The sequence below is a fragment of the Anopheles merus genome, chromosome 2L, assembly GCF_017562075.2.
Source record: "Anopheles merus strain MAF chromosome 2L, AmerM5.1, whole genome shotgun sequence".
NCBI classification, from domain to species: domain Eukaryota; kingdom Metazoa; phylum Arthropoda; class Insecta; order Diptera; family Culicidae; genus Anopheles; species Anopheles merus.
In genome coordinates this window covers 25,378,144-25,494,054 of record NC_054083.1, presented here as the reverse complement: position 1 = coordinate 25,494,054, position 115,911 = coordinate 25,378,144, and the positions used below count along the sequence as shown (strand labels likewise).

General features: G+C 45.6%; 11 protein-coding genes across 32 annotated transcripts; 6 read left to right on the top strand and 5 right to left on the bottom strand.

Moving 5' to 3' along the window:
• The first annotated feature begins 353 nt into the window (after nt 1-353).
• Nucleotides 354-2,720, top strand: LOC121592596 (hexamerin-1.1). The gene is made up of 3 exons (XM_041914212.1): nt 354-494; nt 572-699; nt 786-2,720. Exons 1-3 carry the CDS (start codon nt 404-406, stop codon nt 2,643-2,645), a joined length of 2,079 nt encoding a protein of 692 aa, XP_041770146.1. The 5' UTR covers nt 354-403; the 3' UTR covers nt 2,646-2,720.
• Nucleotides 2,721-2,809: 89 nt separating this feature from the next.
• Nucleotides 2,810-21,688, bottom strand: LOC121592594. Of its 6 annotated transcripts, XM_041914194.1 has the most exons (6): nt 16,840-17,003; nt 16,670-16,729; nt 10,567-14,627; nt 10,283-10,405; nt 9,797-10,194; nt 2,810-8,576 (listed from the first exon to the last, which is right to left on the bottom strand). In XM_041914194.1, the coding sequence occupies exons 3-6, from the start codon at nt 14,426-14,428 to the stop codon at nt 5,940-5,942; spliced, it is 7,020 nt and encodes a 2,339-aa protein (XP_041770128.1). In that variant the 5' UTR covers nt 14,429-14,627; nt 16,670-16,729; nt 16,840-17,003; the 3' UTR covers nt 2,810-5,939. The 6 variants fall into 6 exon arrangements, with proteins under 6 accessions (XP_041770128.1, XP_041770125.1, XP_041770127.1 ...); XM_041914191.1 differs by lacking the exons at nt 16,670-16,729; nt 16,840-17,003 and adding an exon at nt 21,163-21,688; XM_041914193.1 differs by lacking the exons at nt 16,670-16,729; nt 16,840-17,003 and adding an exon at nt 21,176-21,688.
• Nucleotides 21,689-22,143: 455 nt separating this feature from the next.
• Nucleotides 22,144-23,755, top strand: LOC121592602 (dolichyl-diphosphooligosaccharide--protein glycosyltransferase subunit 4). The gene is made up of 3 exons (XM_041914221.1): nt 22,144-22,256; nt 22,993-23,121; nt 23,426-23,755. The coding sequence occupies exons 2-3, from the start codon at nt 23,021-23,023 to the stop codon at nt 23,457-23,459; spliced, it is 135 nt and encodes a 44-aa protein (XP_041770155.1). The 5' UTR covers nt 22,144-22,256; nt 22,993-23,020; the 3' UTR covers nt 23,460-23,755.
• Nucleotides 23,756-23,774: 19 nt separating this feature from the next.
• LOC121592595 (tyrosine-protein kinase receptor torso) lies at nt 23,775-61,776 on the bottom strand. 13 transcript variants are annotated; one of them, XM_041914203.1, is made up of 16 exons: nt 61,538-61,776; nt 60,311-60,341; nt 59,508-59,761; nt 45,215-45,896; nt 44,420-45,046; nt 28,669-28,903; nt 28,513-28,592; nt 28,257-28,425; nt 27,981-28,162; nt 27,628-27,903; nt 27,281-27,545; nt 25,198-26,033; nt 25,022-25,116; nt 24,687-24,944; nt 24,445-24,594; nt 23,775-24,145 (listed from the first exon to the last, which is right to left on the bottom strand). In XM_041914203.1, the coding sequence occupies exons 4-16, from the start codon at nt 45,434-45,436 to the stop codon at nt 24,094-24,096; spliced, it is 3,447 nt and encodes a 1,148-aa protein (XP_041770137.1). In that variant the 5' UTR covers nt 45,437-45,896; nt 59,508-59,761; nt 60,311-60,341; nt 61,538-61,776; the 3' UTR covers nt 23,775-24,093. The 13 variants fall into 13 exon arrangements, with proteins under 13 accessions (XP_041770137.1, XP_041770133.1, XP_041770136.1 ...); XM_041914199.1 differs by lacking the exon at nt 60,311-60,341; XM_041914202.1 differs by lacking the exon at nt 60,311-60,341 and having other exon boundaries at nt 59,508-59,756.
• LOC121592600 (transcription initiation factor TFIID subunit 11) lies at nt 29,215-38,351 on the top strand. 4 transcript variants are annotated; one of them, XM_041914218.1, is made up of 4 exons: nt 29,215-29,836; nt 30,094-30,303; nt 36,711-36,993; nt 37,082-38,351. In XM_041914218.1, the coding sequence occupies exons 2-4, from the start codon at nt 30,098-30,100 to the stop codon at nt 37,649-37,651; spliced, it is 1,059 nt and encodes a 352-aa protein (XP_041770152.1). In that variant the 5' UTR covers nt 29,215-29,836; nt 30,094-30,097; the 3' UTR covers nt 37,652-38,351. The 4 variants fall into 4 exon arrangements, with proteins under 4 accessions (XP_041770152.1, XP_041770151.1, XP_041770153.1 ...); XM_041914217.1 differs by having other exon boundaries at nt 30,091-30,303; XM_041914219.1 differs by having other exon boundaries at nt 29,216-29,836; nt 30,091-30,303; nt 36,726-36,993.
• Nucleotides 38,358-41,222, bottom strand: LOC121592597 (heparan-alpha-glucosaminide N-acetyltransferase). Its single transcript, XM_041914213.1, has 6 exons — nt 40,476-41,222; nt 40,287-40,414; nt 40,076-40,200; nt 39,549-39,994; nt 39,188-39,477; nt 38,358-39,108 (listed from the first exon to the last, which is right to left on the bottom strand). The coding sequence occupies exons 1-6, from the start codon at nt 40,620-40,622 to the stop codon at nt 38,457-38,459; spliced, it is 1,788 nt and encodes a 595-aa protein (XP_041770147.1). The 5' UTR covers nt 40,623-41,222; the 3' UTR covers nt 38,358-38,456.
• Nucleotides 49,639-51,329, top strand: LOC121592291 (odorant receptor Or2-like). Its single transcript, XM_041913690.1, has 6 exons — nt 49,639-49,721; nt 49,787-50,168; nt 50,335-50,648; nt 50,721-50,925; nt 51,011-51,166; nt 51,276-51,329. Exons 1-6 carry the CDS (start codon nt 49,639-49,641, stop codon nt 51,327-51,329), a joined length of 1,194 nt encoding a protein of 397 aa, XP_041769624.1.
• Nucleotides 61,777-66,060: 4,284 nt separating the features above from the next.
• LOC121592599 lies at nt 66,061-71,986 on the top strand. Of its 2 annotated transcripts, none has more exons than XM_041914215.1 (3): nt 66,061-66,532; nt 70,277-70,601; nt 70,673-71,986. In XM_041914215.1, exons 1-3 carry the CDS (start codon nt 66,490-66,492, stop codon nt 71,643-71,645), a joined length of 1,341 nt encoding a protein of 446 aa, XP_041770149.1. In that variant the 5' UTR covers nt 66,061-66,489; the 3' UTR covers nt 71,646-71,986. The 2 variants fall into 2 exon arrangements, with proteins under 2 accessions (XP_041770149.1, XP_041770150.1); XM_041914216.1 differs by lacking the exon at nt 66,061-66,532 and adding an exon at nt 66,555-67,614.
• On the bottom strand, nt 71,875-74,639 carry LOC121592598 (esterase B1-like). Its single transcript, XM_041914214.1, has 5 exons — nt 73,811-74,639; nt 73,598-73,725; nt 73,334-73,470; nt 72,463-73,063; nt 71,875-72,386 (listed from the first exon to the last, which is right to left on the bottom strand). Exons 1-5 carry the CDS (start codon nt 74,429-74,431, stop codon nt 72,095-72,097), a joined length of 1,779 nt encoding a protein of 592 aa, XP_041770148.1. The 5' UTR covers nt 74,432-74,639; the 3' UTR covers nt 71,875-72,094.
• A 1,569-nt stretch (nt 74,640-76,208) lies between these two features.
• LOC121593328 lies at nt 76,209-82,701 on the bottom strand. The gene is made up of 9 exons (XM_041915585.1): nt 82,471-82,701; nt 81,890-82,374; nt 81,689-81,825; nt 80,885-81,631; nt 79,156-79,658; nt 78,918-79,045; nt 78,655-78,791; nt 76,741-77,332; nt 76,209-76,651 (listed from the first exon to the last, which is right to left on the bottom strand). Exons 1-9 carry the CDS (start codon nt 82,699-82,701, stop codon nt 76,360-76,362), a joined length of 3,252 nt encoding a protein of 1,083 aa, XP_041771519.1. The 3' UTR covers nt 76,209-76,359.
• A 12,001-nt stretch (nt 82,702-94,702) lies between these two features.
• On the top strand, nt 94,703-95,327 carry LOC121592290 (cell wall protein IFF6-like). Its single transcript, XM_041913689.1, has 2 exons — nt 94,703-94,710; nt 94,772-95,327. The coding sequence occupies exons 1-2, from the start codon at nt 94,703-94,705 to the stop codon at nt 95,325-95,327; spliced, it is 564 nt and encodes a 187-aa protein (XP_041769623.1).
• Nucleotides 95,328-115,911: the final 20,584 nt, after the last annotated feature.

Sequence of the window (115,911 nt, the reverse complement as noted above, 5' to 3'; positions counted from 1 at the left end):
TGAATCGTCTAGAATGTTTGACTGCATTTTTGCTTCTAAAATACGCCTGGAAACAATACAATCTGGGTATAATTTTTTTTCTCTGCCACTGCATTCTACCAATCATTGAACCCAAATTGATACGTCTTTATCATGCAATGTTGCAAAAAATAAACGTAGCACTAGAATGTCTTAGCGATAATGCTTGATACCCTGCGATCCCACAGTAATCTCTGCAATACCGTTTGCAATGAATACGTACTCGATCACCTGTGTTGCATCGTCCGGTGCAGAAAGATGATAATGAAATGAGACATCCGGTCAGAAAAGTCATTGTGGCGAGATGCAAGAGAAGTATATAAGCTACGGTTCCAGCACCCAATAAGTCAGTCTCGTGGCTGTAGTCGAACAGAAACTCGACACGATGAAGCTCCTCATCCTGGCGGTGGCGATCTCCCTGGCAGTTCTTGCCAGTGGATCTTACGTTCCAAGCACCAAGTTCGAAGCGAAATATGGTAAGTCTACTCTCTACCAAAGCACAGGCCACAGGAGATTTCAAGCAACTTGTTTTCTTTTCCCCTTTTCCGAACAGCCGACAAGGAGTTCTTGTTCAAGCAGAAGTTCTTCTTCGAAGTGCTCCGCAACATTCACCTGCCGCTCAAGTATGACGAATACATCCCGTACACCAAGACCTGGGTGTCTGATGAGACCAAGTACAACGTGAGTATTCGATGCCCTCGAACAACGCTGTCTACGACACTACGACTCCTATATCTGATGTCTTATCTACTTTGGCTTTCTTTCAGGACTTTACTCAAGTGGCCGAGTTCTTTGACTGGTACAAGACTGGCGCCTTCCTAGAGAAGGGCGAGCTCTTCTCCATCTACAACGAGCAGTACCTGCGCCAGACCTACGCTGTGTTCACCTTCCTGTACAACAGCGCCGACTGGGACACGTACTACAAGAACATGATCTGGGCCCGTGACAACATCAACGAGGGCATGTTCATCTACGTGCTGCATCTGACCGTGATGCACCGACCGGACCTGCAGGGCATCGTTCTGCCAGCCATCTACGAGATCTACCCGTACTACTTCTTCAACACCGATGTGATCCGCACCATAAATTACAAGAAGCTGTACGATCCCAAGTTCGGTTTCTATGGCAACGGCAAGTACAACGTCGTGTACGCTAACTACACCGCTACCTACCCGATGGACTACTACAACAACTTCTACACCGAGGAGTACCTCAACTACTACACCGAGGATATTGGTCTGAATGCGTACTACTACTACTTCATGATGGACTACTCGTTCTTCCTGGGTGGTGACAAGTTCGGACTGATCAAGGACCGTCGTGGAGAGCTGTACTGGTACATGCACCAGATGCTGATCGCCCGCTACAACCTGGAGCGTATGTCCAACTACATGGGTACGGTCAAGCCGCTGGTCTGGCGCTTCCCGCTTAAGACTGGATACTTCTCGCTGCTCAGCTACTGGAACGGAGTGCCGTTCAAGAGCCGTGACTACAACTACATGATCTCGGACGAGTCGTACTATAAGCTGGACTGGATCAACGCCTGGGAGGCGAAGATCCGCAAGATCATTGAGGATGGATTCTTCGTCAAGGAAGATGGCACCCGCATTAACCTCCGTCTGCCGGAGTCGGTCGAGTTCTTCGGAAACCTGCTCAACTCCAACGTTGACAGTGTGGATGCCAACTACGTCGGCTACATCGAGGTGTTCTCTCGCCTGCTGCTCTCCGGAAACGACTTCAATGCCTACAAGGTTTGGCCGTCGGCACTGATGCAGTTCGAGACGAGCCTGCGCGACCCGGTCTTCTACCAGCTGTACGAGCGCTTCATGGATCTGTACTACTACTTCAAGCGTTTCCTGCCAAGCTACACTTACGAGGAGCTCAACTTCAACGGTGTCGTCATCAAGGATGTCACCTTCGACAAGCTGATGACCTACTTCGACTACTTCGACTCGGATGTCTCCAACGTTCTGCCCATGCAGTCGGCTGACAAGTACTTCGACTATGCCGTGTTCGCACGCCAGCGTCGCCTCAACCACAAGCCGTTCAGCTACACCATGAACGTCATGTCGGACTATACCGGCAAGGCCATCATTCGCGCGTTCGTCGGACCCAAGTTCGATCGCTTCTTCGATCTCCAGTTCTACAAGAAGTACTTCTTCGAGATTGACCAGTATCTGGTCGACTTCACCGCCGGAAAGAACACCTTCGTGCGTAACTCGCGCGACTTCTACTGGAGCGTCAAGGATCGTACCATGTACACCGACCTCTACAAGAAGATCATGCTCGGATACAACGGACAGGAGAAGTTCGCCCTGGACATGTCAGAGGCCCACTGTGGATTCCCGGATCGTCTGATCTTACCGAAGGGCTGGACCAGCGGTATGCCGATGCAGTTCTACTTCATCATCACGCCGTACACGGCCAAGACCTACGAGCAGGGCTACCAGTACGACAAGACCTTCACTTGCGGCGTCGAGTCGGGAATGCGATTCTACGACAGCCTGCCGTTCGGATATCCGTTCGATCGCGTCATCAACTTCAACTACTTCTACACCAAGAACATGTACTTCAAGGACGTGTTCATCTTCCACACCGAAGAGATGAAAATGAACCAGACCTACTAAAAGGACTACGCAAACCGGAATACACTAGATGATGTAATAAAATAGTTACGCAGCAAATTGGATCACACTCCAAAACCACTATTGTTCTCAATATTTTATCACGAGCTACACTAATAATTGCGCCGATGGTCGGATGTTATTTTCAGTTGCTAGTTTCCAAAAGCTGCTGTAGAACGTTTATTGTTTTAAGTTCACCTCTCTCGGTCGCTTCTAGTGTTTGATTCTTCGCGACCCAATTCACGTGATCGAATCAAATCGAATTAGATGGACTGCACTTACATTTTACACAACAAATCCATGCATCAAGAAGCCTTTCTCCTTCCCGTCTATTTGTCCAACCATTTAGAAGAGGATTGGTTTGTCTTCTCTTTTACAACTTCTCTTCCACATACCATTTCAAACTGATCTCTACTGCAAACCAATAGTTTTGGTATAGCCAAACACACGCACACATACTCACACTCAAACGCGCAGCTAAATACAGGATGTGTTACTTATATTTTGTTATAGAGTTCGTGCTGTCTATTCCTTTCCGCTGTCACCTACTGCACTGATCTCTGGTATCTATAATATTATCATACGCAGCGTACGAAAGGTGTGCTTTTAATTTTGGTAGCTGTTTTCAGTTTGTTTTTGCAAGCATTTGAAGAGAAAACTTTGTACACATGACTAGGCTTGCTTTAGTAGTTCTGCAGCAGTTGCACTCGCTTTTGCAATCTGGCGTGAGTTATTATTGTTCATAGTTAGTTGTTACATTGTTTTCTATTCAGGAGCGCGCAGATCTTTTGTGGTTTTCTACTGCTTGCTACATTAGTTTTGTTTTGCACGCTAAGCCAAGGGTATGCTGAATTAATATAAATGTAAAACAAATCACTCGTCACCGTGGCACAGCGGCAACATTTTTAAGTACTAAAACTCAAACTTATACGAATAAACCGATGTAATGGTGTTTGGAGGGAATGTTGTAAGTTTCAGAAACACATTTGAAAGAAAAAAACAAACATTTTAAGCCGATCGTAAAACTAGACAAACAAACCAATCACTTAGCTCAACAACGCCATTAATAGCACTTTGACGATCTTAATCTGAACTGAATCTTAATGTTTCAAATTAGAGGAATAAACTGTATGTAGAAGAAGACATCCATTGATTACGTAACGCCATTGCAGCGACACGAGTATTTCTTTATGAACTTTGCATTTATGATAAGAAAATAAAGATGATTTGATTGAAATAATTATTAACAACTACCACTTCAATGTAAATTCAAACGAAAATAAATGAGTTTTCCCACCAGTTCCCAGAACTAGTACGTAACTAGCAGAATCGTTTAATTGATAACGATACCAGCGTTACGTAATATATGGATGTCGCCCCATAAACTGCCAATAGAGCGAGAAAGTTATCGCAGCATAAGTAGTAACTAAAGCAAACAAGCGATGTGTTTATGGGTAAAATAGTAATATGCACTAAAATTATCATTGGTAGTCTTGGGACGGCAGAGTTTACACGGGATAGAATCGAACAGAGCATCATCAAGCCTAGCATCAATATGCAAAACTAGCTTGTTTAACCGTACCACCGTTTCGCTACTAACGCGCTACTCGCTGATGGACTGTGGTTATGGATTCATTTCGTGAGATTAATTGTAGCAAACCAAACGCATACTTTAGCGCATTAAACACAGCAAATTGGCAGCAATATCGAAGGAGTGGAATTAATATTCTAAAAGCTAGCAAGTATCACCATTCCTTTTGCAACAAAAATAGAAACATATTTAAAGTTACTCATGAAGTTTAATAAGATCCAAAAGCAAGGGCGCGTTATTTAAATCAATGAAAAAAGCACAAACTCCTGTCTTGTAAATTATCAAATAATAGCAACCAAAAAGGGATGATCTTCTTAAAGATCGAGTTATCACATTGTTTCTGAATCAAGTAGCAGAAAAACACATTACAAAAAAAAAACTCATTACATACCACTTGAAGCGCGTGACATGGAACTACACCACCTGCTCTATGCGAACCAAAAGTTGGTTCAGTTCATCAGAGACCAGTCTAAATGTCATTTTCATCATAGTTTTTCATGCCTTTCAGTAGCACTTTAAGCACCCAATTTCACCATTGAAGCTCCCTTTTCTGCTGTAAACTATAGCCTGAATGGATATTTGTTAACCGAATAAAACTATGGCTTCATATATTGGTCATCGAAACATTCCAAAATGAACAAACACACCCGTATTGAGAGAGAGAGATAGCGTGCACATTGTAAACTACATAGTTCGATTCTTACACATATGCAAGCATTGAAGTTTTCATTTCCGTTAGCATTTCCTCTCTCTCGCAAGTACTTTTTTTGTCTTCGGTCCGGATGTAAATGGAAACATGATGGAGTAGGGTAAATTGTGCCATTGGCTGGCGTATTTGGGGTCATCATCTGGACACGAGGGACAGGATTAAACTATATAAATTCTTCTTTTGCAAATGTAACAAACCGAATAAGTGATTATTATTATTATAATTATTACCACACGCAATTAGCGCAACCTCACGCAAAAGATCGGTGTTCCCCGTGTGTCTGTGGCTGTGTAGACCATCATCATCAGCATCGTCGTGTGCATATCGTGGGTGTCCCCATTACCCCAAATGTGGTGATATTCGTCAATTGTAATGACTTTGAAATGGGGTTTATAGCTTCGTTCGCGAATGGCCTTCCTAACACTGGCTAAATCATACTCGTGTGCCTTATGCTTCTTTTGCAGCCGGGGGTTTGGCCGAATATCTACGCATTACATGTATAAGTATATCTTGCAACAGATAAGTATATGTGTGTGTATATATATCGTTTCTAACGTATTAATTAAGAGTGCAGAAAAGATGCACCACATCATATCGCTTGCCTTGAGACGAGCATCGCTGCCCATACGCCCAGCATATTAGTATCCCGCTCTCTGTTTCTCTCTCTCTCTCTCTCTGTTTCCTCTCTATGTATATGCATATAAATACGTGACTAGACATTTGTGATGAAGTTAGCAGGAGTTTTGCGAATTAAATTAGTTTGGATTTTAAGATCACCCCGTGTTTTGGCGCAGATGTGTTGTCTTAACTGCGCGCGCACACGTACCTCTTATCTCTGAGAAGATACCTCCCGTGTTGCTGCTTACCTACCTTCCGACGCGAAAGTGTAGCACCCAGGCAGGCACTAGACACTCACACACACAATACATACCATCATTTCCTACCTTTTTTCCTCAGTCGTAATTTTCATCCACACGACTAGTGCTCGAGCTTCCATTTACTCCATCATTTGCAGTATCAGCGGATTGTCGGAAGCATCGATCGAAAACGTGTTCGAGCGCTCCAGCTTCGACTCGACCCGTTCCACAATCATCGGTGCGTGCACTAGTCCATTATCACCTACTGCGGGCGCACTGTTATTCTCCAGCGCGGCTCCTCCCTTGAGCGAGGCTCGACTATCCGCGACAACGTGCGATCCTCCTGCTGCCCTGGTCCGCTGTGAAGCTCCTCCCTTTGCGGTGTGTTTTTCCGTCTTCCGCTCCTGGCTGCCGGTAGAAGCGCGGTTGTTGCTAGCGCCCGTAGCCGGTGCCGTTCCGTCCGGCAGCTTGGCCGTGCGGCGCAGATGTAGGGTCGTGTTGAACACCTTCCGCCCGCCCGCGTTCGGGGTGGTCAGGGAGGCGGACGAGCCCGACTTGGTGATGTCGCTGCCCGTTGACTTGTCGCGCGTCAGCAGCAGGCTTGGCGAGGAGGCGGCCGATTTGTTGCTCGAGTTGGTCGAGTTTGACTTTGGCTCGTGGGTGCGGCGGGCCAAAATTTCGCGCGACCGTTGCGAAAGGAAGCTGCGCTTCACCAGCCCACCACTGCCGCCGTTCGAGCCGACGCTGGCCAACGAAGCGGTACGATTGATGCCGTTCGTGCGTACGCTCACCGCCGACGGGATGGAGGAGGACGAGTGGTTCGCTTTAATACCGCCGGGTAGTGGGCGCGCGGTCAGCACACCGCCACCGCCAATCGATTTTCCACTGCCCGGGCGCTTCTCGCGATGATGGTCCTTGTCCTTTACGAACCCATTCTTGACCGGTGGTGGCTGCTGTTGCTGCTGCTGTTGATCGATCGAGTTGATCACCTTCGGCTTGAAGTACTCCTGATAGATAAGCGACTCGTGCGACAGCGTGTTGCTAGTTTTGAGCGAGTGCGATTTCATCGACTCTGCCAGCGAGTCGATCGATACGTCCATCTCGCCCACGGTCGCACGGGGCGCTAGCTTTGCGTTGGCCGCATTCGCGCCCTTCAGCTTGGCCGGCGAGGACAGGCTGTCGAGCGACAGGTTCGACTCGTGGCCGGGGTGATGGTTCGGGTGCTGCAGCTTCGCCGTACCCTTGCGGTGGCCCATCGCCGGGCTGGAGGTCCTGGTGGAGCTGCCGCTCGACGAAATGTTGTTCTGCGCGTGCAGGTTGGCCGCATTTTTCGGCTTCTTTGGTTCGAGATACCGCGGCTTAACGTTGCTCAGCTTGGTGCGCAAATTCTGCATAGGTTCCGGTTTGATGCTGCCGGCGCTCGGTTTCAAATTCGCATGATCTTCCGATTGCGAACGTTTGTGTGAGGCTAGTGTTAGCGGGGCGCCGCCACCACTGGACGCTTTGGAAAGCACGCCCATGCGAATGCCGTTCGCTGCCTGGCGACCGTTGCTGCTGGAGTGCGCAATGGACGCCTTCTTGCCCGGCTCGGGGACGTGACTCTTGGAGGCAGTTTTCGAAATGCGTCCATTTTCCGTCGCATGGTTCGGCTGCTGCTGCTTCGTACGTTCACGCTCTACGACCGCCGGCACGGCCATTGCCGCCTCGTGCGTAGCGTAATGTTTCGCCAGCTTGTGTGAACTCAGCAGCGCCGCGTTCAGCTCGTTCTGGTGAGTATTGATCGTTTGCGTTTGCTGCGTGCGGTTGCTGTGGCTGTGGTGGTGCTGCGACTGACCGTTCTCCAGCGCCCGCTTGTTGTGCGCCTGTATGGCGAGCCGCACCTGGCGCATATCGTTCGTGCGCGAGTGCACCGACGACGAGGAGGACGTCTGCGACGAGTAGGAATAGCGCGAGCGCGATTTGCGCTCGTCCGCCGTCTCCATCAGGCAGGCCAGCTTCTGGATCTTGTTGCGCAGCTCCACATCCATCCGCTGCCAGGAGCTGACCCGCATGGCCCGGGCGCACTGCCGTATCAGGCACTGTTCCACCGCGGACAGGATGGCGTTCACCATGCCCACAAACTCGTCGCACCAGTCCATCTCCTCCTCCTGCAGGTTGTAGTCCTTCCGGCCGGCACCGTCCGCCGCTTTCGCTTGCTTGTCGTACACGTTCACCACGTTCGTGTTGTCGCTCGACGACATGGGCGTCGACGAGGTGGTCGTCGTCATGGTTAGCACTTTGGCCTGCAGCAGCTTCTGCAGCCTCGTTGCCCGCGGGTAGCTTTTGCATGCCTGATCGGGGCTGAGATTGTTGGCCGCGGGCAGCAGGACCGGCTCCAGGTGCGGTATCGCCCAGCGATAGTTTTGGCCGAGCGATAGGAACGCGTCGCTCGCAAGCAGCGACGCAAAGTGGTCCGCAATGTAGTCGTACGCCGTCTCGAGTATGTCGCGCACCACGTTTTCCACCTCCACCGACCACTTGTACGGGTGCAGCAGGGTGAGCAGCTGCTCGCTGTCCAGTATCGTGGTAAGTACACTTTCCGAGCTGAGATGCGCGACTATCTGCTGCCGGCAGCGGTGCACGACGTCGAGCGGCAGCTGCGCGAACTGCTTCTGCGACCAGAGCTTCACGTAGTGCCGGCAGACCCACTTCAGACACTTGCGGTACAGATCGTCCAGACCGTGGTTTAGCGTCACCGGGAGCACCTGCAGCACACCATCCATACAGCCGACGCAAGGCTACGGGAAAAAACACAGAAAAGAAAATACATACAGTTTCCACAAACAATTTTGAAAGCAACGTGTGCCTACGGAGCAGTACTGCAGAATGTCACTGCCAATGTCATTTAAAATTTGATTGAAACAAAAGCCATGTCAGCGTCACGTACTCAATTGTGATAACCAGAGGTGATACTCAAAACGATTGGTGTGACCAATACATACTTCGTGACATTTTTGCGACCATCGCTTGGTCATTCACTTTGTCATTACTTTTTTTACTGTGATCAGTTGGGCCGGTCTGGTGGTACAGTCGACAACTCGTACGACTTAACTACATGCCCCATCATGGGTTCAAGCCTCGAATGGACCGTGCCCCCATACGTAGGACTGACTATATTGCTAAGTGTAATCAATAAGTCATTGCAAGCCAAGCCCATTAGTGGTACAGACAAGCCTAGGACAGAAACGGATGTTGTGCAGAATAAAAGAAGATAAGTTCTGCAACATGTCACTGACGACATAGTCATGACCAATTTTGGCTGAAACAAAATCATATCAGCGTCATGTGATCTACTGTGTGATGATCAGAGGTGAGATTCAAACAGTTATTGCGACCATCACAAACTTGGTGACATTGTGTGCAATCAACTTTTGGCCAGTCAGTTGGTCGCGACAATTTCAGTCGGTGATCATCAAGATAGCCATGGGAGATAAGCGGTACTTGCGAGTTGTTCCAATAAACAAAATGAGCATGATTTCTTCATGACCCGACAGACAAACAAAGCAAACAGAGCGCGAAAGTATGCTCATTTTGTTGCTTGGGACCACACGCCAAATATATTCCAAGAATGTCGTGATTATCACCGACAGAAAATGCCGTGACCAAGTGAATGACCAAGAGTTGGGTGCTAAACAAAATGTCACCAAGCATGTGGATGTGGTGAAGCAGTTGGTGGAGTTGGTGGGTCATGAGTGTTGGTTATTGGAAAAGAAGCGTTTGACAGCACTGTTCACAGCCATAAAAATCATGATTATGCTTGCGGCGGCATTAAGCTCAGCTTGTCAGTCAGAGTTGGTTGGACTCAAACACTCGCATGTCGTGTTCGGCATGTCATGACGCACTTTAATTGAATTTTGCAGCACTGCTACGGAGACACCATACACTTTACCGGTTTTTCGTTCCTATCTGTCCAGCGTTCGCCCCCTGTGCTGACGCTGCCCAAACGCTGTGTGCTTACCTTGTGGAAGTTGTGACAGTAGTTCGTTTTCAGCGCGTACGCCGTCACCTCCTTCAGCCCCTCGAGCCCGAGCAGATCGGACAGTGCGGCCAGCTCCATCAGGCTGATGCCCTCCGGCGGATGGGAGGCACCGGAGTAGATGTGGCAGAGCGCAAAGTGCACTGCCGCGTACGAGTAGCCGGGCAGGGCGATCACGTTGCCCGCATTCTGCACCCAACTCCCAGCGAGAATTGCCGCAAAGTACTGGCAACGCGATCGCAGTATGCACTTGTGCGCCCGCATCTTCCGCGCCTCGACCTCGATCGTCACGTCGGTGGCAATCTCCTGAAGGAACATCTTCAGCAGATCCTCACCGAGGCGGCGCGGCTGCCGGCTCGAGATGGATTCGTCGATCGATTCTGCCGGGGTTGCGAACAGAGATGAGAATGTAAAAATATTACCTTTCCATCGCCAGTCAGTCAGGCGTAACACCGATCGTTCACTTACCGATACCGGATCGGCTCGAGGTGATGCTGGAGGTGCAGGAAAAGTCCGACTGCATCATCTCGCTGCCATCCTGACCGTTGCGCCCGTTCATACCCACGTCCGACGGAAGACTGCTGCTAAATGCTGCAGAACAAGCAAAAAACAAAAAGGCACAAACGTAGCATTAAACTCTCCGACAAAGATAATGATTTAACGCCCGCAACCGCACCATCGTGTGCACTCTCGTCTTTTGAACACATCACAACCCCCTCCTGGTGCCGGTTCACTAGTTCGCCCTCGCTTACCTTTCGACAGGTGCGGAAACAGCCGGCTGAGCGAACGGGAGTTTTCCACCGACGAGGAGATGAGGCTCACAAAGTTGTTGCCAGTCGAGCGAGACATATTCCACGAGTGTCGCTCCATCGACGTTGCCCCACCGTTCGAGTGATAGTAGTTGGATGCCTTCTGCTGCTGCTGCTGGTGCTGTCTCATCGCTTGGCTGCTGGCGCCGATCGCCGACCCGATCGTGTTGTACTTCTGACACTCGAACAGCCGCGCAACTCGACTGGAACCGGCCGAGTTTGACATGTTGCTGCCGCTGCCACTGCCCCCACTACCACCACCACCACCACCGCTCGAATGCAGCTCAAACTTTGTGGTCGTGGTGAGCTGACTCACCGCGGTCGGTGGCTTATCCATGTCCGACAGCTTAACGAAGGAAGACGTCGTGGTGGACGCGTGCGATTCCACATTCTCGGAGACGGTTTCGAGCAGCTGCTTCTGCTTCTCGATCGTGGCGTGCAGCGTTTCCATCGTGTGCTGCGGTTTGCTGCGCGCGGTATGACGCGGCGAACACTCGACCGTCTCGACGATCGTTTCCATCTGTTTGGTGGTTGTGGTGGTGCTGCTGCTGCTGTTGCTGCTAGTGATCGCGGACAGTTTAATCGGTTCCCCGAGCGGTTGCGAAGATTCTTTCCCCACCGCCGGCTGCTGCAGGCCCGCGAGCAGTGCCTCCTCCTCGGCCGGATTGTTCTGGAACGTGACGTCGTCCGTGTCGGTGGTGGTGGACGTCGGGGAGGCGTCCTCGTTCGACGACAGTATGCCGTCCGTGATCGAACCCTGGCTGCTCTTGTCGAACGTTTCGTTAATTTTTGCATCCTTGCGCTTTTTGCGGGCCGATGAAACCATCGCCCCACCGTCGGCCGGTGCTTCCATCGGTCGGCCCTCGTGCGTACCGTCCTTGGGCGATACCTTCGACTCGTTGCTCGAGTGGGCCGAATTGGACGATACCGAGTGGTTCGAGCAGGTGCTCAGCTCCGACTTGGAGCAGGTAAAGTCCTCGAACGGCGACACGGACGAATCGATCGACATGCTGGACGTTTTGGAGAGCAGCGGTATTTTGTCCAGTATGTTCATGATGCCCCGATCGCTCGTCACGCTCGTGGAACGCTGGTAGGCGCTGCCACTGGCGATCCGACGCTCGTGGAAACCTCCCGCGGCGCTCTCACCGATGGTCGTGTTCCAGGAGTGACGTTTGGATTCGTTTCTAGCAGCGGACGAACCACTGGCACCTCCGTTTGCCGTCGTACTGGCATGCGCGCGACGCATCACTGACGGTGGCCCATCGGCCGGCCCGACAAACATGTAGTAAGACTTGCTGTTGCTGCTTTCATCGCCCACCGCTGGACCAAGACTGCTGGGACGTACCGATTCCTTCCCGTTGGCAAGCAGCGGTTGCGGCATCGACAGTTTCCGTGGCATGGTGGGTTTCCCGTTCATGCTGGCGCTGTTGCTGCTGTTCCCGCCACCATTGTCGTTGCCAAAGTCGATAAACATCGAAAACATGTTCTTGCGATCGGGTGCCGCCGCCGTCTGCTTCTCCTCCGATTCGCCCCGGGACGATCCGGTCAGGGCCGAGGCGGAAGGTGGTGGCGTTTCCATCCGCCCACCGCTCAGCTTGGGTGTGGCGCTGCGCGCACTTTCGCTACCGTCGTCGGACAGATCGATGTAGAAGCCGGTCGATTTCTTCATCAGCTCGGTGCGGGCCGTGCGCGGCCGGCTGTTTACTACCGTGATCGATTTCTCCTCCTCCGGCGTCTTCAGGCTGCCCAAATCGACGAAAAAACCGAGGCTCCGCTGGCCCGACTGTTCGAGGCCCGAGTGCACCGCGGAGGAAGCTTCGAACGATGCCGCTGCCGCCGCCGCCGTCTTCGCATCATCGGGACAGTTCTTCAGATCGACGACCCACGATTTGCCCGAACCGCTCTTGCTGAGCTGCCGAGCCGCGGTCCGCTCCTCCGGCTCGTCAAAGCTAATGCTCCCACCGGACACTATCGGGCAGGTGTCGGTGCGGCGCCGCACCGAAGGGCTTTCGCACTGGCGCGGCGTAAAGTCCTCGATCGATGCGCCGCCCGACACGATCGGGGCCGATTCGTCGTGCTTCTGCAGCCGCTTCGGGATGCGGATTGGCGTCGAGTGCGATTCCCGGTCGACCGAGCTGGCCCGGCTCGTCTCGTTGCCGGTGTCTTCGCTCAGCTCCTGTACCGCCCGGTTCGTGGCCAGCGCCGATGGTACGGACGCAGCCGACGTCACGTGCACGATCGAGTTGAACGGGGTGCTGGGAGGGTAGTGGTGCGAGGCCGACTCCACGTCGCTCGTTGCCTGCGTGCGGCTGTTGTAGTCGGCCGAGCTGGAGTTGTACCCGCTGGTGCTCGTGCCACCGCGCAAGCTGTCCAGCCGTCCGCTCGCACGCTCGTCGCCCGCTCCGACCACGCTGCTACAACCCCCGAGCGAGTAGCGCTGACTGTCGCTGATCGTGAGCGAGCTGTACTCGCCGTAGTTCGGCTCGCTGCTCGACGAGTACACGCTCGGCAGCGACAGATCGCTGTACGTTTCTTCCGGCGCAAACTGCAGGCTAGCGTCGAGCAGATGGCCCGAGTACTGTTGGATCGAGTGCTGGAAGAGAAAGGTGCCCTGCTTGCGTTCCGCTTCCTGGCGTGCCAGCACCTCGTCGCGATCGATCTCGCTGCCGTTGGTGGACGGCACTTCCGGCAGCAGCTCGCGTTGGTTCGGCGGTTCGGCAAGCTTCAGCTTGCATGCTAGATAATCGTTCGACGGTCCAGCCGCAAACTGGTCCTTCACCTCGACCGGCTTGATGGTTATCTTTTCCGCCGCCGCCGTCGCTCGTAGCTTCTCGTCGTCGCATAGGATCGTCGCAAGCTGGATGCTGCCCGCGCTTTCGGCACCCTCCGCCTCACTCCGCACGGGCCGGCAGTTTGGTAGTGGGGCGGGAGGAGCGATCTCTTGAAACGACGGATACACCACCTCATCGTCGTCAAACAGTGAAGACGCATCGATAAAGCACGGTTTGGAGGGACCGCCGAAGGACGGAGCCGGTTGGGCCAACATTCCGCCCTGCTTTCGATCGTCCTCCTCCAGCAGCTCTTCAACCGGTTCGGCTCCATCCGGCCCGGTACCGTCCTCCACGTCACCCGGTTCCCACGGGGAATGGCCGCCATCGGCCAGCATGGTCGTGTCGGAGAGCGAGTTCGATTTCATGATCACTATTTCCTCGTTGTGCCGCTGCTTCTCCTCCTTGGTGGAAGAGCGGGCGAGATCGTACCGTTTGCGCTGCAACAGCTCGGCGGCGGCACCACCGTCGGGTGCTTCGTGGTCGAGCGCACCCGCCCCACTGGCCTCCTGCACTTCGTACTCGATTTCATTCACCAGCATTTCGCCTTCCTCCACCTCGTTTGCAGCCGCCAGTTCGGCCACCGTCGCGACCGTAGCATTATTTATGCGCACAATATTGCTCCACATCTCGTCCTCCTCCTCCTCCTCCTCGTCGTCCTCTTCCCCATCGTCGTCATCATCACCGTCCATGCCGTGGCCGTCGCTCGTGTCGGATGCGGCCGGTGACTGGGGGCTGCCGGCGTCCACCAGCTCGTACGTGGACGCCGAATCGCTCGAGATGCGGTTCAGCCCCTTGCGCAAATGGCTGTCCGAGCCGGCCTCGAGCCGGTACTGTACGTTCACGATGCCAGCGGTGGCACAGCCTGTGCTGTCGGCGGGTGGCAGTTCGGCGGCATCGACCACGTAACAGCTGATCGAATCGGTTTCCGTGTCATCGCCGTTCGACGGGGAGGACAGTATTCGTTGGGATTCCATCGTGTCGTGGCTCTTGGAGGCGGGTGTGTCAAAGGCCTTAAGGCGAGCCCGATGTGAGGCTAGGCGAACACACTCCCCTCGTAAACGTACTCCGGCAGTTCAATAGTGCTGTCGTTGCCAAGGACACGATGGTCGTTCGATCGTTGCATTTGCGGGGTGTGACATGATATTGGGGGGGCGTATTGAACCGTTGAATTATCTACAGAAAGGGGGAGGAGAAAAAAACACACACAATTAGCACCATGTCTAACTAGATGGGCGCCCTCCACTCCCTCCAAACGTTTGTCGACCTACAAAACAAGGAAGTAAAGGTTAGAAGACGATTGCAAACAGACGACACATACATGACAACCTGAGAAAAAGAGAAAGGGGAAGTGGGTGAAGTTTTATGGCCACACAATTCTTCTTTTCCAGCGCAATCGATTGACCTAGAAACTAAACTGTGCAATCTTTATTGCGTACATTTTTATGCGGATAGACGCGCGGCTCTTCCAAACCTCCTCCGGCATCGTGCAGTATCTCTTTATCATATGTGTATGTGTGTCCATGTGTGTATGTTCTAGTGATGTGCTCTTTGGAGCGCACCCACGACTCCGATCCGACTCCGGCTATTGTTAGTCCAATTCCGTCTCCCGCAAAATCCGAACCACTAGTTCCGCAAGGAGTTAGAGTCTTCCGGAATCGTCCAGAATCGCTCGGAGTCGTACGGAATCATTCGGAGTCGGCCAGAGTCGTTCTGAGTCGTCCGAAGTCATCCGGAAACGAAGTCTTTTGGAGTCGCCCAGAGTCGATTGGACTCGATCGGAATCGGAGTCGATCGGAGTCAACAGGAGCCGTCCGATAATGTGCTTGTGATCAGACATTTCATTTCGTTGTTTTTTTTGTCTTTCACTTTGCGCGTGTACTTCGTATACAGGCCTTTTGTTTTGAAAGCCGACTCCGGCCGACTCCGGATAACTTCGATTCCAACCGATTCCGGACTTCGGAGTCGAATTCCTCCGGATGACTCCTAACGTCTTCGACTGTCAACGACTCCAATCGATTCCAGACGACTCCGGGCGACTCCGAACGACTCCGGACGACCCCGAATGACTCCGACTCCCAACGACTTTGGACGACTCCGGGAGATTCCGGAAGATTCCGAACGACTCCGAATAATGCTGGGCGGACCTACCTCCCGGATTCGATTCCAGAATTATCGGAGTCGGAACGGATTCGACTCCTGATTTTTACCAACTTTACCCATCACTAGTATATTCATTTTACATGGTTGACCTCCACCACCTGTCGCAATTCATACATATATTTGCACGAAAATCTTTCATCCGCACGTTTCGATGCGCTTCACGCCAAGATAATCACACTTGATAAGAAGCGCACCGGGCACCGGGTTGTGCACGGCGCAACGAAGTGTTAACGTCTTGGGAAACAAACTAGCAGCGATTACTGTTAGCGGTTTTTGTTTTGTTTCTGTTATTTTGAAATGTTTGTGATTACAAATAAATGGTAAAATGATAATATTCGTCCAACTCGCTTTTAGCAATATTGCTGCAATATTGAAAAGCCTCATACAACACACTACCTGCGACCTCCTCTACTCGCTCTATACAGATGCCTGTAAACGCGCAATATTCGACCGATGACTAAGATTATTGGAATTAATTTGCCATTCGCGTTCACCATTTATTGATCACACATGTTGGCCGCCCCATCGCGGACGTCACCTACACCGATACTCGGGCACACAAGCACACATTCACAGACAAAGTACACAATGCCATCCCGCGGCGTACAATTCACCATCCATTCCCGGCGGGTCTTGTCTTGCGGGGCATGACAAAAGCTATTAGAAAATGATCATCAAAGCAAGCGTGTGCTCTCCATGGCGATATTGTCGGACTGCCGGACCACTCCAAAACAAAAAGAACGATCATCACAAACGCAGGGGGGTTGAGGTCACAATTTGCCAATCAGCTAATTACACTCGCAATTAAAACCGTACACACACACACGTGTTAATGGGGTTGCGATCTTAGACTGTCCACCGGTCCGGGAAGACTGTCTCGTCGTTGTCTAACGGTCCCACACAGGCCGTTCGACAAAGAGGCGAATTGATGATGATCTTCTGTCTGCCCGTTTTAAGCGTTCGTTTATGATAGTGCCATTTACGAACGGTGCACAACATGGGACATTAGGAACTCACACCGCGAAAAAAAAGCCCAATTCCAACACCAAATTCACCTTAGAAACGGTCTTCTGCCGCGAGATCCCGTCCTATCTTCTCCGACACACGCCGATCAGCTGCAAAGACGAGCAATTAAGAACCAGTCACAACACGGCACTTCTTCTCCGTTCTTTTTCGGAGAGCAAAACAACAAAAATGGTTGTTGATGGCCCAAAACTGATGTTACCCTGCGACTCCGCTGACTGGGACTGACTCTGATCAGCTTCATCGCCTACGGTTACTTTGCTTTCAAGCCGTCGTCGTCGTCGTCATCGCCGTTCGCTAGGTTCGGTGATTTGATGGATGGCAGGACAGAAGTCATAAGGGTGTGTGTGTGTCTGTGCGTTGTTTTTGGTCGGTCAAAGTAGCCAAAGAGAAGGGGCATGGCGCGTTAAAACACGCGTGCTAGGGGCACAAACCCGGGGGCATACTTCACACTGAGGGGCCCCAGAGCAAGCACACTTTTTTGTGTCGTTGTCGTTCGTCTTTTTCGGTAAAACACTTAACCTATGTTGCAATGTGCGGTGTTTCTTTTTGGGGGGCTGAAGCGTGCGGCTGTGTGTCATGCTTCATATGTGTCGTCTGCCGTCGTCCGTATGAAATGGTTCCAAAAAGTAAGCGGACTACCGTTTCCATTACCATAAATGGTGGAGTGTAGGGGGGAGTAGAGTAGGATAAATGAATTGGTTTGACACATTGAAATTCGAACGAAAATAATAATAAGGGAGCGTGTGCTGGGTTTTGTCGGAGGCCGGCCACCAAATCGGACACTATTGTTGTTCGCGTCCGGCTAATAGAGATTAGAGTACATTCTAGGGCAGAAGCGTCGCGTGAATATTAATCGACTGTTGCGCTGGAACCTGGCCATAAAGGAGATGTAGAGGGGAGAAAGCGTTGGCGGGATCGTGATTGTAATTTTCAGTCATACATTTTTGGTTTGGGTGTAAGGAAGCCGTTAGGAGCGTTGTTTTGAAGTACGCTGGCAATGTTGGGAGAGAGAATTTAATGCGAAGACTGAACAGTTGAAAGAACCGCTTCCATGCTTTCGCAAGCAGAATGCCAAATTTAAAGCCGAATGGGAAGCTACCGGCTGTCAAGGACAACAATCTTCCAATCCACACGGAACGGTGTAGGAACGAGGTCAAATATTTGCCAACATCGGTTTGGCCATATTGGATGCCATTTGACAGCAGAAAGCCCTGGTGAAACATTCAATAACCAATTTACATTTTTTTTTTGTAAATCCAGACTAATTTAACATTTTTATCACAATTTAAATAAAAAATTAAAATTTTTATCACAATTAAAAGGGCTTTCAGATGTCAAACTGCTGTAACGAACTTTTGGCTACTTGTCAAATCGTTCTACATTACTTGATGTCGTTCCTACACAGTCCTTGAGATCAATCCTACAAATTTCAAGCAGAGATGGGTTCTCCGGATCGCACCCACAGTGCTGCTCCGATTTTGGCAAGATTGACTCCGATTCCGACTCCAGAGAAATGGAATCGCTAGCTCCGCCGGAATCGTCCAGAATTGTCTGAAATCGTCCTGAATCGAAGGAATAGTATGGAATCATCGGAATCGTCCGGAATCGTAATAGATCGATACTAGGGAATGTGTCTACTTTTTTATTAACATTACAGTTATAGAGTTATTTTCTGAATGTACCGAGCCCATATACCAACTATGGATACAACAATAAGTCACAGTTAGCTTAAACGATCAGAAGTTGTTAAGTGAACTGCGCCTAAGCTTGTGCAATTTAAAAAAAAATGGGTAATGTTTTTTCTTGCTGATATTAAAAACAAATAAATGAAAAATACAAAGAAAAAAGATCCGATTTCATTTCGGAAACTACTATGGAGTGATCAGAGTTCACTGCCTTGCTACCGACCACCTCGAAACACTTGAACACCGTAAAACGGGCAGTATAAACGGCCTTTGGTTGCCAGTATACTAAGAGGTTTCATCAACGCTCCAAACATTTTAGGGAAGATTCCAGACCATTCCGGACGGTTCCGGCGGGAGTGATTGAACCATCCCTTCGGAGCTAGTTCCAAAATTTGGCGGAACCGTTCGGACCCAGTTCCGCTTGTTTGTGAATATGAACCAACTCTAATTTCAAGCGCCGTGATCTTTCAGCTACCCTAGAGTCATTTTGGTAATGGGTCACACGAGACTCCATTTCATGAATCTTTACCCAAAGAAGAAAAACCTGATATTTTCCACCTGAAAGCAATGTGAATAAAAGTACAAAATCAGTACATTAAGCAGTAAATGGTCTCGCTCATCGAATAGCGAGGCAAAGCGATGCAAAGATCTGCTCTACCTAACACGAAACACGTATGCAAACATTAGAAAATCATGGTAACGATCTTCTCCCCCATCTCTCCCACCTCGCCTCCTTGTTTCCCTGCGGTGATTCGGTGTAACGCGCGTGTAATCTACCCCTACCTACTCCCCCTTGCACGACACACCACCGATGGCCGTTTTCGGCCGTGCACACGCACACCTGAAATAACCGTTTTGGCATGTTTGCTCGACACCACACCCGCGACCTGCAGGACCCGCGGCCACCAGTGCTAACAGCACGAACTGATGATGACTCGGGGTCACACATAAGCAGCAACAAATAAGCTACACAAAGCCATCGAGCCACACACACACACACACACACACACACACACACACACACACACACACACACACACGCACGCATGGCAGTGGTATGCGCGTGGCCATCATCATCTTCCGACGGGAGGATGTGGACGGGTTTTCGCTCTCCGTGCGCTCACGCTGCGCCAGCCACACTAGCTGACATCATCATCCTCGTGGTCGCGCGGGGACGTGACGTCTATTTATGGTAAAAAAAGAATGCCCACGCAGCCGACTCTGGTTCGCACAGCCCGGCAACGCCAGGTATGCTTGGCCGGGGAAGGGGGAGCAGACGACGATGTTCCCCCGAAAAAAAAAAAGAAGTGTGAAACGATTTGTGCATTAATGATGGCCATCCGTTACGGAAGAGCGACGACGACGACGACGGGGTGGTGCTTGCAAATCGATAACGTATGGTGTGCGCAGCAATCAGACCGACGAACCTTCACGCCGGTCCTTCACGAAGATAGTTTTATGACTCCCTCTCCCTCTCTCTCTCACTCTTTCTCCCTGTCGATGAGGCTTATGAAGGGAACCCGGGAGGATATTCGATAGCGATATTATTGCTTTATCGGGCGCGCACGACTCATCCTTTTGTTCAGCCCAAAAGCCGTGAGCCGTGATTCAACACAAAGCTGTGAAATGATGTGCATAAATTGGCACACCTATTAACCTTCGCTAAGAAGCCCTACGTTGAGCTGATAATCGCGTATTACCTCACAAGCTGTAGCTTCCCTCTTGACAAGCTACTAAAGATTTAGTCCAAATCAAAATGCGATAACTGTTGTCCACCAACAAACGCTTCCCGGCGCTTCCCCGTGTACCGTATGCTCACCCTTCTAGCTCTATCTCTCTACTAATCCTAATGTACACAACAATAAACGCAGGCTTAGCCAGCAAGCCGTAGGCGACTGTCGGCAGATTGGCCTTGACTTAAAGAAGCGGCGCGCGCGCGCGTTCCATCGTGTGTTTTGCCGCGATTTCCGTTTTGCATCGAAGTATGTGCATTTGCCACCATACCGGCCAGTTGTTGGAAGGGGACACGAGTATTTCCCTTTCCACCGCACACATGGCTCCCAACACCAGTACCGGACCGTTGTTGGGGGCAACGCAAAAAATTAATTATTCATCGTTCCACCACGGCTTGTTTCGATCTCGTCGATCGTTTCCTTCCCATTTTTGATTTGGTGGTTGTCGTTGTCCTTGTGATCAGTGGTTCTCGAAAACCGCCCACGGGCTGAATCGGGATTTGATGGCCGCGCACAACACGTGTGTGAGAGAGACAAGGAGGAGACAAGGTTTTCAAGAGCAACTGGCAACGACGGTGATTTATCCGGAATGCATCGCTAATTTGCATAAATCATATTTACGTCTCCGGGTTTTGAAAGCTTGTAACCGAAAGCGGGATGGAGTCGCACAGTCGCACCAAAATACGATCGATTCAATCACAATATGCTGACCTCCTCCCCATTCCATTCTCCTCCTGCGGCTGGATGGCGTTCTCCAGGGCTGGTTGCGGTGATGCAATCCAGTTTTTGTTACACCCGAAACCTTGTCCTTCGTGTTACCCCATCCTACGGTTCAGTTTTGGTTGTGGAGCGTTGTCCGGTGAACAACACAAGCGCATAGACAGAGCACAATGTGCCACCAAAAAAAAAAGGGAAACAGGCCGATCATCACCCCGTTCCGTTCTTCGGACCATTGATTCCACAAATCCGCAGGCAGTTGGTTTCATTTTCTAGCTGTTTGCCATCCTCCTCCTCCTCGTTGCTTCTTCACACTCTCCCAATCATTTTCTCCTCCTGCACACCACTGCACAGCACTGTGCAAGGTAGTGCAGCGAACATTTTTACCTGCAATACACACCGCAATTCGCAGATGTTTCCACAGTTGACACGGGAAAACTATCCGATTTTCATTCGCACTGCATTCCGGTGCTTTCGATTTCCACGGGCGACCACCAACGCACTTTGGTAGTTTTGCTGCCTTTTGGGGAGACTTTTTTTTTCTTGTTGGGAATCACAGCACAGGCCTATTATCGTTCCACTACGGGAGCGCCTTTATATCGCGGTCGCGCACCTTTTGTTCGTCGCAGTAATCGCACATTCCACCTTTCGGGATAAAGAGTACAGCACAAAAGCACCAAAGTACATACGCACTTGCCGGATGTTCACAAAATCGCGGAAAATGATCCTTCCTTGGCCCTGGTCCGACCCGTTTCGGAGCGAATGCGGATGGCCACACTTTCTTCTCGACCCGGGGTAAAAGTGTGTGTGTGTTCGGAAATTTCTCTTTTGCCGTTCGCGAGCCAATCGATATTTGGTGAGAAAATGTTTGACGTTTTCCCGTCCGTGCTTCTTTCGTGCTGCGCCGTTTTGTTTTTCATGTTTTTTTTTTGTGATGTGCACAGCGGGGCAATGGTCGTCGATACAGCGTGTGACAGTTTGTTGCATTAATTTTGCTCAAAATTGTACAAAAGCGATGGGTTTTAATAAAGTGTTATTTTAAAAATCATTTCGTGCAGTCTTCCTCGTTTGTATTCAAACTGTGCGCGTTCAAAGCTCACAACGGCTGTGAATATTTTCTTGATTTTAAGCGACTTTATAAGAAAATGGAACTATAAATTGATAACAAACAGTTCCAATGGTAAGTTTTATATTGCTTAGCGCCAAATTTACGCCATAAAAGCTTAAAAATTTTACAAATTGTTTTACGCAAATCAAACAGTTCATTTGTCATCCACGCGTTCGTTCTGTGTACCTGCCATTCTTGACGCGCCTGCCAGCGCCAAAGCGAAACGTCAAAGTACGTGCAAAAGGGCGATGACGTTTCCAAGTTCCAGTTGTCACTAAAAAAAAGCGGAGATTGTTTATAAATTTTCTCAACAGTGTTTTGCGCTGCCGTGTCTTGCTTTTGTAAAGCATTTTTGGACCATTTTTCAACGCACGTAAGTTGTTTTCTTACTTTAACTTGTGTCGTTTTACATGGACGGTGTGCCCTGTTGGTAGAAATCATTAGGGCGAATGCAATAACATGCGCAATAACAAAGAAACTTTCTATGCCGTGGGATGGATATGCTGTGACGTGTACCTTCTTACCGGTCGGCGTACATGGTGTAAAGAATAAATATTCCAATGCCGTGTGAAATTTACACATAGTTCATTGCTTACTCTACTTCATTCACATTTATTTACCAGACAGTTAAGATTGATTCAACCTAACATTCCTTTCTGGATAATTAATTGGTATATTTCGAATGAACTGGCAATGGATTAGGTTAATCGGATGAAACGCACCGCACCGATACGAAGAACGCAGACAAAGAATTCATCAATGTTTAATGTACGTTATTTCCACTTGAACCGTCACACCGTCGCATGAAACATTCCGAACTCATTCCGACGAAATGGTAGCAGCTCGAAAAACGTATTAGTGCAATCAGCCACTGATTAGCTCTAAACCATTTCAGTTTGGTGTGGGTAAAGGCACAAAAGTTGGTCCGCAATGCGTAAATATCTCAATAGCCTATTTTCAACAAGCCATGCCGCATCGCAACATAGAATTCGGCACATTACGTGCAGCCTATGTAATGAAATGCTGTTGCGGTTAAAGCACACTGCCATCTATCGATGACCGATTTGTACCGACCCTGCTCTAATCCCGCATCTCTTTCCTTCTCACAGACACATCAACCCACCACACCAAGCCAACATGATTTCCGATGTGCAGCTGGCCGTGTTCTGCAACGTTCTCGGGGTGTTTCTCTTCCTGCTGGTCGTCGCATTCCACTACATAAACGCCAACATGGGAAGGTATGTAAAAAAGCGGCCCAATTCAACTGCAAAACCCCACCCACATACACCCACCAGCCCACTCGCAAGTGAATGTGCCAGTGAGGCCAATTATTGAGCAATGGGCACTAATTGAACTATCTTCATTTTGCATTCTTTTCTTTTTCCAATCCATCTGCCGCTTCCCCATTGCATCCAACGCACAACTCAACCGACCTGCTGACGATAACGATTCCGACTGGAATTTGTCGGAAAACCGAAACACATGATGCTCTGCTGGGCGGGGGCACACACGTGTGTGCGCATTTGCATGTGCCGAGTGCAGCATGCGAGGTGGTCCCGGATCGAGACACAAATGAAGCATTCCTACCTAATCCTGTACCGCTGCAGCCAACCATCCATCTGATTCTCTCCCCTCCTCTCCTGATGCAATGATGATGGGGCATTTCGGAGGGGGTGGACAGAACCACCCTACCACAAACGCAAAGGGACAACAACACCCTCCTCCCCAAGCAGCAAGCAAAAACGTGTCGCAAAATGTGCAATTGCTATAAACAATTATTTGTCACCTTTTCCTGCTCCTTCGCTGCATGAAGGACAACAGAACAAATAAAATCTCCTTACCACACACCCGGAACATTCGGTTCGAAGAGTACACCACACGTGGCATTACAGATTTTGTTTAAAAATATATTTCATCCAAAAAGAGCGTCAGAGAAAAAAAAACATTATAATCCTATACAATCTGTTTTAAAATATACGGTTCCGCGAACGGTTCTCTCTTTCTCTCTATCTTGTTCGCCCACCCTACTCCTTCGCTGTGTGTCTGGCGGAAGGGTAGGTAAAAATCGTACCAACCGCGCGTCACGTGTGCTCATGCGGGATTGGATGTGCGCTCCACACGTTTCGTTGTTGTCGTCACATTACAGTGTCCATCGGGATGCAAATCCACGTTGGTCTCTATTTTCCACTGCCCCGTCAGTTGCATCAGGTCTAATACTCCACCGGTTTTAAGTATGAATTTTCCTCGGTAGTATTTTTTGTACTGTAAAAAATAGTGAGAGAGAGAGAGAGAGAGAGAGAGAGAGAGAGAGAGAGAGAGAGAGAAAGGAAAAAGAGTGAGAACACAACCGGAAAGAGATTAATTACAATTTTCATCTTCGTTGCAGATGTGCTTCCAGGGAGGCGTTTAGGACTCGGTAAATCGAAGAAATTATTCAATCGTAATGATACGATTACGTTCGCTTCATTATCAATCGAGCTTTCAACAGTGGCCAAATTCTTGGAAATTCATCTCATTGCCATCACACCCCCTCGGAGGGTGACTGCGCACGTGCAACCTACCAATGGCTATCAACAATTGCGCTCAGGTCAATTACGACCGGATCGTTTGCGGTGTCCCTTGCCTGCAGCTGCTCGACCGTGTGCACAATCTTGCTGAACGTGGGCCGCTCGCCGGGATGCAAATTCCAGCAGGAATACATTAAATCGTACCTATGTGTGTGTAGAGAGTGAAGAAGAACAGGGAAGGTATTTAATTTGGTACAATTCATACTGGCTGTTTCGTTGCAGTGCAGTTTTCTCACAGCAGCTCGCTGCAGCTTTTCGGCCGCTCCATGCGGTAACCGCTCTCGAGATAGCGAAGCAACCGGTTGGTCGATATTGCCGGGTACGGGCTGCCCCCGAGGGTGCAGATCTCGTACAGCAGGATCCCGTACGACCAGACATCGCTCTGGGACGTGTAGACCTGGTGTGTCATCGATTCGAGCGCGAGCCACTTGATCGGCAGCTTGCCGTTGCTCGTTTTGCGGTACAGATTTTCCTGGTAAATATCGCGGCTCAGTCTGTCGGAATGGTAAAGTGGCATGGAGGGAGCAGGTAAAAATGTGTTTCACACAGACCGCATATTACGCCAACTTACCCGAAATCAGCTATCTTAACCGTATTACTATCACACACCAGCACGTTCCGGGCGGCCAGGTCACGATGCACCACCTTGTTGCGGGCGAGAAATTCCTAGACACGGTAAACGGGAGGGCACAAACCATTCGGCATTAATCGTTAGGTCTCCGTTTAAATGGTGGGCCTCCCACTTACCATCCCAAGTGCAATTTGGCGCGAAAATTCCAACAGCTGGCCACTGTTCGGTAGCGGATCCTCGTCCTCCTCCGACTGTGGCGAGCAGCTCTGATACCACCGATTCTCGACCGTATTGTTCGTTAGGGTCGAATCGACGGGCGCGCCGTGGCAGCTGCACGGCTTAATCCGCACACTTCCCTTCACGTCCTCACCCACCTCCCACGTTCCTTCGACAATTTCTACCGCATTTTTGCATGCATTTGTACAGTGCGCCAGTTGGGCCGTTTCGTCACCGTCGCTTTCGTCGCTGAACAGTGGGTACAGCTTGTTTTCGATGATTTGGGGCGATCGGGAGCGGGCACTACTACCATCACTGCCGCCGGCCAGCCCGAACGCTACCCCCAGCAGTGTCTGCCGGTGGTCGGAGATGTTTTTGTACGTCAGCGATTTCTTATCGTTCACGAACGAGGTGTCAAAGTTGAACACGTTCTCGGGCATTTTGTTGTTATCGAGCGAGGGCGTTAAGCATTCGTGTTCGGCCATCTCCAACGACCTGGTCGGTGGTGGTGGTGGCGGTGGTGGCGGTGATGGTAGTGTTGCTGTGATGTTTGTGCCAGAGGTGCCACCAATCGACCGCGTACCGGTGGTACGGTTCTGGCGCAATAGTCGTTGCCACTGGAGGCGCAAATAGTTGAGCAAATTGCCCCGGCCGCAGTACTCGGTGAGCAGCATCATCTTGCGCACATTCTTCGTACAGTGGCCGACTATGCCGACGATGTGGGGATGGGTGCCGACCGACTTCATGACCTCCATCTCGCGCCGAAACTCGAGGATGTCTTCCACCCGTGGACATTCTTAGCAGGGGGCGTAGAGAGAATGAGTAAGAAAGAGAGAGAGAGAGAGATAGAGAGAGAGAGAAAGAGAAAGAGAGAAAAACAATCAATAAATAAAAGCTAAATATTTGCAAATTTGACTTCAAAATCTTGGGATAATGAGTCGATGCCTTACGATTGTGATCTTAGCATCATCTACCCCCCATACAAGCAGGAAGCCAGGTTGGACTGTAATAACTATATGGATCGTTAACCTTTAGGATTGACTTGAATGCTGAAAATTCTTGCCTCGGGGTAAGGGTCTGGACTTGGCTGTCTCCAATTCAATTTGGTGCTAGAGAGGACCATCCAATGCTTCAAGGCGGAGACTTTGGGAACCTTCTTCAACAAGTAAACCCAAATCCTGGCATACGTTGATTATGTAGGCGTCACTGGTCTGTGGATATTCCATGTTGCAAAAGCCTTCCAAGAGAATGAGCAGGCGGCAGAGAACTTCGGACAAGTGACTTCATACTATCAAGACCTATTTAGAGGTGACGTACGAATAGGTGAATGTCCTCAGGGATGTCATCTATCTCGGGTCAGCTCAGATAGCTGCATAAAAACTGAATTGCACGCAAAGATGCTGGCTTCCAATCGGCCATTCTATAGCTGGAGGAAGTAGTTCATCTCAAAGAACCTATAACCTATACCAATGCGGTTGTATCGCCGGATAAGTAAGTAAGTAAGTGTTGTGGGCAGCCGTGCCGACCCCTGGACTTGCCGTGGCAGTTGCGCTGCCACCGGTCAACGTCCAGGGGGACGACAGTGTGTACACGCACACTGTCGCACACACTAAGCGCGCAAGACTTAGTGTGTGCCGAGCGCCGAGCAGAGTGTGTTTGCGAGCCGATCGAGCAGGAGCTCTCGGCAGGGGCGCTCGGTGCGGGTGGTGCGCGGCCACTGCACGTATTATTTTAAAGTGTATTGTGTATTGTGTATCTTATTTATTTTGTATGTTGTACGAGTGTAATAAAATATTTAAGTACAAAAGTACAAACATAACAGTAAGTATAACTATAACCTATCACATACGCCTGTGAGCTACACAAATGGAACATTGTACAAATTGGACAAACAATCTCTTTAGATGTGTTAGAGCGGAAGATGCTCAGAAAGAAACTTTGAGGGAAGGATAATGGAGGAACCGCTACAGCCCGCAAAACCCCTGTAGGTTCTGTAGACGTCCGCCATAAAGGCCAGAATAAATAATTGACAAACGAACTTACCTTTCAGCATCTTTACCGCTACCGGTTGGGCCGGTTCGCCATCGTCACCGGTCCGCTGCAGTACGCCCTTGCGCACCAGCCCGAACGCACCCTCGCCCAGCATGTCGTGCAGCTTGATGTGCTCCATCTCGATCTCCAGCTCGTCGTTGATCGGGGCAATCAGGTCGGGCGAGAACGGGTGGCTGGTGGCAAGCAGATCCTGCATCTGCTTGGACGTCGGCTCAAACTCCGTGCTCGGATCGACCGGTGCCTTTTGCTCCAGTTCCTGTATAAAGGATTGTATGAATGAGGCACCCTTTTGAGGCTACTGCTTTGAATTTCATCCAACACACGATGAACACACAAACCTTGAAGTACTCGCACCGTTCCTCGTACCGCTTCAGCTTTGCCCGTCGCCGGCAGATGAGGGAGATGGATATCTTCAACAGCCCGATCATCAGCACCGGCGTCAGTATGATGAACACCAGCTTCGTCCGTATCCAGGATTCCGAGCTAACGCGCCCAATTTGAAGCGCTTTGATGGTATTTTCCGACGACACGCCGACCCTGGAGTAGGCGGCCACCAGCACCTCAAAGTGTGGTCCAAACATTTCGAACGATTCTATCAACACTCCAACGGCATCCTGCGAACAGAAAATTAGGAACAGAGCATTGCTTGAATATCTCCAACTCCAGCTAGTGAGGCACTTCACTACCCTACCCCGGTTAGATTTTTCGTCACAGAATTGCCCGGCTCTTCCGTTTCGGGATTGTGCAGATCGAACACCTTCACCACGTAGGAGTCGGGTGCGATCGTGGGCCGGTCCCAGCTGATGTTGAGCTGATAGTGGTCGCCGTACAGTGGGACCTGCGTCACCCGTACATTCGTGATAGGTTCCGGCGCTAGAGAGAAAATCAATATTTCGAAGGAGAGAAGCAATTTTTAAGGTTTTCGGTCAGCTGTCCTGGCTGTTTGTTGTGAACTTTCGATGCTTACCGCAAACCTGTGTACCATTCGTATGGTTGGTACAGCTCGGCGTGTGGAACGACTGCCAGTGCAGTTGGCTTTCGCGCATCGCGTTCTGCGTGTTCTTCGACCGCACTGCAATCATATAATTAGCGCTCAGCTTCAACGCTTTGATCGTGTACTTGTACAGCACTTCCGACTGGGTGAATTGAGGGTAAAATTAAAGCAGTAGTTTGTGTTATAAATTATCTTCTAGCCAAGCTGGAGCATCCTCCCCGTGCCTTACCTGCTGCACGTCGATCGGTTTGAGCAGAAAATCGGGCGAATAGCTGGCATGGCAGACGATCTCGTAGTGGCAGGTCCTGTCTACAAGTCGAAGGAGGGAAACCCGTGAAAAGCGGAAATCGGGTGAAGGCATCGGGGGTGGCCCAGCAATACCTACCTTTCGCTGGCGTCCAGGAGATGACGGCATCGACCAGCCGGCTGTCCCGCGCGTTAGTCTCGAACCGCTCCACCATGATGTCGGTAACGATGCCGGGCATGTAGTCGTGCGGCAGCGTCCGGTACTGGTGCTTCTCGACGTAGTAGTACTCGTACTCGGACGTCAGCATGGTGGCCGTCACGTTGTACCGCCTGTTCGGCGCAAGGTTCTCGATCTTCACCAGCGATGCATTGCTCTGCCAGGAAAGGAGGGGGAAAAGAGGAACAATTAAAAAAAAAACACACACACAAATTCCTTTACAATACAGCTTCCAAGCGCGATCGTGAATCAATCGATCAGAAATTCCAATTCTGAGTCGAAGTAAACGGAGCCAAACACGTGGGGCACATTCTTCGCGCAGCGCGCCGTTGTCAGGGGTAACGTAATGTAAACGCTTCGCAACGCAGCACCACCGCAACAACGCGGGTGTGTTGGTGCGTTCGTGGTGGCAAACGCTTCACCGCCAGCCAACCCCGTTGCTTGGTGGTGTGCGTGCTGGCAGCGACGGCGCTGCGCTTCAGTGTTTTGTTTGACGTTCCAGCGAAGGGGTGCCTCGCGAGAAATCACCACAAAGCAACACACAAAACAACGAGCCGCGCGTGTGTGTGTCTGTGTGCGTGCGTTTACAGAAAGAAACAGCCCGTGAATTGAGAAAAGAAATCGCGGTGCTGGCGAATGGAAGCTGCGCTTCCCGTTGCGTCCCGTGATTCACTGTGAGCAGCAGACATTTGGCGACCGTGGCACGCGCGATGTTACGCAGTCGGGCACGCCAGCGTTTGGGACAAATTTAGCTGTTCGGCCGAAGGCTGCCTCCGTGAACCTCCGTCGAGCTGTATACCGCGGAACGGGTATCGAGTGAGTCTTGTCTTGTGTGCAAAGGAAAGTGTGTCAGTTGCTCGGTGGGCGGTATAGTGCAGCGGCAGGTTCACGGTTCCGGTTTGATAGTTGCCAAAGTGTGTGCCTTTGATAACAGGTTAGCTTCGTGTTGGAACGTTTCCAGACTGCAAGTGTGACTACAGTGTTGCGGCATTCGAAGCGACCACATTCTTCCCCAAACGAGATGTGACGGAATCTGCCGTCTCGCTAGCCTTCGAGAACGACGACTCCAAACCTTCCCCTTCCAGAAAAGGTAATTAAGCTGGGCGTGTTAATATACTGCGTGTTTCACGTTAAAAACGCTAAAACGTCACCGCCGGTTTGCCACATCATAATTGGCAACTCCACCGGAGCGTAGCATGGCGGCGCTCGGTCCGTTCCAAGGTTCATGCAGCATCATACAGGGCCTTCCTGTGTGTTGTCATAGCAACGCACTCGGAGGGATGATGCAAAGCTCTTAACCTCCACGTACTAAAGTCTTGTATCCTTGCCTTCCCCTAAAAACAGCAGTGCAATGTCGTCGTCCGGTGCGACCAAGAGCAAGCCGAAGAAGACCAGCAATCTGCGCATACTGTGGATACCGGGGCGCAAAAAGCACAACCGCAAGGGTTCGTACAGCACGACGAAGAATGGGCTGCCGCAGACGTACGGGATGCAGCCGCGCAAGAACGAATCGTGGACGCTTGGTGGCGCGATGAATCATAGCAAAATTATAAATGCGTAAGTTTTTTTCTTCTGTTTTTGCTGTAGGAGGTGTTTCACGAACCCGACCACTGTTTGCATGATTTGCACCACTGTTTGGGGGTGATTTGCAAAAAAAAAAACAAACCAACCGAAATCATGGTTTTGATAAAGGAAATTCCAAACCACCATCGTGATGCTGCAGAGAGGAGAGGGTAACTGTTCGGTTGCCTTTCGCCGGTTTTTTGTTTTGTTTGTTCGTCTGTTGCCAAAATCTCTCGTGCAGATTGGTACATTATCATAACCTGTACCACAGTGCCCGAGCAACATGAGGTTGAATTCGTTTAAGGGGGAGAGAGGCGTAGTAGACTCGCATGGGTGGAAATAGGAGAAACAGTATTGCAATCATTTTGCATGAGCTGGTAATTTAAATCGGTTTCAGTGTTCCGGGAAAGCATTCCGATGCATGAGATTATTAACGCCATCTGCATCGCTCAATTGGTATTGATAGTGATGAGAAGATGGCTTGTTGATTGACTGTTGTGATGTTTGATCTTTTTTTTTTGCTTTAAAACTCAACAGACCACGCGTGGTTCCATTGAAACGGGATTACAATACAAGAACAAAATAAATAACCGCTTAAACACGGAAAAAAACAAATTGAGGAGTAGTAGGTGAAGATAAAAACGACACGAGATGAATGATAAAAATAATTTACTGTTTATGCCCCAGTAAATGTTGTTTTGGGCGAATTTTGACATTTGAAAGCTATAAAATTATGAACTATTTATAACATGATGTACTGTTAGGAGGTATCCATTATTGTTAGGAGGTATCCAAAAATGTGCACACGCAAAAGAAGTAACGTTCCACGTGAAGAGCTAAATTGATAAACCGGGAGTAAAAATGTGTGAAAGTACTATGAAAAAATTAGAATAGCAAGGTGACTCCTGCCGTTGTGTAACTCAAAGGAATTTTGTAAGGATCTGCTTCATTTCTGTAAATAATTTAGTTGCACTTCATGGGTTGTCCGGAAGACTTTCGTCTTACTGCGATAAAAATCCACTGTATTTAGAAACCAATACTAAATCGGCTTTTCAGAAGATAAGAATCGACGCTTAATTGATATTGTTGAAACCTCAGATTTAACTCCTCATGTAGGAGACGTATTGTTGGTTTAAAGATAACCAACAAATTACACGCCACTCCACGAGCTTTACTGCCTATTTCTTCAGACGACGAGTTTGCCGATGTTTGCCTTCAACGCATCCTGCAGCATGTCAAGCATCTTATGCGTGAAGAAGAAATCATTAGGTATTTAAACTTATTTTAGACTACACATGTACACGTCTATGACTATACACAGTCACATTTTTAATGGACTTTCACTGCGAAATAATGTTTCATTGGAGCTACCGAAAGCTGGGGTGACATCGTGTATTTTCCAACTACTTTTTATTACATTATTGATTAGCGAACCGATTTAAAATACATCGTTACTGGAAAAGATCAATAAATTCTAAACCGAAAATCTAAACAGACTTTCAGTCCACAAATCATAAATATTTTATGTTGAACATAGAACCTCCAGTTTCAAACAGTAAGCGAAGCGTTTTGAAAGGCTTAGGAAAATGCGATATTTATTTTACGTCCATATTCTAGATGCGCGGATGTCTCCAAATCAGCATACTCGTTGTCGTATCTTGAGAGCAGAGTCTGTACTTTCCCACATTATAATTTAATCAACTGCTTGCGAGTAGCTAAGCAGAGTGAAAGACTGGAAAAAAGGTATTTCGTAGAGCACTTGTAACCTTTGCGAGATGCGCTTCTTGGAACAGGGATGATCTCGAAAGCCAAATCCCGTTGCCCAACCTTAATCCAATAAGAGGATCACCAACGGCAAACCCCATAAAAGTAGTTGGTGAGTTTTTGGGAGACGTGTTTATTCCCAGCCATTTCAACACACGGATTCCTCCAGCACGCTTGGCACGCGCGCGCGCTCGCCGAAATCTGGAGCCTCTTTACATCAACGTACCCGCGGGGATAGAGGCAGGAAACATTTGTTTATGATTTGTTTATATGGCAAACTTCCCCGTGCCAGCCAGCCAGCCTTCTTTCCCGTTACGTTCAAGCGCAGAACGAGACATTCGAACGGAATGTCCCCAGTTCCACAGCTGCTGCCATGACTCTACATATGGCACGCGATAAGGCATAATAAAGAGAGGAAGAGAGAGAGAGACCAACACAGAACAAGTACGAAAAAGTATGCTTTACCCTCAACGAGCGACACACGATTGACAACACGGAACGACAGGTTCGACGGGAGGAGAGTCCGATTCCAATTTCCACATGCTCACCCGTGACACGATATCACATTCCGGTGCAGCACACGAAAACAGGCATCGCTTTTATGCTCCATTTTTTCCCCTCTGCTATTGCACTTGACTCTCCAGGTCACCCGCCCGCATTTCGCGTTCGGACAGAAAGGGGGAGGTGTGCGAGCTGCCGCTACAGTGTGTTGGTGGGTCGTTTGTGTGCACCACGCGCTCGCCGCCTTCGCCCCTTGTCGCACAGGGCGGAGTCGCCCCTACTTGTCACACCGTTCGCTGGAGACAACACATCAACCTATCAAACACACCTTGCAGTGTGTGTCTCCTCATGTAGTGTGCGGGTGGCAGCAGTGTCGTCTAACAGTGGCCCACCACCACCACTCCCCGTTGGATTCTATGCTCGTGTGTGTCGTTCCTTGCGTTTGCGATTTACGCGCGATTTATCGCCAGTCTCGTTCGAGTTACCGCGCGAGTTGATCGATGGCGTCCGCGAGTCGTGTGCTGCTGCCGTTGCTGCCGTTACGCTAATTTTTGTCGGCACTTGGGGCCAAAGGTGACCCCCGTTGCACTAGGCAGCAGTTCGTTCGCCAGAGTAACAGTGTGGCGCGCGTTTTGGGAAAGATCTCGGGACCACTGCTCGGATGGTGGATTGTGTGTTGAAGGTGGCCAGGAGGACGTTTCAATTTCGATGATAGTGTTTTTTTTTTCGTTGTTTTCCACCATGATGATGATGATCAAACAGCAGAAAGCCCGAAAGCAGGAACCGATACAGCGGGTGCGGGTCGTGTTACGGTATGTGATGTGTGGGTGGCGGTGGTGCTTCGATGCAGCACCACCACCGCTGTGTTGTACGCATTATCAATTTACAATCGATTTACAAGTGTATCCACGGGTCTGTTGCACCTATCAATCCAGTTTGGAATGTTCATTTTTTTCTGTTTTTTGGGATGGGGAGCGACGGGAATAAAGGCACTTAAATAACAATTTACTGCTGCTGCGGGCAGGGTGGTGTGATGGATTTGAAATACAAACAACACCCGTTGCTGTTGCTGTAGCTGTAGCTCTCTCGGCGGGGTTGTGCTATGATAACAGCACACTTACGAGCACAATTACATACCGCAGCCTCGGTATGATAAAAACGAGAGCAGAAACATGATGCCAGTGTTAATTACAATTCGCTTTCTGTGCTAACACAGCCCCAAACGGGGCTGAGGTACGGGGGACGAAGGTTAAATGGAGGGAGTAACGTGTGTCTGTCACATCCATATCGATCACGATATGAAGGTGGCACAGAACAGACGCACTCTGTTATGATGCTCCCGTGCCTCCAAAACTAGCGACGGGAACAGTCCCCCTTTACTTGTTTTTAGCGTTGAAGAGGAAAGTGCTAACGATACCTAAACAGTGCGCGAGAATGGGTTTTGTTTACATTGTACATGCGTTTTGCCGGCACAGGGGGGAAAAAGAACTGAAATGAAACACAATGTGCTGTACCGGAATTAAAACATTGGGAGAACATTGGGTTGAATTGTAGCACGAAGAGCACTGGCTCAGCGTATCGCAATAGTGTAAATTTGAGCTACACTACCACTATCATTTGTTTCGAGAGGTGGAATAGAACAAAATGTATGCAAAACACTTGTTCCTATCAAATACATAACTTATTTTGTCCGTTTCGATTGAAAAATACGGTAAATTTACGGAACTTGTAAGATAGGCACAGGCGTATGATACTTCTAGTAGAGTGTTTCAGATTTTCGCCGCTAGATGCTAGATAGTGAAGATTACGAGTATACTAGCATGTACGGTTCTTGCACCTAATAGTGATGTTTTGTCTGGAGTGAAGAATTAACTCCGACATCTACCGACATCTTCTCCAGAATTCCTGAAGAAATCATGCGAGTCAGAGCCACTTCGGTTGACACTGGACGACTCCAGATGACTCCAAACGAGTCCAGACGAATCCTGAAAGCTCATATATACTGAATCCTATCCAGAATTAACACCACACTCACACACGTAATTCCGAACGAAACTACTTGACGCCGGAATGACTCCGGCTGAAGGACTCTGGATGAATTCGGACGGCTTCGGTTGAATTTGAATGGAATTCCGACAACTTCAGAATAAATCCGACCACCTGCAAGATAAATCTGAACGGCTTTGGACATTTTCTGACAACTCCAGCTGAAATCTGGATGAGTTCGAACAACTACGGACGACTTCAGACAACTCTGGACGACTCTGGACGATAGCCGAATGAATTCAAACGACTACAGATGAGTCCGGAGGATTCTGGTTGGGAATGCAAAACTAACTCAATATTGAAAATGAAAATGACCCGTAATAGTGTCGCCTTGGCATTGATTTTTTTAGACACTTTACACATCCACTTTAATTCAATCTTGTTTAGATTGATATAATGTCATCCGAGCTCGTTCAGACACGTTCGGTCTATCTAGTGCCTGATAAAATCGGACAATACAAGAGCTGTTAGGTAGAACCTAGGTGTCTAGGTAAATATAGGTGTCCCATTTTGAATGTTCAGCATGTAAAAAGCAGCCTTCATCATTTGCACAGCAGTATTTGCTTAAATTGAGCACATGGTTGTGTAGTTTTCTGTTTGGCCCAGCCAAACATTACCGAATTGAAAGAATGAAATGCGTCTAAAATTTAAGTGGTAAGTCTGATTATAGACTGATACCTCAATGGCAAAAGAGGCATTGAAACGATCATAGGAAAAGTGAATACTCATCGTGATGAGCTGCAAAATTTAACGCACTCGCACAATCTTGCTCAAACGCAGAGTGGTTCTCCTGGGTGGATTTGTAGCGAAACGTTGATTATTCAAACAGCAACAGCTAGCTCGTAAACCAGTTTTCATTTTTTGGGCAATGACGATGGCCCGTTACCCTCCAACACACACTTGCCGAGAAGGGGGGGTGTGATGAGCGTAAAAGGGGGTGTATGCAAAAAAAGAAGAACCAAATCACCCATTGTCGATGAGAGAAGCACCACATAAACTGCTGCGTTATGTCGGCCGTTTGCTCATTTGATACAGTGGCGGAATGGCCGACCGTGCATTTCCCCTTGCGTGCGCGTACGTAGCCCAACACGGTGAGCTTTTCCAATGGATATATGAGCGCAATTTATGTTTTAGATTGTTTTTTTTTTGTTTTTTCTATTGGGACAAAACCCAATGTTTTCTCTTAATTTTAATCCGGATTTGAAGTGCAGATGGGGTTGGGGTTGAAAGCGAAACAAAAGGAAACATAATTATATTAAATGTTATAACCCATCGAGGGAGGGCCTTTGGCGAAATTGATTGCACCATACGCGTTAGCCGCGAGAGATGCTGCCGCTTGCCGCGTACCTTGTCATGTGTTTTTCCATCGTACCCCCGAATTTCACCCCTTAATCCACATGATCGATGTAGATGTCGGGGGACAAAACCTTGAAGTCGTGTCGTAGTGCTCTCTCTCGCTCTCTTCTTTGCGCCACCAACGTTGTTGGCCACTCCACACTCCAGACAAAACAAAGGAGAAAAGAGCAAAGGAAACGGCTATGCGAAACATCCGATCCTCACCGGCTTCCACACACACTCACACAGACACGTCCGTGTGTTGCCATTTTTCGCAAAGGGCAGCAAAAAAGCAGGGCAACCAGGGCACGATGACATTAATGCTCGGATGTACGAAGAAGGCAGCAAAACGTACCCTTCCCCCGTTTCACACATCCGCTTACGGCTTCCGAGTAAGGGTGGCCGTGCGAGTATGTGTGTGGCCATGTCCCATGTGATATAACCACTCCGAGGGCAGTGGTTTACCTTCGCGAGGATGAGCAGTGCTACGGTGGACGTGAACGGATTCAATCGTTCGCAATTGTTGTTAAATTGCTCGTGTGAAGCCCTTTTTTGTTTGTTTGGAAGCCGTTAAAGATGGAACTGGTGATTGTACCTTGCTATCGGTTTGGGTCAAAATCTAGCACCGTATTGCCAAGGTCTGTGTGTGTGTGTGGCGGGGAAGCATCCAAATAGAAACAGACCGCGTGCGTGCGAGTTTTCGCGTGTCGTCCGCTTCTTTACGCGCGACCCTACAGTTCCGACGATTGTTGTAGCAATTTCTTTTTCAGAGATCTGCACGAGAACAACCTGGACGTTGCGAGCATCGTGACGACGGCGGCCACTGGCAGCGCGATGGCCGCGATGGTCAAAGCCAACGAAACACCGACCGTTGAAGTGCAGCAGCAACAGCAGCAGCAGCTTGATCAGCAGCTATTGAACGAACCCTGCCCATCGACCAGTACCGGTAAGGGAGGACAGCAGCAGGCCGGCACGCCGCAGATAGTGGTGGGCACGATAGAGCTGAACAATTTAAATGGGGACGTTGCAAACCACAAGGTAAGGAGTGATTCCACTTCGCTCTTTAAATGGATTTTTTTTTTCTTAAACGAGTCCTAATGAGCACCTTCTTTCCGCGTCCTTCCAGCAAGAAAAGGAGATCGGCACGAGCAACCAGTTCGAGACGCTCACCCTGATCGACGAGGACGACGAGGAGGAAAAGGATCGGAACTGCTCGAACGCACACTCCTCCTCGTCGTTGCTTTCCTCCAACAACGACAATCGGTCGGCGGAGGAAAACAACTTGCACAACGCGTCAACGCTCGCGATCGGTGAGCAGCACCGGCGGCGCAGTCGTCGGCGTAGCAGCCAGAAGGATCGCCGTAGCGCCGAGGACATCGATTCGATCGATCAAGCCGACAGTGCGGTCGATGTGCGGCACGATGAGGAAGAACCGAACGTGTTTGATGATGAGGTGCAGGAAGAGGATCAGAAGCAGCACCAGCACCAGAAGGCGGGCTCCAGTCCCAACCCCAGTGCTGCCGCTGTTCGCCGGCGCAAGAACCAACGGCAACGATCGCGACAGCGAAGATCACCGGCCCTGGTACAGCGGGACCAGGTGGATGGGGGGGATGGCGAGGAGCAGAAGGAACCGTACGAGAAGGCCGTCACCTGTCTGTACTGGTCGCTGGCGTGTTGGGATTGTAACATTTCCTAAGGCAGTGCGGGGCTGTTCTTGCCTTCTCAGGTTCTCCTCGAGCATCGGGAGACACTTTAGTTTTAGATATGGTAGAGTGTAGGACAGCAGCAGCAATGTGTTTGCCACAGCACGGACAACGTTTAAAGATGACCCGAATGCTCAAAACGTGCACCGGAAGGGTTGCAATCTTAAAAAAAACCGCTTCAGATAGTGATAGAGTGAGGAGGCGGAAGAAAGCACAACAAGAAAACTTAAGGCAGCTTTGGAAAAACGAGTTTTGCATCAATGTGTGGGGGAAGTCTGAGCAGTAGTCAGCCATTCAGCATGAAGCAATATATAGAAATCTCAGTATTTTTGCCTTTTTTACACACCTTAGCACGAAAATGATCGTAAATTTAAACTTATTTTTTGACAAAATGTACACCAAACCAAGGATCGCATGTGTGCGTTTTGGAAAAAAAAAATTTAAAAAGATGCAATGAACGTAATTTATGACAAATTTTATACAAAATTCTACAACTTTTGAATCATTTACCGGTTGGCATAAAGGGAAGCAAATTGTCAAATTGCTAGGAAACGATGTAAATTATTCTGTGCATCCCATCCTCCCCACGGAAGAGTGTAAGTTTACACCGAAAATGCACTATTTATGAAGGCAGTCAATAAATGTAGTGATTAGATTTTTGTATAGAAACACAGCAACACAGCAATACTGGAACTGGAATGTGTGTGTATGTGTTTTGCGACACGTTTATTCACAAGTAAACACTTTTAAAATAGAGAGAGAGAACAACAAAGTGCACGATCGCACGACGGTTGGGGCTTAAAGATTGTAAAATATCTTTCGCTTGTACAGGTAGAGCGCTATCAGATTCCACAGCACCGTGTTCCACAGTGCCTCGAGCGTCAGCACGAAGTGTGTGTTCATCGTGCCGATGCGCCAGTGCCACGGTAGCATCTTGTGGAACACGGTGTGGCCCACGTACAGTACGATCGCATTCATCCCCGCATACACGAACGGTCGACCGTGCCAGGCGCGCTTCACATCGATCGCGTAGTAGCAGAGCAGCAGCAGCGCATGGGCGAGCGAGGCCGTCGCCAGCACGTACGACAGGGACCACAGGTTCTTGTTGATCGGGATCCACCCATCGTTCTTGGTGAACCCGCACAGTGCGCCGGCCGCCAATCCGAGCACCAGCGACCAACTGGCGAAGCGTACCATCCGCTGACGGTGCTCGGTGTACGCGAGAATCGTGCAGCCACACTGCAGGCCGAGAAACACCTGCAGTATCGTGGGTAGGCAGCCGAACGGACCTTCCGGATCGAAGGGCATACCGTCGTACACGTACCGGGCCGTCGGGTGTTGGTAGAGATGCGCTATTCCGAGCAGGGCACGATCGATGTACCCCGTGATGCCGCCGGTACAGTTCGGAAACGCATTGTACAGATGCTTCCCACCCGGCCCAAAGTAAGCGCTATAAGGGGGGAGGGGGAAAGAAATCGAAAACTGTGAGAGACAGAACGTTGAATACGCTTCCGCGGTGCATCGTTTACCTTGGGCAGCCGGGTGTGGGTACGAAAAACAGCACCACCAGATAGAGCACCGTTAGCAGTCCGATGACCAGCCATTGCTTCCTTAGCCGCACAATGTCCTCGCTGGCACGAAGCAGACGGTTTTGCGACTGCACTTGTACCTGTTGCTCGTGGCAGAGCAGGTGCACGGTCGAGACAACCAGGTACGCAATGCCAAACCGCTGCAGTACGCCAAAGATACGCAGATTGGCCATGCTGGGACCGTTCATCGAGTTCAGACAGAGGCCAATTATGAACAGCTTCACCGAGCGCTACAAACAAAGCAGAGGTTCGATTCAACACACCAAGCTTCCGGTGGAGGGGGCTTCAAGCAATCACTTACAACCGCTATGCTCGACAGGATCGTGCGCTTGGGCACGTTTCGGTTGAGCTGGCCGCGTAACGAGATCGGCACGCACACGCCCATGATGAAGAGAAACCAGGGAAAGACGAGATCGGCCACGTGCAGCCCATTCCAGGTCGCGTGCTCGATCCACCAGTAGTGGCCGCCGCCACTGTTCACGAAGATCATCAGCATGATCGCGATGCCGCGGAACGTGTCCAAACTTTGCAGCCGCTTCTTGGGCGTAACCTGGCCGGAACCTGGCCCGGCTTGGGCTGGTTTGCGGTCGTTTTCTTCGTTCGAGCTGTGGGCGGTCTCATCACCGGCCGCCGTATGGGAGGCTGCCGGCTGCTGGAAGCCAGCCTCACGGGATCGACGCAGGCCGTACCGTGCCAAGCGCACGAGTCCAAATGCGGCACACGCGAGCAGTGCAATCGTAAGGAATGCTAAAACAGAGGTAAAAATTACCGTTTAACCATCGCTTGCAGGAAGGGGAAAAAAGCCTGCTCAAACATCCGTCTCCTTACGAAGATATATGTTGACCGGTTCCTTGGTCGTTTCCAGTGTACAGCCATTGCCGTCCGGTCGGACGCTCAGATCGTAAACGCCAAATTCGCCCAATTGTGCGCTGTTAATTTGGCACAGGACGGTGCTGGCATGAGTGTAAGAGACAGAGAGGGAGAGTGGAATCCGTTAAATAGCTCCTACAAATTGCCGGCCAATTTTCGTTCAACCTACTCATTGTCGAAGGAGTATTGGCCCACATCTCGGTCCAGCAGCCGCAGCCCGAGGCGGCGCGTCGCATCTATCTTCACCGTGGTGTGCCGTTTCGCGGCCGCAATTCGTTGCAACTTGGTGTACGGACACTGCAAAAACAGGGTCAGAGATTAGAGGCGTAAATGGTGCCAGAGCCAGACTCCACTTTACCTTATCGCACTCCTCGGAGAGTGTGTAGAGATAATAATCGTTGCCGTCGTTGGCGGCTGCGGAATGGGACACGTTCAGGAACGCTTCGTCTACTCCTAGTGACCACAGGTCCAGTCCGCGAAAGAAACGGTCCGTATATTCAATCATTATTGCTGGCACTACTGGCGCACTGGATAACACTTTTGCACATCACACATCCAGACAGAGCACGGCGTTTTGCACTGCTGCCGCTTCAGCAGCGTCGGGAGAAACTGGTTGCGAGCTACGCCGAAGGTCAACGCAAATTGGTCAATGGAAACAGCATTTGCGATTAATACGCCCCGCCAAAAATTGTCCCCCCCTTTTGGGTGATTGGAGGGGGTGAGTAACGAAAACCCTGTTTTGGGGGAGTGAAGAGAATGATTCGAACGAGCGTCTGTGTGTGTGTGTGTTTAGGTGCTTTCGGGCAACAGCTGACAACACAAAACAAACACAACGCGTCGAGAAACGTCAAACCAACCGTTCGGGGAACTGTCAAACGCTTGCGAGACAATGCGAAAGAGAGAGAGAGAAAGGGAAAGAGAGCGCGAGATCGTGTGCGCGCTAAAAATGTTCAAAACATTGCCGCAAATAAAAAAATAACTCTCACTAAATGCAACTGCATTTTTCCACACAACGTAAGCCTTTTCACCTGGTTTTATTTTTCCCGTAAAAATACACCAGCGGAACCGATTTAGCTTTGCTTCAGCGGAAAACCATGTGCCGCTTTGTCACAAATACGCAGCAAACCAGATGGCACGTGTTGCAGATTCCGCAGCGAAAAGTGCATTTTCCGGGAAGGTAACCGCAGTAAAGCAAACATTGCTTTCATTGAAACATTCTTCGGGTGAGTTATTTCACTAGTTTAGAAAGCAAATAACTTTCTAGCGAACTGTGCACTGGTTTTTGGCACCCTTATTTTACAGCTCGGCATGGTCGAGCCGAAATTCGTTGGAATGCGTTGGAGCACTTTTGAGCAGTGATAATTTCTCCGATAGGTGAATGTTTGAGATGAAAAGAAAACTTTTGCTTTGAATATTATAAGAATTGTGTACTAAACAAATTAGTGAGTTTGCTGTAAATTTGTACAGGACTACATGACCAGGACAATGGAGGAGCCGCTATAATGACGAGCTATACGAGATGTACAGCGATCTCACTGTCGTGCAGCGTATCAAGCTCGCCAGGCTCCGGTGAGCTGGCCATGTTGTACGTATGGAAACGGATGACCCAGCCCGTAAAGTCTTTTTAGGCCATCCACAAGGACAAAGGAGGCGTGAGGTGGCAAGATGGCGTGGAGGCGTCCTCCATTAAGGCCGGGATAACGGACTGGCAGACGAAGGCACGAGACCTTGAGCGGTTTCGGAAACTCCTGAGGCAGACCAAGACCGCAAAGCGGTTGTAGCGCCGGATAAGTAAGTAAGTAACATGACCAGGACATGAAAAATCAACTGTTCTTAATGCGTGCGATGACTTTATTACTGTTGAGAACTAGAATAAAACCAGGTTCATTTATAAACAGAACCGAACGACACTAGGTTAATTTGAAGGAGGAACAAAACGAAACGGATAGGTTAATTGTAGTGGTGGGACTCAACTGATTCCGATTACAGGCGGTCTCCGAGATACACGGTACCTCTTATACGCAGATTCGGAGATACGTGGTTTTCTAAATTTGACAATTCTTTGAGCAAATTATACTGATTTGACACATCAATTGTAAATCGCCAAATAATATCCGTTTTGATCGAATGTTAAAAACTATTTCAAAAGGTTTAAAACTATTGTATTCAGCCAGAATCATATCAAATAATTCATAAAGTGACTAAAACCGTCCTCTAATTGCACAATTACACGAAAATTAGTGATATTTTAGCTGGGAATCACGAGATTCGACTTACGCGGAAATTCGAGATACTCAGTATTTTGCGGCCGTTTTCGGTCCCCATTAACCGTGCATCTCGGGGACCGCCTGTACGTGTTCTGAATCAATTCAGGAGCCGATTCCGATGCTGGAAACAATTCTGATTCCGGAGTCAATTTCGGAGCCGAATCCGAAATCGATTGCGGAGCCGATTCCGGAGTTGACTTCAAAGGCGATTCCGGAATCGGAATTGGCTCCGGAATCAGAATCGGCCCCGGAATCAGAATCGACCAAGGAATCTCAATTTGCTATGGTAACGGAATCAGGGTTGACTCCAGAAATGGAATTCGCTCTGGAACGACAATCAGTACTTGCATTGAAATAAGAAGTTTTAGAAGAGAAATCAGTCCGGGAATCTCCATGGGAATTGATCGTTAACAAGTAAATTGGAATTCTTTGCTGATATTAATAACCAGTATCATTGACCCCAAATCTTATGAAAATGCCGAAACCGACTGCGTTTCGAAGCCGATTCTGATTTCAGAGCCAATTTCGAATCCGGAACCGATTCCGGAGCCAATTCCGATTCCAGAGCCGATTCCGGAGCCCATCTCGATTCCGGAAACTGATTCCGGACCTATAATCCGGAATCAATTCCAGAAAACTTCGGGGCTAGCTGACTAGAAGCGTTCCGATCGTTCTATGATTGTTCCAATAGTTCCGGTGTAGTCGACCGTTGCGATCGTTTCTTTTGCTCAAACTGATCCGAGGCGATGGGTTTGGATTGCGTTCCCACTGTTCCGACCGTTCCGAACGAAACTATAATTTTATGAATTTTGAACCAAGTTTGGCCCATTTTGACTTAGGGACGAAACAAAGGTACGCTCCGGAATGTGCATCACGACTAGACCATATAGTACAGTGATAATAAGTCCTTTGAAAGAAGTTTATCTTTAATCAATTCATAAATAGTAAGAATAACAGCAAGTATGTTCAACACGGAGTAGCTAGATTGAGAAATCAAGAGATTTCAAATACATTTTTCAGCATTAAGTTTGGTTAGTTTTAATAAGAATCAACTGTAAAACAACCGTACATTAGCTCATTGGCACGGTGTTTAGTAGAACAATCTCCATCACACTCAGTATTGCAAATATATTGTCGACACAATTCCTACATCAAAGTGTCCTAACGATTGTCCTAAGTGGCCTACATAGTTTTTGAACCCATAAGTAACATCAAACGCCAGTTAGATTCAAAGCACTTGTCTAGAAATGTAATTCTACTAACGAATTGGCCTTGCCATAGCATTTCCGAGTAAAACATACGCAGCGCTATCGGGATATGTAATAATACAGAAGCTCAATAAGAGTAAAACGCTGATAGTTATTGGAAAACCCCACTTATAAACCATGCTCGTAAAAAGGCCTGTATGGGCTGTGCCTGAACGGGATGCATTCACCAAATGATTAACACAATGTAAATGCATATGCCACAAACTCATAGTAACTCTGATGATTGCATTTTCAATTAATATAGTGCATGAAAAAGGATGTCTTTAACTTTTCCTCACATGTTTTGCCACTTCTTAGATGCACCTTTGCACAGACAAAGATGGTCGATTTTTCGCAAAAATGAAAAAAGACCTACATTTAATTGTTCGATTTGTGTCATCCTCCACTACACGTGGGTAAAGTTCCACAATATGATACGCTGATACATTGTGTACATTGGAATATTATCCCGAAAATAGCCACAACGTGGTATAAAGCTGCATCATCCCCTTCCTGCTTTGCAAACTTGTGGCAACCCAGAATCCATTACAGCTCATGCATAAGTTAAGCATCTTGCTAAAATGTCATCCCAGTTCAGCATCACCTTCCGACAGCTTCAGAAAGGTTTCTCTGATGCTGTCCGGTTCATACTAAATGACTCATCAAGCCACCAGGACACGTTTTCCCACCGTATCCCGTGAAATCCCGTGCAACTGCCAATCACTTGGTACTGATCCAGCAGGTGCAGTGTGCAGGTTTACAATGCAGGATTAATTAACTACACTCACCATATAGACTATACGGTCGCCGAGCTCCTGTTCGCTGTCCTGCACCTTCACCAGATAGATCGGCACCGGCGGCCGGGTACGGTCCTGTTCCGCCGCTAGCGCTCGCTGGTAGTGCTTCTGATCCGGCTGAACCTTGACCGCGACGTCGTGTGCTTCATCATCTTCATCAGCGGACGGATCCACCGAATCGTGCAGTGTTGGGCCATCGATTTTTCCGGCCGACGGCTGAAGCAGATTGGTACGCGTGCCGCTGGAAGCTTTCTGCCGTTCGGTTAGCTGCCCGGTTGGAAGTGGCCCGTCCGCCCCGATTGCACGCCTGCTGCGGGCCGGTGCCGCCGATTCCGGCGATTCGGCCGACGCGCTTCGGTCCCGCAGTGCATTTAATTGGTTCTGATTTCCCCCGGGTGCGCTAAGCTTCGGTGTGAGTTTACTGTCCTGATGGTGGTGGTTGCCACCGCCGCCACTGCTCGCCTCCAAGGCGGTTGGTTTGATCTCGATGATCAGATTGGTGCTGTCGCGGCAGATGAGATTAATGCGTAACGATGGATCCTGGCGCTGTACCAGCGGGCGCCACGCGGACAGTGGGCGTGTGTCCTCCGAGCAACGCTTGTAGCAGTAGCCGATGGTCTGGCGGACACAGGCACCCATGCATCGTGCCGATAATGACACGCCAGCAGCAGTTGCAGCGAGTTAAACCGGAGAGAGGACGAGAGAGAAATAAAATAAAAAAAGACACAGAATAATCAGCCGATAAATCGTGTTTCATAAGACTGTTTCTGCAAGCTGAACTCTTACCTTGAGCTCCTCCGCACTGGGGACGGTTGTGCCGGTGGCGTTACGGTCGACCGGCCCGCCCGGCTCCGTCCCGGCCATGCACGCGGCCGTACAAGCGCCGATCCGGTACAGCTCCTGGTCCTCCTGCTCGTTGTGCAGCAGCAGCTTGTCGCAGTTGATGTTGTTCGAGAAGAAGATGGTAATGCACAGGACCTGCACGTACTTCAAAACGATCACGTGCATATTGATGATGCAATGGACACCGCTCGGGTGGGAGGGAAGGCAAATCGATTCCACCACCCACAGTCGGTCAGCTGCGTCAGTCGGCGTAACAGGTGGTGCCCACGAGCACTTATCGAGCCTTGCTGAAGCACGGGACTGTCCCTCCGTCCCTGATTAGTCTGGTCTGGTGTGCTTTTAATGCTCTTCTTTTCCTTCTCTTCTTTATCTCTTTCGCTCTGCTGTTGTTCTGCGCTTCCTCGCTACGATGGCCCTCAGTCTCCCTGGCCAGCGACAGGATCGGTCACCGTTTGGGCGTCCTGCGGTCGCAATGAGATCCTTCCGCCGATGCAATCTTGGCACATTGCTTGAGCTATTATGGTTGCCGTTGCGCCGCTGCTGCTCCCCGTTTCAATGCCCCTGGAAGCCAAATGCGCACGGGTGCCGGTTGGCTTCGCAAATGTGACGGAGGGGAGGTTTGGATCTGGAACGATAAAACAGAGCAGCGGAAAATGCTAAATTAGCTGTTGCGGAATTGGAATGTTTGTAAAAAAAAGAGAGGAAATGAGGATATTTTGAAAACGTCATAAGCTCAAATATTGAAGCCAAAATGCAGGTTAGATGTTGTAGAATTCGCTTACTCAAATTTCGCTTCAAATAGTAGCGGAATTGGAAAAGTTGGTTTCCAGTGAAATGCCACTTCTCTGCGTTGTTCAACCACCAAACCGCACAATTGTGCACTAAAGTGTAGTTTCCGAAACCAATGTTCTACACGACTATTAGAATTCTATGTATTGCAGCAACAGGTTTTGGTCGTACGGTGTGAAACAATTCATTTAACCACAATCATTGCTATGACGGCACCTAATTGCATTCAAAATTCTACCCGTGCGCAAAGAAAATACCCTGTTTCGCTTAAACAATTTGAATGGTTTTTACATCCTTAAAGCGCAAATAAAGATAGCATGAAATTGAAAGTAAAGTTGGGATTGTGAGGAAAAAATTCAGTTCTGTTCATCAATAGGGAGGCCATTGAATTTCAGAGTGCATAATTAACTTATTTATTATTTATTATCTTTGATGATTTTACGAAAACAAAAAATCGTAGCATAATGATAAAATATAATATTCTTGGTTTTATTTAGCTGAAATTCACATTCTACCATTTAGAACATTAGTTGGCACTAATGTAAATTAACTTCAAACGTCTGATATTCCAATAGGGTTAAAATTTCTCGAGCTACTTCCCATACTGCAATGGCTATTTATGGCCACAAATCGTCTGTGGTGTTTTTTTTTCTCTTACCTTATCTTTGTACATGCACCTACTCAGTAAACTGTTAAAATTCCAAGCTGTTTCAACAAAAACTGTTCGAGTTGTATCACAAAAACGAACGAAAAGACGAAACGTGTATTCTGTTGAATCGCTCTGTTGAATCAGGATACGTCAATTACAATTCAAAAACGCGATTAAAAATAATTGATTCCACTTTTCCATACGTTGCAAAGGATATGCTGCTCGCTAGTTATGCGTTTGATTACGTTCCGCTCAAACTTCAGCGTAAATCGCATCCTCGCATCCACGCATCCTCAAATTTGCATTTTATTCAGCCAAAATATGCTTTTTAAACGGATGAATACAAATTAAAAATATGTTGCTATACACCACACCAGTACTGGAAGTGTTAACTGCAGTGCGTTTTGTGAGTGCATTTACTGTTGAGCGCACGCAAGAATAGGCATCAAGCAGTACGGAAAACTCGCGAAGGATATGCTGCTCATGTTAGTAATATTCAATCGAAAAACGTGAACGCAAACAAAACAAACCCAAATCCATGTTGGGTGGCTATCTAGAATGACAAACACGATAAATACCATTCAATTCTTTACTTTGTGGATGATGTGTATGTCTATGGCTCTAGGATGGGTGTAATTAAAAACGAATATGTTTTGTCAGTTGCTCATGGCTGGCGGTACAAGTGGAAAATAAAGCAAATATTACAATCGCACTCAAACGATGAGTATTACCATCATCGTCGGAGCATCGGAATAGTTAAAATTTCCCAGAAGAAAAAAAAAACAATGATTTACAGGAGAAGAGAACATACGACACAGAAATTACTGATGATAAAGTTAATGTTTTGATTTGATCGTTACTGCAAAAGTGCCGGTCAACCAAATCTTTTCTCAGGCTTTATGGGTCGAAACAGATATTCGTCCAAAAGAACTAGTGTTCAAGCCTTCCTCTTAAAGACGATAGTATTTGGCAGACGTTTGCTCCATATTGTCAACTAAGAAGCAGAACTACCTGCAAAGGCGCTCTATGTCGTTAAAAATTGCTATGTTTTGAACTAACCAAACATAGAAGAAGTTGTATTTATTGGAGCGAAATTATAAACAGAGAAAAGGAAAGCTTTAAAATGATTCTTCTTCTTCTTCTTCTTCTTCTTCTTCTTCTTCTTCTTCTTCTTCTTCTTCTTCTTCTTCTTCTTCTTCTTCTTATTATTATTATTATTATTATTATTATTATTATTATTATTATTATTATTATTATTGTTATTATTATTATTATTATTATATTATTATTATTATATATTGTTATTATTATTATTATTATTATTATTATTATTATTATTATTATTATTATTATTATTATTATTATTATTATTATTATTATTATTATTATTATTATTATTATTATTATTGTTATTATTATTATTATTATTCTTTATTCTCCGGCGAGAAAGGGTTTATCCACCTATGTTCTATCAGACTTAGGTCCGATTTCGCATACCCAGAGGCTTATTTTCAGGCAAAATAAGGGTATGTTACGACTGATGAGACAAGCATGTAAGAAACAAGTGTCAATCTGCCGGCTTTCCTACGATTTATTGGTTGGTTCTTATTAGTGATGGGCGGGTCGGGCCGGGGCAAGGTGGGTTCATTCGGACGCGCGGGTGCAGCGAGTTCCGGTCGACCCGAGTGATGAGTAGGTGCGAGAAAGCATTAGCGACTCCGACCTGTAGGTGCAGCGAGTTCCGGTCGACCCGATAGGTTCAAGATAGGTTCAATCCGTCGACCCGAACTCGTTGCACCCGCGGGTCGAATTTGATTCCGACTCCGACCTAGCGCACCCGCTGCACCCACGAGTCGCAATCGATTCCGACTGGCTCGCACCCAACTCCGGGTCGGGTCGTGAAATGAATCGTATGACACACCACTAGTTCTTATCAATTTTTAGTTGGTTCCCTTATTTTGTTGATTCGTTTCCACGATTTTTTGATCGTTTCCCAGAATTTTGTAGTTCAATTGTATTGATTTCCAATCGGACGATACCAATAAATTATGGCAACAAACCAAAATTCTATGGGAAACGATGAATAAACCGTGAGACGAACCTTAAACAATATGGGAACTGATAAAAAAAAATCGTGGGAAACCCTGTAATACTTTACTAGTACTCTTCTAGTATTTTCGTAGTAAATGTAGTAAAAAAAAAAACTACACATTTGTATGCTTCCATGATACCTCTAAACGCTGCTTTAGTGCAATTAGCTTGCAAAATCAATGGTGCTGCATCTTTTGAAACTCCTCCGTGGCGTCCGTCTCGCGTGCCTCGTACCCTCTCTATATAATTTACTGAAATTGTTATAACACTACTCCAACGTACCGGTATGGCATCGTAAGCAATCAAAAGAGTTCCACCCAAAACTTGCCGTACGTTCCATCCGTTGCCATCGTGTATTGTTCGTTTAACAATTGTCGTCACAAGTGCGACACATACATGTCGAAACGCTTATTACGCACAGTCGCGTGCAGCGTGTCGCCATTTTTGCAGCGATGCAAATTTCCCACACGGCTTTGGAAACTCGAATCCAAACCCCGGGCAGGCGAATAATTGCTTCCCTGGCAGATGATATATATTTATTACGCCACCGGTACTGCCTTTAAATATGTGCGTCTAATTGAGCAGGAACTATGTGCGCCATCTTTGCGCCGTTGATTGACGGTACCGCGGAACCGATAAATACCGTGTACCCCCGTCCTGGCGAAATGCTTAATTAATAAAGTGAATCCGAGTGTGAGTGTGTGCAAGAATGCAATGATTCGAGCGAGAATAAAAAGGCACGGGTATGATGGGGCTTTCCAGAACGATTCCGAACGCGTCCTGGCCAGTGCTATACTACATATCCTTCGCGCGAGCGAGTCAAGTGAGGCGTGCAAATATGGAATACATCTACCGATGGATCCTACGCGACGACACCTTTGCCGAGGAGGTGTACGTTAAGTACAACTTCACCAAACTAAGGTTTGTGAACAGACGGAACGGTTTGGGAAGGAGGTTTTATAATCGCTTCTACTAACTGGCACCAGAACAATCGGCATTTACAAGGCCGCATCGAAGACGCGGCTAGCCCGCTGGGCCGGATTCTACGCGCTCGAGCTCTTCTTTCTGCTGCAGCTCGGCACCATCGTGTGGGATTTGGCCACCGTGCTGGGCGACATCGGGCTGTTCGGGGACGACATGTGCATCCTGGCGGGGTTGCTGCTAACGCTGGCGAAAAAGTGGCACTGCGTGCTGTACATTGACGAGCTGAGCGAGTGCATCGAGCAGATGCAGACGTACCACGAGCACTACCAGCGACAGGGCGAATGGTTTGTGCGCCGCATGAGACGCCAGAACTTGCAAGAGCGGATGTTGCAGGATGCATCCAAGCTGCTCGCCACGCTGCTCGCCAGCTGTCTGATGGTGAACGTAAGGATTTATGACATTTTTGTTAACGAATTCAATTTCAGTACATTACATGTCATGCAACTGCTACTTAAACAACCAATCATAACATTGTCTTTTAGTATAAGATTCTTTAAGGACTGTCTCTCAGGTCTACGGCTCATTTTTTATTCAACCCAATTTTCTTCAGGCCCTCTTTTCCAACGGCGAAACGCTTATCCTGCGTGCCATCTATCCCTTCAGCACGGCCACCACGCTTGGCTACGGGTGTGTGTTCGTCTGTCAGGCCTTTCTGATCGTCTACGTACTGTACAGCATGGTGCTGATCGATTGTATTGGCGCGCAAGCGCTCAGCCAGATGGCGCTACTGTTCTGCATGCAGCGCAAACAGTTCGAGCTGATCGGAGCCGATCTTCAGCTGCCCCCCGAGGGCGCCCTCCACGGAGACCGGTCGATACGGGACCAGGTGTACAGTGCGATAGCCTCACACCAGCAGCTACTGTCGTAAGTATTAGAAAGGTTGTACGAGTTTGGCACTGTTTTCTACCCCGGTCGCCCTCTACTCTGCACTGGCAGCTTTTGCAATCGCTTAAAGCGTCTGTACGAACCAAACATTATGGCCCAGTTTGTGTGCAGCATGCTCATCATCTGTCTGACCGCGTTCGAGCTGATGTTTGCCAAGGGCGACCCGATGCAGATGGTGCGCTTCGGTGCGTACATGCTGGCCGGCTTCTATCAGGTCTTTGTGTGGAGCTTCTTCGGCAACCGTGTCACCAATATGGTAAGTAGCGTGTGGCAGACAAACGTACAAAGAATCCATCGAAAAAGTATCTTTTGTCACGAATTTTGACTATCCTTCATTGCAGTCAACAGGCATCAGCGATGCAACGATCAGCTGCAACTGGATCGTGCTGGCGGACGGGCTGAAGAAGGACCTTCGCTTCACGACCATGCGCTCCCAGAAGCCGTTCGTCATCGACGTGTACTGGCTGTTTCCGCTGACGTACGAAACGTTCATCGCGGTTTGTGTTCCCCGAGGGCTTACGCGAAAACAAAATATTTTTTGTGAAGATTGTCTTTTTTTGTTTGTTTCTTTCTCCAACGCTCCTACATACTATTTCACACTTGCAGATACTTAGCCGGTCCTATTCGATATTTACGCTGCTTCGTACGATGATTGAGTGAACCGGCGCGGACGGCAAAGGCAGCAAAGCTGTGTGGGGAGCAAAGATTGTTATTTTTGCCCCCGGGGTCGTGTTTGTTTGTGGAACGACAACAATAACAACCGACAAGGAGAAATTTAAACCACATCGGCGGGTGCATTGCGTGCTATTGTAGCATGCCTTCGCTATGCTTCATGCCCGCACGTTGAAACCGATCACCGAGTATGAGTTGCGTTGAAAAGTTGAACGGAGCAGAATCCTTAGCTATTATTTCTTGCAAAAAAGGTGTTAATGCTGTTTTGCTGGAGAGAAATACGAATAGCGTACTTGTGTAGGTTTGTAAATAGAGAGAAATTCCCCAAGAAAACACAAATATCGAACAGTAAACGGTTCAGTTTTTCGTCTTTGTTAGATATCAGTTTTGTTTCTGTTGAGAATGTATTCCATTCATTCGATTCATTGTCTCCGGTTTCAAAAAAGGACTACCGAATGGGAGGCATATTTAAATTGAATTTAAAACTCAACCAACGAAGCTCTAAACGTCGACAAAGTGTCAAACAAAAACCGACCATAAATACACCTTCGCGATAGCTTCGATCAACATACCCCCTTGTGATTCGTGTGCATATACCCACCCAGCCAGGAACGCACTGCACACTGCCACTCCTGTTGTTGCTGTTACCTGAGCGTTGTGCAGCGTGCAAACTTTCTTCACCATTACAGCGGGCAATAAAATGGGTTGAAATAGTTTTTAATTTGTTTCCTCTTCGATTCCTCCACCGTTCTACATCGTGACATCGGAAGAAGGCGCAAGGAATAGATGACTCCATCGTCGCATCTTTGTATCGCAAAAGCGTTACGTAAAAGCTCAAATGCCGAAGGTGGCAATGGTCGGAGCATAGGGGGATGGGAAACGTTTTGACCCCGTCTTCATCTTTCACACGCTTCAATGCGATGCTCGGCAAATTGTTGTTCAAAGGAAGTTCTGGGCATATTCGTCCCGGATTGCTCACCAGCCGTGAGCCTTTCGCTGCTATATTTACTGTTTGCTAGTTGGCATTCCTAATTTGCACGGTGGGGCTTTCATTTTCTGCCCGGAATGATGCCAATTCTACTGTTAACTACTGTGCAGTGTAGTGTCGTTTTCTAAATATAGAAGATTTTCATGTTTTTATGTGTTTTTGTGTTAATGGCTATCGTTTATAAGTTGTGACTTTTCAATATCCCTTTCATGTCGTTTTGTTTTTTGTTTTTAAATACGACAAGGGGGGGCCTTTCCGTTTTAAGCTCGTAGGCTGAAATTTCAGCCTGTCAGCTGTTTGCATTGTAAAGCAGTTTTCGAGCAGCTATCTAAGTGGGTATAATATACAGGTGGGCTTATCCCAAGGTGTATGAATTTAGAAGGCTGATTTTTACCGCTTCTGTTTCTGAATGAAGATTTTAAGAGTGTTTTGTGTGTTCGTGAAGCATCCAGAAAGCTTGTTTGAGCAAAAGTTTTGAACCGTTCTGTCGAAAAGTGATGTTCAAATTTGGTTATGGTCATGCTTAAGACCACCTGGACTACATACACTTTGATTCTAGATTCCACCAAGTGATCTCTTTAATGCACCTTGGGGTAAATGTAAAGAACTCCGTGTTTTCGAGCAGGTACTCGAATCTAATTCTAGCTTTGAGGCTAGAATAATCAAGACTGAAAATTGCAGGCTATTTTTTTGTGTGGTTTTGTATGGAGTGTTTACATGATTTCAGCCTCCAACTGTCAAACTCCATACAAAAAACTGACTAGAAACGTCAAGGGCCCCAATGTTAGAGAGACTTCGGTTAGTATGAATTTCGTATCCAAAAATCTGCAATTTTATTTGCAATCATACATTTGTTAGTAATAGCTCATTGTGTGGCTTATTCATAATAACCTTGTCATGGCAGATGTTTCACTACATAGTGTTTTATGAAAGCATTTTTGTGGCATTATTAAAACGTTTCTTAATGCTCTCAATGACAACCGAAAACAATCATATTCTTGTGCAACTAGGCTAGCCAGGGATAGCCAGCAAATATGGAGACTAATAACTTTTTTTATACATGTTTTAATATGAATGCGGTGCCGTGGTACAGTCGTCAACTCGAACGACTCAATATGGGTTCATGGGTTCAAGCCCATAATGGACCATCCTCCCGTAGCAATGATTGACTATCCGGGTACGTGGTAATGAATTAAGTCTCGAAAGCTTGTATAGGTCGGCATGTCCGCGTAGGACGTTACGCCAAATAGAAGAAGAAGAATATGAAGGCAACGTCCTAAAACTATTGCAAATTACTCTTTTGATTTTCATTGCTGTTCGTAAACTGGCTCAACTCATAGCCATATTCTCTTTATACTCGTTTAAAGTAGAAGTAGAAGCGTCATATTCACATTATTTAAAACTAGAAGCGTTTATTTTAATTTTACTTCATAAATTGCTGCGTCGTAATAGTATAACGTATTCGAAAGTTATAATCCCTTAAAGTCGCTGGCCCGGTTGCATGGAATATATGTATTGAAAAAACATAATCTAAAACAAATTTAAAAAATACTAGAAAATTGTTCAAAGATTGTATATTGTGGTTTACATACATAAACCATATTACAAGCGATTGTGATTCCTAGCAACGGAGCAATAAGCAATCTAAATCGGTAGAGCTAGTCCGGGTGGCCGGTTGTCTGGAATAGGGTTAGTCTTTTTCAATCATAGCCATTCTTTATCTAGCTTTATCATGTAAAACAACGGAACGGTAGCTCTGTACTTTCTCAACCTTTTGACCAGAGCCACAGCTTTTGTTGCACACTATAAATAAATAAATACAAATTCATTGAACCACCTAAGACACGTGATCATGTGTGTGTTGTACGTCAAACTCAACCTCTTCCAGCACAACTCGTAACATTAATTTTAATAGCATTATGCTCAATCACCACTGCATTTTCACCCATTGTTACAATCTGTACCGCATTATACCGAAAATGGGTACAAACTAACGGGCGCCTCCATCGATACAATTTGCACCGGTTCGTTGGGCTGGAGTGGATGCAACAACGGATGCACAGAATGCGTGTTATTACGTAGCTCAACCGCATTGCCAGTATCATCATCATCATCATCACCATCACAATCATGACGATGAATGAAGGAAACATGCTCAATCCTATCAATGAAAACCGGATTAGGTTTCGTAGTTCGTTTCACTCGTGTGCTCATTTAAAGGTACGAGGCAGTGGGTTGGCTTGAACGGGTTGACTGTGACTGCGAAAACTGCATCAAATGTTTCGATTTAAGTTGCTCCGACAACACAAAGTGTCTATCATTTAAACGTCCTTTACACTCTTTAATAAAAAGGAAAAAGGTACAATTCTGTGCAAAACACTTTCACACATACGTTTATGCTCCACATACATCCCCACTGCAAAGCATTGTGGTTTATGTCACACAACCCTTCTCTAACCCTTCTACCTCTCGAGGCAAATCAGATGCATGGTCACAGTTCGATTGATACGCACAATAGAGTTACAAAGCGGCAAACGGAACAAAAGTGGCGTTTTGCTCACTTTCTACCACACACATTCCATCTTTTTTTTCGACCCAAACATACATATGACATTGTCCGATGGGACTACATCTTGGGCATTTTTGCATACACTATACGGCTGGCAATGTTTGCCATGGCAGTTTCTTCCATTAATTGGTACGCTTCAATTGTGCTGCTGCTGCTGCTTCTGTTGTTGGATCGGATCCTGAAAAGGACCTTGCTGGATAGCAGCAAAAAAAAAAAAAAAACACAAAAACAAACGAACAAACAAATAAAACCGAACATCCAAAGAATGAAGTGTTTCGTGCTTTCGTCTGCGTTGATGAGTGGTTAGAAAGGAAAGACGATTTGTTTGTGTCGTCGGTCAATCGTCAGTGAGGCGTAATAGCTCGTTGCAGCAACAGCGGCAGTATCACACTGCCATTGAGGCCATCCGGTAGCCTTGCCGATGCTGGAACGATAAACACCCAAACCTTCTCTCCCACCTTCAGAAGTGCCTCGTGGAAAAGAAAAGAAGTTGTGATGCTTACCAGCCATTAATATTGATGCAATCGCTTCACAGCGCGCTGTACCGTTCAATGGTGAATGTTAAATTCTGACCACCAGTTTAGGGGGGGGGGGATGTGCTTTTTGGGAGGTGTACCTCTTGCTAACTCCCACCATCGCCACGGGCGCCTAGAACGATGTTGCACTTTCCTCCCACTGCCTGCACGCCTGAAATTAAGCGACCAGTGGGGAATTTCGCACCGCTGGATGTTTGTAATGGCAATTAGATTTTCCCGGAACACAACAGGGCCTGTGATTGGAATTGCAAAATCGCGGCACATTAACTCAGCTCCAGCAGCAGCCAACGGAGCAAAAGGTGTGAGCATAATTTATTGTTCAATGTGGCAGAAGATGAAGGGAGGTACTATATTTGCCCCGTGCCCCACAAGCGAGGCACGTTGTTTGTTTCTTTTCTGGGTGGCCGTTGTGAGCCGGAGATGGCAAGGGTTCGTTTTGTTGCATTTCAACAATTTCGCGTTTGATCACCAGTGGTCTGACTGGACTCTTCGGTATGGTGGGCTGATTGTGACAGGTCTAAAAAAAGCGTCTTCTTACGTCCTAAACGGTCCGTGTTATGTTTTTTAAATGATATTGGCTAATTGCTCTACCAACAGGAAGAATTTTAGTAAAGCAGCGTAGTTTGTTGTTGAAGGTACAGACAGCGGGAGAGGCTAATTTATTAATAAAGCAAAACGCTTGTCAATCATTCGGCAAGCGATCGCGTTTAGTGACTTGGCTGCTCACATGTCAAGCTGGCGCCTGTGAGCTATGTGCCACCGTTCCAGGCAACCGAAGGCAACCCTTGTAATGCGGAATGAGCAACAGCATCACTAATGCACTACCATCTCTAAATGCCGGCTAAAAATGGCAAACAACGGACGTGTGTTTCGTGGAAAGTGGAAAACTTAAGCTTAGTTGCCGTCGCTTTGCCCATTCGCTCATTCACGTTCCTTGCCAACCGTTGCCAAGATGCTCCACTTACAACACATATCGTTCTATTCTGTATTTCAAATGAAATTTGCACGATATCCAACGATGCTGTGAGAAGGTGTTTTACATACAGTCCCAGCACGGTGGGATGTGAAATGTGGCTTGAATTTCTCGTTATTGGATTTTATGAAAATTTTCTGGAATATTTAATGGATTTAATGGTTCTGTCTAGGCAACACATTTCACTCCATTGTTTTTGGAATTTTATTACAAACGTCTGGGATGTCATATGACGATTGTTTTCAGTTAGACGTTCAGTTAGTTCAGATTAGTTTTTTGTAACTGGCCTTATCTTCCCGGTAAACTGTATTTTGCAAATCAACATACTATCGTCCATTCCGTGCCTGATGTAATAAAGTGCAGCAAGCAGAATTCTGTGTCGACAAACTATTAGCAAATTAACCTTCATTTGATTGCAGCTATGGACTATATTTCGGAATGTATTCTTTTGAATACATTGATTTGATTTGAGGCATTGATAAGACTACAAAGCTATTTTTTAGCACTTGCAATTGTAGAGAAGCGTACACATTACGCTACTCTTGACTGTTTTTGGATATAATTTTAATTTTATCCATATAATTGCAATTGAGCGGAAAAAACACGCAGCCTCGACTCAATACGGACTCTCTAAGGGACAATACTGTTAAACAGGAATTCAAAGACGCTTTAGACGAATCTATACTACCAGAAAACAGACGCGAATAGATATGAGTTCACCGCTCCAAGAAACATACTCAGTGACAATTTTAACGAACAGCAAGAGGCTCGACTAGCAGATAGTGTCATTCTATTGCCACCTAGCATAGAAGAAACACAAAAAGCTATCCGATGGCTGAAAAATAACAAGGCACCCGGAACCGACGGAATCGCAGCTGAACTGGTCAAGGATGGAGGTGCACGACTAGAAAACGAGATTCATCAAATTGTTACTGAGGTGTGGGATAGCGAATCGATGCCTTGTGATTGGAATCTCGGCATCATCTACCCCACATACAAGAAGGAAGACAGGTTGGACTGCAACAACTACAGGGGTATTACGGTGTTGAATACCGCCTATAAAATATGCTTCAGGATCGCCTCTCTGATCCTTCAGGATCGTCTTGTCCCGCACGTTGAAGAGATAGTAGGAAACTATCAAAGAGGAAACGGAAAATCAATCACTGATCTGATCTTCACCATGTGGCAGATCTTGGAGAAGATTGGTGAATACAGACACAATACATACCATCTCTTCATTGATTTCAAAGCCACATATCATAGCATAGTCAGGGTAAAACTGTATGACGCTATGAGCTCTTTTGGAATCACGGCCAAACCGATAAGGCTAGTTAGAATGACAATGTCCAACGTCATTTGCCAGGTGAAGGAGGGTGGAAACCTCTCAGTGCTACCACCAAAGGTATGCGCCAGCGGGACGTGCTTACCTGTCTCCTATTCAAATTGGCGCTAGAGAGGGCCATCCGTGACTCGAGGGTGGAGACTTCGGGAACCATCTTCAATAAGTCATCCCAGATCGTGACATACGCTGATGATAAAGACATCATTGGTCGGTGGCTCTCCTATGTATCAGAAGCCTACCAAGGGATCGAGCAGGCGGCAGAGAACCTCGGATTGCAGATTCGGGGGGGGGGGGGGGTCATTCGTCTTCTACAATATCCTGTTTACTCTCTTTAATATCCTTGCTTAACAGCATTGGGGCCCTTGACGTTTCTAGTCAGTTTTTTGTATGGAGTTTGACAGTTGGAGGCTGAAATCATGTTAACACTCCATACAAAACCACACACAAAACTAGCCTGCTATTTTCAATCTAGATTATTCTAGCCTCAAAGCTAGAGCGAGTACCTGCTCAAAAAATGGCAAAACAAGGTTGTGTTTACATTTATCCCAAGGTGCATTAAACAGATCAGGTGATGGATTCCAGAATCAAAGTGTATGTAGTCCAGGTGGTCTCATAGCATGTTTTGTATAATCAAATTTGAATATCACTTTTTGAAAGTATGGATGAAAACTTTGGTTCAAAAAAGCTTTTTGGAGGCTTGACGAATTCACAAAACACTCTTAAAATCTTCATTCAGAAACAGAAGCGATAAAAATAAAAAGCTTTCTAAATTCATTCACCTTGGGATAAGTCCACCTGTATATTATACTTACTTAGATAGCTGTTCGAAAACTGCTATACAATGCAAACAGTTGACGGGATGAAATTTCAGCCTACGAACTTAAAACGGAAAGGGTCCCATTATCCGATAATCCTGACGCTAAAAGGTTTAAAGTTCTATCCTGCTCAACAAGATCTTACTAAACAACAAGAGATGTTCGGGATCTCATTCCTATTTTACCATATAGAGTTTTCACTATTCAAATGTCTGTATTATCCAGGATTTTGCTATCAATACCCTCATTACTTGTTGTTAGCAGAAACATTGAATAAAACAGATTGTAGCATCTGATCTAAAATTGATCACCATACGCCATCATCATAGCGAAACATATTGGACAACATTTATGTTCTGGATTGACGATGTTCTGAATCACCAATTCGATGTTGTCTCTAGCGCCTGATCTGAAGCACGTTACTTGAGCCAATGATATATGTAGATCTCCAGATATATCTTACCGGGGTGGCCCGGTGGTCTATTCGATAAATACGTTGGATCCTACAAGTACGGACAAAATCGAGTTACAACCAGACCATCCTCTCGATGCCTAAAACTGACTATTTTCGGCTGCGTTATACTGAAAAATTTCGTTATTCTGTTCAGGTCTGCGGAACCTCCTAAACGATAAGTCAAAAATAAAATAATACTAAGATGAAAAGAAGATCAGATCGCTAGATACACCAGACATGATTTTAGAGTATGCGTTAAATCCATCTACATCACGCATATGACATTGAAACCCCCATTGTAACATATGTAAAGCAAGATCTGGCAAAGATCTGACAACTGTGTTTGATATCGATGGCGAAAGAAATAGGAACAAACACACACATACACACACATACACAAACTTCGAGATACTGTTTATAGTGGAACAGGGATGTTAATACTACAAAAAAAAATCCGGCATTTAACAATGGTGTGTGAAAAAGTCTTACCTTCGACCGGGGGTAGTTGGATATAGCAAAAGGGTAGGTATTATCGCTCTGCTTCCCTAGCGCAAAAGCTTTTCGTCACCGTTCCGGCAATCAAGATGCACTACACCATCCACACGAGGGGCACACACACACTCACATACACACACATACAAGAACCCATCCGCGTCCACGATCTAGAATTCCAATTCCGTAAAGGTTACACTCAATTTGCGATTTGATTTTGATGCCCGGACAGAGTTTGCTGCCACACTACGCTGGCCGGGGGCCGAACACAAAATAGAAGAAATTGAAAACAACTACACAAAAACAAAAAAACAACGGCCACAGCGCACTACCACTGGTGGCGGGTGGGCTAGTGTGACACACGATGAGTTTTCGATTTCGATTTGATTATATTAACCCGCGCGGGACCCGCGCCACTAACACTCTCTCTCTCTCTTAGGGAAGGGAACGGTGGTTTTGGTGGCGCTTGCTACCGACAACGACAGTGGGCCTACGAGGAGGGAATGTGTCGAACTGCGCCACCGGTGGGAAGAATGTTAATTACACACAGGCCAACTACCACTACCACCGCTGCTGCCACCACTGCAAACGCCTTCCGCGTCTAAGCTCATTAGGGAGTTTGGGACGGTTCTGTTTTGATTCTCGTTAAAGCTTAGGTGCGCGGACGCTCCGTTGTACGGGGTTTCAGCGGTGCCGGGGTGACACGACAAACATTCAGCAAACACACACACTTTACAACAACATATCACACACACACAGGCTCGCTCACGCAACCCGGCAGAACGCGGCGAGAAGATTACCACTGTTTCAATGCACCCTTCCCATCGGTCCCTGTTCAAGGCGAAAGAAAATGGTGGAAAATTACACAAAAACAAGGATTGGTGCTATTATTTCTAAATCGGTTTAAAACTCGGAGGCAAAACAACAAAATCACGGCTCGGCTGTACATCGATCGAGTACAGCGTGGCCCACAGGGGATGGGGATTGTCCATCGGTTGGAATAGCAGGCCCGTGTGCAGGCCAATCAATTTATGCATCAATTTACAATCTCGCACACATCGAAGTACGGGCGAGATGGCGCCGTTTACACAGATTTTACCCAACCACACCAACACCAGCGATCGATGCGTGATCGTATCGAGATCATCAGTGCAGATGTACGCACTTGTACGCACCAGACCCCGATCGGTCTCGAACGGTTTCGACACTATATTGGTATCACTCCGGCATAGCTCGGTCGGCCACGCACGCACGCACTTACACGATCGCCCGGTGAAACTTTGGCTTGCAGCTGCTTCTGCGTTATCGCTGCTGCCGCACAAATGTAATCGACACGCATAACCTTTCACACCTTACGCGCGTTACACCACTCTATTTTATAGTAAACAAGTTGTAAAACATTCCACTGGGACGGTGCAACCAGAACAACGGGGTGTCGCACTGCAATGCACACACACCCACACACAGACACACACGACGATCGACAGGAAACGGTGGACACACCGGCGGGCAACGCAATTATATGCAGTTCGGCGCGTCTGGGGACACAACAACACCCGAACAAGCTGTACCGCCAGGAGTGATGTTTCACACCACCGCAGATGGACTCGATCGGAGTGTGATCGCGGCGAACGTTTCAGAAGCTTTGAGCTTTTGTTGAGCGATTTGCTCGAAGCCGGCGGCACCAGAAGGAGAATACAAATGGCGGCGGTGGCGGCAGTTCACTTACTTTCGGTACCTTGATTTGGATGCGCCTCCTGGTACGCTAATGTGAACCAACCGTCGGGTACAGAGAGTGACGATTCGATAGTACGTTGTTCCGTTGTCTTTACAGAGGCGTTCGACCGACAACGACGACGACCTCGGTCTTTTTAGCTTTACCGTTTGTCAAACCCGTACCAGTGTACCTCGCAGGTCGAAAAGTGAATTTTAACTATCACACCATTCACACACACACACGCACACTTTGATTTTAACGACCCTTCTCGCCACCCCGGCTCAATGTGTTTCCGGCGCCCTTTTTGTACCTTGATTGCTACCGGACACTCTAAAACGAGGTCTAGACGAGTTCTGTTCCGAGGCGTAACCGTTTGTCGCTGCCCTCCGAAAAGAAGCGTTTGAATATTGCGACGGCGACACACACGGCGAGACAAGCCGTAAAGCGCACAGTACACGCGCGCGCACACGTATCCGAGCGAGAGAGCGAGGCCGTTGCGGAAAGCAGATGATGCGTTCTCGACAGCACACTATCAACTGATGATAGTGGGATACCCGATGGATAAATGTATGGCGGCCCGCGTGCCCCGAAATCTCGCTCGTACTGTGTAGTACTGTTTGCTGCACACCGGTTGCTCAGGCGCCTATCAAAGCAACCATATCTGTTCGTGTTTTCGTGCTCCAGAGCATGACGGACGGGAGTCGAATTGATGGGCGAGGGAGCTTTCCTGTTCCTGCAAAACTTGTGGTGGAAGTTTCGTGATGCTTTTTTTTAATGGAAATTATTGAATAGTTTTCCATTCTTCTTTAGTCTCCCTCTCACCCGCTGGCGAGTGGGAGAGTTTGAATGAGTTCAAGCTGCTGCTCGTGTTCGGTTCATCGCGTTTCCATGGTGCCTGGAGATGTACCGATCCTTAGCGAAAGGATGCGAGCGAAACCGAGAGTAAAAATAGGGGTTTGGTTGCATTCGTGTTTACAATGTATGACAGACGGAAAGAGCAAGAGTGTCAGTGACAGACTGAGAGGGAACATTGCATTGAGAAGAAAATGGGAAATGCATCTTTCTCAATCACGGCATTCGTGCGTTGACCATGCTGCGTGTTTGTGTGTATCATGAATGAGCGTAGTATTTTCCCCCGACTTATCCACTCCGGTCGCTGGTTCACGTGGGCTAGGTCGGGTCCGTGTGGGTAGTGGACCTATGGCGCGCTACCGAAGGCACGACTGCTAGCCACGATAGGCAAACTGTGTGCAACAGTTGTGAGTCCGGTTGAATAACACAAATGTTTTCCCATTGCTGGTTGTCGCTCTTCATTCATGGGTGTTATTCGGGTGGTGGGATTGGCTATTCATAAGGCCCCGGAGTGGGTGTATGATGAAAAATTCTGGAAATGAAAAACATACTTTTTGCCTACTTATCCTGTTTAAAAATGAGGAGGAAGTATGGACGGTTCATAATTTGCTGAGCTCTTGACGAAAGATACTTTGCAGGAAGTTGTGAAATCGAGGAACTTAATTAGCACAACAGCAATTGTATCGTAATTGTATTAAAATGTTGCCTTTCATTGTCGAGTTCAATATTACAAGCACAGTAGGTTACCGCTAACTGGATGTGTTTATCGGAGTTTTTTTTTAACTGGAAGTTCGCTAACTGGAGTGATTCTCAGTTAAAAAACACATAAATTTCAAAACATGAAATATCCGGAATCTTGCGAAGCGAAAATTCATAGCAAATGTGCATTTTTCTCACAATTTTTTTTCTCTCAGTTAGCGGTCACCTACCGTAAATCTTGATAAAAACTTGAGAAATGTAAAATTTGATCTTTTCTCATTAATTGGTGTTCTTCAACTAAAACCTTTCTAGCTCTAGATCTGAATTCCTACAGAGTTGGTTATTAATGACTCTTCACTGTACGAGGCTTGAACCCATGACAGGCATGCCATACCAAATGAGGACTAGTACATTACGATACCGGACTTATCTGCTATGGGCTTTAACCACTATAAGTTAATATTGAGCTCGGTGAGCTTGGTGAGCTTATGGAAGATGCGGTGGCAAAGTTGCTACATCCCACCCTAACTAGGACAGCTATCGAGTAAGGTGATAAAAATAGGTCCTATAAGCCAGGCGACATCGCGTAGGATGTGATACCACAGTAAAAAAAAGCTTGTTTAGACACTCTTAAAATATTATGGGCTGCAATCGCTAAAGTCATTTATTGTTCAGAGCTTTTCAGGGAAACGCTGAAGAGCTGGAAAACTATCAAACGAATGTTACAGTAAAAAAAAACTAAAGCAAACTATTAAACAAAGCTACGTGGAACATGTCAAGGTGAAGGGGAAGGTGTAAGGGTCATAATTTTATCATTACACCAGTAGAAAACTATTTCAATTTCCATCACCTTTTCTAGGAAAACATTGATAAAGAATCTTATGTGAGATTTGAAATGGACCCATCTGGTAGAGTCCAGCTTTGTTTCGTTTGCTATCCAAACGTATATTCAAACTATATTCATTAAAACAAGGATTTTTATTTATTTCAATTGAACATGAAATCATTAATGTGCAGACAAAAACCCTCTTTTAGGGTAATGCAGTCTCTTCACAGCTCACATTATTTATTTATTTTATTATTTTATTTTCCAGTATGATTTCGCATTAATATGGGCAATATGTAATGTTTTGAAAAAGTCTCCGAAAAATAGCTCATTTTGATTTCAGTTTCTAGCATATTATGAAATTTACTCTACATTAACCTCCTAATTTAGATTTTTTTAAACTCTTCGATCAATATTTTATTATACTTTCCCAAACCATGCAATTGTTTAATCATGTCCAGTAAAATGTCAAACGATGAATTTAGAATAAATTATTGTTGGTCCATTCACAGTGCAACACTTGACCCATGGTGATCAAACAGGATGCAAGCTTGTTTGGAAGATGCAGCATACAACAACTTGTGCGCGACACAGGCCTGCATGCAACCGAATTTGGAATGTTCTTTTTTCGTTTTTCTTTATGTATCATTAATGAAATATTTATAAATCATAACATACATAATTTTTTATATGCCATTATACTTCAGAATGAGTCTTTTTATTTGAATACCGTAAAAAATAAGGAATTTTTCAAACATAAAATAATGATTTTTTTAAGATGTATTACATCGTACTGTGTGACTTATTGCATTTTTTGCACTGGAACATTACACAAAGGAACAGTATGGCACAACAGTTTCTATTGAAAAGAAAAACCAAATTAATCATCATTTCTAGTGAATTCAATTAAGCCCAATCTGAGTCATATCAATACTGTCATGCTTGTACAGCGATAGCCACACGAGAACGGAACTGCCGGGCGCGTAATGATAGCCCTGCTGCTGCCAAAGTGTACCCACTGGGAACGAGGAAGTGCATCACGTTGCCTCCCCAGTGCCAAGCACACTATCAATCGGACGGACCTTCCTCTCCCGCGAGTCATTGACACAGGCGCAATTAGACTGCAGCTAGCCAGATTAGCTTCTAAAACTAGAACTTCCACAACACCACAGAACCCTTGGAATGAGCTCACTCGCTCGTCTGTGCAACGGGCAATGTAAGTCAGTCCTCGGGTTTGCAGTTTGCACTCCTGGAACCGGTTTTATCGCGATGTGCCAGTAGTGCAGCTGGCAGCAAACGCTTAGAAAAGCTTTGCCGCTTTGCCATGGGCAACCAGTGATCGTTAGGAAGCGTGAGATGAGAACAGACTCAAACCCATCCCGCCAACGATCACAATGAACTTGAACTCGACTCGACTGGCAGGCTTACCTTTACGGCCGGTAGGTTCCTGTTCACCTTTCTGCGTCGCGAGCGGCGGCAAAACTGCACCACGGCTCGTTGCACACGTTTTCACCATTTCACACGCGGGTGTTGTGAGTGTTCAACGGGCAAATGGCTATCAAAACAAACAGTGTGGATCGTGGTGGTGGTAGATTGGAGCATAAAATTTGCTGCCTTGTTGATCAGGCATCACATTATCAGCATGTGGTTTGGTGTGCTGGTTGAAGTGTGAAATAGAGGCCGGTAGCTGTTTTGGGAATTATTTTTAAGCTAACCAGCCTGCTCGCCTTGGGTAAGATACATCTTTGGGACGCACCGATGAGCGTCATTTTTTTATAAAAATGCATAAATATTCCATCCCACAAGTCAACGGGGTGAGAAATAATGTATTGCAAATTATTCCAACCATTACTATTATACTGCTTTATTACGCAAGCTTCCACTCGTAGCTTCCTCTGCTCCAGGCGCCAGCGGGAATCTATTAGAATCTTTCCGCTTAAAGATCCCACTATGCACAAAACTGTCCAAGTCGTCGGTGGGAGATGTTTTTTTTAGTTCGCCGTAACTCTCCACCACAAAAAACAGGCAATTAAGCGAGTGCAAACAGTAATAAAACAATGTATGCGAAAAGGTGCAGTGTTGAAGTTTGCTGTGTGCACCTTGCGTCACAGGTTTGCACCGCAACTGTACAGAACGGTTCAAAATTTAAAATCGTGCACACGCACGGCGAACGTTCTTGCCGATCGTCGTAGTATGCCATATTGTCCTTTCACAATTCACAGCAAGCTCAAGGCTCAGCGGGAACGGCTGCTGGCAGTGAAGGAATGCAAGTTGCATTTCCTGCTCGCCCGTTCTATCCCGAAAGCGGTTGTCCTTTGGGGCAGGAGCACGGGAAAAGGCAATTGCCTTCGCTGCTTCCTCGTTTTTGTTTTCTCGACCCAGTTTGAAGCTGATAACTTCCACCAAACCCTCCCCCCGATCGCTCGCAGCACGCATTTATTTACTCACAATCATCACTCATTCCCTCCCACCGTGGGACGCAGCAGCAGCAGCAATGATGTCCGTGCTCGTGGTGCTCGCAGTGTGCGTTCTAGGTCGGGTTCTCGCATAGACTGTTCGGTTTCGCGCGCGCCGGCCCTTTTCTTCAAACGTGTTCGGTCCGTCGACGACAACAGACTGGGGTAGCGCGCTGCCCGTGCGCACACAAAGCGGAGAACGTTGTCGTTTTTTTGCTATTGTTGCATCTTTTATTACATTTTCCTGTTCTACTCCCCGAGGGGTGTGTTTTGAACGTGTTTTTGGCAAACGTGTGTGCATTTTTGAGCCCAACCGGGTGTGCGTGTGCGTGTTTGTGAGGAGATTAGAATCTGTTTCAAGGGGTTGCGAAATTTTGTGATTGTATAAAGTGTAACAAAGGGGCCAGTTGCGGCAAAGAAAAAAACACCATGACGGTCCCACCAGTGATGGAGCTAACGGAGGAGGAGACAGGTGAGTGGTGTCGCTCCAGCGCTCCAGAGGCCCCATTCCAGTGAAAGTGAAAATCAATCGGCAGTCGGAAAGGGGCGAAGAGCACAACAAAGAATTTGATAACTTGCCCGAGGGTGAGCGATGCAGGAGGGGAGCTTTATTTTTACCTTTCTCCCACACAAACACTCCCCTCACTCTCGGTTACCGTACAATCACAGTTGTCAAAAAACTGCTCGAAATGTTGCAGCAAGTTCTGCGCAGCCGCAAAAACGAATTGCTCACAAACGCTTCATGCGATACGCGAACAGAATGCGCGTTAGAAGTGTCAAACCCCGCGCGGACACTGCCGGTAAAACGGCAAACAATTAGCGCCCCGTGCCTGTGGGAAAAAAGCGTGGTGTGGGAAAGTGTGATCAGTTGCTCCACGCGATCCGGTGCAGCCTGCGAAAAGCGCAATTAAGTGAGGCATGCAATGTGTGCCCGCTAAACACACTGATCAGCCGCTAAATAGTGGATGGAAAATGGAGAGCTCTGCTTTGTTCATCATTCTGGATCGGACGAGTTCTAGAGTGTGTTTGTGTGTTTGCAGAAACAATAAAAAAAACGATACTAATTACATTTAAATGAGCCCGTAAGCGATCCGTAACGGGTGGCTATAGTTTTGGTGCTTGTTGCATGCCGCTTTGGTTCGCCAAGCTTGATACATATTTAATTGAGACGGCTTAAAAGTAAACTGTTTTTCACAAGCGAAGAGAAACCCGAAGCAAATATTTGTTTTATACAGTCTCACAAATGCGTCAGAAGGTTTGAAACCGCATGAGGTGGAACTTTACCTCACAGTCACAACAGACTCTGAACGGAGCGGCGCAAACAATCAGCTGTGATAGTTTAATCAGTGTATAAAAGCGAAACCTACTATCTTGATAATGAACATTGTTGATAAGATTGGGCACGTAAATATGGGATGGTTGTGTGGATGTTAGGTTTACCTATCACACCCATCTTCTAAGCTTCCCTTCCCGTCATTCCAAAATCCGTCCAACCGACGCCAACGAACGGTCTAGAGCCAGAGCAGCAGTTCTCCATCACTCATCCCGTCTTATGTAAGGCTTCGATTCTCAATCACGCTTTCAAACGCCCTCCCGCCCTGCACGATTCTTTGCGGTGTATTGAAGGGTTCGCGAGAGTTCATGTACAATAAATGATGCTCAATAATGCTCGCAAAGACAGCAAAACATTTACGCAACAGGCAGTAACGATCTAGCCGATTGTGGCTATTTCTGCCCCATTGCCCATTGCGGAAAGATCACTTCGCAGTGTTTCGCTGTTTGAGAATGTTTGAAGTGCTCCACGACGCGAAACCCGCGTCCAGAAAAAGGGGCGAAAAATAACAACAATTTAAAAGTGAGCATGACGAACAGTATTTGTACCTTTGCCTGGGGTGGTTCTAATGAGTTTTTTGAAGCAGCCAGTTTCAAGTGGGGACTGTTCTCCCGGCACGTGAAAGAGGAATTCTGGCAAACTTTTCAAACCCTGATCCGGTTGATGTGTGTAGCGAAGCTGAATGGAAGTTAATTGTAGAGTGGGATGAGAATGCGAATATCAACCCTTTGTGCGCGGGTAGGATCGTTTAGCCGCACGAGGCTCGTGAGGAAATGACGCTCGGTAGAGGTCAGCCGGCGCAATGACTTTCCAGCTGGACAAAGATTTGTTTTGATGATTTTTCACAAATCAAACATGGAAAGCTAAGCTCTAGGTTTAAACCGAGCTTGATATGTGATCTCCGACATATATCTGCTGTTAGTCGACCGTTAAGCTAGCTGCGATTTTGATCTTACTCTTCGCTTTTACCTTCTTTTGGGATCCAAATTCGTATGAATGGAGGCAGAACATTCTTGATGAATAGGAATATGGGAGCGTTGGGCAATTTGGACATGTCAGGTTCCTCAACCATTTTTGAATCGTTTAATCGTTTTTTACAACATCATATCAACAAAAAGTAACTTGAATTTTATAAGCACTGTTTCATATTGTGTTTATGCAGGGTGTAATAGACACATCTGCATTGCAAAATAAGCATACAACAAATCACGACATGTCTAAACAATGATGCAAAGTGGGTCACAATATCAGTGCATGGAGTCTATTTATTTATTTATTTATTTTTTACTGTTCGATGCAATGTTCTTAGTCAAATGAGCAAATAGAGCGTAGCAAGGGACAGAATCACGTCACTCATAGCCAAACCAGTAGAAAAGTAAAGTTGGAATGGGAAACATGGCTCTTTTGCCCGACCAACGAAGGGCAAGATGTCATACGTCGACAAGTGGCCGCCCTACTATGCGATGAAGCCAAGAAATACTACGATTAAGTCTGAGTATATTAAAATTTGAAGGATATTCGTCATCGACCTAAAAGGCATCATCCATCAATTACGTTACGCTGATAAAGGTGTGGGGGGAGGGAAGTGCCGTCAAACGTTACGATTTGTTACAAGGGGGAGAGGGAGAGTTAAACTTTTGTTGCGGGATGCAAAATTAAATAAACATTTCTGGAAGGATGGACAAAATGATGGAGGACCAGGAAGAAGACTGGATGAAATGTGTCTCTGATGATGGTAATAAAAAAACATAGCAAATGGAGCTGAGGATTCGAGTATTGAGAATCTTTTTGAATTTGATTGTTATATGAGACAACTTTTCTTTTAGTAAAATATAGTATAATCTTATATTGTTTCATTTAAAAAATTGTTAATGTACACCAACCAAGTAAAAAAAAAGAAAAAATCACGAAAAAATCTTATTGATCAGTAAAATAAGCTGTTGGACGGGTGAGGAGGGGGAGGGGTAGAGAATCAATAAGTTACTTATTTTTTAAGGGAGAGTTTCTTTCGACGATGCTGTTTCTTACACTGCGAGGAGGGGGTCAAACATTTCAAATGTTTGCGTTACGTAATTGATGGATGACGCCAAAGTGCATGTTAACACCAACGACGCATCAATGTCTAATAAGCCTCAAGAGTTTTGTTCAAGGAAAGAAGTACAGTTAATCCGTTAGCTGTACATAAATCACAAAAAGATGTTTAGAAGGCTTTAATCTGCTTCAAGTAGTATATCCTGCATGGGGATACTAGCAGATCTTCCCAGTTTTTTTTATTACATTGAACAAATGAGATCTTGCAACCTTGTACTCCACGTTACAGCATAGAAGATGGTCGATGGAGTCTATGCCAAGATCACAGGCATAGACGCCTGTAGATACTTTCGTGTTGCGCTCAATGCAGAATGATTAGAGTGAAGTCCAGACGTTATTCGAATACACGATCTCCAGAGGAAAAATCGAATGCAGGAATGTCGCGAGATCATCTGTGTCTTATAAGTTCTGCCAGCGTGTCATGCAGTAAGCTCTCGTGCCCCGTTTAAAAAATCATGAAGAATAAGTCCATCAAATACGCCTTCTATTAACATTACCTTTAATCAATTCGTGTTCTGCCAGCATTCGTCAGGCGTCGTCTTGTGATACACTTTTTCTTATAGAACTTTGCAGCGAGTCTAATTACATCATGCAAAGATGTTCTCATTGTCTTTATCCATCCGTCCAGAACAAGACAGGGTGATCTTCCTAATGAACAAAGAACTGAACAGACGTGATGTCTTTGCGACACTTGAGTCAATTATAGAACCCTCCAATCCACAGCTCTTTGTGCGATTGCTCTTACTAACCGCTTACATTTCCATTCTCCATTATTTCACTCTCACCCACCAGAGGCAAAGCAGTACTTTGCCCATCTCATGACGGCGATCAGCGTACCGTGTGACGTCGGCACGGGCGCGGAGCTGGATACACACCTACCCCCTTGGTTCGACGAGGCAAAGTTTAAGCGCGGCCAGAAGTTCTACACCGACAATCGGTTCGGCATACTGCAGGCCAACTTCTGTAGCCTACTGGTACTGCTGGCCGATCCGAAGGGGTTGCGCATTCTGGAGCATACGGGCAAGTCGAGCACGACGGAAACTGCCCGCAAGCGTTACGTGTCTACCTTCATTCACATGAGCGATTGGTACGAGTGTGAGCTGGTGCCGGGATCAAAGTAAGCAACAAGAAGCAAACTCCTTTGAGCGTAACGCTTGCTAACGCTTTCACTCTTCTCACCCTATACAGATCATGGAAGTCACTCACGCAGGTACGCCGCATGCATCTGAGCGCTTCGAACAGCGCCAAAAAGCGCAACCTTGGCTTCATCAGCCAACCGGAAATGGCACTCACGACGTTCGGTTTCATGGGTTTCCCGCTGGTGCGGCCGCATCTGCTCGGCATTCGGTACGACAATCGCGAAGATCGGGAAGCCTTCGTCCACTTCTGGGCGGTGATTGGTTTCATGCTGGGCGTGCAGGACGAGTACAACATGTGCCTGTTCCGGCTGGAGGTGGTCGAGATGATCTGCCACGTGGTGATACGGTACGTGTTTGTGCCGTCGCTGCAGCTCGAAACGCAGCTCCTGCGCCACATGATGGGTGCGATCGTGGACGCGTTCGCCCCGTACATGCCGTTCGTTTCGTACGAAAGCGTCATGTTTCTGACGCGCCGGCTCGTTGGCATTCCGGGCTACCAGTACGGTGCGGATATGAGCAAGGAGTACATCTGCCGGGCGCTACTGACGCAGGCAGAGCTAGACGCAGTGCTAGAGCAGATGACACCGAGGGATGGTTACCGACAGGTGGAGGCAATGTATCGTGCCATATTTAGTGAAAAGCTGCGCATCTACACGATCAAGGAGCTGACGGATGAGATCAATGAGAACTATATTGAGACGGTCGGTTTGGATGGAACGAATGGGACGTATACGCAGCTCGTGGGCGAGGAAGAACGAAAACCATCAGCCGAGCGACAGATGCGCGAGCTGATGGGGCTGAAGCACAACCAGCAGCTGGTAGTGACGACGGTTGACGATGAAAGCGAGTGGGCTGCGTACAAGGGTGATAATAAGCTGAAGCTGCTGCCCGCCCGGGATCAAACGAACGTTCGTGTGACGGCACAGATGCTCAACAGTTGCTACAGTATGCTTGGGCGGTTTGCCAACGAGACGGCGTTGTCGTTCATTCTTTATCGAATTAAGCGCCTGCAGGGAAAGTGAGGTTGTGGCAGGGCAGCCGTGAGCATGACATGTAGGCCTTTAGTGTAGTTGCAGCAGTACAAATAATACACACTTCAACGAACAGGTTTATCGAAGAGCAATGAGGGCGCTTGAGCTAGATTTTAACGATTAGTAGGTTTTACTTAGAAAATAGTGTATGGAGGTAGCGAAGATGGGATATATTTTGATTAAGGAATAAGGAAGAAAGAAAACAGGGAACGAATGGTAATCCAAAGCAATACAATTGATATATTTTGAGGCATCAAAACCATCAAAGTAGTTGGAGCATTGTTTTTTTTTGGGAATAAACAACTCTTGTGAAAGCTTGGCTTTCGCGTCATGCACTCAGATCCTTAAACTCGGAGCACTACTACCTATGAGTTGCCTTTGAAACCACTTACACACTAAACGCATAATACGGTTATGACACACTGGAACACACTGCGTTTTCATAGATGACCCTTTCGGTGTGCTTCGAGCAGATCTCTCCAGAAGTAAGCACGCTCCCGGCACGGGTCACTCACCATAGCCGGCTGTACATTGATCTCCAGACAGTCTAGCCGAAAGTCAGATGAACCTTCGCGAGAAATCTTTTCCACCGGACGCCACGGTACATCGACGACTTCACGCGAACCAGCTGAAGGATCCCCATGTCTGGCAAAGCTGGTCCACAGGGCGACAAAGTTATCCCGGACGTGACACTCATCACTGGCAGGTGCAAAGGTAGGCAAGAACATTGGTCTAGAAAGTAGAAATAAAGCACGCAATAATCATGAAGATGTTTCTCTCTTTACACAATTAGATCGGTTCTGCTCACTTGAACATGTACATCAAGTCATCCCCATGGCAGGCCCCGGACACGGACGCACTCAGGAACAGGCGCTTCAGCAAACTGTACCGACCGTCGTACGTGAAGCGGTAGTGATAGTGCCGCAGGTTCGGCTGATACTTGGCAAGCCATTCGGCATTGATCGCGGAGTCCATCATGAAGATCACATCCGTCAGCAGGTGCTTGGTCTGATCGGTGGACCATGCGGATGGAGGTTCGTTGGCGAAATAGAACTTCCGTATCTTGTCTGTTACTTCGGCAAGCTCCGTAGTGTCCAGGTGACGGAACAGTTTGGAGGCTAGTCGACCCGGGAGATGGCGTATGTCCTCGCCGCGTGTCTTGCGTCGAAGGATGTACAGACCGAGTATGCCTTCCGCATCGTTGCAGCCTTCGAGCAGGGGCGTACGGAGTGTGTCGTACGATTTGAGCAACTCTTCGGGGGGTTTTGTTATGATGGAGTGTTCGGTGAGGTGTTGCTCCACTACGGGAAGAAAGATGAAGACAAGATCGGACTGCTTCTCTGCATGCTGACCAAGGGCTTTACGTTGCTGCTGGGCCAACTGTTTCGCTGGAACCTGTTGCAGTGTTTCTGTAAAATTGGTGCCGAGAAAGGAGATTGTACTTAGAATCTTCTTGAAGCATAAATATCACAAGCTCAGCAACAGGAACTCGTTATCTCGTTGGGCATGCTCTTGCTGGACTTGTTGTTTTGATGCAGCAATTCCAATTGACGCATCAACAATTTCGTCTGTGTCCGAAAACAGCTCAATCTGCTCTCTTGCTATCATGAACTCTGTTTTGTGTTGTGCTTCGCCAACGGAAACCAATCTCTTCTCTGAGCGTTTGATGAGCAACTTACCTAGCGCACCCTGTTGGCTCGTCCCAGTGTACCCGAAGTGGCGGGCAAGATTGAAGGCCATCTCGAGCGGGTTGGCCTGCATGAACGAGCTCGAGCAGACGACGCCACTCTGGCAGATTACACGATGAAAATATTTCCTAAGCAGGAGAGAAGCAAGACACAAAGAGAGAGAGAGAGAGCCACGAAGAGTTTCATTAGTGATGAAATGGTTACTTGAATAAATTGCGATCGTAAAAACTAGCCGTTCCAGTCGACTAGACATACCTTGAATTTGGCGAGAGCATGTGCAGATATGTAGAGAAGCTGCCGGCACTTTCACCGAACAGCGTCACGTTGTGGGGATCGCCACCGAAGCTGGCAATGTTTTCATGGACCCACCGGAGCGCCATCAGCTGTTGCCACGAGACGATGAAAAAGAAAGTTACGAATTGTGCACTTGCATAGCCAGCATTGGCCAACCCTGGCAGCCGGACCTACCTGATCTTTTAGGCCCGCGTTTCCCTCAACATCAGCCTCTGGGAGGTACAGGAACCCGAACGGACCAAGCCGATAGTTCACCGTAACGACCAGCACACCCCATTCCAGGAAATACTCGGGACTGTAGAACAGACTGCTGCCACTGCCGCACGCAAAACCGCCACCGTGCAGAAACACCATCACCGGCAGGCTTTCCCGCCCGATCGGAGCATCTTCCACCCCGGCCTGGGGCAGCTGCGGTGTGTACACATTCAAGTACAGGCCACTTTCCGACCCAAACACAAAGCCGGAAAAGAAATCCAGCTGTATGAAGTCACTCCGCTCGGCGTAGCAATTGAGCAACGGCTTGCGGAACCGTTCCAGCGCAACCGGAGCCTTAAAGCGCAGCCGCCCGACCGGTGCCTCCGCGTACGGTACACCCTTGAAGTAATGGTACCGGGCGCCGTTCGGCAGGCGGCTCGTAATGCCACGCAATTGACCCTGTCGCACGCTGACCAGGGGACAGTCACGCGGCGGAAACCAGCGCATGCGAAGATGGTGCAGCAGGAATGCGATGACACCGCGGCCCAGCCGCCCTACCGCCAGTACAAACGGCCACCAATTATCCATCAGCTCCACCATCGTGCTGCGAAGAAAAACAAACAAACCAAAAAAAAAACACGCACTTTATCGTGTTATACGTGTATGCAAAGGAGAAGGGCGCACGCAAACGCGGAGCGTGCGCCCGCGATCTTTCCGAAGCGTAAAGGTACACGAACGCACACGCAGCACTACGCGTCGGTTGCGTCCGATCAGCTGGCAGCTTACAAGCAAACTAACGGGCAAACAATCGCACTGACCGACTGACTGACTTGCCTGTCGTTCGCCAGAGGGGGGGTTGGGGTAGGTATGTGTGTGTGTATGCGAGCATTGGCTCTAGAGGGTTGGTTTTGTTTGTGTATTGTTTGCGTCGTTCGTGTACGGCGGGGCGCTTCATTCTGGGGATGCCGTCAGGGGACAGGGCTGTTCAACTGCTCGAATTTTCTTTTATGTTGTTCATACCATTACAAGTTCAAGGCGTTTTTATCAGAAAACTAAATTATTCTCTCGTTATTTGAAAGCTGTTAGAAAATTTCTTTTAAAATGTTTTGCTTTTTTACAAAATTATTCGACACTTTGTTTGACAGCTCTTAAAATTTGTTTTCTTTAAGTTACCTCATAAAATCCTAACTTAAAGCCAAATGTTATTTGTAACATTCTATTAAATTAGTATACCTTTATTTCACAGTACCATGCATCGTGAGGTTCATGGAGAGATTCATTGCAATTCTTGAACATTATAATTCGAGATGAATATTCACTGATTCAGTTTGAATATCTATTTATATCCTTGAATTAGAATCAGAACTACCTATCTCTATTCTTAAATTATATATTTAAAAAAAATTAAAAAATACTAGTTTTATTTTAAAAATACTTAGTAAAATACTTAGTATTATTTTAAAATAGCAGAGTTGTATGACTGTTTTTAAAAGCTATTTTCATTCAAGATTAATGTTATATTATCAAGCGTTTCTATTAGAATTGTTTTCTATGAAATTTGATTTAACTGCTTAAAGTTATTTGACAAAAACATAAATAAAAATATTAAAATGTATTTTTTTAAATAAAAGGTGCAGTTTAGAGAAAACCTCAAAATTTCATGTTTAGCATATTAGCGTTATTTGATTAATCGTGCCGCTCTGTTTCGTAAGAAACCCTGACTTAAACGAGGGTTTATGTTTGCCAAAGAAGGGGGGACATAAAAGCTTCAACGCATACAAATGCATCCCTAATGGACGCCACGGCGATTTCCATGTGTGCATGTAAACACACGGTTGAATCGTGCATAGTATTGGGCAAGTTTTACGAGCTGTTCATGACATTTCTGTTTTTGTTTTTAGCATCTAAAAATAGCTCTTATAGTGGATATAATTAAATATTAAAAGAACACTTACGCAATGTAAAATAGAACCTACAATTAGCCACATCAATGACGTACTTTCGGGAAGGAATGAGCGTTTCATCACACCACAAATTAAGTCGTTCTGCAATGGAGAATCCATAAAAAATACTCTCCATTTTAATTATTCATTCATCCATCGCAACTGAAAGCAAGATGTATCAATTAAGCATGAAAATGGAGGTTTCATAAACCTACGAGCTACGTAACAGCAAACAAAAGGCATAATTGCCACCTTTCCCGTGTGACGTGCAAGTGCATTTCACGCCTAAAGCCGTCGCAGCGCTTATCGATCGACGTACCTTTAAATCCCTTCGATAATTAAATCCCCAGCGAGCCAGCTAGGCAAATATTTGACTGATGAACCCGTCGAACAAGAGGAACAAAAAAACACCACAAATCTTCCCTCGAGAGTTATATCATTTCACACGCCGTGCGTTTATTTGTGCTTCAACATTAACACCTGCCTGTTAATACCACGCCCTAACTACCCTCCCTCCTTCGGTAGCTCACTGGTACGCTGGTTGACACTGGCTTGATGGCATTTAGGATCCCTGCCTGCAGCTCCCTACAGATAGTCCGCCCGGTACTTCTTGAGCAGTCCGCGCCACAGCTGCATCCGTCCGGCGCCTGGATTGCGCACCATGCGTGGCACCGTGTTAATCTCGAGACAGTCGAGATCGAAGTCAGCGGAGTCGCGTGCAACCTTCGAAACTGGTTCCCACCGCACGGGGACCAGGTTGGCGGGGACCTCACGCGTTGGATCTCCGTGCTTGGCGAAACTGGTCCAAAGCGCGATGAAGATATCGCGCACCCGACACTCATCGCTGTTTGGCGGCAGCTTCGGAAGAAAGCCCGGACTGTGTGTTGTGGGAAGGAAAACGGAACCCAAATTAATATTTCATCTTCTCTTCAAGCTCTGCAACATTTCACCAAAAAGTCAACCTACTTGAACATGTACAGCGTATCATCCCCGTGGCACGCTCCCGGCACATTCGACAGCTGAAAGATGCGCTTCAGCATACTGAACCGTCCATCGAACGTGAAGCGATAGTGAAAGTGGGGCGCATTCGGTTGATACTTGGCCAGCCACTCCGCACTGGTCGCCGAGTTGGTGATGAACGTGTTATCCGACAGCACATCACACATCTTATCGATCGTACGGTCGTTTACCGGCCGTTCGCCAAAGTAGAACTGCTTGATCTCGCGACCCACCGCAGCACGGTCTAGCTGGGGCGATCTTCCCAGCAGCACCGGAACAAACCGTTCCGGTGCCTTGCCGAACGCTTTCCACCGTTTGCCCAGACTGCGCAGCGCCAAGATGCCTTCCCCATCGTTGCACCCTTCCAGCAGGGGCATGCGCAGCGTGTCGTACGATTTGAGCAGCTCCCACGGTGGCTGCGTGATGATACTGTCCTCCGTTTGCTGCTGCTCCACCACCGGCCGGAAGATAAAGATGAGGGCGAGTTGCTTTTCCGCCTCGGTGATTGCTTCGTTTTGATGTCGGGCCAACTGTTTCGCTGACACTTTTTGGAGCGTTTCTGCGTGTGGAGGTACAAACACTCGTGTGATTAATGGTTACTGACACTGACAAAGGGCGCTGGCACGCGTTAGCTCTGCTCGATCGTCGTTTTGTATGGAGTGAATGTTGGGGGTTGGCGCGCGGGTGATATTCAAACGATCGTTTATCAAGCAAACAGAAAGCGAAACCATAAACCACGGCTTAGCGGTTGCTGCACAAGAAAAGGCATTGATATCGACACAATGAAGAGTAGTTCTCTTTTGCTGTCATGTCGGTTATGGTCCTTACAACCAGGAGAACATACACCGGCGTTCCGAGAAGGCGTGTGTGAACAGCAAATGATCGTGTAGCATTGTTAATGATAGTACGCTTTTCAACCTATGTCATTAACTGTTACTGTGTATTCATTTTGCGATTGTTGTTTTTGCAAATAATGTTTGTGTAACGACTTGCTACTGTAATGACCAATAAATGCAATTGCTATAATTCTGTCGTGCCCAATGTTATTTGTTCAGTAATTTTTTAACACCAATTATTTCAGCACATTTTCAATGAATACAGTATTTTATTACTTCCAATCGACAAAAGATCAAGAGAACATTTATTGATGCAAATGAGTTGATTTGTCTAAGTCAATGCCAGAACATCCGAGGAATGCCTTGCAATAACATGCAAGCATCAGTAAAATAATTACCAAATAAGAACCTATTTCAGAAGAAATATCTGTATAATATATTGAAGATATACTTTGTCTTTCCAATGATTACAGTTATACAAATTCCAAATCTAATTCCAATCCAGATTTACAGACGATAACAGAGCAGGTCTCTTGCAAAGATGATTGTACCCACTTGACATTCAAGGTTGTTTATAAAAAATCCAAGAACTTCAAGTGATTGGAATTAAACGTTAATTATAGTGCTGTACAAGGGGCACTAAAGTCACAAGACAGACGTCTGCTCTTGTGAGGTAGAGCGCTGTACTTGGTTTTGCCATTCGGGGTTAATTTGATTTGAGGCAGCTTTGGCCATTATGAAGCATATTAACCATCTATAGGACAAGTTAAGGACATGTAAATTGAGTCACATCCACAAAACTGACCATTTAACATTGAAATTACAGAGCTATTTTTATCTTGCATAGCTACATCAAGCTTAAAGTGTTACATATATCTTGCAGGTATATAATGTCCGAACGAAGCCTCATCGAGCTTGCCGACCTACTTCAAGGCATTTCCCCTTTTTTATTGAGTTATATCCTCATTGAAGAGAGCTACTTAACATAGTACAACCCATGTCCTTCTACTCCATACTGCGTCCCTCGCAAGCTAAAACTACTTACCAAGAACGCCCTGATCGCTGTCACCAGTGTAACCGAAGAAACGCGCCAACTTCCTTGCCTTTTCCTCCGGTTCAACTTGGAAAAATGATTCCGTAACTGCCACTCCACTCTGACAAATCACACGATGAATATATTTTCTAAAAAAAAACAACAAAGACAAAGACAAATGTCAAAGGATGATCGAAAATTACGCGACACCAGCTGTAACATTTGCAAACTCCTCCCAAACTCACATAATGTTCACACCTCCTTCGCCCACTTACCGCGAGTTCGGTGATAGATAGTGCAAATACGCCGACATGCTACCGGCACTTTCGCCGAACAGTGTTACATTGTCCGGGTTGCCCCCGAACTGAGCAATGTTTTCATTGACCCATTTCAACGCCAGCAGCTAGCAAACAAAAGCAATCCGGTTGATTAGCGAGTTGACACTTTCGATTTCATGTTTCTATGTTTTTTTTTTAATTTTGCCCAAACACCGCCCATACGCACGATCATTACCTGATCTTTAAGGCCCGCATTGCCCGGGATGCCGGCGGCCGGCAGGTAGAGGAATCCGTGCGGCCCCAACCGATAGTTGATGGTGACGACCAGCACGTCCCGCTCGATGAAGTGCTCCGGGTTGTAGAAGAAGCTGCTCCCGCTGCCACTCATGAACCCACCGCCATGGATGTACACCATGACCGGAAGCCGCGGCACACCCTTCGTTGTGTCGGCCTCGCCCGGCAGCCGGGGCGTGAACACGTTCAGATACAGGCACGACTCGGACCCACTGACCCAGGTGGAGAAGAAATCTTTCTGCACCCCATTGGCCCGCTCGGCGTAACAGTCGACGACAGGTTTGCGGAACCGTTCCAGCGCAACGGGTGGTCGGAAGCGTAGCCGCCCGACCGGTGGTTCCGCATATGGGATGCCCTTGAAGTAGTGATACTGGCCACCGTTCGGCAGGGTCGAGGTGACGCCCCGTACCTTACCCTGTCGCACACTTACAACTGGACGGACAGGCGGTGGCCAAAATCGGATCCATCGATGCTGCAGCACAAACAGCACCAAACCGTACGCGATGTGCAACAGGGCGCACGCAAAATCATACAACACACGTGCCCGGGCTAGTACCATCGTGCTCTGTCACCTATTACCACACACACACAGACACAAAATAACGTTCCAAACGGACTACGGAAACCCACCACGGCATACAACCCAATGGGATCAGTTCCGTTCGCGCGATGAAGTAGAACTAATCGCAAAAAAATCCGCGCGTCTTTACGCGCGAACGTATCGACAATTCCCCTCTACTGCCAGAGTCCCAGGGGGAGAAGACGGGGACAAGGGCACATACACACACATTGGTATGTGCGAGCGATGCTGCCCCTCCTCTTGTGCAAGCCACCAGCCAGTGGCTAGAGTATCTTATCGCGGTAGGCATTGCTAGAGCTTCATTCAGCGCACTAGACCCTGTGGGGAAGGTCTGTGAAGGATGAGGAGGAGTAGGAGTAGGTGGCGGCAACAACGAGTGATTTCACCAAGCCGAGCGATTAGCTATCTACACTTCGTATGCCGCACGCAGTTGTTTATTGCAGCGACCCGACCGGTTACTGTAGCATGTTTTGCTGTGACGCCGCCTTTTTCGCCTTTCCAGGGGGCACTATCGCACGGGTCCAGAGTGCACAGTGGCGGTGGCTCACCAGCCCCGTAACGGTGTTCGGCATCGGGGATGAATCAAAACAAAGTGCTTAGTCAGTCTGGAGGATCGGTCAGGGCGACATTGGTAGATATATTTAGCTCACCTACGTGCGACAGTTACCGGTACATGTGACCAAAAGTTAGGTCAAGCAGAAGCGTTCGATGTTTAGGGAGAGAATGATGCAGAATTACTATTCATATTGTTGAGATTTTTATTGAATAGCTTACAAAAATAATATGTTTTGATAACAAACGGTTATGAGTTTTCTCAGAAATATACGCAATCGTAATACATATGATCCCTCGCCTTAATAGCGCGATCTCCATTAGAAAAATATAGTACATAGACTAACTCTTGCGAGATCAAATAAAGATTAACACTTTACAACACAAAACTGTCTACCTCACTCCGGCAGCTTCCTAGAACCGTATCCATACGTCCGGAATAGCTCTCTCCAGAATGTACTACGCTTCAAGAAAGGATTCGCTACCATCTTCAAGCTTCGATCAATCTGCAGACACCTCAGTTTGAAGTAACTCTTTCCAGCGCAAGGTTCAATCGGTTCCCAGCGTACTAATCCCTCCGCAAGATCACCATCATCCGGCGTTGGATCTCCTCGGTGCGCAAAGTTACTCCACATCCTCACGAACGCTTGCCGAACCCAAACTTCATCTGCATCTCCGGGTAGTGTTGCATTCAGTGCCGAGCTAAACATGTAGAACACATCATCCCCATGGCAAACACCCGGCAGATGGTACATATTCAGCAATCGCTTCAAATTTCCCCACCGACCGTCGTGCGTGAAGTAGTAACAGTAATGCTTCACCTTCGGTTGAAACTTTGCCACCAGCTCGGCAGCAGTTACCGTGGCCATAACGTACTCATTGTCAGACAGGACGTCCAACAGCTCTGGGAGCATATCGCTGGTGATGGGACGTGTTTGGAAGTAGAATTGTTTCACCTTCTTGCCGAGCTCGTTTGCGTTGGCGGGAAGGCGTAACATTGGTGGCAAAAGTCGTTCCGGGTGAGCATTATACTCCGCGAGATGGTGCTGGGCTTTGGTGAGTGCGATCATACCTTCGCCACTGTTGCAGCCGGTAATGAGGGGTATGGGTGGATCGAGCTCTGTCTGTAAGGCGTCGAGTGGATGCTGCAGAACGATAGCACCGGGGTGGGGACGTTCTATTACTGGACGGAATGGAAATTGGAGTTCCTCGTGACGTTCACTGTCCGTCAGTGTGGCAAGCTGGTGTTTGAATAGTTCTTTGGCAGGTGTTTTCAGGAGCAGGTCTGTAAGAGAGAGGTGTTGATTAAAGATGATCTGGATGTAATAACAATGGATCTTACCCAGTGCTTCTTGGTCGGATGATCCTTCATAACCCACACATTTGGCTAACTTGCGGGCTTTCTCGCTTGGTTCGACTTGAAATGCCAAGTCGGAACAAGCGACTCCGCTTTGACAGATCACTCGATGGAAATATTTCCTGAAAGGAAAAATAATTCAATTCTACAACAACTTCTTAGCAACAAAACTCCTCGAAACCTCACCTAGAAACCGGAGAAAGGTAATGCAGATAGGCCGCCTTAGCTCCGGCACTCTCACCAAACAGCGTAACATTCTCCGGATCACCTCCGAACTGACCGATATTGTTCCGGATCCACTGCAACACTATCAACTGATCCTTCAGTCCCGCGTTACCCTCAATGCCTGCCTCAGGGAGGGAAAGAAATCCAAGTGGTCCAAGCCGATAGTTGAACGTTACGATCACTACGCGCTGCTCCATAAAGTGCACGGGATCGTACAGGAACGCATCACCACTGCCGCTGAGGAATCCACCACCGTGGATGTACACCATCACGGGAAGCAGCCCACAAGAGTCATTCCCGGTCAGGGCCGGTGTGTACACATTAAGAAACAGCCCATCTTCCGAACCGACCAACACATTGAGCAGTTGATCGTACTGCAAACACTTGCTACGCTCAACAAAACACTCCAACACAGGCGTTTGGAACGATTCCAGCGGAACTGCGGGCTGTTTGAGAAAATGGGGTGGAAGAGTAGGGGTTTTTGTTAACGGTTTATGTTGTGTCTGTGTCATCAAAACAATCCACTCATGTCGTATGCTTACCTGAAACCGTCGATCACCGACCGGAGGCACGGCATAGGGAATGCCCTTGAACGCATGGTAGCGGGTACCGCCGGCCGTCACCTGCGTAAGGCCACGCACCTTACCCGGGCCGAGCGTAACGGTACAGCAGTCGTTGGAAGTAGGTGGCCGTAGTCCGAGCCAAACACGATACAGCCAGGTCTTGAGTAGGCCGACGAGCAGCCGCAGTACGGCCGCTAGGAAGGGTTGCATTTTGGAGACTGAGCACGTTGACGATCGGATGGACGATCGTACCGAATTACAGAGTAAAAACTACCCTATGTCATAGTGAGTGTGTGTCTACAGTGTATGTAACTTGCAAGGTATACAGTACAATGTAATTGTTTGTAAGTGTGTTTGTGCAATTGGAAGTAAAGTCGTATCACAATTTCATGCATGTCGGTGGCACAAGCGATGTACGGGCCCGTATGGAATGAGGGTCATAAATTTTCGTACAAGTAGTCAGCATTTCTTTTTGCTGTGGTTTAGCTTTCCACGGTGCAGCGAGGAGCTTGAGTTCCATAAATGCTGTCTAGTGTGAGGGAGGTACAATCGGGTTTTATTGATGAGAAAATAGAGTGAAGCTAATGAGTGCTTCATCCAATGTGTGCCGCAGGCATGAGTCATATTAGTTAGTCGACGAGCTGTTTTGTGTGGAAGTCGAGATTGGACTGGTTTGGATTGGATATTTTGTATAGTGCAGTAACTGTTTCTAGCTAGCGATAGTTTCAATAATTTATCGGAAAAATTAACTATTGGAACAGAAGAAATTAGTTAGCTGATTGGGATAAAATTATTAACTCTTTTGTTCGGAATAATTCATCCAGTTTTTTCCTGTTGCCTATTGTTTTAGTATAGTATTCAATTTTAGCAAATTCAGAAATCAATACGATAACAATGTCGATTAATTGATATAATTTTTAAATCAGTTCATGTACTGCTCTTCTTATTCTTCTTCTTTTTTTCATTTTGGCACAACAACCGCTGGCGGTCAAGGCCTGCCTGTACTCACTAGTGAAGTGGGCTTGGCTTTCAGTGACTTATTGTTACCATAGCAGGATAGTTAGTTCTACGTATGGGGGCACGGTCTATTCGGGGCTTGAACCCATGATGGGGCATGTTGTTAAGTCGTACGAGTTGTCGACTGTACCACCAGACCGGCCATATACTGTCATGTACTGCTAAGCGTTAATTAATAATTAATATGGATCCAGAATCAGTCCAAAGTTCTTAATGGGGTTAGATCAGTTCTAAGACAGGATCAGCTTCAGGAACTATATAGAGTTGGGGTCAATTTCAGGATAGGTTCAGGACTTCAAAATTCACGAGATCAAAATGAGTACAGAATATGTTTTTTTGCCCTTTGAATTTAAAGCAAACCTGAGAATAGCGATGATTGAGGAAAACAAAACTCTATACGCTAGAGTTATTATAAACATCATAAATTTGATTGCGTGCCTTACATCCGGAGCGAAAAAAGTTCTTACGCGTAGATTAACAGCCAGAGTTGAGACTAGACTAGACGAGACGATCCAATAACTTTAAAATAAAAGTTCATCAGTAAAGTTCTCATCTTTTCGGCATTTGTTTAGTCAAAACATAGTCGGGATAGTTTAGCCAAAAGTTAACTTTCACTCTAGTAAAAATATAAACAATCTTAGCTTAGAACTATGTAACTTAGTAGATGAACTATCAGCTATAAGAGAGAAATCTCGATACGATAAAAGATGATCGAAGTTAAACGCGTTCATATTAGTGATCAGATTATATAGATATTAAATACGCATTTAACCCATTTAACATGAATCCATCCTATTTTTTCTCTAAGCACAAAATAAACCATACATCTGTACGTAAATGAAAAAAAAAAAACACTCACTAGACCGATTTATTCATACATGCTGGTTTAATATATTTAGCAATAAAACCAATATGTAAATAGCTATCGATTTCCAAAAGGATATCATCTATGGAATTTTTTATATTGTTTTAGGTAAAACTCAATCAAACAATGCAATTTAAAAGCAAATCAACTCATTTAGAATGAGAAATAAAACATTCAGATACAACCGCTTCACAAAAACATCCTCCCATGACGGGTTATCAGCCAGTTTGACATCGCTTTAAAAGAGTCCACCCGAGTACATCGTACACCGCTTGACACATGTACGTAGATCATTCACCAAAGCACTACAGCCCATTATATCGTACCCGCTTTATTGACACTTATCACGAAATCACATACCCCGTCCGACCGCAAAGCGTGGGTTGCCATCCACCCTCTCCGGTCGAATGGTTCAAACCAAGTCACCCCACCCAATCTCATCTAAACATACAACACGTTCATCAGACACCCGGCAGACGAAAGGAAAATACATCCTGCCAGCAGCAACAAAGTGAAAACCTCTTACGTTCGGCTGGGTGTCAAAAGAAGGGAACAGAAAAAGGGGAACGTAGAAACCGAAGACCCCTAACCCTACGATGTTTTACCGATCGCGGTGTGCCGGTGTCGACTATCTGCAACAGATAATCGCTTTAGATTTTAACAAAACATTTAAACTGCCTATTAGCCAAAGAAACGGGGTCAGAAAAGGCAAAGGATGTATGAAGGTACGTGCCCTAACGCCGCGCTAAGCCGCAAAGGTAAGACCGCTCGGTTGTACAATTGCAGGGAGGGTTAGTTTGATTGAGAGGTGTGTGTGTGTTTTTTTTGTGGCTTTGTACCGGCACCATCAAGCGTTGTTGTACCACTTATTTTGATGAACTCTCGCACTACCCTTTTATCGTGTCTTGTCGGTGGTAGAAGCAAAGGATCATTCTAGCCAACACGACCCGAAGGGAATTGACGTTCACTGACGAAAGGACCTCTTTTATGGTGTGTTTAGTAACATCAAGAACCACACTGAAAAGAACGTTATTTGTATCGATGATGTTTTACACCGGCGCGAACGCACTCCACAGATGATTGGTGGCGGCTGGTGTCCCTTGGTAAGCCACAATTTTTCGCGAAACGGCGACCATAAATCTTCCTAGCCTCACCTTCAAACAGGGTAAGGCTTACGGCCCCGTACATGGCATCACCTGCTTATTACTGGGTCATAAATTGCAGGTATAGAGAGAGTTTGTGCGTTTTTAAGGTGATGTGCTCGCCTTACAGACCATCTTCTTCGAGTAGATAACAAACAACCCCTCCCGGTAGTGGCGTTTTTCACTCAACGGCTTATGGAAAATAAGGAAAATGTCCTCCCACCCGGCACAATGCTGCGTACGTTCGAGTGCGTTACTGGTGACCTGTACTCCACTCTCCACCTTCCCCTCGGCCTGCAACTCCCACGAGCGTTCTGCCGGAAGTCATGTGACAAGCCCGATCGAAGTGATTCATGTCGTGCAGCCACGAGTAACGAGCGTTATGTTATCCCGAAATGCGGCCATAATGTGAAGTGCCAGCAGCGGTTCCACAGAATTCCCCAGAAAACGACAGCGGCCATAAAAAGGGATGAAAAAATAAGTAGTAACAACCAACAAGCGGGATCGGCTCGAGACGGGGAAGAAGTATCGGGACTTTTGATAAGTGACGCATGAAATTCGTAATTGCTCACTCCTAACGATGTCGCGTTCTGGTGGGGGCGACCGGTTATGCGCGAACGGTTCTGAAACGGTGGCCGGAAGCTGAATCTCGCCTGCACGTCGCTGTTGTCGTTGCTGTCGTGGTTCTTTCTTTGGACACGAAAGAAGGGGGGACACACATGAATAAAAAAGAAACAGGGAAACGCGTCCCACTGCTGCTGATGCTAATAAAGAAAAGTTTCTTCACTGTGGTGCGGTGCTGTTGCGTCCCATTGTCGTGTGAGGTTGATGAGCGCTCGGGCTGATGCGCACGGATTGATGGATGAAACAATTAGTCTTGCAAATTTCGGGCAGAGTGGGAGGTTTCACCATTCACGGGGTGTGCATAGTACAAAAGACTGTATAAACGCATCGTGACAATGTAGGAGGATTGTTTTTGTGTGTATAATGGGCAAAAAGATGTAAAGGAGCTTTCATGTTACGTTCTAGCAGGATTCTATGGATTCAATGGTAGACAAAAGTGGGGTTATTTCAATGAAGATATTACAAGAAATATACAAAAAACATAATAGTTTTAAAAACAATAATTCAAAAATAGTGTGATAGTGTGTAACATTCTTTTTTCAAACACTTTTTTGAATACATTTAGGGGCTTTGCTTCAATAACGTAGCTAACCAAAATATTAAATTAAAATTAATTTGAATACGATCGAATTAAAAGTAAATGGCATTGAAGCTTGTCAGATCAAATTATATACTAAAAGTAAATATAGTTGCTCTTGATTCTACAATGATACTGTATTAAAATTGTACTTTACCTAAAGCAGAGATAGAAAACCGCCTGAAAGTATGCAAAATGTGCTACAGATAATCAGCAATACGCCTTTAAAGGGATGTTTCATTGAGTAATCCAAAATGCGTTCTATTTTATTTTGTCAATGCCATAGATTTCTGCAAGTATATGCTACGTTTAATGCATTCATTTGCAAATCTATATATCGATTTAAACCAGACCTCCGATACCTAGCCCAGATTATCGTAAAACCACTTCCACTTCCCAACGCTCGTCTACTGCACTAGTTCCAGTTCCACCGTCTATCCACGACAGTTGTCCATCTCTCTTAACACGATTTGCCTTCAATTCTTTGTCTGCACTTCCATTGCGTTACTACTAGCATTTATTCTGTTCTTCAACGAGTCCACAAGCACGGCAAAATATGCTCCAAACCGACATAAACCGAGAGCTATCCTTACCGTAACATATTCCCCACATAGTCGTTACTGTTCATTGTCTCTCTTTGTCGCTCCCATTATGTTAGGAACTTGTGTTTTTCCCGCTTGTCCTTGTTTTTTTTCTTCTTTTTTTGCAAACACTTCTCTACTTTCAACCTGCATTCGATTTCATGGCGCGGACAAAGCGGAGCGAACTGGACAAAACAAGCACCGCAAAGGATGCGTGACATTTTAACGACTCTGCTCGGTTTGCATTTGGTACGACGCGAAAATAAAGCCATAAACGTTCCCCGCTCAACATATCGTCGGGGTGGGGTGATAAAAAACGCTTTCCCATCATCACTACCACCACATACGAGGTTAGGTTTTGTGTTTTAGTATCGCTTCTAGTACCGTCGTATGAGTAAAAGTGAAATGATGCCATTTTATTGAACGACGAAAAAAAAGCAAAAGAAAGCCAAAACCAGGAGAAAAAGATTGCAGAGGAATGGTACGGAGAGGGAGGCGGGAGTTATTTCGCCATCGTACCCGCGTAAACGAGCAACCTGTTCGTCACTGGTACCAGAATTTGCAACACAGCAATGACGTTACGCTACACCCAGTTCTTCGACCGGATCAAGGTTTACACAAACATTTGCGTCGTTCCATAAAATGGAAAACTGTACTGGGGAGGAAGGTGGATGCTTGGGGTAAGAGGGAAAAGCAAAATGGCACAATCTTGCCGTTTGCAACCGGGACGAAACAAGGATGCGATGATACTGGCCAACAGTAAGCCACGCCTCGTTCACCAGCAGAAGCGTTACCATGCGTTACCGAGCGAGTAGCAGCAATTGCGCGCCTGCTCTGCATCATCTTTCCCAACTGCGTCTGGGTTTGTAAGTATCTTCGCGTGCTTTTTCTCTCTCTCTCACACACACACACTGTCTCGCGAGTACCGGAGTCGGAAAAACCCGTTCGTCCGGTCGCCATTACTGGAAAATCCTTCTACCAGCTAGAACGGTACTCCCACCATCAGAGTGAACGTCCGTCTCACTTACTTCGCTGCTTTCCACAGTGCACGGGCGGTGTAACAGGGAGCGAAAGCTTTTCGTTTGCCAGCGATGCAGCGGAGCACGGGGACGAGGGGGTTTTTTGCGCGAAAGGAAAACCTCATCGAGTGGATGATCCTTCCTGTGGTCGGGGCTCGCTGGTCTCGCAAGCGGATATCCACTTTACAACGCGGGTCCCAAGGTCCCGCGCGAACCAGATCCGGTGGCATCCGACATTGAAGAGTGTACCGTGTGTTCGAGAGGCTGCGTCTTATCCCGCCGGATCCATCCGCACAGTTTGGGAGTTTGTTACAGCACAGTTTTCGGAAGCCCGTCGGAAAGCGGGTGGTTGTTTTTCTTTGTTCGTTTGAAAGGGGTTACAAACTATCGATAGATATCGCTCGCAAAAAAAATCTCATAACGCTGTGAACGACTTGTGCGCTGGAAGTTAGTTTATTGAATGGCAAAATAAAAAGCAAAGTAAAGCGACCGAAAGTGAAGTGAACAAGTGATTCAGAGGCGCTAGATGGCCTGCACTGTGCCCTATCCAACGATTCGACTGTACTGATAAAAGACAGCGTGTAGTGTACGGTGTTGTTCTTGTGCCTGCACTCGCTGGCAGGCCAAGAGACTGCAAGAGAGAATCCGTGAATAATTTGTCATGCGTCGGAAACCAACCACGATTGCGGGCTGTTCCAAGTAAGACTGGACCAGCATTGAAGGATCGCGCCAAACAAACACACCGAGAAAAAGCAAGTGAACGGAAGCGTGCTCTTTGCAGTGCATAGGACAGTCGAAGCTATCTTTATCGATCGGTTTTCCCTGTGGCCGCGGTTCGGTCGCCACTGGACGCTGTTTTGTTAATTGGCCAGTTGTTGCATTCGCCAGTGCATTCGTGTATGTGTACATGGCCAAAGTACAAGTGAGATAAACAATTGCACAAAACAAGTACCGAAAAAGGACATGAGCGGTGTAGTGTATGGTGTGGACGATTCCATGCAATAAACAGGCAATTTAAAGCTACGCGAAGATAAAAGGCAAAGGTGCATGGTAGTAGTGCTCGAAGAAATGGAACAGTTTCAATCGTAAGGGACGAAGAATTTGCTTTCCGCAGTTCGGTTTGATTGTGGTACAATAGTGTTTGAAGTGTTTGTGCTCTAACTATAGTTGAACAGGGACGCTGTTTTCATCAATTTCGAGTAAAGGTATGCAGGATAATTTGATTGAAACATCTATAAATCATAATTTTTTATTTTGCGAGACTTATTTAAAAGTGTAAATATTTATAGCACATAACACCTAATTATTATCCTCCATAGATTATACAATCGTCTGTTAAACACTTAGTGGAAGGGAATTTAAATTAATTTATGTTAAACATACGTCAGCAGCCACGTCAGTGCCTCAATAGTGTAACATATTATTTATGCCGCATTTGATTTTCTGGCTGATAGTGTTTGTCTGACTGTCTGGCTGCTCATGGCTGTTCATTGCAGTAAGGGCTGAAGATTTTGAATTATTAATACTTTCTCCATAAATCAGTCCGCCCTCTTGGAAAAGCCGTGTTTAGCTGACGGTAGCACTAACCCGTGATCATGTTTGCTGTAGAAACCGTTGCTCTGCATAAATTTGAGAAGCTGCTTGTTTTGCTAATGCTTTATTCATTTTGCTTATTGTTTTATGTGCGAGAAAGGGGTGTTTTAGAAGAATATTGAAGAAAATATTGCTTTAAAATGTGAGGTTGTTGGGAAATGTGTTTCTCAAATTTGCTTATTTGTTTGTACGTAGTTTTAAATCAAATAAAAATTAGTAAAGTAATGGCGTGACGATTTGGTAAAATAAAAACTAACTAATAGATTTCTTGATCTTTTTTTATATGTTTCAAGTTAAACTCAAAATGATGCAAACGTGAAAACATGATAAATAACTAAAAGTATTCTACATGACATCCAAACTTATCATTATTCAATGATAAATTCGGCTTAGGAACTGATGCGCTTGAATTACGTATTGTTTGATTATTGCTAAAAAAAATTACCAAAAACGGACAAATTTTGATTATTGCATACCTTTTGGCGCTTTTTAAGACAGTTAAGTGATTGTGTTTGCTTTTGCTGTTGATTTGAACTCAAACATAGCATAAAATGGAAAACCAAGACTTATTGAATGGAAATTTAGTTACGAATACATCTTTAAAAGGTAAACATTCAATATAAGTGAAACTTAAATTCATAAAGTAATAAAAAAATTTAAATATTATTCTAAAATGCGAAAAGAAGCGCAAAAATACTACATATCACCACATGATGTTTTCTTATATTCTCTCAATGGCCGACCTAAAGAAAATCTTGCTGTTAGTTTTTCCGAGCTGCTGCACTGATACATGCTAGCGGTTTTATTATTTTGGTATGCTTTTCATAGACAATATATCTATCAGTTACTGCTAATAGTTCGTTTGCCAGATTATGGTTGAATAGCTCTTCTAAATACTCACTTCACAGTTGTACTGGACTGCTCGGTGCAGCAACCGACAAGATTTGCTTTACCTTTTTCATCTAACTAGTTAGTTATTCGAAACAAGTAGGAGAAAAACTGTGCAACAACATTTCACTTTAACAATTGGAAGAAAATACATGCTATACAACATTTAATGCGAATCTTATCCAAAGCATTGTTTAGCTCATTTGCTTAATCTTATTTGGGTTTTCAATGCTACGAAAATTATTAGTGAGTGAGTGAGTTACGGTTTGTAGTGTCTCAGTAAAAGCATAATGTAAGAAAAAAAACCTGTTAATTATTTATTGAACAAAATGAAAAAAATATTATTGACATTATATCCACTAGTCATCGTTTGACACTTACTATGCGATCTTCCAATTCATTAGTCTTGCACTACGCACTTCAATAAACTCAACCGATGCAGTTTTGATGCAATTTAATGCCCGTATCGGTACGACCCGCACTCACTGATAAGCCAACTGTACGTTCCATATCACACGCACCAACAAACCGAATGGACCCCCAAACTGCCGGCGGCCGGTTATGTTTGTGTTTGAAAATTCGATTTATGTTCGGTACCGGAAGCACTCAATTGTGCAACAAAACAGCTTGTGCCAGTGCCACCAAAACGTGGCACTCCATTGCCCCTTTGTCGCACCACCGGTTTGATGGCGTTTTTGGTACACGCGTTTGTGTTGTGGTGTTCCCTGTCGGTGATGGTGACGCTAAACTAAAGTCGTGTGCGCGGGCGTATCTCGATCGACGCACTTGTTGACTAGCATTATGTTGATTTTTTTTATGTTACCATTGTTGAAAGACCATTGCGGTCGTCCGGGCGTCAGTAGTTCCACGATCGCGAACCGGCAAGTCGTATGTACACTGTTTATGTGACCAGAACGCCGGTTTGCGTTGGTTTGAAGAAATCAAGCAGTTAACTTCGTTTTAGGATATTTGTGCAACATAGTTTAATATTTGTAGTGAACAAATATGTGCTTAAAAAGAACGTTAGTAATAACATTCAAAATCCATCTTAATGAATCACAGAGCTGTTAAGAAAAATGAGGTAAATAGAAATAATGCTAACAAATACGCTCAATTGCTTGAGACTGTTTTAAGTCCCTTAACTATACTAAGTGTTTCAGTTGTAGTTCTGATACACTTACTGAGTTCTTTGTGATATTAAGTGTTACATTCATGTCTAGTTTGGGATTTGAATAACAAAGCGTCAACAGCAGTTCAGTAAAGTTTGCCAACAGTAGCAGAACCACTGAAAACCTCTTGTGTTGTAAATGGGTAAATTAGAAACGAAATAATAAAATAGTGAAGGGCCATCTATAAATTACATTACGCTCACAGGGAACGTTACGATTTCTTACATAGGAGGATGGTTTCAAGATACTCCCAGAATATCAAATTAGTTTTATATAAGGAAATTAGAAATGAAAACGTTTTTTTCCGTAAATTTTTTTAAACACCAAACCGTTACATTTCAGCGATATTATCTGTTACTACTGTTGAGTGAGTTAAAAAATATCCTTTTACCGTTACGCTATTTATGGACGGCCAATGATTGTCGATGATTCGGATCGATACGAATCTATTGTACATTACTTTATTATGATGTTCTTTTTGGAAGAAGTAATTGACTGAGCGAAGTGGCCTTAATACACTGATAAAAGATTTTCAAAGAATTCAACATAAAAATTCAAACAATTAGATATTAGTTGCTTCGCTCGAAAAATACTTCGAAATCGCTTTTAAAAAGATAATTGTCATAACTTTAATACCTGAGGCACGATAATAAAAATTATACTCAAGATTCGTTGACACAAACAGTTTTGAATCCACGTATCCGCGTAAGTCCGCGTAAGAACCGTGTAACTCGGGAACAGACTGTAATCAGTGAATAATTACAATTCGTATTTTACAAACGAAATCCAGTCGGTGAAGAAAGATATAGCTTTCAAACGTAAACAAACAGTTTACTATGCTCTTGCTTTCAGAAATCCAATGGTAACGGCACACGATTCGATCGTAGTGGCATATGATTCGACCATAGTGGAACGCGATTCAACCGTACTGGCACGCGATTCAACCATGGATGCACGCATTCGATCGTAGTGGCATGCGATTCGAAGCAGGCGGTTTGCGATTCGATGCAAACGGCACGAGATTCGAACGTAGATGGAAACATGTGTATTTGATAAAAGAAATCTAATTGAATAGATGATTAAAAATTCACAAGCATCTCTTTGTTTTCAAATTGTGTGTACATCCTACACCTCATGTCATTTCAACCACAAAACCTATATCAATAAAAGCTAAACCGAAGGGGCAATGTACCCCAAAAAACCGACAATGACAAAGCTCAACTAATCTACCATTAGGTACTTGATTTGGTAGCTCGTTAGCAAAATTACCTTGGCAGTTAATTAAATTAGCTCCATCATTGCTCGCCACGGCAATGTTGATCCTTGATGGTTCACCACGATATCCATGGCTCGAATCCGTCCCACAAAACTGTCCCTGTGCGAGCGAGTTATCTTACCCCGAAACGACAAACCAACGTTCCTCCCAAATTGCGTACCGATCGGCAGTCTCCACACAGACACACATGCACACACACGTCTCGCAATGCTCGCCAATCTCGTTGGACCATTTATCTGGCCGGTGCTAATCGCCAGCGCACGCTCGGCGATTCAAATTTCCAATTCATTTGCTCTCGTGCCCGGACGCGCGAATGCACGCATATCCTGCATACGGACGGGAGAGGGAGGCCGAACGGCCATTGGGCCGAGCGGAAGCCGGTGCATACATTTTCCTTTTCATGATCATTAAATGAAAACGCCCGTTCAACCGAGTCCCGGAACGAGCCCGACAGAGGGTTCAATGGTTCGAGTCCACTTCCTCGGAGGATGTGCTGGATGGACACAGGGCAAAGGCAAATCGACACCGGTCCAGTGAGGCTTTTGTGAGTCTGTGTCGAGTGTGGGTGTATGTGTGTGTATTTGTTCGAGGACAGGGTTTCATCCCAGCTTCAGCGCCGAAACGACAAAGACACGACGCTGGAGCGGCACAAGGCGAATCGAGTCAAGCGTGGCGTGAGGAGATTTATGCACGTAAATCAAACTTTCCGCTTCCGGTGGTATTTTGAATATTCATGATAGTGACGAACAGGAACGAGGGGACCAGGAATCGGTTTACCGTCCTGGAAAGTGAACTTGCCGGTTGCATGGTAGGCGCAGTGTTCCTGCTGAGCGTACTTGTTGGTTGGCTGGCTCGCACTGCCTGGCTGGTGTAGTAAAATGGCAGATGGGCATTTATCATCATTGTTACCGTGGACGGGTGGCCGTTAAGTTTATCTTGTTGTTTATCTCAATGAGCCGTTAGTGTAGAATAGTAACTTCTATGAACCGATTAAAATGAAATACGCTGCATTTTGAGCTTCATTAAAGTATCAAGGCATACGTATCAACTATTACATAAAAAAGCTACTTTCAGAAGATCAATGCCTTCATCTTAAGATCAATGCTCCATTAACGTCTAGCTATTCCTTCAAACATGCTAATCACATCCGTACTTATGTTCCATTTTTTAAACATTCGTCACTCCTCAGGGTCAAACGAAAGTACAGCAGCAAAATGTACGAAAGCTCCTGCTCCTACCAGACAGCACTGGATCTGAAACGCGGCGCTTCACCACTCGTAACGCACCAGGTAAAGTCGGAAGACTGTCTTGGCCTGACGCAGTGCACCGACTGGGGCACGTACCGGTTCCATCAGTCAACGTTCGAGCAACTCAAGCAGAGTGTGGAAAAAGCGAAGGCAGCGCTGCAGGATCGGACGTCCTTTCTTGGAAGCTCCAGTGCATTTAGGTACGATGAGAGAATGTTTTTGTTTTAATGACAAGGATCTTTTAAAATGTGTAAATGTGTAACTGTTTCTATGTTCCTACAGTGACATTTACTCTTCACCACGGCTGACAGAATCGCTTGAGAACGTTATCTCACATAGCACCGGTACAAACAGCAGCAGCGGTACGGGCAGCACTAACCCTGTCTCCAATGGCAACGCAAACGCTGAAGCTAACGCCAGCAACGGTAACGCTACCAGTAACGGCACTAACGCTGGCAGTGTACTAAACGTCAGCGGTAGCGGTAGTGCCGCTGGTAGTGCGGGAAACGGCACAAACTCTAGTGCTGGGAGCGGTGGTGGAGGAGGAGGTAGCGGTGGAACGTCTGGAAGTAGTGCGGGTGGTGGTGGAGCGAGTAGTATCAGCGTTATAAATGCGACGTCGCTCGTGTCACCCTCGAATCTGCTCGGTAACGGGCTGTCAAGTCAGCGTCATCGAAGCGATCTGCTCGGTACGGCAAATCTTAACCTGGTGTCCTCGACCCAGTCACCTACGACGACCTCGACCCCGTCATCCATTCTGTCGCAAAATCTGGAGTCACCGGTGGACGTGAAATCACGGCAAGGTAGGAATTTTAAGGATATTCTTAATAATTTGTAATCATAAGTTAAGCCGGGACAGTCGTCAGCTCGTACAACTTAACAACATGCCCGGCATGGGTTGAACTCCCGACAGTACTGTCCATACGTAGGACAGATTATCCTAATCTGACAGGATAATCAATAAGTCACTGAAAGCCAAGCACACTAGTGTTACAGGCAGGCCTTGACCAACAACGGTTGTTGTGCCAAAGAAAAAGAATCATAGGTTAAAGGTATTGAAAGATGTCATAATTGTAAAAAAAGCTGTCAAAAATAGCTAAGCTATGTATATTCAATGATATTTAAGAGTAATATGCTTTAGTGCTGAGTTATCGGCTGTAGAGAAATGGATCTTCGGATGCGGGTCAGCGTCAGCGACTGCGACTACATCCGTCCGTCGTCCAAATTTGTCTGGATGGTTTCAAATCATTCCAAATCAGTGAAATGTAAAGTGAAAATTTGAATAACTAAGTCTGGAGTTATACGACGATGTCCAGAATCATCCTATAGATGTCAATAGTTCTAAGTCGCTCGGTTTGGTTCTTGGTCTTACCCCTCCTCTTGTAAAAGCCGGAGCTATCCGAATTTTTCGGAATTTGTAATCGTCCAAATTTCTCCATTTCTAATAGACATACTTTGCCGTGTAATGTGTTTGATGACTGTTACGGTTGCCATGTGGTATGTTTTGGGATAGTCACGGTATATTCGATTTTGGGACGGTTGCTATGTAGTAACTTTGAACTCGCGTTGGTCAGGTGGCCTTCGTCATCGTTTGCCGAATTAAGTAGAACTGAGGTGGATACTGTTTCGAAGCGGACGTTCGACACTTGATCGTCCAGGCGATCATAGAAACCTTTAGGAGGTTTCCCTTACTGGAAACGTTGGAGTTTAGAGGCCTTACCTTGGGCAGGGGGACATATCTAAACTCTTTAAATGAGAACTCGATAGATGTAGGATGGGCATAGTCCTATCCTGACATTCCGAACGAATCTGACCTGCCATGATCGGAGTTGGTTTTATTTATACTCAAAAGAAGTTAAGGGTTTCTCACATTTAGTTCCGGGTTGTATGTTGGAAAGTTATTGTTTTCACTAAGCTAGTTACGTTTGTCTTTTGTTGACAAGAATGATGGTTCTTGTCACTAAGTTCCTGTTTTGGGTTTAATGCTTATACTGTTCCTGCTTTGGGTTATAATGCATAAAATGTTCCTGCTTTGGGTTATAATGCATAAACTGTTCCTGCTTATGTTGTACGTTTCGGTTGGTTCTGTTAAGTGTGTCACAATTGTTTTTATATGAACGGTGTGGCCTGAGCTCTTCCGGGTGTGTATGGTATGATCTGATTTGCTGAGTGTTTTATAATGGATGTGTTACAATGGTGTGATTTGGCTTTCCAAAGTGTGTTACTATGTGTCTATGGCTGATAGTGTGTATTACAATATGTTCTGTATAGCAGATATGCTACAGCCGTATCATTGAAGGTGCAACTGCCGGTTTTTTATACGCAAGTAAAACCTACCCAGGATATCTAATGCTACCCATAACCCTTATGAGTGTTCCGCTCTTTTACTCTTCTTCGGTATTTTACACGTTCTCGGAATGAATTTAATCTGTTTATAGAAATTGGGTTATTTTCAAAGCATCTTTGGCACATTTCGCTGATAAAAAAATCTCTACATTATTTCTGAGCGCATTTCTTCGAAATCATTTTACTGTGATTATCCACTGATGATTGTGCAAATACTCTTTCCCAGGAATAAAGTGAATCATCATCTTTCCTTCCTAAACCAAACAAAAGAACCATGCACATCCTTTGCTGAAGAAATAAACAACGACAACACAGACATCATTGTGGCCTTTTGATTGACCGTATCAAAAAATCGAGCACTAAACACTCCGCAAACAGCATATTATGTTCCGTGTCACCGATAATCCCGTGTGTACACTTTCCTTTTTCCTCCGCTCCGTGTGCACCAGTACAGGCAACAAGAAACACATGTACCATTCACGCCAATTAAACAATTTGATAGGCTACACCCTATCAATTACCAGCGCGCGACCAAGAAGGACGGTTCGTTTTCTACGACGCAAACAAATCCTTCCCCAGCGTGCTCGCTTATCACACCACAGCGTGCATACATTCAGGCGCTTTGTGCCGTCCGCTCTCATCCCACCAGAGAGCACTGTATCGATAAACACATCTAAACATCGGCTTATCCGGCTGCCGTCCTATTTTTGCCGAATGGCGGGAAGGGCAAAATTGGGTTGTTTCCTCGCACCCGCTAAAATACACCCCAGCGTACGTTTTCGCAGCGTCAGTCTGAAAGCAAAACTTACGGTGACGGTGGGCTTTCCCTTTTCCCGACCCGCGCTGTATTATTCGGATCGAGGGGTTTGATGTTTCCAGCTCCTGCGAGTACGCAACATCAACAATAATAATAAAAAACCCTCTTTTCCATTATATTCTCGGCTTGCCGGGAATGGGACGAATGCGAACGGCACAACTTCCGCCGATGATGGCCTTTTGTCTGGCGGCCTCCGGTGGTCTGTGTCGTCGGTGTCCTGTTTAGGGAAGGAATCCAGCACGAGGCATTTTTATTGTTCCGTTATGCGAGGATATATTTTTTGTTCTTACAAAAATCAAAGGGAGCAGGGGAAGACTACCAACTTTTGGAAAAATAATACATAAAAGCAGCATTTTTGGTTTATATTTACCTTCTGTTACTACGATTGGCAGTACTACTACTAGGCGTGACGCTACAAACGGTAAAAAACGCCTGCGTAAACCTCAAACAATTCACACAATCTCATAGACTAATCTCTCCTCTACAATCACTTACAGCTTCGGGATATCAATCGTTTTTGTGCCAAAAATTGAAATCGATCCTAGTAATTCTTTGGTCATAAAAAAAGAACGAAAAAAAAACTATAAGGTACCAACTGAGCCAAAACTAAAGAATTTTTTTTAACCTTATGTCAACCGTGCCAGCGGGTCAACTGATGTGCATTTCCTGGTGAGGCAGATCGTATTCTTTCCGCGGAGCTGCCACGTGCGCAACTAAAGAGTTCTCATTGTATCGACAAAAGAGTAGCTTCGCGCTGATGTCGCGTGCGATGAAAACACACTCGGGCTCGGGAGTCTGCTCGTGAGCACTGTTTGGGCTGAGCACGTGTGTCAGTGCACTTTGATGCAATTTCCCTGGTAATTTATGATCCGGTTTTTGAAGGTTTGCGAAAGCAAGGAGGCACACGCTTGAGAGTAACTCATCCGTGGCAAAGGTTTGCGATGATTTGCGGGATAATTTATTTGCGCCTTAGATTTTTAATGGATGAATGTAATGTTTTGATCAACCGAGCAAGGTTTGCGTACGGTTTGGTGAATTTCGAATGCTTTATTGAGTCATTGAGCTCGGATTTTAATAGTTTTAGTTTATTTGCTTAATTTAATTGAAGTCATTTGATCAGTATTTTTCCCTTTTAATCTTAGAACAATTATTATTGATGATTTAAATTTCCTGTATAGTAAGCACACCGACTAAACGTAATAAATAGATAATGTAGAAACGTAATGAAAGTAGAAACATATTAAGAAGTAAAATTTTCAGATTTGCATAATTTTACGCGTAAGTTTCAGATAAAAAGAGGTTCTTAAAGCAATGAACAAATCTGACTCAGCTTAATGAATCGGAATGAATCTTTGAAATGATTAAATGATTCTGAATCTCGATGGAGCTTAGACCATGAATTTCCAAAAAATTGTGGATCTTGAAAAACTCATGAATCTCAAAAGATTAATATATCTCGAAAGATTCGCGAATCTCTAGGGATATATGAATATAAAGAGATTCATAAATTTTCAAAGATTCATAGAGTTTGAGCTTTTCATTATTCTTCTTCTTGGAGTAACAAATTACGTGATCATGCTAGCCTCTTCTACTTCTTCTTTGGCTCAACGACCGTTGTCGGTCAAGGCCTGCCTTTACCTCTTGTGGGTTTGGCTTTCAGTGACTAATTGATTCCCCCCCATAGCAGGATAGTCAATCCTACGTATGGCGGCACGGTCTATTTGGGGCTTGAACCCATGACGGGCATGTTGTTAAGTCGTACGAGTTGACGACTGTACTACGAGACCGGCCTGCTAGCCTATATGAACATTATCGAGACTTCTTGGCAAGTACCACGCAGCCGGAGAGTTCGTTTTGCTACGGGGAGACGGTCCATGTGAGGCTTGAACTTACGACGGGCATGTTATTAGGCGGGATTGCGAAAATTCAATATTTCGATAGATTCATGAATTCCTGGAGATATACAAATTTTAATGGATTCATGTATGTAATGGATTCATCAATCCTTGGATTATCATGAATCTTTGAAGAGTCGATTTGAGCTTCGAATCACTCTTCACTGAAGATTCAAATGAATGAATCTAAACGAAAGATTCATCGCACTCAACACTTAGGAATAGTGCAGTATGAGCTCATCGTTATTTAATAAAGGTTGCAAATGCTCAAAATATTAAAATGATTTTTAATTCGGTTTTTAATAGCCCGATCGTCTACTTTTCCCAGAGAAAAAAAATGCTTTTTTCTCACCTTCTTGAACAATCCTCAACTAAAAAAACACATTAGACGCACTTCACATTAATGCATCCCTGAGAACAATCGAAGTACCATTAATCCATTGTAGATCATTAAGTGAAACGAATCAATAATTCGCGGGCCGAGATTCAGTTACTTCCCACCCAATTTTCTCACCCAGTCAGTTCAGCACCAGAACCAGTAATTCTCACCACTCACCAATTCCAACTACACCGAGCACCCGTAAATCATAAGTAATGTGTGCGTTACAAATCGATGCTACTTCAGCCACTTCAAGGGTTCCGTTTTGGCGGGAGTGGCCAAAGATACACCCAGCAACACAAACAAACACGCGAGTACCACTTTCAGCTTCCAGCTATTATCCTTCGCCACCGTTCTCCATTATGCACGCCGCTTAAGGACCCTCGGTGTAATTATGTTCGAACCGAAACGAATGTATGCGTTGCGATTGTACTAGCGCCGACCGAAATGATCGTGTGAAGTGCACGACGGGGTAGTCCGTTGGTTTTTGTTTTGGTTCCGTGCGTTACTAATTGAGAAGCGTGCGGTCTCAAGATTTCCGTCCATTCTGGTTTGGATGTATGGAAACCGGTGGCAATGTTTTCGGTTCCTTTCGGCCGGCAAACAAACATTTGAATAGACATTCTTTCAGCCGGCGAATGCGCCTTTCCAAAACTCCATGTATCATTCGTTCTTTACGTGTACGAAGAAACAGCCCCCAAGGACATTTAAAATTTGCATTAGAAAAGAATCCGTCCGGTGGCTGGCGAGCACGATTGATGATGGAAAATGGAAATCGTAACATTTTACCCAACCAAGAACAGAAGAACATCTCAAGGAAGCTCCAATTTACAATTCTCTCTGGTTCGGGGGGTGCCCTCCGTGAAAAGTCGGAAATATCGGATGTTGGTAATGAATTTTTATGTCTTCTTCTGTTTTCAACCTCTCGGGCGGGGGGTACAGAACCCCCGAAACGAACCTATAAAAGAAGGAATTATTCAAATGTACGGCATTGCCAAAAACTCCACCACGGCTTTCATGTTCCCGTATCCTCGATAATAATAGCAGTGAAACGAAAATTCATTATTGTCGTGCCACCGAACTACCTGGTAGGAGAAAATGAGGAGAAAACATAAGAAAAAAAAAACTGTACCCAAAATTTACATCGGACATTTTTGGCAAAAATATCCGCAAAAAGTACAACCAGTACAAGCTATGGGAGGGCTGCGAGCTGCCTCAACCGAAAGGACACCTTGTTTGTTGCTACTGGAGGGAGGAGCACGAGACGAGGTCCTACTCAGCTCGGTAGGAGCAAACTGGTACTCATTACTTGCGGAAAGGCTCGTAATTTGAATAAAAATTTCCATTTCCATGTTTTTCATACTAAGTGAAGCTTGTTCGGTTTGTGTTTTGTGTTTCTTTTTATGCATTCCCGTCTGCTTTGCTTACATGAATAAGAATTCCAAACATTTCTTTCGGCTTTGGACACTTGCATTCATTCATATCCTGAACGAATAGCTCACGAGTAATATGATTCGAGTGTTTTCATTCAAATTTTATTTGAATTCCTCTAGATCTTTTTTTTTTTTGAGAAATGGGAATGTCAACATGATGAATCGATGGCTTTTATAATGCCACTTCTATTGCATAGCGTTTAAGGCTAAATTCAGTAAACGATGGGCTGTATGTAGTTGGGGAGAATTAAGTTTTTTTTATTTTTTATTGGTGGATAATTCATATTACGCGCTTTTAGCTTCACTGTTTGCGCCTTAAAGTATGCAAAATGTGTTTTAAAGCATTTATCTATTTATTTCAAATTGTTGTTGTATTAGGTATAGCTAATGTTTTTTAAATCTTGGTACCTTTTATATAACGTATTATTTAATTTGTTCATCTTTATCATCATCTTTAGTTTACTAAACTTCGACAACACAATCGACTCAGGTAAACATTTCCCGGATTAACTATAGGCAGAATTGTTGCTCAACATGTTATCTATGTGCATCCAATGTCTTATTTCATGCTTCTCTTTAAAATTAACAAATATAGTTCTTAATTATAATAAAACATAGTTATAAACTAGTATAAAAATATTATCTACTTAAAAGACAGAAAAATCTTATTTTTATACTCAAATCGTACCAAATAAATGTTATAATGCATATAAATATTAAATTTAAATAAAAAAACCAAGTCATCAAATGTATTTTGGCTGAAAAAAGATGAAATTCGACTTACTCGGATATTCGAATAACTTGAATTTATCTGGAATCAATAAACCGCGATTCTTCGGAACATACTATATATTTATGCATTAAACAATCAAAATGATATTTTGCAGTCCTGTTTGCATAGTTTTAGGCGCACGGAAAATGTTTATAAATATGTTTTTAGGCCGTTTAAGGATTCCACCCAATTTTATGTACGGAATTCGACATTTGCCGGCTGAAATGAAGTCATTTATTCATAAAAAAAATCACGTCAAAGTTGAAATATTTATTCAAGGAAGTTTTTAAGCAGAAAACCAATTGATTTTGAAATGCATAAATGATTATCATGTACATAAAATCACTACTCTACTAATGTCACTACTCAAATTGAACGAAACGGATGATGAATATATTTGCAAGAACAGGTTGAAATTTCAGCTTTCCAACATGCATTGAGCACTATTAATACAAAAAGACACCGTTTTTGCATACTTGTAGGCGGTTATTGACGAAAATTGTATTAATATACTAAAACATGTGATTTTTGTTTGTTTCATTAATTTGTTTGTCACAACAATCGAATTATTAAAATTGATCTTACGCAATGCCAATCTAGCTTAACGGACTAAGTTACTACATAATGACACAGACGCATATTAAACTAAGCAATGAACAGCATTTACAAAGGCTAAAACTGGTAATCTGATGAGCCAAGTCATCATTTGCCAAAAAAAAATCCCCTCCCCCATTATTACCACACATCCCACCCACATGCATCAACACACAAAATTGCGCCTTCCGTCTGCCATCGCCAACGGATGACAAATGGGTGCGTAAATATTTTGACAGCTCTACTCAGTGTACGCAAGCATCGCTGCCCTTTTCAGGCACGCTTTCTTCTGCCACTAATGGTCGCACGGCTCAGTGCATCCCAAAAATGTTGCCCAGAGCAAGGTTCATTTATCATGCTGCTAATCACTCGCCTAGCAATGATCATCGCTATGATCATCAATCGTGCAAAAACGGGAAAAATCAAACCTCATCGACAAAATGGCTACGTTTCACATGGCTTCGAGAAGCATGACATAGAGTTAAATCGCACTGCTGAGGAGAAAAAAGTACTCCCTCCCAAACGAATTAGTGGTTGAGAAGCAACCGGCACAAAACACAAAATGGCCGTAGCACTCAGACGTGAACAGTGAACAGCACGAACATCATTTTTCATCCCGCTCGAAGACGGGAGTACCGGTGAGAAGGATGAATGGCTTAAGATGGTTTCCATCGCAGTTCATCGCGATGGAACATTATCCCGCCGATTGCAACATTTGCCAGCGTTTCGGATCCATTTTGCTCTTGCTCAGTCTACACTTTATCTGTATCGGGAACGAGAATTTACTGCCATTTCGTCCGCACGCTTTGCACAGCCAATAATAATCAATGCCGCCCCGGTGGAGTCACAGGCGGAAACGGACCTCCGAAAGGACAGGTTTTACGGCACGGATCGGGTTCGATAGAGCGCTTTCTTCGTCGTTGTACGCTTTTACCCGTTCCTTTAGCCCTGCTAGGGGAAGGAAATTGTGTGGCCATTGCCTTCGAGCAGCTAGCTTGCTAACGATAAGCCTAAGACGCGGAAAGAATAGCGAAAAGCAGGGTAAACGCGTTCTTTCGGGGCCACATTAGATTAGTGCGTTAGATTTGTGCACACAAGGACAGTATCAGTGGGTATCGGTTTGCATTTTATCGTTGTTTAGAAGCGCTACGTTACAAAGGTTTTGATAACCCTTGCATGAGTATAAATAAATGGAAAAAGGATAATAAAAAAATAGATTCAAATTCACAGAAATCGGGCTAAAAGACAACCGAAAAAAGCGAACGAAATAAAATGAACCTTATCTTAGCGGAGCAGCGTCTTCATTTTTTTATCCCCATAATGGCAAACATTTTTCGCTGGCAAATAGTAAAATCGGACAGCTTTACCCCATGTCCCCGCACACACACACACACGCAGCCAAACCGTTTGCCTTTCGTCTATCATTTTCCCCGGACCGCCATAAATCATCTTTTACTAACAATGATAAATGGATCGCGCCCGTTTTTCTTTCCTTTTTTTGCCCTTTTGGCTTGCTCGTTTGGCTTCTTGTTGATGGTTGATTTGACTATCCTTTTTGTGTGTTTTTGCTTCTTCTTCTTCTTCTTCTTTTTGCACAGCTTCGAATTTGGAGGGCGATTTTCTTGAACGATTCCGAACAATCGTTTATCTTTCTTCACCGGTTGGCGTTTTTGGGGTGGCGCCGATCCAACACTTTTAACAGTGACCGAGCGAATTCTTATTGTGTGCGAGGTACACTAGAAGAAGCTAGCGAGGAGCTTGGCAGCGTGAAAGAGAGTGTATTATCAGTGAAATTGGAAGTCACGGATGGTGAGGGCAGTGTTCGGTTTGGTTGTATTTTTACTATTTATTGTCCGCGCTATCGCTTTCGAACCCGAGGATGAGCCGTTGCTGAGGTATGGCTGGCTGGAAACATGCTGGATCATGCTGCGGGAGCGGGTGTTGTAAAGGCGTATCATAGCACCAATGGGAGCAGCAGAAGCACAATCCACTAAACGCTTGACGGATCAATCGATACTAATGGGGTTTTTATTGTCAATACTAATGATGGGAAGGGTTTTGAGGTTGGAAATTAGGCTAAAAGGCGTTTGATGGATTGGTTCTGTGTTACGAAGAGCATTAAACATATTAAAATACATATAACCTGAACTGTTTGGGATAGTTTAAGGAACGTATTTATCTGAAATTCTCATTAATAAGGTCTCATAAATGGTTTAAGTTACAAAGCTGTTATTTCACTCTGTCGGTGAAACAAGGTTGTGTTTACCATATCCAATTGACAGTTGCGTTCCGTCATAAAAGATCTCGACAATGGATAACAAATGATGCAACATATCAAAATAGTTCGGTTTTCTGTTCTAATTCTTCTAAATGAGTTCTTAAAAAAGAGTGCTTTTACTACATTTTGAAAAATATCTTCAAACTAAATTTTTTGCCTTTCTTGACAAAATATTTTTGTTTCAAATAAAAAAAAACAATTACACATGATGTAACTCATAGATAAAGTTTTACAATCGTCAACTTTCGAATTCAAAGTTTAAAAAAAACCTGAATAGTATCGTGAAAGGTCTCATCAATAATATTTAAATTAAATCATTTTAAAATAAAACTAAATTAAAAATCTTATATTAATATTTAAATATTTAATAATAATAAATATTGCTTAAGTATTTGAGTTGGACAAACTGGTAAATGATACCTTTTTTACGAATAAATGTAAATTTCTTCATTTTTATGTTCTTATTTTGGTTTGAACCATTATTAAATTTCAAAATAGAATAACTAATTATGTCTAAAGGTTTAACGTTTAATCTTATTTGTATTAGCTTTTAACCAAACTCAAAAAAGTAAATCAAAGTAAAAGTAGTTAACGCATGAAAAAAAGGTATTTATGACCACGAGAATGTGTAGCAAATAAATCCCGCTTGTGGCCCACGCACTTGCCCGCTCAAGTCTGCAAATTGACGCACAGAAAAGAGCTAAAGCAGCAACACATAATAGGCCTCCCCAGGGGTGGACTTTTTCGCGCTCCTGCCCTGCGGTTGCCCGGTTGAATAATTAGTGCCGCTAAAACGCTTCTGACATAATAATATTTACGATTTTCCGCGAAGAAGTGTTAACATAAATATTAATAAAAACGCTTTCGCCAACGCAGCATGGGTGACAGACGGCACGGCATGGCCGCTGTTGTAGGGTTTTTTTTTTGTTTTGTTTTGGGTTTGTGCTATTTGTTTGCTCCCCCATGCTAGCGGACGCTAGGAATGTTGGCGACTTGGAACGTATCCTTACACTTTCCCAGGTGTTCCTTTTTAATCGCTACATAAAGTGGCAACGGAACGGAAAAGGAAAGGGTCACGCGGTCAAGCTCGGTAAGCGTGAAATGAGCGGAAAAAAGGAGCACAAAACGATGAAGCAGGAACACGGAACGGCCAGCACGTTCGCTTGAACAGCTCGAGACCAGCTCGGCGTTGACGTTTGGCAAAATTTGCCGCGGCCAAATGACCCTCGGTGGCCTAGACGTTTGTCCAGACTGAATTAATTAGTTGAACCCCGAATCCGAAGTCCGTCCCTTGATCCGCTCGTAACGCGATCTTGATGTACCATCGGCACGACATCGGCCGTACCGAGGTAGCTTTTCCGATTTCCCACCATCTCAAACGGGATTCAATCACCGTCTATCTCACGTATGTACGCTAAAATGGTTAACCAACCGACCGGTGGGAATAGCCGGGGCCATAATTTCTTCGACCCAAAGCCCCCACGGAAAGGGTTAAATTTTTCAATTAAATACAAAACTGCACTTCCCGGCACTACACTACACGCTCTGACCGATGGTCCGATGACGTTCCTGTGTCGATCATAAATCACACTCATGCAATGTAGGGCAGGGTGGGTTTTTTTTTTGCTTCATTGTTTTTAGCCCATCTTGCTTCGTGTGAACGGGTTACGCCTCGACACGCGAAGGTATTTAAAATTCATAGCTATTAAATATAATTCAATTTTTATCTATCACCCCTTCTGTCCGGTGGTGGTGCTGGTGGTTGTAATTTCCACCGAAAGGGTGTGCATCCCGGTGCAGCTAGATGATATCGCGCGAACGGTAGGAGGAACATGGTAAGCGGGAGAAGGAGGTTTGAAAATCACTCATCACGATGTTTGATTAATGAACTTTTTTTTTCTGAAACGCTTTACATGGGAAATTTCGCTTGATTTGATAATTATTTTATAGGGAATAGATTGTTTTTGAAGGCGAGGAAATAAAAAAACAACACTTTATTAAACTGTTCCAACTTAATTAACCTTTGTCTAAAAGCATGCTATAGCATTGCATTAAAATTACTCATCTTCTGGCTATTCATAATAATGAATTATAAGGATTTTCATTACATTAAACATCTTAAAGAATCACTTGTGCTAGAGTTTGTTTAAATATTTTTGTATGATAACAAATTAAAACTGCTGCTGCTGTTCATTCAAAATTGGGGTAAAATAAACGTTTCATTTTGTTGCATGAAATATTTCCGTGCGCAAGTAGTTGCTGCTATCGCTCAAAAGATGGCAGCACTAAAATCACGCGACCTTTTGCTGGATAGAGCTGGAAAAAGGACCAACATTTAGATTTTTTTAAATTTTTATCAGTCTGTTTGTTATTTTTTGGCTCTTAGTTTTCATTTTTCAATTTTTTAACACTTCAAGTTGCATATGTTTCATGAGACTCTATTCTTATATGACTCGTTTCTTCAGGTATTTAACAAATTAAATTTTAGCTGACTCAATTATTTGGGTGTTCAAAAATGCTTTACTAGAACAATGAATAGAATGCTTGTATTCATTTAAGAAAATTTGACGTTAAACCGGACCAAATCCCTCCGGACCAAACCGGACCAAATGAAAATTGATTTCATACCAAATCCCTCCTTCTATTACAAAGACTTGAACAAGGATGAGGACGGTTTAATTGTACGTCTTGCAAGTTCGCACATACCAGAAATAATCATGTTTTTATTCAATCCAAACGATGATTATTTGTCCTCAAATCTCGAAAAGGAGTTTTAATCCGTTCTAAAACTAAAATCGAATGCCAAAACGTTTTAAAGTACTTCAGCGCATCGTGCAGATTTAATCTGATGGGAACTACGACACTATCCACTACAAGTGCCGTACCGAACCAAACACAAAAATCCCGAAACATCGATTAAATATGACCTTAACCAGCACGCACATAGGCATCGGCTGGCGAGAAAAGACCTTTTAAGTCCGGCGCATCCGGAAGCGGAAGGTCGTTACTTTCCCACAGTAGCTTCCTACCTATCATCGCCGACGTACAGCACCACCGCACTCACTTCAAATGGCTCACTCACGCTGCCCAAATAAATCTCGGCCTCGTTGTCAGCTTCCAGATTTACGTTCCACGCAATTCCTGCAACATCTTCGTACCTTCTGCATGTCGTCACGGCCGACCGATTGTTTTCGCCTTGCATGCACACACACACACCCCACCCAAATGGTAAACAATAATTAAAAGTCAATTGTTCGAATCAGACATAATGGGGAAGGAGGAGGAAAAAAAATCAGACCACCGCTCCCATTCAGCTTCCCGTTCCCGTCACACCGGCAGTGACAATCAGTAACAATCGATTCATCGAGGGGAACGGGATATATCTACGGTATCTCATGTTGCTGTGTGTGTGTGTCTGGTATAATACCTTTGTGCCTTCTAAATTACTGACACACTTCAGGCAGGGTAGGTCGCGAACACACGCGCCCGACTACCGAGTCCCTTTTTCTCGGCGCGCGCGATAGTGGCCGTGGTTCCCACGCCAAAATAACGCAACACTTCAGCTAGCAACAATCGTGCCGACAGTGCATTATCTCTTTTCGGGTAGTGCTTTGTTGGTCGGTGTGCGCACCCCTCCTGCCGGAGGAATTATCGCTCAAAATATTTGGCAAGTAGGGGTCGCACAGAAAGTGACAGATTAAGTTTTCACATGCGATCAATTGATGTACTTGGTATGATATATTTAGCTGCATAAAATAAATATTTGTTTCTATACATTAAGTAAAGCGATATTTTTATTTGAAAGACATAAAACTTCAAACTTCAAACTAAGCTAATATTTTTAATTATTTAATTTAAATTTCTTTATCATCCTCATGATCTAATTGGAATTATTAAGCGATAAACGGGAATAACAAAAAATCCAAAACTGTTTCTTTAAAAAGCTGCTGCAGAAATTTAGCACGCACTGTATATTATGCACTCTATCAACCTATAACGCTGCCTTGAATTCGAATGTAACTTCTCTGTACCGATACACACAAAAAACAGTCTCTATCGAAGTGAGAATCCTTCCGACAAAAACTGTCCGCTTTTCTCGCTTTCCCATGGAAAAATAAAACCATCCCTTCGTGTTACGTTTCCCAACCCACACCCCAGCTACGAACCCATGAGCACCAGTTACACTTACCAGCCACAGCAGCTCGCACTAATCGATCGTACGCGACCGAAACAATACTCACCATTCACCACCTCCCCTCCCTCGCGAAGAGTCAATTGTGTTCGGGGCGATTGTTAGCAGACAATTGCATTATGTCCTGGATTCCTTCCCCTCACACCTTAAACGGTCTACGGACAAGCGCACAAGAACAAAAAGACCACCAGCCGAGAGAGCAATGAAAGGGGTTTTTCCTTCCACAGAACCGAGCCCCGGGAAGCTGTTGTTTATTTTATTTAAATCTTTAAATTGTGCGTACTGTAAACATGATTAGACGAGCAGGCAAGCGGCAAGCAGCAATCAAAACAAACACTAACAAACACGCTTAGTATGCGCGAGCTGTCAAAACCGGTGAGCTGTCAAATGAAGTGAAGTACAAGCCGACACCTGCTTGGATGTAAAACGTGTCGCGGATTTTGCATTCTTTCCGTTGCGCTTCATTTGATTTGAAATTGAGCACCGTTTGGTTGTTTATGTGAGAACACGTGGTGAGGGGTTAAAAAGCAAACACACGTTTTATCACACAACACGGTCCTTTTAAGCATTTTTAAGGTTTTTTTTATTGTACTAAAACATGCTCATATCAAGCGACACAATTTTATGATTTTCCCCAAGTGGTAGTGTCATAAAACCGCTCACTCACCCAAAGCCCACCACCATTCGCTTAGACTTTATCCTTGAAAACAGGACTTTCGAAAAAAAATATCCTCCATATCACGCGCAGACATATCCGCTACGGGTGGAGAAAAGAAAATATGTTACAACTGATATGAGCCCGTGTGCCCCCGTTCTGGGCGATGACAGCTCCATGGTGCACAGAGGAAGGACAAAGTAAAAGCAACAACGAAGAATCGTAACGCTTAAAAATGGTCGCTCAAACCATCAGGAGCTTCCCCAAAAAATGGCAAGTGATAAATATTTATATATTTGTTATAAAACCGTTCGGAGTCAACCAGCGGAACGGTACGCACCTCCTGCCAGCGCAAAAGTGTCACGCATGCTTGCAGGCGGGCAGGAAAAGCACGTCCGTGTGAGGAAGAAAGGAAGAAGCAGGATTGAATGTGCAAGTGTGTGGTTCCATAGAAGAAAACAACGGTTATTGTTTACTTTGAAGATGTCGCACGGGTTTGCAGAAGGAGTCGGTTAAGTGTAGCTCGCAAGGGCTGCGATTTACAGACGGGCCAAGCGCCCTAATAATCATCATCATCCATCTCACCGGGGACAGTGTGGCACGAGTCATTTTACGATGATTCGGCAACCTTTGCTGATAATTTATCTTGTTTTTTTTTTGTTGGTTCGTACCGTGCCTCTACTCTTTCCTTACGCTCAGCCCCTTTTTTCACATCAACATCGTAAGTGGTGATGTGGAAAATATGTTACTTAATATTTATGATCGCCACCCCGCGGGACCAACACCAGCGACGGACACACACACACACACACTCCGTCGCTTCCATCCCATTTTGTTGGGAGAAAAATCGATTTACTGTACACAGGGGCACAGACAGAGCGGCATACAGCGTGGGATTATTATCTCACACAAGTGGGATGACTTTCGGGCTGGAAAAGTCACCGGCTTCAGATTCTTATGAATTATTGTTGCGCTACCACCACCGTCACCACCACCACCAATGGTGGATTTTTGATACCAAGTAAGGGGAAGCAGACATTTATCCGATGTCTCTATGAAAGGTCTCTTCCCGCTGGACCGAGTGTCTGCCTCCTGGACCCTTCAAATACTACCGTACAGTACAGTTGAGTGTGTGAAAAAACTGCTTTACAGGCGCTTAGGATCCTGCTGGGACGTTGAATTTATTGGTAAAGAATGGGCAGTTTGTGAAATTTGTGATGAAATTTGATCGCTTTTGGCAATGTAATAGATACCGCTCTTGAAGGTGACTATCGATAGAGTATAAATAGTGTTAGAAGTTTTTTGGAAAATATACGATTTTTTTTTTTCAAAATAACTATCTAATAATGTCTTATCTTATAATGATAAAAAAATCAAAATTTTTATATTTATTGTTGTGTTTTACTTCTTATTTTTGAGAAAAATTAGCTATATTTGCTCCTTATGTTCTTTATTCATCTAAAACAATAATAAAAAATGTCTACAACAAAAAACAATTTCATCCTCTTTTCAAAGCAGCTCATTCATAAGTAGCCCTTCCAAAAACAAAACAAGATAATTCATTTAATCATTCTACTTTACCACGTCAGCAGAAAACAACAACCGTACGCTTTCATCTTGACTGGACTGGTGTAATTTCCTTTTCATCTATTTCTTTAATTAAAAAACTTCCATGCCGGTTCAATTAGCGTTACTCGCTTTGTCTTTCGCTTGCCTCAGCGAACGTTCTTGAACAGAGGAAAGGTGATTAAAAGCATGCCTAATTATTGTGAGGACTAAATGTTTTCGGGGCGAATTATGATTGGATTATGTTGACATTATGACACACTTTTTGATGGCCATGGGGATCACTGCGTATCTTCAAAACGATTCGCGCGGGATTGCTTTAGAAGCCCACTGACTTTGACTTTATCCTAATCGGTCTCGCTGCATATGGTTTGCGAGACGCTATTAATGCCAGTTTCGCAGCCAACAGAAGCCAATTCCCAGGACGCGCGTATCACTTACCCATCCCAATCTAGAGGGGGAAAAAGCGCTCTCATCCACAATGTGTGTGTACAGTTCAAGCCCACTCGAGAGCCGAAAATGCAAACACTACCGACACCCATCAGCAAGCGAGATGATTAATACTCCCCGCTTGCTTGCTGAGCGTGTGGCTAAACTTTCAAGTGTCATACAGATAATGCACTTCGCATCAACGCTCGACTCGACTGATACCGGCTGGGTTGGTTGGTTGGTGGCTGGCATTCTCTCACCAGCAGGACATTCGCATTATTTTCGCATTATCACTACCGAGCTCATCGTTTGTTTTCCTTCTCCCTGCTGTTTTCCCCCTCGGAGCAAAGGGACAAATCTTCCCTTTTATTTGTTGCGCTAGCGTTACGGAAAGGTAGGGACAACACCCCTGCCAACAACGATTTGCTGCCCTTGGTGGTGGTGGTAATGGCAAAAACCGGGTGACATAATCTTGGTAATGATTTAATTAAAAAATCTCTTCCACCGCGAAGCGAACCACCCGAGCATGCTTGGAGCGGTGCCACTGTCGTGTTGTTTTGCCGTTTTTGTCGTGTTTCGGGTTTCGTGCTCACCGGCCAAACAATCCAAGATGGAGAGCAGGCGCTGTTATGGTAGGATTATTAAAAAGAGAAGCACGCACACCCAGAACTGGTAGCATATTTTCCACGTTGCATTAGCCGGTGGGTTAATAAATTGCGACTGCGAGCGAACAGATCCCAATATAATCAACTACCATAATTTCGCACGTGGCTCACGATGACGTATGAATGACGCAACGCACGTACAAGCACGTGCCCGTGCGATCCCCCATCCTCAAACCGACCGTGCTGCTTTCGCGCGTCTTTTCGATGTTTTCTTTCGGGGCGGAGGCGATCGGAGCCGATATCGCACCATCGAAACAACTTCTAGTCGAGTGGAACTGGATTTTCCATCCCGGGGTTTTGTTCTTTGGCAAGTTGTTTATCTGAAAATCTCTCCTGCTGCCGTAACCGAAGGTACGGTGGCCTTTAAGCTCCACTTGTGTAGCGATTGAAAAGCGTGCAAAATGGCTTAAGTGCTTCGTTACAGTGGAAGATTTAAAGCGTTTATTATGTACTAAATGGGGATTTGTTCGGTTCGATTGAATGATAATATGAGTGGGAAATATGGGCAGTGTCAAAATAGAACAGCTTCACATTTGCTGTACTTGCAATCTGTCGATTCTGAGCACAAATTCTATGAAAAATAAGAATGTTAGTAATTATTATTATGATGATAATAATTGTAAAAGCAATAATCGTGTATAAAAGTGACTAAAAGAACATTATTTTCAATCGATGCACACTATCAGATGATCTAATATTGCAGCCCTTAGTATTTTATTCTTGGGCACAGCAACCGTTACCGGTCAAGGCCTGCCTATATCACTCACTAGTGGTCTTGGCTTTTATCGATTATACTTATTGATTACTTATTGATTACCGCTGGCAAGACAGTTAGTCCTACGTATGGGGTCAAGGTTCATTCGAGGCTTGAACCCATATCGGTCATGTTGTTAAGTGGTTGGTGTTGACCACTGTACCACGATCCCGTGTATGTAATGCTCTATAGCTCTTAGTATACAGTGTATATAATGCTCATTAGTATCATCAGATGATACATTAGTATATATACAATGCTGGGGACTCTAAAGACTTTCTACTCAACAATCTCCAACGCGATTTTATAGTGTTAACTGATAAGAATATTTTTCAGTCTGAATACAGTCTGTTCCCGAGATACGCGGTTTTTGCGTTCCCGACGAATCCGCGTAACTCGAATATTCGTGTAAGTCGAATTTCACGTTTTTTTGACTAAAATACTATTGATTAGTCGGAGTTTTCTTGTTTAATTTAGTACTTTTATAGACTTTATCATTTGTTTGATATGATTCGTGCAGAAAATTCTAATATGTCTGGCTTTAAAGCGGTTTCAATTTGTTAGCAAAACAATTTATACCGAACTTAAAGCAAATTGTACTGACTTGACATTTAATCTGTCAAATTTAGAAAACCGCGTATCTCCGAATCCGCGTAAGTGGAGAACTGTGTAACTCGGGAACAGAACGTACTTTCTATAAGTACAATATAGGATATATGTTCTAATGTCAAACTAAAAAAGTGTACTAAAAAGACACTAGTAATTAAACTAATTGTGTTAACATTATCAAAAACATAAAATAAACTAGAACTAGCAAGAGGTGATGTATTCATGCTGATTTTCTTACACATACAAATTGTTAAGTTAATATATCTCTTTCTCAACCATTTGTAGTGCTCTCAAGCAGTAATAACTGTAGCAAATAAAAATATTAGACTAAAGTTGTCGAATATCATTTTAAGATGTTTGTTTGATGAATTATAAAGACTTTGAGTGTTTTAGACTAGATTCGACTCCTTACATCATTTAAAGATATTTTCAGGATGACATTCTGAAGCTTATTTATATAGATGTGACAGCTATTACAAATCCAGAGGGCTTTATCAAGAAATTTTTTCAATTTTTTCAGTTCTATTTTTCCACTGGCAACATATTTTGATTGCCTTGTCATAATAATACTTAAATAAAAATATTGAACGGTTTTTTTTAAGCTCATTGATAATTAAAACGCTTCAAATACCATCGAATACATCATTCATGTTGAACCTTTCAGTTTAATTTATTTCATACTTAAACAACTGCATAAAACATGTCTTAGCTAATTTCAAGTTAAGAACAGTTTCATACATGTTGATTGCTTAAGATTTTTTTTTAGGTGTTTTCAAAATGATTGCTTAAGACAACATTATTCCGCAACTACTTGTGTAATAACTAAAATATGAAAGAAATAAAAAAAACCACCCAAATTAATTGTCAAAATTAATACAAACATCAAGACGAAAAATCATTTTATGTCAATAGCTATAACCGGCGGTCAACATAATAATGGCAATCGTTGTTTTCGTGTGTCCAATTTCCATTGACTGCATTTGTCTATTTAAATTATGTTGAGCCTAATTATTGATTGGTAATATACAGTATATTGCTCTGCGCAAGGTATTTTCTCTTTGCTAGGCATTTGGTTTCTAGGTAAACAAATGCTGTCCATCCTGTGTCTTCAGCCTTTGGGGTTTTCCCCATATTTTCCTTCAAATCAATTATCTAAAATAATTGAGTTCATCATTCTGTTGCAATTTCCCCGGCTCAACTTATAAAAAGGAGGAACTAAAACAAAATAATTTCCCGTTTTCTTTCCCACTCAAAACCATCACGCACCCAACCGATTCGGCTACCATTACCCGTCGGCATTTGGTGTGCAGCTCGTACTCACAGCAGAAGTGAGAACGAAAGAAGCAACAACCCAACAAAAAAAAACGCTGCATCTCCACCGTAAACCAAAAACCCCCGACGGAAAGGATCTATCAAGTCACGGAAAACCACGCTTTCCGCCGGAATGTTGTCGGAATAGCGCCGGACGTTAAAACTATGCTTCTGAGCGCCAAGGGAAAACGATTTTCCACTTTGCTCCTGTTGGGTTTACTTTTTTTTTTGAGGGGGGAATAATCTTTCCTCCCCACATTCTCTTTCCTTACTTATTGACCAACTATTTCCTGCTTTCCTTCCCGTTCTAAAATTGTTTTTAAAGTAAAAAAAGAACCGCCTACCCCCTCACCCCATCTACAGCTTAACTGTCGATCAATGCCGGAAGGGATTGGTAAAAAAACTGATTTTTCTTCTTAAATTAGTACCGATTGCTTGCCTGGACAGCACTCTCTCTCGAGAGCGATGGAAGCCCTTACATCAGGTAACAGGTTGCTTTACCCGCGTGAGTTTGGCAGGGTTTTTAGTTTTATTCGGTTAGCAGCCGCTATTGCCCGGGCCATTCCGTCGCCACAGACACGCGAGCGCACAGAAACACACCCACACACACACACACACACACACACACACACACACACACACACACACACACACACACACACACACACACACACACACACACACACACACACACACACACACACACACACACACACACACACACACA

Bases quoted from the DNA above. Each gene is read 5' to 3' on its own strand.
- LOC121592599 (XM_041914215.1), top strand. From the start codon at position 66,490: ATGACGGTCCCACCAGTGATGGAGCTAACGGAGGAGGAGACAG. The intron at 66,533-70,276 runs GTGAGTGGTGTC...CTCACCCACCAG, and splicing joins GCTAACGGAGGAGGAGACAG to AGGCAAAGCAGTACTTTGCC. The intron at 70,602-70,672 runs GTAAGCAACAAG...CACCCTATACAG, and splicing joins GAGCTGGTGCCGGGATCAAA to ATCATGGAAGTCACTCACGC.
- LOC121592600 (XM_041914218.1), top strand. From the start codon at position 30,098: ATGTCGTCGTCCGGTGCGACCAAGAGCAAGCCGAAGAAGACCAGCAAT. The intron at 30,304-36,710 runs GTAAGTTTTTTT...CGATTGTTGTAG, and splicing joins CATAGCAAAATTATAAATGC to CAATTTCTTTTTCAGAGATC. The intron at 36,994-37,081 runs GTAAGGAGTGAT...GCGTCCTTCCAG, and splicing joins GGGACGTTGCAAACCACAAG to CAAGAAAAGGAGATCGGCAC.
- LOC121592594 (XM_041914191.1), bottom strand. From the start codon at position 14,428: ATGGAATCCCAACGAATACTGTCCTCCCCGTCGAACGGCGATGACACG. The intron at 10,195-10,282 runs GTAAGTGAACGA...CAACCCCGGCAG, and splicing joins CTCGAGCCGATCCGGTATCG to AATCGATCGACGAATCCATC. The intron at 8,577-9,796 runs GTAAGCACACAG...TTTTTCCCGTAG, and splicing joins ACTGTCACAACTTCCACAAG to CCTTGCGTCGGCTGTATGGA.
- LOC121592595 (XM_041914203.1), bottom strand. From the start codon at position 45,436: ATGCACGTGATCGTTTTGAAGTACGTGCAGGTCCTGTGCATTACCATC. The intron at 28,163-28,256 runs GTAAGCATCGAA...TTTTCTCTCTAG, and splicing joins GAATGGTACACAGGTTTGCG to CGCCGGAACCTATCACGAAT. The intron at 24,945-25,021 runs GTAAGTTGGCGT...CCATTCCGACAG, and splicing joins GTTAAGATAGCTGATTTCGG to ACTGAGCCGCGATATTTACC.
- LOC121592291 (XM_041913690.1), top strand. From the start codon at position 49,639: ATGGAATACATCTACCGATGGATCCTACGCGACGACACCTTTGCCGAG. The intron at 49,722-49,786 runs GTTTGTGAACAG...AACTGGCACCAG, and splicing joins TACAACTTCACCAAACTAAG to AACAATCGGCATTTACAAGG. The intron at 50,169-50,334 runs GTAAGGATTTAT...AATTTTCTTCAG, and splicing joins CCAGCTGTCTGATGGTGAAC to GCCCTCTTTTCCAACGGCGA.
- LOC121592602 (XM_041914221.1), top strand. From the start codon at position 23,021: ATGATTTCCGATGTGCAGCTGGCCGTGTTCTGCAACGTTCTCGGGGTG. The intron at 23,122-23,425 runs GTATGTAAAAAA...TGCCGAGTGCAG, and splicing joins ATAAACGCCAACATGGGAAG to CATGCGAGGTGGTCCCGGAT.
- LOC121593328 (XM_041915585.1), bottom strand. From the start codon at position 82,701: ATGCAACCCTTCCTAGCGGCCGTACTGCGGCTGCTCGTCGGCCTACTC. The intron at 81,632-81,688 runs GTAAGATCCATT...TCTCTCTTACAG, and splicing joins ATCCGACCAAGAAGCACTGG to ACCTGCTCCTGAAAACACCT. The intron at 77,333-78,654 runs GTAAGTAGTTTT...CTCCACACGCAG, and splicing joins CAGCGATCAGGGCGTTCTTG to AAACGCTCCAAAAAGTGTCA.
- LOC121592598 (XM_041914214.1), bottom strand. From the start codon at position 74,431: ATGGTGGAGCTGATGGATAATTGGTGGCCGTTTGTACTGGCGGTAGGG. The intron at 73,471-73,597 runs GTATGTCTAGTC...TCTCCTGCTTAG, and splicing joins ATGCTCTCGCCAAATTCAAG to GAAATATTTTCATCGTGTAA. The intron at 72,387-72,462 runs GTGAGCAGAACC...TCTACTTTCTAG, and splicing joins GACTTGATGTACATGTTCAA to ACCAATGTTCTTGCCTACCT.
- LOC121592597 (XM_041914213.1), bottom strand. From the start codon at position 40,622: ATGATTGAATATACGGACCGTTTCTTTCGCGGACTGGACCTGTGGTCA. The intron at 39,995-40,075 runs GTAAGGAGACGG...CCTCTGTTTTAG, and splicing joins ACCGGTCAACATATATCTTC to CATTCCTTACGATTGCACTG. The intron at 39,109-39,187 runs GTAAACGATGCA...CCCCCCTTATAG, and splicing joins CCCACACCCGGCTGCCCAAG to CGCTTACTTTGGGCCGGGTG.
- LOC121592596 (XM_041914212.1), top strand. From the start codon at position 404: ATGAAGCTCCTCATCCTGGCGGTGGCGATCTCCCTGGCAGTTCTTGCC. The intron at 495-571 runs GTAAGTCTACTC...TTTTCCGAACAG, and splicing joins CAAGTTCGAAGCGAAATATG to CCGACAAGGAGTTCTTGTTC. The intron at 700-785 runs GTGAGTATTCGA...GCTTTCTTTCAG, and splicing joins CTGATGAGACCAAGTACAAC to GACTTTACTCAAGTGGCCGA.